A 121,896-nucleotide genomic window follows, 5' to 3' on the forward strand; every position below is an offset into this window, starting at 1 on the left:
ACCTGGAGTCTTCAGACTGAGTGTAATGTACTCCAGAGGAGCGGACTAACATGTCCACATAACAGAGGACGGACCAGATAACTGTGCAAACTATAAATACGTGTGAGTTCACTTTATATCAAATGTAGCGTAACTCGACACAGATAAGGGTTTCCCTAAGGGACCAAGCAGGGGCTCTACTCACATAGACACATGCTTTATTAACCGCTTATCTCTACTACTTTCTAAACTACACATTAACTCACTTAAAATGTTACCTGAGTACTTTTTAGGAACGCTTCAGATGTTTTAATTTATTACAGCCAAGTTTACATTTGACACTATCCCCAACAAATCTTGAGGAACACTTATTAACACTGATAGTCGATGTCTTCTTCTCAACTGAGGAACATACGCGTCTTACACTGTACATGGGTACAGACAGAAGCAATCGATCTCAGACTATGTGAAGCTTTCAGACCACTTTATAGATTGTTGGCTCTTTCAATTGAAATCAAACAGTAAAGAAGGAATAAAACAATCTATTATAAACGCTTTCCAAGCAGCTTAACATGTTTTTATTATAGTTTTATTTGACTCAGTCCTCATAAGTGTATGACCTATTCAACTTTGTGAAAGGTTTAGATTTGATTACAGACAATGACAGACTGTATTTCTTCTGTTATCGATTCTTTTTCTCATCATATAAAAAGATATAAAGCAGATTTCCTGGATAAAAAGGATTTTGTAGGATGGCAGCTGAGTTGCGGAATGAGAAAACGTGGACGTGTGGGAGTGCGACGTGTGTTGACTTGGTGGTTTGTTGGCCCCCGAGTTATTTGCCTCTGCCCCCTCCTCTTTTCTTAATGGGCCGTGTGATCCTTGAGGCCTCTCGTAGGCTCATTATTAACAACATACGTACGTCATCGTTGTTCCAACGAGGAGCGGAGAGGATGACAAACGAGTTTGGGTCGCGAGGGAGAAGACTGTCAGAGGAGGGGCAGAAAACAGGAAGCAGGAGTCAGTGACAGGTGAGGAGAGAGGACAGGAGAGGTACGGATGATGCAGAGGAAAGACAAAGTAACAAGAGGTGAGGGAGAGAAATGAGCATCCAGCTAAAGGTCTGTTCCCAGAGCTGGCTTTGATTAGTGACTGTAACCAGGCTCTGGTCCTCATTAAGTCAGCTCAGCGTGGAGGAGAAGCAGAGAGAGAGAGAGAGAGAGAGAGAGAGAGAGAGAGAGAGAGAATCAGAGACCTGTCCCGCTCTTAATTCATCCTCTGCACATTCCTCCTTCAAACTAAGGCTACCATAATTCAACAACAGCTTCTGATCTGATTGGTGTATCCACTGTGGGATTCACGCCGTTTACCGCTGTAAAATATGTACGTTAGAATAAAGTGATCTACACCTCAGCTGCTGCAAAACATGTTGGTATCTTCATCAACGAGGCAAAAACTGTCTGAACAAAGAAATCTTTATTTTCTCCTCTCAGCGCTGAATTGTGCACAGTTCTGGATATTGATTTATGACTTAGAGCTGCACTGGAAGGCAATATTGGTCTGTAGGTCGGTTAACCACGTTGGTCCAGACTGAAATATGTCAGAAATTCTAAAATGAACGACTGTAAATTTTATACAGACATTTATACATGTAGTGTCCAGGGGATGACTCGTAATGACTTTGTGATTCCCTCACTCGCTGGAGCGCCACCAGGAGGTTGACATTTGGGGTAAGAGTGAACCCAGTCAGAACGTTTACATGCAGTTAGAAAAAGTCAATTTATTGTGTTAGTCTGACTAAAGCTGGAGTCCCACTAGTTGAACTTCTCAAAGTTGGGCTACCACATCGAGATAATATGGTTGGGGATCCATTAACTCTTTCATGGACCCAAACTGGACTAGACATTCTGTGCGTGCCCCTCAGTTCCTGGGCCGCTAGAGATAAGGTGCTCATATTTTCTGGCTAGTTAACAGACCGCTGATGCTCAACAAAGTCACAGTTTTTGGTCCTTCATCTGATCAGACATGCATTTAAGTACACCATGATGTCCCGAATATGAGACACATTTGTTCTATAAATGGCCTTCAACCAATAGGATAAATTTTACATTTTCAACTGTGGAAACTGTTACAACATCAGATCATTCCTTTGAATGGAGAGAGAAACAGCAGGTCCAATGGATTGTGTTGCATTAAGGGCTGTTTGTAGCTTTAATGTTGCTTGGCTAGCAGTGAGAGTAGTTATTTCATGTGTGTGTTAAGAGTAAGTCAGCTCTAATCGTGTTTAATCAGCCCAGTTTAACATAAAAGACTTTCCAATGCGGCTCATGGAACAGTTAATGCCGCCATGGAGGAAAGGAATTCCTGCCAAGCCTAAAAAAATCTTTCCTTCTAAACAGAGCAAGTGACACTTTGGGGTTTATGTTGCACTTCTGTGGAGGTACCGACGGGATGGCCTATTTAAAGTGTATCTTTTATTCTCCTTATGCTCTGTATGAAAGTCCCCATAAGTGAAAAGGGCATCTTCTTATTCTAATATTCATCTTATATTCAAGGTGTTACGCTAATTATATGAAGTCTAATTATGGGTGGTCTTTGAAGTAGTCAATCACAAGTGCTCTTTTCAACTTTCTCCACATGTGGCCGGACCACTTGAGAGACACTGACCAGCGTTTCTATGCTTTAAAGGTCATAAACCTCAAACATGGCACACGCACACACACACACACACACACACACACACACACACACACACACACACACACACACACACACACCTATTCACAGCGTGCCTGCCCTTGCTGACACACTTCAGAGTCAGCGGCCTGCTGGTATCTGAAGGTGTTGCCAGACGCTGTTCAACTGAACTCAGTAGCTCATTTGTTTTCTGTCGTAACAGGAAAAGCGACTGAATGAAGTTCATACTTTGAGGATTAAACACATTTTTGGAATAAAAATCCGGAGATAAATAGTTCCTTTGTCTGGTGGTGAAATACGATCTGTTGGTCCCCTACATCAGAGGACAAAATGACAGATGAAAAATAGTCACATTTCTGCTTCTGACTCCCCAAACCCACAGTGGGGCACTTCATGTGGGGCTTTAATTCTTTTCTGTGTTCTGCTTTCTCTTTGCTAACAGTGAAGGGCTGTTTTTCACAAGGGGGGGGGGGGGGGGGGGGGGGAGAGAGAAACAGGACCAGTATAGTGAAGTTTACAGGGTTTAGCTGCTTATTCATCAGTTTTACTTCCTGTCCCTCCTCATCCATCTTCTCCGCACTTTTGTCCTCCAACAGTGATTTCACACTCCTGACTTTGTCTTTTCACCTAACAGAACGGAGGGAGTGTTTTCCACTTCGCAATAGACTTTACAATATTTTTACAATGCACCAACGTACATGCACTTTGTGTGTGCCTCTGTTCTATTTTCTGTGAGAACGGTGTATGACTTGATGTGAGGAAAACCTTTTTTTTCTAATCTAATCTAATTCCTTTGTTTTTCAGTTTTTTTCATTTGGACTGAAGGTTAAACTGAATTCAGTTTTGAATCACTTCATTCATTGAGGCTATTTTATTTGGAATTAGAATTTTTTTTATATCTTGAGGTGAGTCACCTCGCTTTTCAAAGGGGGTCCCCAAACAGACATTTACAAAATCAAGATTACAACACAGCAATACGAAAACCATTCACAACACACTGGACACAAAAAAAGCACAAAAACAACAACAAAAAACAGAGGACAGCCCAAAGAACACGTTATTGTCATCACTGGCACACACGGTACGGGGGGCTGAATTTTTTTAAAATGGCTCTGTTTGATTTTGAGAACGATAGGATATAACAGTTTGTTAGGAGGCTTAAAACCCGCCTCAGCTCCAGCTCTCAGCCTGTCCTTAGGTTGACTGAAAGTTAGGCTGAGACAGGATTTCCAGCATGGCGGCTGCTGCCGATGAGCCTCCAGAGCCCCCTGCAGTAACAAATGGGTGACGTCACTCAGGCTTCATCCATTAATATTTACAGTGTAAGTACTAGACACATTAGAGGAGAAAGACTCCTAGCTCATAGAAGAGAATAAACAGTGCCGACATGACTGAAAACATAAGCAATCTGTTTTAAGATGAGAAAACAAAACATTTTCAAATAAGCAAAATGATGACAAAGAACGGATGATTAACGGTAACTGATTCCAATCAGAAGGAGCACAAAGCATCAAATGATCTGTTTGAGCCTTTTTCCAAACAGAAGGTCCACTTGCCTTCACTTCAGTCCTCCTGTAGAGTTTTTTTTATTGTTGACATTTGTTTCTGCTTCTGTTCAGGACAACTACACAAATGATTTGATCAATAGTCTTAACTTGGCATAGCTTAAGTCATTGTTAGCCTAAAAATCAATCTGTGTTTCAGACTGGTGCAGACAAAGAGAAAAAGAGAACAGAGCATTCACCCAGGTCCAAAGCTTAAAAACCAGCTTTTATTTGTCATACGTCCAATCCTTTTAGTCATGGTTCTTTCCATTTGTTAGTTATGATTCCCCATCTCAGATTTTTCCTACCGCAAATGAACTAAAGGACCAAAAAAATAGAAAACATCAGCCTTTCTGTCGTGCATTTGAGTGTGTGTGGAGACCAAAACGGTTTTGAAAACAATCTGAAAAGGCAGGTGTGAAAAATAAACACAATAAAAAACATTTTTGCTTTAAATATTTATCCTTTATTTTCATTATTTCCATGGAGACACAACACGTCTTTTCTAAGGGAGTCCTGCACAGCAGCAGCATGAATACGTTTCTTATTATAAATAAGAAACAGACCGTAACCAAAACAGAAATGTGATCAAACACTAAATAAGCAGTTTTCACTAATAACATTTGTACATTCACTGATGCTAATAATCCTGCATCCTGTTTTTTTTTTTTTAAATCTAGTTTAGAGTGAATCTGTAGCTCAGACCAAGATGAGTGAGTGAAAAACATTTTCAACAGAGCTGGTGGAGAATTAATGAATAATGTGTCCACATGACTGAAGGCTGCAGCTACTGACAGATTTGGGAGTCAGTCATTAAACTGATGCATTATGTTTTCTGTTCTCCAGTATGTTCTTCACTCTTTTGTTGACATTGTGATTCAGTAAAACTACACCCAGCATTGATATAAAGGCAGATATTCTTGTTATAGCATCGTATTGCACACTCTGTTGCTTCGTCCACCACTTCCGCGTTGTTGTTTCTAGTCATGTGTTGCCTCAGGAGACCCCACCGCCCCGCCTCCTGTCCGACAGGGATAGTCTCCCGCTGTGAGGTGCATGTGTGAACAACCAGATCAGGAGGATTTCAGGAGCAGTCCTCCTTAAAGTCTCTCGAGGGCATATGTGAAAACGGCTTGAGAAGGCCTCGGAGGTTCCCAGTGTCCCTGCCTCTGGACCCTAACAGGCCTCTGTTAACCCCCAGACTCCCCCAGACAAAAACATCTTTGTCTGCGAGCTCTGTGTGTGTGTGCACTGAAAAGGTTTCAGGAGGTGAATGTGGAACAAGGTTTCTCTCTTTTCTTCTGTCTGCAACCGTTTCTTTCACTTCCTCGCTTTACAAATGCACGGGGAGCATTAACGGGGAATCAAGACCATTCAGGAGGTGTATAATGGTCAAGAAGCTGCGATAATCCGCTGTTCAGATGTCTGTGCTGTTGAAATGTGAGCTTGGCTTTGACTGAAACTGTACAACTGTCTGTCTGTTTTGTCTGTCTGTGGGTGTGTGTGGCAACTATTCAGACTTGAATCTCTCTAAAGAAACCCGCAGAATAACAGTAAAGAGACCAATCAGTGAAGCAAACCTTTTTGCTTCTTGCTCCACCTGTCCCTCTTTCAGTTAGTTTTTCAAGTCATAACACTTAACATCAGTGAAACAGTTCTCCTTTCATTAAGTGATAATGATATAAACCTGGAATATACCATACTTCTCTGATTTACACACACAGAGCTACATGGGCAACATCTTAATGGTGATCTTGTTGAACTCTTAACTGGCCTGTGATAGAGCCAGCCAGCGATGATGGTGAGTCTTCACTACAAGGACCCTGCAGTGAAAATACACACATTAAAACAGTCTACTTTCCAGACATCCCTAACGATCTCAGCCGGCCTCCATATGCCACATTTTACAGGAAGTTTGGTTTGTTTTTCTGGGGATACAGGGTTTAGTTAAAAGATGTTCTTGCATTGTTAACACCTCATAATTAAATAAAGAATTTAGCACCCCGATAAAAAAAAAAAATCCCCCTCTTTGATGTGTCTCTTCCTCTCCATATTTTACAGTCCCTTTAACTCCTCTTCCTCCCTCCTTCTCTTCCTCTGCTCGTTCTGAATCTCTGTTATCAGGTGAGGTCGGTTAGCAGGTCTGTGTCGCGCTGTGATTTTGATAAGGCATGTCTTGTTCCCAGGCCTGCAGAGAGCAGGGCCAGGTAAACTGTGATTGGCCGCCTGCTGTCGATCTTTCCTGACCAGACCGCAGGGGGCTTCTGGGAAATGTCTGAGCTTTGAGGCGCTATCTTTAGCCGTATAAAACCTGATAAGATGGAATTGGGCAGAGGAAGAGCTTTGTTTTGTTTGGCTTACATTTTTTAACACTTTTAGTGGCTGTGAAAGAGTTAAAAGGAGATAAAAGGGATTTGATTTGCAGGGCTGAGTCTGTGACCCTCTGTGTGACGGGATGAGTGGGCACAGAGGAAACATGGATGAACGGTTTGTTGGCTTTTTCAAACAGAGCAATAAACAGGAAGATTAAAGTCTTAATACATCTCAAATGGCTCCTTGATTAGGAACATTCTCACTTTATAATTCTGCTAAATTTAACAACTAAATTTGTGCACATGTATAACTTAAACATTAAATGATATTATACTAAATTTAAACATTTAAAAAAAAAAAAAGCTGCTTCATTTTTCTTTTTAATATATTCAATTAAACATGTATATAATGATGATCAATGGGTGCCCTGTGTTACTCATCCAGGGTGCAGCTTTCAAGATCAGAGCAAGTCCAGCACACCAGATGTGTCTATAGAGTCTATCTGAACAATCCTGGTGTGTGCTGGACTACTCTGATCTTGAAAGATGTTTATATTGATCCTCTTTATAATACTTGAGACTGTTCTACGTTGGCCTGCAAGATATGAGAAAAAGGTTGATGTGCGATAACGAAGTGTGATAAATAAGACTGTTAGAGTGCACATCAGTTTTAACTCAGTCGTTATCTTGTCTGTCTGCTGTTTTTCATGTTTTACAAAACACCTTCGTTTGCAATATGTCCCTCCTGATCCAACATCAATTCTTAAAAAAAACAGGTTGTTTCACCACTTAATTGGCACCTTTTAATCAGAGGGAAGCTGACCGTCAGTGATTTCAAGTATTTTAATGATACTCAGGCCTCTATCTAATAGTTCAAATGTACACATGCTGAGTGAGAAAGCATTGCTTGCTTACATAAAATATTTTTTCCTAGTCTATCGAGATAAATTTAATGGGAATGCTCGTATTACAATAACTGAATCATAATGATCATATTAGGTCTTTATTCTGATGGACAGGAGGTGTGGGGAGAGAGAGAGACTGGAGGGTCACCAAACAGCATCAGGGTTGCGGAACCAACCTGCGACCCAAAGACTGCAGTCTCTGTGCATGGAGCGCCCACTCTAAAAACTGAGTTAAACCAGAGCCCCATAACATTTATACTCATTACAGGATGTTCTGTGTCATGTGTGCAGTCTACCAATTAAAAAAAAAAAATAATAATAATAATAAGAGCTGCTTCACATCTGATCCATCACAAGATTATAGCATCGCTGCTAACTCCTGGAGTCAGTCTGGATTAAACATCTGAACCAGGTTTGAGTTTTGACTGTTTAAGGGTGAAAGTGATTTTTTTGAATATGAGCCTTGTGTCATTTCAGCAAAAAATTTCTCTTAAGGAAAGAGTTAAAGCAAATTAGCTTAGCTTTTCTCGAAAAATAAATAAATAAATAAAAACAGCTAGCATGCCTCTGTTTAAAGGTTACAGAATATATCATCAGCTCCTCTGGATTTGACCAAAAAGCGCATTGAACGTTGAAACTAAGTGTAAAAAAAAGCATAAAATTACCACATTATATTATTTACATCTGGGGCAGAAAACCTCTCGTCATCTGTTTCTAGTCTTTATGCAAAGCTAAGCTAACTGCTGGCAGACTTATAATGGTTCTAATCTTTTTTTATCTAACTCTTGGCATTAAGCATAACTTATGAAATATAGAATTATTATTTTTTACAATTTTCAGTGAAGCATCAAAGAAGCTGTAATGATCCCGTCCTCATGATCTCCACTTTTCCATATATCTGAGACTTTATGATATCAGCGTCATTAGCATATCTACATCTCTCTTATCTCGATCCAAAATAAACAGAAATTATTTCATGTGAAGACGGCTCTGGGAGACATTAGAGAGCTTCTACATGTTCCATATCTGTGGTTCAGGCTCTACTTGGCAGTTTCTATTGTGCTGACATATGAGGTGTCCCCTTTACATATTTTATTTCTGCATTACATGTCTGTCTGCGTGTGCCACAGGGCTCTTAGTATGAAATGAAACGTATACTCCCTGTGGGTGAATCGCTCATATTTGCTCAGCTGGCCGGAGTAGCGTCCAAAGACTTAAGAAGTATTTGGACAACTAAACGACGTTAATTTGAAACCTATTAACATTCTGCTTCGGTTCGGGTTGAGGGAGATATTTTCAACACTTAACAAGCGCAGAGGGCAGCATTTGTTTTCAGTTGAGGAGACCGGCTCAACATTTTTATGCGTGAAATCACAATCACCATGCAAGGACTGCAGAGCATGGATCTCAGGAAGAACTGTGGAGAGGAAAAACAGCGATGGAGCTTCAGTTTTGTGTCTCGTGTTTAAACATTAGCCGGCTGTGGGTGGTTAAGTGTCTGAGCAGTGTTGTTTGTTTTTTTGCTTTATGTTATTGTGGCACATGCAATTATTTTCCCCTTTAATTGAATCTGTCTGAGGCTTAATGGACTGATCCTGATGGATTAGGCTGGTTTCCTGTTCCCCCCTCCCTTCCTAACAAACGCACTAAGCGCTCCACTCAAACAGTTATGACTTGTAAACTCCGCCTGAGGCCTTTTCATGCAGTCATAATCCAACGTGTCCCTGAAGGGCCGATGCTGTCAAGACGCAGCTTTGACACACGTGCAGCAGTTCAGGGCTTCTGGGATCGCACTCCGGCCTCACACCACAGCTCAGGGCTCGAGCGTCGCCCTGCATGATTTATGAACAGAGTCCTGAAAGAAACATCGGAGTCACTGCACGGACTGACAGAGTCAGTTAATACAACAAAACACTCCAGTCACTATTTTCTCTCCTAAATCGCTTCTTAATTTTTTACTTTAATCCGCAAGTTTTTTTATGATTTTACTCAAATTTTAAATTATATTATTCTTTGGATTTTATTTCAGGTCTGAAATATTTGTCATCTCTCAATTTTTACCTTTATTCTGTTGATATTTATTTTATTTTAATGATTGATGAACAACCGGTATACTCAATTTTACAGAGTCAACCGTATAGCTACCTTATGACATCAAATGTTCCACTTTTTTACCGTTCCTTTGAGCTGTTTTCATTTAGGTTTTGATCTGTAACGAGTTCCTTCTCCCGTATTTAGTATTAAATATCACAACCTTCGATATAACAAATGTTCCTTATTTTCTTTTATTTCAAAATAAGAGCAGGATTTATCCAAAGAGGAGGTAAGGTTACCACAGTCTAAAGAAAGCACAACATTTCAAAATAAAAGCCTGGCAAAAACCTTCTGAAATGCAAAATCAAGCAACTTCAATCATGAGATCAAAGATGTGATTGATCACAACTAACTATTGAAATTCAGATTTTAAAAGGCGTTTTAAAAAATTATCGTTTCATTGCCCATTTTAAACTGTTCAACTTTGAGAAAATCTAACTGCATGACGGATGATACAGTTAAGTGAATTTTAGTTAATCAAGTATTATTTACTTGGATCGACTTAATGTCTGTTGGGGGCATCAGGGTTAACATTGAAACTATTGCTAATATTGTCAATTCAAATATTACATTATACTTTTTATCTTGTTTTTGTATTATAACGCTGCGTGTGTGTTATGGGTTTCAGGTCAAATAAGGATTTCATGTTTTTTTTTTTAATAGAGTAGAAGTCCTAATGCTCCTTTTAAATGACTTTTGCTTATCCTCTTGTTATTCATAACATGTCTTTTTTCACTAGATCTCTATAAAATACAGAATGTGTGTTCAGTGTGTTTACATTTCTCTGAGTCTCTGTGTGAGCGCAAGATGTTCGCTGCAGGTTTATCTGTCTGGCTTGTGTTTAGACTGTGGTGAGGCTCGTTTTTTTGGACTCCTCTGGGAAACATTTCAAACACAGACTCAATTTGTGAAGCAATTCTGCACTTTTTCACATAAAAAGCAATTGTTTGCCTCTCTCTGCACTGTAAAAAAAAAAAAAAAAAAAAAAAAAAAAACAGTTGCTATGACTGAAAAAAAGTTAGTGTCCAGGCTGCCTTAAAATTTTAAGTTGACTTAACTTATACAGATAAGTCGAGATAAATTTGTGATTATTGGAAAGAAATACAATTTTGAAGTCAAATAAACTTGACATCAAGTCAGTTGTATTTAAATTTTTAAGTTACCAAAACTTTAAATCACAATTCAGTTCCTGTGAAATTATCAAGTTAAGGCAAAATGGTCTTTTTTCCTGTGACTTGAAATCAAAAATACTTTTTCAAAAGTTTAACCCACCTAAAATCTTAATTTAAATGAATTCATTAATTTAAATTGAATATATATTTCTGTTTTAGTCAACATAAATCAGTTTATTTTATACATTTTTTGTGATTCTCTTTGCTTTTGTGGAAACTTTCAACTTCCTTTCAAACAACATTTAAAAAAAAAAAAAAGGTATCATCTCTATTAGTTTTATCTAACTTAAGTTCTTCAACCTTCAACAGCAGATCCGATCAAACAGCACATCCAAACATTTACAAATGTTTTATATCTCAAATACTGTGCTGGCTTGTTGGTAAAAACATTTCCACCCAAGAACGTGCAAAAAACAGTTCTTTCTTTTGCTGCATTTACCATTTATTGGTCACTTTTCTCTGCAGATTACACGAGAGCTAGCAGATTAGCACCTTAAAATAGCGCTAACAATCGGGAGCTAACAAGTAAACACAGTTACCGAGTTGAATTAACTCACGATTAAATACTTTAACAAGTGACCACGCTGGTAATACTGCTGTCATCTTCAGTAGAATCCGTTTTCAATGTATCTCCTAGTTTTCTCCCGTTTTTTTCTGTTGTTTATTTAACTTTTTTATCAACTCAGCTCCAACGTTTAGCAACCCTGCTACCCACAAACCTGAACAGGTGGGGTGGGCAGGACTAATTGCCATTGGTGGCTTCTGATTGGCTGAAATAACATTGTCACCCTGTTCTGAAACATTTCTATTGGGTGAAATTACAACAACGAATATCTGATAAAAACGAATACAATATAAAATAGGCAATAGAAAGATTATAATTCACGCCATTTCTAAAGTAGAATTATTAGTAGTTATTTAATAATTCAAAATGTAACGGTCTCCTTTTCTCTCGTCATAAATAGTCTATTTTCCTACATGGATTACATAGACATAAGCAGCAGCTAATGGTGTTAGTCTCTCGGCTGAATTTGATGCATTATTAGCCCTATGGTAACACTGAGGGGAGTTTACAGTCAGCTGAATCAGTGCATAGAAAACTTAAAATTGTGACACAGTGGGTGAGAAGCTCTTCTCTTATTCATCACTTGTCACTTCATTTGACTTCAAATCACATTATTAATTAAAGTTGTGTATTTGCTTGTTTAACATTGCAGCAACTTACTATCCCGGTTTGTTTGTGTTAGCATTAAGTTATAGTTCACATAAAAGTATTAATTAACTTAAAGCAAACACACAGTCTTGATTTAGTTCAGACATTTTTAATTAGTTTCTGGAAATGCAAAACATCATTGTTTGTCTCTTATCCATACTTACCTCTGTTTGTTCAGTTCTCCATGTGGTCCCAGGCAGCTAAAAGCGGCTAGCCCAGCACTTCCTGGGAATTTATCAGATTGATGATGTCATCGCTGACATCACTGGGGCAGACCATCTGAAGGGGTTTTATTTCTGAGAAATGTTTTCTTTCTAATCATTTCTTTCATGTTTAAGTTGAGTAAATTATCTGAGGTTAATTTAAGGGTTTATTTAAATTTCTTTGCTTTAAGAGAAAAGTGTAAACCCACTATTTGAGTTGTGCTGCACCAAGCGGCAGTCATTTTGTTAATGGGCCCGTCTATAAAGCCAGGAGACATTTGTTCTTGAGTCAGGAGAGGTGAGGACATGCTGCCTTTATCATGTTTCTTAGGCTGATTTAATTATGATGTAAGTTGCTCTATTTACATTGAACTTCTGTTGTTTTGTTAAGTGAACAGGTGTTGGTTTAATCCCTGTAAGTAAATGCTCACCTCTTGGAAGAACGTCATCTGCTGAGTTGCCTTTCTACCACCTTCCTAGACACTTGTGCTAACTACTCTACAAACATTTCTTTCCATGTATCTAGCTCTGTAAAATGGCGGTGTGGAGCGACGTCGACCTTCTCACCAATGAGGATACCAACACTGTCTGTCTTGGTTTGTGTCTAGGGATGAGAGTGGGAGCGGCCTGTACCAGGTGGACACCCTGGTCGATGTCTCCACTGCCTCTGAGGTAATGCATGTCAATATTAACATGACTCGTAGTGAGACTTTATGGGGCATCTTTAGCCTGAGTTTAAAAAAATACTACTGTAGTACAATACAATGTTATACCCAAATGTTTTATTTACTTTTACTTAACTTAAACTCTATTAATCCCCCTGTGTAATTGAGAAACATGCTTGCTCATCTCAGTAAGTTCCTCTCATCTCTGACTCACTGTTTGCTATTTGTACGAGTCTGTATCAGAAAGAAGGTTCAACAAATTCTCAGACTGTTTTTGAAACATCTGCTATACTTGAGTACGTACTGATTTCTCTGGCCAAAAATTCAGTAGATTTATCAGACCAGTCTTCTCACTGACTGTTTCTCACAATGCAATGTACTTGAATTAAAAATGTCTTTTATTTGAGTCCTATCCAACACCAAGAATTTATGAACTTCTTGAAAGCCTTCGGGACACCATGGAGCCCTTACCAGTTCACAGTAATGCCATTTGGGTTGAACGTCGCCCCAGCAACTTTCTGGAGACTCATGGACCAGGTACTTTATAATTTCTCTGGTTTTGCTGAAGCATAATGTCTGGATGACATTATCATTTACAGGAACACCTGCAAGCTGTCCTGGATCGTCTTCATTCTGCCGGGCTGACTGTCAACCCATCAAAGTGCGTCTTTGCTGCTGCAGAGACTGAGTACCTGGGCCATCATTACGTCATCAGCAATGGGGTTGTACGCCCGCAGGTCAACAAAATCCAGGCCATAGAGTCCTGTGCCCTGCCACAAACAAGGAAGCAGCTCCAATCCTTTTGTGCTATCCGGCTTCTATCACTGCTTCATACCTTGGAGACAGATCACAAGGCCTGTTTGGTTTGTGAACTTTGTTTTGTATTTATGGGTGAAATAAAAACCCACCTTTTCTTAAAACTTACTCCTGTGTCTCATGCATTACTGCTCGGTCCCTAAGAGTCCCCCACAAGACAATCCTTCTCAACAGGGCAAGAGTGTTTATAAGGCACACTACAAGTGAAGGCCTGTGTCTGGCCATCAAATGTTTGTCTGATTTCACCTATGGCTTTGATAATGTCACCAGTTGTAATAATTTCATTGCCTACATTAAGATGTGAGTTCTTCTTTTTAGGTTTTGGTAGAGAATCCATCCAGTTGTGACAAGGAAATGTATCACTATCTTCTCACACAGAAATATGAGGGTTCTGAAGGTGAATTTTTTGTTTTTGTTTCTGAGAACTCTAAACCAATAAAAAGGAGCTGTGCAATGTAACATGGGGGAATGAAGAATCTCAGCTGTCTGTGTTTCAAGACTATGCTCTAAATTGTTAATCTGCATGGTTTTGACGTAATGTTTTTGGTTAACAGGCATATACAATGTGTTTCGACTCATAGGACAGGTTTTTCCACATTTTTAAACCTAGCATTTGCCAAGGTTGAGAAAAATATGGCTGTAGGCTCTTGGAAAGAGGTTAGTTGAGAACCTCTTCTATAATTGCTAAGGAGACTTTTAATCCTACCTCTCCACACACTCAGCTCCAGTCTCAAATAAAGTTAGACTTCTGCTCATCCAAGGATTACCACGAGGGCTGCAGTACAACGCTGTTGTTCGGTCTGGGCCATGAAATCCACTTGGTGATGAAATCCACCGCCTGTAATTATGATACATTAAGTAAAAGTGAGTTACTGTGTCAGTACGGTGCTTGAAAAATAAAAATCACACATCTTCTGTATTGCTTCTTCATTAACTAATGTTAAGGTGAGAGTAGCTCAGACTGCAGGGTTGCTGGTTCCAAAACTGGTGTGGACCTAGTAAGGAAATTGGTCTGGTAGCTGGGACAGGTGCCGTTTCACTTCCTGAGTCTTGCCGAGGTGTGCTTGAGCAAGGCACCGAAACCCCAACTGCTCGGCCACTCTTCCATGTGCAGGCCCTCAATCTGACATCTCTTCATTAGTTCATGTATTTCAGCCTGTGGGTGTAGCATGTCTCAATGAAGTAAAAAAGCAATTTCTCCCTGTATTAATAAAGGATATCTTCTTACAATGTTTGTCTCTGATAAACATAATATATCCTCTTTCTAACTGAAAGTTAAAAACAAGTTTTGATAAAGGAAGACTGTGCAACAGTTCACACAAAAATACAGCAGAAATCAAGTATATCCTCTGTAAATGTCTCTCTTAGTCATGACTGTGAGAAGCCCCAGCTGTACTGTTGTCTGAGCAGTGTTTACATGGATGGGACAACCTCGTGTATAAAAGCTGTTTTAGTCGAGGACTAAAGAAAAAAATAACATACTCACTGATTATTTGGATGTCAGGTAAGTGTGTTTAGATCACAGTCATTCTGTGTCAATTTATGTTCAATATGAAGCGATGAGCTAACGGAGTGTGCTAACATTAGCCTGCTAACAAAAATGCAGGCCACAGGTTGTTGCAGCTCCAGCAACGGACAATTTTGCTGCCACTTGCTTTAAATGGTGCTTAGTTATGGTGTGTTCTAATTGATAACTCCTTCGTGTGAATGAAAGAGGAGAGCGGAGGCTTCAGAATAGTGGAGGTGTCGCCAAACATCAGTTTGTTTTGGTTTAAAGCTGGTGCTCAAAGGGGCGACATCTACTGGATCAAAAAGTCACACGTTCTTCCTTAAATTATGATGAATTAATTTAAATGTATGCTTTTAAGTAAAATCTTTCTTGGAAATGTTGGAGAGATTGAAAACCATGCTGTGTGTCTTGGTGTAGATTTTTATACCACTGATTTCTTCACAGGGTGATAAAGAAAATGTTCTGACTCAATGGATGATGGACCCTCATCGGGCCAAGGTATGCTCACTCACTGTCAGCGATGACTTAATTCCAGGTACGCTCTTGTTTACGAGAACAGTATATACATAGCTAAACACTTTAAATGCCCTTTCAACTCCTGAACATTTATTATCATCTTTTTAACATTTAGAAACAAAAAGTGACACATTAATGGGCTCACGTTTTTGGACAGTAACTCAGTATTGTTATCAAACAACAAACTTGGCTCTTGGTTCACACATTCAGCTCCTCCTGGAAATATCCTGAGATTCTTTTGTGTTTTCTTTTAGTCTCTCAACAATATTGAAGAGAGCCTGTTTCTTCTGTTGTCGTCTGATGCTTCACAGAGGCTTTCTCCGAGAACAGGTACTTAACTTTATTTGAATGCATTTCTATGTTTCTTCCATTTTGCTAAATATTTGTATTATTATTTTGACTTAGTTGACTTCTCTTTGATTCCCAGACTTAGCAGACTTGTTCACAAACACATGTTTGAAGAGGCTGAAAAGTTTGTCATCACATTTGAGGTGGATTTAATAATAATAATTTATACTTTATTGATCCCATGAGGGGAAATTTGTTTTTACACTCTGTCTAGTTAACATGCACAAACAGGATCCTATGGACATGCACTAATGGAGAGGTTTCAGAGTGAGGGGGCTGCCTGCAGTGGGTGCTCCTGAGCTGGTGGGGGGGTTGGGTGCTTTGCTCAGGGGCACCATGGCAGTGCTCAGGAAGTGGACTGGCACTTCTCCAGCTACCAGGCCAATTTCTGGACTTGAACCAGTGATCCTCTGATTCCCAACCCAAGTCCCTACAGACTGAGCTACTGCCGCCCCAGAGGTAAGTGTCTGACTGTCGTTAACAAAAGGCAATCTCTATGGCCCAAACTCTGATGAACCATCATTTTTTCACAATTTATTTTCATGCTGTTTTGGCAGCTGTCATTTTTACAGTAGATAACTGTTATTTGTTTAAGGTAAAATTATTGATTTTATCAATAATTTTAAACCTTTTTACGGTAATTTGTTGTAAAGAATAAGTTAGAATGTAAATCTTTTTACAGTGAGATATAAATAAAGGTACATCTGTATGATATATAATGGTATTTTAAATTAGTTCAACTTTACTTTAAGTTACCAGCAGCTGCTGTTGTGGTTGTCATGCATTTTGCTTCTTTTTTTTTTTTTTTTTTTAAACTTATCAGTCCACAGGCCTGCAATGCCAGATGCAATCATTAAATGAGGCACATTTAAAAATCAAATGGACTTTAATTTAGTTTAACAGACGCATTACAACCTTAATGAGCCCGTTTACCCTTTGTAAAAACAGAAAACACACTTAAACAAAGCCGACAACTGATCATGACGGTGACGCAAGGCGGAGAGCTGGGTCAATTCTAGTTATCAGCTGTTTGTGTTACGATGTAGATATCCAAATTGTATTTTTCCCCTGTACTAATAATAATAATCATTGTTGTGTGTGTTTTTTTTTTTTTTCCTGTGTGTGACAAACGGCATGATGCATGTACCAATTAGCACTCATGTTTTTATAGGAGAAACCATGACCTCTGGTTAGCACAGGTCTGACACATGTTACTGTGTGTATAACGAAGGGTTTGGAGTGTACATGTGTGTTTTCTTTAGTGCTAGAGAGGCTTGTGCACGTAACCCTGCAGCTTTATACAGAAACAAAAAAAAAACATAAAAACCTACGCCTGTGCTCAGCTCGACTGCAGACTTCTTGAGGTTTATTCATTGCAGCATCCAGGGGGTTACAGTATGTAATGTATATGATGTATAACCACGTCCCTGGGGAAAATTAAAAAACAAGTTATAAAATGTAATACAGCATTAACCTGCACCATGATCCTCCGATGAACTGCATAAGGATGTATGGATGTATCTGCTGATATCGTCCCTGTTGACCGATCATCCATCAGTCCAACTGCAAACAATTTGACATGCACCGATGTCTGCAGCTGGTGTGTGTGTGTGTGTGTGTGTGTGTGTGTGTGTGTTGTGTTGCATGAATTTAATGCTGGCAGGCTTATGTATCTAACTGCTGATTCAGAGAAGAGGTTTTTAATTGGGCAGAAGATGTCACCTTTGTCATGGTTAAACATGAAATAAAATGTCAGCAGTGTGGGAGTCTTAAAAACATCTCTGGGAAAGATCAGCAAAAAGTTTGTAAGACATGTTTTCTGGGACATGGCAAGAGGAAGGACTGCTGACAACTATTTATATTCATCAAATCACATAGCTCATTTGAAAAACCAACAAAAAGAATCATCAAGAAGTAATGAAAAAAATCTACCAAATCAGCAAAAGGTACACTCCAAACCCTCCGTTACACACACACAGTAACATGTGTTAGACTTGTGCTAACCAGTGTAGAGGTCATGGTTTCTCCTATAAAAACATGAGTGTTAATTGGTACATGTGTCATGGCGTTTGTCACACACAGGGGGAAAAAACAGAATGATGATTGGAATAAAAGGTGTATGGGGGGGGGGGAATTCTATTTGGAAATCTACATCGTAACACAAACAGCTGATAAGAATTGACCCAGCTCTCGGCTTAGCGTCACGGTCATGATCAGTGGTCGGCTTTTTTTAGTGTGTTTTCTGTTTTTACAAAGGATAAACGGGCTCATTAAGGTTGTAATCCGTCTGCATCTCTAGAACTTGATTATAGTCCCAGTCACTAGGTCGACCTACCATTACATGTTATGTTTGTTTTATTATACTGTATTTGTGAGGCTTGTTTTGCACTTAAACGTGGTATAAATTATTCTAAATTAAAGTCAAACCTCCTGCAGTGAGACCCGTGAGAGTTACAGCGTTCAGTCATGATTTGAAGGCCTTGCGCTGTAAACTCACATCGTGTTCAGATCGCTCACTCTCAGATTGTGTGCGGTCCCCCGAAGCTGCAGTGCTAAAAGGTCAGGGCTGTAAGAATATATCATAGTGCGACCTCCATCAAATAAAGTGACCGTGAAATCTGGACAAGGTGCAGTGTCAGGCGTCGCTGGTCAGCTAATCGACGAATGTTTTCTCTGAGTGGGGTATGTGGAGATTGAACGGAGGAGGGATTTCCCTAAGATCGTGGAAAGTGTTCTCCAGAGGATTTCTAGGAAATCATTCAGGGTGAGATTTATTACTCCCCCTAAAGTCATGCTACAGAGCGGGCAGCCTGGGTTTAACTCTGACCTCTGGCTCATCATTTCCCACTTTAGCTCTCTCCCAATTTCCAACTCTATCCACTGTCCTGTCTCTCTAATAAAGGCATAAAAAGCCCCAAAGTAAAACTTATAAAAACGACAACAATGGTGTCTGTTATTCCCCACAAAGGCCCAAATCCCTGACTTCCCAAGCAGCCTCGGAGAACAGTTTAATCTTTCAACCAGAACGTTATTTATTTTTATACATTAATAATAAACATGGATATAATAGTGCCAATATGAATAACTAAGGATAAGGGGGAATCGGTGTCCAAACATAACAAATCAAAACTTAGGCTAACTGTTGAAATAAACTAACCTAAGACAAACCAAAAACATGATAAAACAAGGTTAAAGTAATTAGCAATTCAACCCCCTTCTAACACAAAACAATCTTGGAAAGCGAGGAGAATGAGGTTCCTCTTGGCCGCAGCGATGTCATCTTCCTGCTCTTATAGCGGGGAAGACCTCTCCGCAGGGTATCATGGGTACCAAATGAAAAATGATTCCGTTTTCAGTCGATCGTTTCTTGTAAACTTGGATTTAATATCAGTTTTCTTTTATAATCGGCAAAAAAAAAAAAATCCTCATGGGAGCTTCAAGGCAGTTGAAATATTATCTCTTAAGTGGAATTTCAGGCGTTATGTATCTGTCGGCCTTTAGGAATGTTTATTGCTCCTTCAGCTCTGAGTCAGGTTGATGTGTTGTGGAGCAGATGCAGGAGGTTAACGGCTCTGCTGAATCACAAACCACCCTCTGACCCTGACCCTGGACGGAGCAGGTTTGGAGGAGTGCAATAAAGTCATCAGGTGTTCATGCACTTTGAGAAACTGCTTTTTGGTATTTATAATAAGGGTCATTTGGATACAGGTGTCTTCTAGAGGTGATGCAATTTATAACTGCTGCAGTGCTTTTGGGGGGAAATCCAAACCGTTTGTACGGATGAAAAGCAGAGCAGCTCTAATCAGGCGCTGACATTTCTGCACAGAAGATTTAGAGGTTAGGAGTTAATGCCCGCAGATTCATTTTATGGTTTTCTTTTGTTTTTCTTTTACTTTCAGGTTAAGTCTTCCACCCCTCCAGTGAATTACACCTCAAACCTTTAAATTCCAAGTGTTAAACTGCAACAATTAAAGTCATCACACTCATGTTTGTACAGTAACAGAATCTTACTCCTTCATATTTTTATAACCGTTTGCATCGAGGACGCGTTCAGCTCTTGTGTTTTGCCGCCGCGTCTTGTTAAGTATCAACACACGTTTCATGCATGACTTATGGCTGTGCTGACTGTTTCCATTTAGACAAATGACGGCGGCTGGAAGCGGACTCTTGGGATCTCACACCTCATGTTCACCACTTTCCCCTCAAACCTCAAAATGAGCACTTGGCATTTTCACACTCTGCTTAATGAAATCCCTGTGACCTCGCTGTGAACCTTCCAGCGATCACTTACATGGATCTGTTACTCTAATATCCGTCTTTGATTTTTCATTCTGCATCTCGTCATCCCTCCTCTCTGCTTTTAACTCCGAGAATCCAATATTTGAATCATCTGTTATAATCATTGATCCTTACTGTGAACCTTTGCCCATGCATGTATGACCCATGACGTCAGGGTCACATGGAGCCTATTGAGGACATCCTTGCACTTCCACACAGAGAGGGGTTAAAGTTCGGCCATGACCCTGCTGATGGAGGGCTTCTGTGTGGTCAAACAGGGTCAGAGCGGAGCAGCTAAAGGTGAGGAAGAAGTGACAGGAGCGCAGCATGCAGGCAGCACATCTTTTACAAACCAAGGCAAAACATGTCACTGACAGCAGTCAGGGTTTTCATCCATTTTGGCTCAAAAACCCATTTCTCTTTTCCTCTGGGCTCCCTCCTATCCACCACTTCCTTTGCTGTTTCTCCTCTTTGTTCTTGTGGCCGATGGACTTTTGTGTTTGGTTATATGTCACAGGAAAGATGCTTTGACACTAGGTCATTTTTATTGTTGACCAGCATGTTTTTTTTTTTTAATAAAAACATTGCAAAAACAGAACCACCACCTTAAAGATCATCCAACAGGAATCTCACAATTGATATACACCAGCGCAGCACACCAAATAATAAGTAGAATCATTCAAATGGTGCAGACGGCAAAAAGTCACTTTCACACATGATCACCTTTCATTTTCCTAACATATTCAGGACACTCACATCCCACACAGCATGACGTGTCGGAGTCAGACTTGCTCTCACAACCTGAAGTACTTGGCTTGGTTTAGGTGAGAGGGGGAGCCTGCAGCGTGGGGAGGAGCAGGAACATTGTCAACATCTGTAAGGCTGTTTCCACAATACAAACTCAATATTAGAAAACAATATACAGACGGCTGAGGTGAGGAGTAAAGCAGATAAACTCTATTCAGTGTGAACTATGTCATCCCCCCCCCCCCCCGGCCACACGCTCAATGTAAATGTTCCAGACCATTACCTGCTGCATTCACACATCAGCTCAGATTCACTCTTCACCGGCAAGAGAAAGGTCAGCATAAAATTGGCATGAAATGATTTGGCCAGAATTGTTTCTGCAGTGCAGTGAATGTTTGAAAGATGCAAGGGCACTTCTTTATTCACAAAAAGAGATGTGTTTCTTTCGAACTTTTGCAAAGCAGAGCCTTTTTGCTTCATAAATCTACCAACACTAACCACTGCTGCATCTACCTTTTTCAATATTTATATGCATCAGCTTATTTTGTTTGCCAAAAGCCACAAAACATTTCAACTTGCATTGAAACTAAAAAGCTGCCACGGAAGGGGATTGGTAATCCACAAACATCCCAGAAAAAAAAGCAGTCATATCTTGAACACGGAACTTCTTATCTTCTGAACAAACATACATTTGTTTTGTCTTCTACAATTGAAAGCTTTAAGTGGTTTTTATAGAGGGTACCACAGAAGAAGCCCTGAACTAAAAAACATGTGCATTTCAGAGTTTGACCATCCGCACAGTTAAGAAAAGATATTAAATATTTCACTCTTACCAGGTAGATTTTATGTATTTATAAGAACAATACAGCCGGAGATAAAGGAGCCTGTTAGACACATAAAGACACATGAAACTTTAATGCATTTTTATTTGGTGCTGATGAACTTGATCTTCCAAAAGCTAAATAAAAAAAGATGTCAGTCTGTGGATAAACTATGCATAAAAATAATAATACACAATGTTCTTCTGTGGTTAAATCCCATCTGTTGTCACTCTAAGCTTGTTAGCATAATCTACTATGGCAACAGAATAATTAGGGAGCTTTCTTCCTGTGTGTCCTCTCATGAGTCTAATGTGATTTATGTGTGTAACAGGTGTTCAAACAGGCTGAAGCTCTTAATATCTTCAAGTCAAAGTCATAATCTTACTAAAATAAAACTTCTCTCTCCTCTCATTGGCCCAACAAGTTTTCAGCTGCCAGGATAAACACTTTCTGAATTTTTGCCATCAAATCTGTCTTTTCTCATAACGCTGCGGATAATTACTTTCATGATGAAGACATTTAAATTCATGTTTCGGGAATTCAGATCTTGGCCAACATTCAGAGAACCCTGAGAGGATTCTGCTGAACTGCAGCCCAAATTTTCTTTTGTACAATCAAGTGAACAAATCTGTCTCGGTAGGTTGTTTCCCCTCAACTCCGGTTGCTTCTCAAATTGTAGAAAAACATTCAATCTACTTTCTGGCCACTGATTATGCCCTTTAAAAAATTAACCTACCCCCCTGACGTGCGCCGAAGGTCTGCCTTGATGCATCCATTCACACACACTGTATGCATGGACCTTGTATTATCAGCCGGAGTGTGAATAATCCTCCTGCAGGTCGTCCTTGCCCGGGGCCTCTTCTTATTGGTGTAATTGTGCAATCAGCTGCTGTTAGCAAAACTCTTCTGCATGGAAACATTTACCCAGACTGAAGGATGGCCCTCACCCCGAACACTCATTAAACACACCCATGTGTAACAGTTTGGAGGATGATGGCTCCTCTTTTGATATTCAGTATGAGGCCAGTATAGGCCTGACTAATCACATGGTGTTTATAATGTGGCATGTAATGAGACATAATTCCTCCTTCTTAACCTGATCTTGAACTAAATCATCCACTTTATTAGCTTCCTTTATGACGGAGCTTGGAGTTTGTTATTTTGGACGCATAGCTGCGAGGTCTTTTTCCACCTCCTGAAGGACAAAGAAACACTCCCCAGGAATGAAATTTTCCGGAATCCTGTATCTCAAACAGGAGCTTTCTCTCCTCGCTCGTAGTTTCTGGGGAACCAGAAATGTAGAAACACAAAACTTCTGTTTGAGCCTCAGTGGAGGTTATATTCTCTGCTGGATCATTGCCTTGTCTAACAAAAGATGACCTTAAATACTGAAATACTTAATCATAGTAGTTGGCCCTGTTTGTGTGTACTGTGTGAGTCTCATCACTCTTTTGGCTGGAATCATTTTTCAGATTTTATACATTTTATTATGAATTGTGTGATTTTTATATGGTAAATATTTTGACTATAGCGCACCTCAAACTTGGGCCTGTCGTGGTTCTCATGAGGTGCACTAAAAAGAGGTTGTTTCCACACATTTGCAGAAGTACTATTAAATGTGATTAAGTGATTTGAAGTCCCTCTTTCAGGATTTGGTGAATGCACTGAACAATGTTATACTGCAATATGTGCTTCTCTGTTTACTTGTGGATCGTGTGTTTACTGTTTTTATTGTCGTATTCTATTGTGGAAGCAGCTGAATGTGTGCAGCACTTGGAGTCCAAGACAAATTTCACCAAGGGGACAATCAAGTGTTTCATACTGTATCGTATCATGTTGTATCGTATACAGTGTGTGATTGACAAGTTGCTATTGTATTGACTTCTCAGTTAGGAAAGACATGAGGCGCTGAGTGTCCACCTTGTTGTCTGAATATGATCCCTTTCCAAATAAAAAACAGGATATCTATTGACAAAATGCTAAAACTCTGTGCTTCCAAAGTGGGTTAAATAAAGTAATAAGCTTTAGCTATGCTGTGCGATTAGTCTCCAATAATATGATATAACTGTAGATAGTGTAATAGATAGAAACATCTCACTTTATATCTGGATATTCAAGACATTTTTTAACACCTGTGACTATATTTAGTAGTTGTATAACGTACTGCTCCTAAATTAAACTTCATTCTGAACAGACCTTCAACGTGCTCAATGACGAGAGGTCACTGAAAACCAGCAGGATAGCTCGGCCCATCAGCCGACATGGAGACTCTATACGATGATATACAACAGTGTACTCTTCATTTCCACTGACACGCTCTTTCTGCTCTCGCTGGTGTATTCGGGGTTGGTGACTTCTCTTCTTCTTTCCTCTTAAACCTCTTTAAAGTCTGACTTCTGTCTCTGAGGACCTCATCAGAAAAATCTTTACAGCCAGACCGGATTACCGTGAAAGATTTTTTTTTTCTGCTCCGGAGTCTGAACAAGGAAGAAATGAAGAGCAGATTTTTTATGTCTGCAGTTTGGATGACATTAAAAGAATGCTGAGCTATGTTTTTTCTCCCTTTACGATGAAATACTGCACCATCTTAGATATTATCAGGGGGGAGATGACGCTACACAGCTATATGTTTTGAAGGAAGAATACTGCGGGGGGGGTTTTTGTTTTCTTGAATCTTTTATTCATGTTCTTGAATCAGTTTAGATCCACTTCCTTCGGTTGGGTTTTTTGAATTGCCGTAGAAGACATGTGTGCCATCAGCCGAGCGGTGTGGGAGGCTGCCATCAGTCCACAGGGAACACTGATGCCTGGGTTTGTGCTGCAACCTCTTGGTTACAGGGCAAATACTCCATCTTTAAAGACTTTTCACTCCGACCACAGAATAACAACTCGTGGGACAGAAATGTCGTTTCATACAGAAATAAAAAATTAAGGAGAAAAACATGAGAGCTCCTCAGTACCAAGGCCAAACTCTGAATTACAAACAGTTCTCCTCTCTGTTCGCTATCAGTGAATCAAATTTTGTGCGCTAAAGTCTGTGTGTGTTTATGCCAACACGTGGTAACTAAACTGAAATCAAACATTTCAAATACAGTTCATGCTTCTTCCACCAAACTGTGTAATGATCATCATACTGATCATCATGATGCTTTATTTAATGAAAATGGCCGCAGCTGTTGATCGCCGCATTGATTTTTAAACAGCAACACTTACGAGCAACACTAAGACAACACATCTGTAGTTAATTTTTCTAACGATAAATATTTATACCCCCGTCTATACCATGAACAGCATCTATTGATGCTTCCTGCATATTTTTATTTGCTTATAAATACATTTTTACTTACTTAAATTTGTCCTCTCTTTTAAAAATGGATGACCCAAACAGCTGATCTGATAAAGTGCGAGGCATGTGGGAGTCCAAAGGAAAGGGCATCTGAAAAAAAAAAAATGAAGCTATAAATATAATATATATTTAAATATAAGTCCAATTAATGTGATATTCTTTTTTTTTTTGGCGGGAATGCTTTTTAACAGGACATGTCTTTATTTTCATGCTCTTTTCCAAACAGGGGGACACTCTGGCTGCAATCTGCTTTATGTGTGTAATTCACTGTGTGTTAAAAATTACCTCATACAACCCCGCTTAAAAACAATCATAACTATCTCTTTAACCTGAGTTCTGCTAGACAATGTGAGTGCAGCGCAGCCCTGTAACTGCTCAAGATAAAGACCAGGAGTAAAAACATCCGACTGGTCTGACAGGGCGCCATTTGTCAAACTCTTAACTGACTAAAAAATACATTCCTCACTCATGTGAACAAGTCCTCTGGTGACATTTGTTAGAATCTAAAGTTGTGTCTGTTCATCCGGCCGGTCTGTGCGCTGGTGAGAAGACAGAAAGGACAGATGAGACACAAACGGACTGAAATGCTTTACAGGAAAGAGGAGACTGAAAATATGGCAACCTTGTTTTCATTCATCATTATCTGCTGACATTTCAAGCGAAAGGACAGAAATGGAAAACAGTCACTACATGAACAGCCCGTGACCTCTGCGGTAGAAGCTGAACACACACAGCAGATCAAAGTCACATTTCCTTATTGAGGAAGATGGAAACTTCCTGACTCAGCTCTGCCCGAATCAAACAGAGGAGACATGACAGTTTGACATCGGATTTGGAAGAGGAACTGGAGATTATGATTTATTTCAGCATGAATTTGTTATCTTTGCCCGAACTTTACACTTAAAGTTCAACATGCAGACATTACTGGTATGTGAGAATCGGGTTTGACAGACGCTAAATGGACCTTTCCACGTTACTCAGCCAGCTCATTTGCATCCTGTGTGAACAGGAATCCAGACGTCTCACCCGTCAGCCAAGTCAAACTCTAAGCAACCAAATGAAGCACGTGAGCACAACGCAGGCCCTGCTTTTCATATGCTGCTGTTCACCTTTACAACAGTTGATGGTCTGTACACAGAGAAGAAGCTAACAGCAGGAGGTGAAACAACAAACCATGAAATTTCTGGCTGTTATCTTCAAACTCAGGAGCCCAGGCAGCGTTCTTGAAGTTTTTAAGGAGGTGGATTTTTTGATGCCAGTCCGCTGATGAGTGTGCCTTTTTTTTTTATTGCCATTAAAGATCTGAAAATGGTAGAAATAAACTTTAGAGGCATTGTCTGTTCAGTTATAGTTTTGAGAATTCAGTACAGACCTTGAGGTGAAAACATTGGGTTAGCTTCTGATGGGTGCTGTACCTGACAATGTCCAGACCACACTGAAGGCACCAATTGTCCTCATAGGCTCCATGCAGCACAAAACAAAACTACTGTTTTAAAAAGTTTGTATCTCTTCATTACATTTTCCAATCTGACCAAAACTGTTCAAATGTTTCTTACCTCGACACAGCTGGACAAACAGCATGAAGTGTGTGAGATATTGCATTTCTGAAAGACATAATAATGGTCGGACGCAGTCTTAAAAAATGGCATTAAAACATGTTTGACTGCAGCCATATGCTAGGTTGTTTACGTAAGGCATGAATGTGGGGCAATATTAATGCTGGTAAACCGAGTTCCCTGAGAACTACACACAATGGGGACTTTCTTAATTTCTGCATTCACATCGCCACAGTACCTACTCTGCAGCAGGAGCTAAAAAGTTCCTCTAAATGGGGTCTAGGAACTAAAACAGTTGATAGTTTGATGCGGTGCATTGTGGAATAAATTTAAAAAAAGGGGGAGAGTTCCAACGGTTCCTAGAACTATGAAAAAGTTCCTGCGATCTGAAAACTCCTTCCAGTGTTTTGACATCAGTGCTATGTGTCAGTGATATGTGCATGATTGTGTTTTTCACATGCACACAAAAGATGACAAACAAACTGCAGTGTTTGAAATCATTTGTCCACATCGTTTTTCAAGCTCAAAATCAGTATGACTCTTATTAGTCACATAATTGTTGATGAGACTTTAAAGCAAAGCAGCAGTGTGATCTATGAGCCAACAAACCTGTTTTGATTTACACAGCGCCCCACAAACACCATTACTCTTCCTTTAAACTGTGGGGGCTCTGACACTGTGAAACACATATCAGCACCTTGTAGTGGTGTTTACATCTGTGCTCATCATAAGACACTAAACAGGCACATCCTCTCCATCTTCCAAAACGTTCATCATAATTCATCTCAGTTTCACAACCACATGTTTTTCATGCTTTCTCCCCATGTCTGTGTTTCATCTCCCTGGTTGATGTATTTTTGGTATAAATTAAAAATGAGAAAAGGGGTGCATTGGCCTGATCATTTTTGATGTCAAGGGTTAATCACCCTAAGACGATACCAATGATAAAAGTGAGTTTTCAGAAGAGATACTGAAAAGGACACTAAGTTTGACTGTAGCTGACACCTCAGCAGTGAGCTCCACAGGTGTGGGGATCGAACAGCAAAGTCTCGGTCACCCTTTGTGACCAGTGAGAGTTGGGAACTGGAAGTAGGGCCGTGCAGGAGGATCTCAGGCAGCAGGGAGTTTCCAGATCACAGATTTAGGGTAGGGCCTGTCAATTTAAGTCTTTAAAAACAAGCAATACAATCTTAAAATCAATTCTAAAACCATGCGTGCATTATTATACACATGTTATTCAAAAGTTTGACAAATGTATTTCACTTTTTGTTTTGGGCCAAAGTTCAGTGTTTATCAGAATCAGAATCAGAGTTTATTGCCAAGTACATTTACACATACAAGGAATTTGACTTGGTGTATTGGTGCTAAACAATTAACAGGGAAATAAAGCAGAACTAGAAACAACTTAAATAATACAGTACAAGAAGCTATAACAAAAAAAAAAAATAGAATTAAAAAAAAAATATATATATATATAAAACACAAAATGTACAAAAGGTGCAATGTAGGAGCTGTGCAGTGAACTATGAGAAAAAAAAATCTTAGTGTGTGTAACTACTCACAGAGTGAGAAAAACACAAGAAACAAATGCTCAGACAGGCAGGACAGGTAGTACTACAAATAAAAGCTGTATGATTGTAAAGAACAGCTGTGTTGTGTATCTGTATCACAAATTAGCTTCCTTGATGACCTAAAAGTTACTTTAGTGTGAATGTACTGACACCTCTCCACCACTTGGGGGCTCCCTGATTTTTTTTCAATGTAATAATCAGATTCCACCACAGCAGGGAACTGGGTGTTAAGGACTTCAGTAAGGGTTTTAACCTCCAGGATTATATCTTCATGTTTAAATATTAAACGATTCTGCAAAAATGAGTTGAGTCTTTCAGGTTTCATTAACGGACTTCACTCAGATAGATCAAACTGACACCTGTAGGAAGTGATCATGGAGAGACAGGCAGAGCGAAGCAATGAAGCAGGCTCATAAAGCTGCTGGAGTAATTAAGATTAGAGCTGTTTTCACTGGTTTTGTCAGGCACCAGACACCCAGGCTGGCTCGAGAGAGAGAGAGAGAGGCCGGATGAGGAGGACGGGAGAGAGACGCTTGGCTAATCTCTGGTATCATGCCCATGGGCAGAGGGAAACAATGGGGGAGAAAAGTGTGATGAGGAGGGGTAACACAGGGATGATTAGGGTGAGGGGAACATGTGAGCAGGCAGTGAGAGTTTGAGTAGAGGGTGAGGGGTCCGAGGTCAGGTTTGAGGTTGTGTTGACAGGAGATGTGGAAACGTCTGTAAAGCTTCACAGACCGAATGAAAACATGAGACTGTATTGTTTCTGTAATATTAGATCTACAGTCTCATATGGCAATCAGTCTGAATCACTTAAAGAGCTCCGCCCTCTGGCATTTACTGACAATCACCATTAAACTCATAATCGCCGATAATTGTCAGCAGTGATCCTTTCGCTACGCAAAGCCAATTATTATCATAAGCAATGAGGTTTTTATAAGGCTGTTTTTGTGTCATCATGAGGGTCAAACACGTCAAATAAACACAAACATACAGCCCGAGGCGGCCATGTTGGCACGGCTCAGTTAACATGCTCAGTGTACATTGGTTCAAACATACATGTGATTTAATTAAGATTTATTCAGACTTCTTCTCTCTTGCAGTAATTAAATCACACGATGTGGGTGGTCAAAAGTTGTTTTTTGTATCTTTTACAGTAACCTTTGTCTCGGTGATATTATGTATGTTTGTATATTTATTTGTTCATTTCGGGACACATGCATTGAACACTGAATTCATGTGTAAAATTCAAAGTATATGCCATGCATACAGGTTTCTAGCCGTGGCTATTTTGCATCCCCTGTCCCTGGCTAGAGGCTTTTAGTTTAAAGGCATTGTGACACAGGAGGTTGCCAAAGTTGTCCATTTAACACATTATTTTTCAATCAAGAGCTCCTGTTGTCCACAATATCACACTGAGCTGACTTACCCTGCATGATAGATCTGCTCCTATCTGTGTGTGAGTGTGTCCGAATGGGCACAAGATGCTAAATTTAAAAACCGGGCCCAAGTCCACATGGTCAGGATGCACTGGGTACTTCCTAAAGTAGAAATGCATACTTGGTGTTACAGTAATTACGAGGTGTATCGCAGTGATCAAACCCAAGTAGTAATCCAGCCTAATTGCATTATGTAGAAACAGCAGCACTTTCTAAACATCGACATATATTGACATTTAACGGGAGCGGCATAGTAAGAGCTCTTTTCTGTGTGTGTGTGTGTGTGTGTGTGTGTGTGTGTGTGTGTGTGTGTGTGTGTGTGTGTGTGTGTGTGTCACAGAGAACTGTGCAGGAGGGGCAGAGCGAGCAGCTACTGCACATGGTATAAAACTCTCAGCTCGTGTGTGTGAATCTGAGATCAGCACAGCATTTATTTGAGAGGACCTGCAGCTGGACGCTGATTAAGGCCGAACACGATGAAAATCATCTGATTCCAGTCACCAGCAGGGCAATCGGCGCACCTCTAGCTTTAAGCAGCCAGTCCACAGGGAAAGTTCCTGCATTGGAAACACTGCTTAAAATGCTCACAGTGACTTTGATAACATGGTGATGTTACGCTTATTACTGTTATCATCCTAGTTTGGCTGTTAACACGCTTACACTTGCTAATAACCATTAAAACATCAACCATCAAAAAAAGTAGTCTGCAGATATTTGGTAAAAAGCCAGAAAGTTTTTAAATTTTGACTTGGTTAAAAAAAACAGGCGATGAAAGTTGCCTTATTTAGGAACTTACCTCAAAAACAAAGTTCAAACAAATATAACTCATAACGATATATAAATATATCTCATTACTAATCCAACATCTGCAGCCTCACTCATACACACTTAACGCTGTACATGCTCTTTATAAATGCCACAAATACCCTGAATTCTAAGCCGGAAACAAGTAGAACCAGAACACAGCAGTGCCTTTGTTAGAGATTTAGGGAGATTTACGTTGCTTACTTTGGCCTCTACAAAAGTTAGTGTGTGTGTGCATGTGTGTGTGTGTGTGTGTGTGTGTGTGTGTGTGTGCGTGTAGGTGTGTGTGACTCTGACTGCTTGTTCCTGGAGGCCTCTGTTGTGCCTGAACAAGCTTACACCTCAGCTAAACGATTATGTGGGCTTATATTAACGCCTGTGGAAGTGTGTCAAAGGGTCTCTGTCGGCCCCTTGTGCCACTTTAGTCCCATATCGAAATGCATTGTTCAACTTTTGCAAAGTGAGAGAGTCATTCTTGCACTACAGTGATCAGCAAACTAAGTGGAATTGGTATATATTTCTATATACTGTACGACATGCATTCCTGTGGTTTCTCACTCAAACTGCAGCCTGTATCATGACCCCTCGTTCTCACTGAAACCGCGTTCTGATAAAATGATGCCAAACTGGAAGCTGCACGTGTGACTTTGACCTTCAAAATACAGTTTGAGTGAAGGTTTTATTCCACAGAAATACCCAACTCCTCACATCAAGATGGAATCACAAAACGAAGTTGGTTGGGAAGAAAAGTCCTGCTGATTTTGAGTATTTGTGATTACAGTTAATGCAGGTATGTGAGTGAGAGAGTGAGATTTGTATTAAATCTCCTCTGATAATCTTTAACCAGCTCTAAAGACAAATGACCTGGAACTGCACAGTTTCACCTTGACATACAGGGCGGATTGAGAAGCCAGCTGAAAGTGGTACTCTGTGTGTGTGTGTTTGTGTGTGTGTGTGTGTGTGTGTGTGTGTGTGTGTGTGTGTGTGTGTGTGTGTGTGTGTTTTCTGTGTGTATGTGTAACACTGATTAGCAGTTAATGCCGCGTTTGGGGCATTGAGTCACAAACCTTTCTGAAGTAAACCGGTCCAGTCTTTCAGCCTCTCCACATCATGGCACTCATGGATTTTCAGACTTTGGCTTTTTCCTCCAACAATCATCCATCCAGCAGACATGTAACCGTGCATCTTGAATGCTGTTTTCGTATCTACTAGGTCACAATCTATTTCTGATAGTTGTGTTGCAGCGTGAAGGTTACATCTTTAAACAGTGACGAGGGAAAGTGTTCGAGGTCATGGGGAAGTTGGAGAGCGTCTGTTGGATTGTTGTGGAGTTTTCCTGCAGGATTCTTGGTGTTTCTACAGCAACAGGTAGGAAATAAGCACAAACAAAAACAAAAGAATGCAAAAATTAAAATAAAATGTGCATCACAAATTGTTTCAGCATGAGTGGGATTTGGTTTAATGGATAAACAGGCAGATGCAGAACAGACTCCCTCTGTTAAGTTCTGCAGACAGAGAATAAAACAAATCCAAAAAATACCAAACAGGACTTGAAATTCAACTTAAGTTTTGGAAGGAGTTTTATTTATGAACTAAACTGTTATGAAGTGTTGCAACCTGTTGTTTTAAAGCTGATTTATGCCTCTTTGTCTGTGATGAATTAGCTTTTGTCACCCGGGATCTGTAATTTTTTTAAGCTGTCATGCAGGGGAAGGGTTATCCAGCTGGTCTTTTTTTAAATACTTCACAAACCCAAGATGTTGAAAGGTCAGATTATGATGCGTGCCAACTGTATATCCGACCTGGAAGAACATAAAATCATATCTTTTCTGCTAAATAATATATATCATAAGCATTACCTCGCCAGTGTTGTCCCTCCTCCTGTCTTTTCCTTGCGCACACAGGGACACATCGCACGCAGCTCTCTTCTCCACATTAAATCACAACTGGGGGGGATTGCTCTCTTGTTGTAGCCTGTTTTAAAAAAATATGGGACCCCCCCCCCCCCCCTCCACTTTAATTCAAACAGCTGCAGACACTGAACATTTACCCAGAGACATGTGCCTCACATCACATCAAAACCGAGTCTGTGCATCCAGCTGGGTTGCTGAGCTTATGTGAGCACAAGCTGTGGTACGTTCACACTTACAGGAGCTTTAAGTGCATTGTGTTCTATACATGTGTGTGTGTGTGTGTGTGTGTTTATGGGATGTCTACGTGTGCGTCTGTCTGCATGTCTGCGTCGGCCTGTCTGCCTCTGTGTGTGTTCTGCACACAGACCAACATGCTGCGAGGCACGAGCATGTATATGTTAAGATCCAGTCGGTCTATATGCAGCGTTAATTCCTCTCACACTCCATAAACTACCAGAAATCTTTAACCTACACTCTCCTTGATTTCCCTCTGGTCTAGATTTTTATCTTTGAGCTTCTTCTAAGCAGGACAGAAAAATGGCTTCCATGTGTTTAAGTGGCAATCACCACTTCACCATGTTTACCTCTTTTATACATCACAGGTTAATAAAACAGGCTTTTCTTTACATTTGAGAGACTTTGTTGTCATCTCTTTTTCTATTGTTCCATCCGGGGTTGCATGTGTGCTATCAGCACTTACTTTAAATCTGCCTACCGTCCTACTTTCTAGTAGCAGCTTGTTTGCTTAGCTTAAAAACTAAAAAAATAGAGAAGATGAGCTCGACTGGATCTGTCCGACATCATACAAGATGACGATTTTTCAGTGATATTTATGGTCTTGGTCTTGTCCTGGTCTCGCCCTGCCTTTCTCTTGGTCTTAATTCCGTCTCGATCCCTAAATGTCTCGGCCTTGTCTCAGTCTCGGGGCCCTCCCGTCTTGGTTATGTCTTGGTCTGGGTTAGTCCGGTCTTGACACTAACTCTCGCTGAAAATGCTGATTGTCCAGAAGCAGAAAGGTCACCTCTTTCTGATGACCTGAATTGAATTTTTAGTTCAATTGATTTACTGATTGCTGTCGTGGTATGGAACGTTTTAACTAATATCAAAATGCTTGTTGATTTAATGTAACCACTAGCTTTAATTGAATAAAACCACTTAATACATCTCTGTCATTTGTCCTGTCTTCACCCATCACAGAGTGGTCAGAGGTGAAGGGCAGAAGGGATTCAGTAAATGCAGATCTTGTAGAAAAACATGAATAAATCAGCGTGTCCTCTTTGCAGCTGTGCAGCTCTGTGCCTTCATTACATAAAATACATTAAGATAAAAGAATAAAAACAATATTGTCCTATGTGATTAATTAAGTCTAAAGGAAGCTCTACCAATAAACCTTGACGTCAAGTGACCTCTTCATCCATAAACTACTAAGGCTTCTAAAAAGGAAATGTTGCTGCTCTGGAAGTTAGAAATAGAAAGTATTTTCTGTAGGGCTGGACAAAAATCATATTTCAATATTTTTTTTTAGTTACATGATGATACACGACATACATGGCAGAATTTTCTTTCTTTGAAAGGAAGAACAAAAACAAAGTCACTTCTAATGCCAAATGTCACACAGGCACTTTTGTAAACAGCCTGCTGCACAATGTCACCATGGTAATGAAAAATGACTTGAAAATACACTCCCTGTAAAATAAAATAAGATAAAATGATTTTTAAATAATGTCACAGAGCTTTGTATTTTGTTATTTAGGCGGTTTTTGACTTTCACTCAGACATTGAGAGTTGAAATAGGTGATCTTGCGGCTCTACTGAAGAAACATATGATGTTATTTTACAGCAACATAAACTATATCGATATAAATAATATTGTCTTACCTTATATCTTGTTTGGAAATATATTGATATATTGTAAAAACTTGATATATTTCCCAGCCCTATTTTATTGTATTATACAAAGTACAATAAAGTTAAGATGTGCTACCTCTTTAGTGCACGACGTTCAGGCATCCTCGTTCACACATCAAGACATGCTTTCAATTAACAAAGGTATATTTGGCCATTTTGCCTTCTTTGGATAGGAGAGCTGAAGAGAGACAGGAAATGTTGAGATGCAGCGATGGGCCGAGGTCGGATTCAAACCCACGGCTGCTGTGATGAGGACTATAGCCTCTGTACAGTGGGTGTGTGACATAACGGCTAGGCTATCCAGCGCCCCAGCTTTCAAGTAATAAAAAGATGTAGATATTGCACAGCTTAAAACACAGTGCATAGCAGATCAGAGTATATTGAGTAACATGCAGACATATAAACTGTATATTGTGCTGAATGAAAAGATACTTCACTGTGTGTGTCTGTGTGTGTCTGTGATTTGTTACATGTCCACTTAATTAATTTTACCAGCCTGCCAGCAGTGATACCATAATTACATACATGAGAAAGCCATTACTAAAATGTTGTAAAGATGATGGAAACAATTACAGCCATTAAAGTGTTCCTCTGACATCTTCATATAGCGTGTGTCACCAGTTCAGTACTCTTCCCCGGAGTGCGGGTGACTTCGGGTCAGCTCCAGTCACTTTTTGAAGCATGATGAGAGGACGATGGTTTCCAGCCAGGACTTAAATTAGTCACGCACAACTGCCTCAAACATCAGAGCTACGACCAAAGCAAGAATTTAATAACGACATCCTTTAAAGCAATCAGACCAGGTCACAGGAATAAGATGCAACACAAGATTTTAAAAGGTTAAACTCAATCACCAAAGTTTAGATCAGTGTAACTTCTTCTGGAAATACCTGCCTTCAAATAACATTATAAAAATGAACCAAGTCTGACACCTGGTGGACGATCTGCTCACTGTTCTCTCCCAGAGTAAAGAAAGGTAACTTATTTTTGTTTGTTTGTTTGTCAGTGCTGTGTGCTGTAGGAGTGGAAACCCTGCAAGTAGGAGAATTCAGCAGCCTCGGCATCTACTTACTGTAAGTGTGATTATAATCTGACTCTGATTTGAAGTTATGTCTTTAGTCAATGTCTATGAGTCTGAATCTTTATCCTTGGGTAATATTTTTATCTGTGGATTTAAGTGTCTTTTTTTGTTTACTTTTTTTCAGATTTTAATTCCTTGATTCCTAACATTTTATAAAAAGCCACCGTCTTTCATTCATAAAATCTGGTTTGGTATTTAAACAAGGAAGGAAGTAGTACATTTGTTGTGAAGCCTTGATAACCATGGAAACAATAAATTATACCAAACAACTCACTATAGTTAAAAACTAAATGCTCACTATGATGCCATTTAAATCACAAAAAAATAAACCAAGAAAAATACTGAAGTAAAATGTTCCCCTTTAAGGATGCACTCCAGTCTGTGGGAAAAAGGTCCTAAGCAATGCATTTCTAATAATAACAATACTAATTATAATACAAAAAGGAAAATAAAGATATCCAAAAAGAATCAACCTCACTAGTCCTAATATTAAGGCTCTTTAAGTCTGGACTTGAGAGTTCCCCTTAAATGAGCTCAATAGTTACTGTCATCCAAATCACAGATCTCCTTTTCCTTCTCATGTGGAGGAGGACATATCATAAACAGGAGCTTCTCCCAGAGCTCCTCTGGCCTCTTCACCCAGAAAAAAAATCTCCACAAACATTTCTCCCTCTGGCTTTGTTCCCCAGGCGACGCCCCCTGCACACCTGTGTCTCCCTGGCTGATGCAGCTCACCTGAACAGTCTGACTGCAAACTAAACATGACATCACACAGACACATGGTTGACATGGACAGAAACAGCTGAGCCTTTCTCAAAACACTCCCTACTCCCTCTCCTTACACACTTCCACTCAGTTTGCGTGTCCTGGTGAAAGGCCACATTGATTTCTGTCCCAAACCTCTGAGGGAGGAGTGAGAGTGGGTTGTTAAACCCTAAAATCAAAAATGTTTTCATCATAATCAGGATCTAGTTAACAATTTTCTAGTCTTGAAAACGGTATGTGGTTTTGTTGACTGTGAAGTGTTTTATACGGAGACTAACAGAAACTATAATTATCTTATAAACAGCAGATTGAAACCACAAGATGTTAAACCACCAAATATGTCATTTTTTAAAATTGTATTGTGGAGGCATTTTAAAGAGTCTGCCTTAACTTAAAAACATGGACAGTGTCTGTGGAAGTGAACAGAGTTCAACCCAAAGCTTGCTGCTGTTTTCATCTCCTCCACCTCAACAAATGGTGCTGCATTCAGCTGTGGGTGTGTCACCAGACGTAGTAAACGTCCTGCCCGAGTGTGAATGTGGAGGGAGCAGTTTGAGAAAGGCCCAACAAGTGGGACAAGAAACCCTGCAAGGATTTATTCATAATGAAACCACCTTTATTTCAAAATCATTTGTCGGGGCGCCGGGAGCGTAGTGGTTATAGCGTGCACCCTGTGTATGGAGGCTGTGGTCATCCAGGCTAGCGGCCGGGTTTGAACCCGACCTGTGGCTCCTTTCCCGCATGTCATTCCCCAAACTTTCTCTCGCCCATTGCTGACTCTATTATCCATTGTCCTAGCTCCTAAAAAAAAGTCTATGATAAATAATTTGTTATCGCCTCTCTAAACATTGTGACCATGTCACATTGTTGTATTTCTTCAGTCTTTCAAAATTGTATTTACTGTTGTGAATTTTGGTCTTGTGGTTATTCTTTTTGGCCCTCTGTACAACATAACCACTAGGATATCCACAACCCCTTGTGTTCATAGTCATATACCTTCTGTTTACTCCTATATGAATTAGGCTAAATGTATGTAAGGAGCTCAAGGTTTGTACACTTGAGTTGAGTATTACAGACTCTCCTGTTTGGATTTAAATCACAAAAGCATTCCTGACTGCAACCTACTTAAAAGTAAACCCGAGCCACAAACAAACCTCTTTGGATGTGATATGGTAAGGAATGTGTAACGCACTAAAGTAGGAGATGTGAGGAGATGTCTGGAAGGAGTCGGAGAGATGGAGCGAGGTGCAGAGGGCAAAGAGGAGACGACTCCTTCACTCCTTCCTCTTATCATCTCATGAGGCTCACATCCAAACTCCCACAGAGCGACAGGAAAAACATTTCCCAGAGGAGACCCAGAGATGTGTGACTGTTTATTCTGAGAGTTCACACAAATTCAGATGAACGCTACACTCACAAACACACAAAACAGAAACGCACAACTCAGAGATAACTCTCCAGAGAGCGCAGTCCTCTGGTATTTTTTTCTGGATCACCGGATGAGATGGTTGTCAGATTATATAAACGGAGGGGGCATCTACTGCAGCAACAACCGGGCAAAGAAAAAACCCTTGAGTTATTTCTATTCTACCCACATTTTTCACATTAAGGGATTTCAACCTTCACCCACAGCCCTTAATAAAATACACAGAAGCTGACATATTTACACAAAGTTACAGAATTTAGAAACAGACTTTATCACTTTCAACTGACTCTGAACTTGTTTCTCCTCCAGCGTGTCGTCTGTTGGCATCATGTTGTTTGAGCTGGCCTATTTCCTGGATACTCTTCTGTTCATGTGTTTGCCGTGAGTACACAACACTCGTCACAACATCTGCAGCATGAGTACATGGAGGGATGTTCACAAACAGAAGCTATAATTGTCGACGTTTGTTTTTAACAAACTGTGAACTTTGTCAGGTGCAAATCAGGTCCCAAACTTTGATCCAAAGATGGATTTGATTTGTATATACAGCCTTTGTAGCCTCTAGTTTTCAAAGTGAATGCAGATGTGCCTTTATTCTGCATTCTTTTTATTGGCCAGCAGGGGGCGCGTCACCACTGGATGCCAATTGTTTAAAACCAGATGAGCAAACGACTCCGCTTCTCAGTAGATTTATCAAGTCAGTAGTCAGTGTTCCTGATGGGTTTATGGACTCTATCAGTAGTACAAGTCTTCTTTATACAGAAAGATGTTTAAAAAAAATCAGTTTCATTTAGAGTATAGAGGACAATGCAGGGTGTTCATTAAGGTTTGATACCTGTGATTTAGGAAAGGCTAACTTAGCTGACTAATCAAGATAAGGACATCAAGATGAATATCCACCATGTTGTTCAAAAATGTTCACTTATGTTTCCAAAAACAACACAAAGGTCACATGTTGACCTTTAAAATGCAGAATTGAGGTTTCGAAGGACGGCTCACAAACCAAATTGTGACAACACGGCAATACAGCCACTTTCTTTTTACAATGACAAACATAAAACTCACATAGTTTAATCAAAAATTGCATTAAAAAGAGTCTTTTGCTTTTAAATTGCACAAAGGTGTGGGTGAAATATATTTTAAATTGAACCCTTGTTTTGTGATTTGGTGAAAGCATTTTTATGAATTCTTGTTTCTCCTCTCCAGCTGTCCTCCAGACTGGCAGATCTTTGTGCTGTGGGGGAAGATGGCTCACGTCGGAGGCTTCCATAAGTTCCTCTACTACTCCATAATGTCAGTGGTCTGTTTCCTGCACCCCGTGCTGGTGTGGCATGCCGTCATCCCAGGTGAAATAATGCCTTCTGGTCCAGTATTGATAACTATACAACAGATAGTTCAAACCAAGTCCAGTGGGGATTCTGGAGTCTGTTGGGCCCCGAGGCAAAAATGTACAAGGGGCCCCTCCAAACAGCGTTCGTCCCATAATCTGACATCAACACAATTCCCCCATATCCATTCAGTCATTTAGTATTATATGAGTGAGTGCTGTCAGATGGGGTCACTTAGGGGGTGTTTCCTACTGTCATTGCAAATTTTGCACCTTTTGAGACACTGCTTTGGTTTAAAGTTTGTCAGCCCTCGGGGCCCCATACTGGCCTGGGGACTATCATGTCAAAATGTCTTCTGTGTAAAAAGGTAAAAAGAGAATAGAAATAAAATAGTGTTTCTGATTGCAGGGACAATGCTTCTGGTGACGGCCTCTTTCAACTTCATTCTGAGCAAGAAAACGAAGAACAAGTGTGCCAAAAGGTCACAGGAGAATCACAGCGACCAAGTCCCGACCACCGTGTGTGTGACGGAGGGAGCAGCCACAGACGCAACCTCTTTCTCATTCTTCCACATGATGACGGGGAGGAAAGGAGGAGAACCTGCTCTCACGACCAGAGACCGCTGCCTCGGCCCGGCAGAGAGAGAAGAGAGCGCGCAGGCCATGCTGGAGCTGCAGCAGACGACGGCACCTAAAGACTCAGACAGAGAGAGGAGGAGGTGGAAGGAGAGGGGACTGGCGTGCTTCAGAGGGAGGGAGGAGCCGGTGGAGAGAGAGATGGAGGAGATGGACGGATACTGTGAGCCAGAGGCAGACACCACCTCAGACACTGCGCCTATGATTTCTGCCTGAACGTTTCTCGGCTTCTTACCAACGTCACATAAAGGAAAGTGTGTGTAATGTCCTCATACCACTCACTGGTGCTACTTCAGGGTGGACTTAAAGCTGAAAAGACATTTATAGAACATTTAACCAGACAAATTAAGACTTTTGATCATTTTTAAATGTGTTGAGAAATAAGGTTCTGTATCCTTTTATGTAATTGCACAACAAAAATATGAAGATTATTAGATTTTGGAAGTTAATTTTCTACTGATTTTTATATTTTTCTACTCCAAAAAGATCTATTTGTACAAAATAATTCAGAAAAATTAAAGCATTTGTGCCTACATGTGCATGCATGTGGTTGCTTTTAGTCAGATTGCCTGTTCTTTTTTTTTTTTTTAATCCAAAGCCGGCACTGATTGACAAGCAGACAGTGAATGCAGAGGACAATCCAATCCAGTTACGGCTGCATGCATTATTCATGAGGTGATAAATTAGATCAACTGTTTCACTCGTTCAGCGTCAGAGGAAATCAAATGTGTGGCTGAGAGAAGTAGGCATTGGAGCCTGTGCAGGTGCTTGTGTTAGCCACATTCAAGTCTCCTCTTTTGTGTGTTTGTCGTGTGAGAGCGGTGACCATGGAAACGAAGCTCGGGGAGGAGTGCTCATGTATTATGGTGATGAGAAAAGAAAGATCAGATCACCCACCATAGACCTACGTTTCAAGGGGAAAAGCACATCAAAAATGTAAAATATGCATAAATGATCTATTCATATTGTGCAATTACACATTGATAATGTTTATAAGGTGTTTTTTTAAGAGTCCAGCTCTTTAAATCACCTTAAAATTAGCATATTTGTCATAAGAAAAAACCCTGCATTTGCATTTGTTTTTCCTTTTTTTTCATCATGTGACCAAGAAAACACTTCTCCATACAGACAATCCTCTTTTGTTCATGTTGTAAATCAATACTGTTTTCTGTCAACACACACACACACACACACACACACACACACACACTGTATTCCTCATTCTTTTGTTCACTGAGCTGCAGATATAAAACTGTATGTAGCCCTAAGAGGCAATCTGTCTGCAGCATCAAAGCTAAAGAGAGAATCGATAGAAGCAGAGAGGCTCATTCATCAGAGGGCACCTCAGTGCGAGCCGGGGTCAGACAGCAGACACACACATAAATAGCCTTAAGGTTAAACAACTGGGTTATTCTCCATATAGTTGACACACATTACACTCCCGGAGGCGATGTGGTGTCGCCGGGAGTGTGAGTCCTCTGGAGTCCTCTGAAGATGTTCTGGTGTTTAATGGGGAGAACAGCGAGTCTTTGTCCACAGTTTTGTTGCTCATTGGGCCATAATCAGGAGCGTATTATCCTCTTCACAAAGATCTCTGGTCGATTAGCACAGTGACCGATTACAAACAAAAGACAGGAAAAGAACGTCAGTTGTTCCAGTCCACTTCCATAAATGTTCATATCCTCATCCTTCAGAATGAGCTGTTCTCTGTGGGGGGAAGTTGTTCAGCTGCTGGGACAACTTACTTCCTCTTTATGCAGGTTGAAAATCATAAATTCTATTCATATAGACAGACGGAGAGAGAGAGAGAGAGAGAGAGAGAGAGAGAGAGACTTCCTACAGTTTGTGTTTCCACCCTACAATAGTTTCCTAGATGGCAGGTCCAGGCTCAAAAACAGGATGGGGGGAGAAATCTTATCAGGTCGAATGGGCTTCTTCCTTTAGCGCTGAGCTGGAAAAAAACAGGATAGGTGCTAGAGAGGAGGCTGTGCTTAAGAAATGAGATTTGATTATCACTGAATATGCTAAATGTGGAGAGTTGAGTATTTAGTATGATAATTACTGTATTTGTTTAAATGGCTTTTACTTAAAACTATTTAAACTATTCAAAAAGCACAAATGGACGAGGATATAAAATAAAGCATCGAATAGAATGAAAACAAAAGAACTAAATAAATGAAGTTATCCCACATATAACATACTACTGTAATATATAACTCAAATCAGCCCTCAATATACATTTGAAGTTAGGTTAGTCCTTTACCCTCCTGTCCACAACAGAATAATCAACCATCTATAATTATGATATAAAACCTGAGTGTTTATGACCGTTTGTAGTCACTGAAAGATGTGAAGGGAGACTCAGTGAGGAAGCTCTGGTTCTGTTTTCTGTTTTTCATGCAGGTGGGATTATAAAATGAGATACAACACAAAAGCTGTTTAAAGCACATAATGCAAAAAAAATCAGGTAGTGTACAGAATATAAAAACCTTAGCAGTTAACACAAAAATTCAACTTAAATCAGCATCGTACTCAATAAGATTAGAGAAATCCTTTAACCACACAGAAAACATCTATTAACTAATGTTTCAAGACGTGACATGGGTGTAGTTTCAGAATATTTTGTTCTCAGCGTGCAGCTGTGCAGGAGGACAATACATTTGAATCTGAATTTTAAAAAAACAACAACCTTGAGATGCATCATCTTATGTTCTTCTTTCTCTCTTTGTGTGTTTTATATCTGCTTTGATTATGTTTAATTATTCTGTAATTCTCTCTGTCCCTATCTAGTCCAATGCATTCACTTATATTGCTATAAATTGTTCCCACAGTAATATAAAAATGATAAAATTACATTTCCAAGATACAAAATTGGACGTTTAAGTGCATCCAAAGAAAACAATCCAATGTAACCTTACTTAAGTTTTCCTGCAAATTGTTCTTTAAACTAACAAAGTCTGTTAAACAGGTTTTTCTGAGATGATCATTTTTTTCTTTCTTTGTGTCGTTAAAAGATTTAAAGACCCTTCAGAGGTTTATAAGGATGAGGAGGAGCAGCTCTGAGAGGCACCTTGATCACTCAGGAGGAGAGGGAGAGGTAAAATACGACCATGGCTCTGTTCGCCCCGCCCTTCCTCAACGATGATTGGCCGAGACGTATCAGCGCTGATTGCTACTGGATCGTCCTGTTGTCAGTTTTATCTTCCAGCTCTGAATACCGCTCGGCCGGGGAGGCATGAAGACTGGAAGATAAGCGGGATACATCGCTGCTGGATACACGGAAGAAGAGCACGGAGGACGCGCTCTGATATGGTAAGAATCAAACTGAACACATTTAAGAAAGGTTTTTTTTTTTTAAGATCAAGAAGGGAAGAACTTAAGCGAGGGAATCATGCGTATTAACACTGAAATCAACACAATGCCTTGGTAACTAGATGCTTGAAGTTGGTTTCTAACGGTGTATGAGTGTTGTGTGTTGAGGGATGTTGATGCAGTTGTGACTGGGTTGTAAACTTTTATTTTTCGTGCAATTTAACCTGCTGTACTCCTCAAAAAAAACCACTACACGGTCATTGTGTAGCTGCGATAGAGGTAGATAAATCTTCAGGAGAGGGTTTGCTGGTAAATACATTTATCCTCATAGTGATTTCTTTCAATATGAAAAATGGGTTGTGCTACATTTGGGATTGTGCGTCAATTGGAGAGAGCACTCCTGCTGCATTTTTACGCATGGGGATGGATTGTCTTTGGGCGCAGCTGCCAGATTAGGTGCGATAATTGGATACGAATCTCGCGATGATCAAACCAATTAGCAGACCAAGAAGCAGTGGAGCTTCTTTGTCCATGGAGGGCGCTTACACTCAGAGGTACAGCCGCAATTTAGTCACAAGAAAGGAGAAGGGAAGAGAGGGGAAGATTATGTAAATGAGCCCAAATCTGAGCGCTCCCCCCCTCTTCTATAGAGTGACCCCTATCTTCTCTAAGCCTTTGGTCCATCTCCTGTGCAGCCATGTGCAGGGCTGAATAATTCATAATAATGGTGAGAGACAGGGAATCTTTAAGTAATGGAATATTTATGCAGCCATTATTGTGTATGAATATGTATCAGAGATAGACTGACCATCCCATTATGCGGCCACATTGTCAGCACTTTCCCTGGATGAAAGTGGAGGTGGACACAGGTCATTAAAGGAAGGGAGGGCTACCAATAATTAAAGCTATAACACCAGTAATTAATGCAACAATCCTGGAGTTTTTATGTCTGGCTAAAGGTCTAAAGCTAAGTAGCTGTGTGAATGTAATATGTGCAGCTGTGCAAGAAAAATAACCTGAAAGACGAAGTATGAGCGACTTAAAGTCTGCATATTGTGCCCAGTAAATTGCAGCTCATATCTGTGAGATCACTTCCCAGTCAGACTGCTGTGGTCTGCAGCGGGCAGTCTGTGTTTCCTGGTTTTTGTGGCGAGGATGTTTGCTCACGTAAGCATTTTTTTTTTCTTTCAGTAACTTCTTTTTCAGCTGCAGGAAATGCAAAAGAATGGTATGGACTTGAGCTTGTACCACTTTAAAGCCTTCTGACTCATCAAAGCACTACAACACAGGTCACACCTACACGTTCACACACTGACGGCAGAGGCTGCTATAATATCCATCAATCTATTTTCTGTTTATTGACCAATCCATTCATACACATTCACATGCTGCTGATTTATCAGCAGGAGAAATCTGGGATTCAGTGACTTACCCAAGGTCACTTTGACACGTGCTGCAGGAGCAGGGGATGGAACCCCCGACCTTCTGGTTGAGAGGCGACAGACTCTACCGCTCAAAGGCAGCTTTGAATCCCAGTGAAACAAACTCGCCGCAGTTTGAGGAACTTAAGTCAAGATCTTTATGACTGTGTCTGTAGCGGAGTAAAAAAAAAAATGGAGCAGGGGAATTCAATTGGTCACATATGATTACAGTTAAATTCAAAAGGGCTTTATTGGAATGGGAAACATACGCTTGCATTGCTAGAGAAAAAGTGAAAATCAAAAACAAGATTTAGTACAACCACAGAATAACACAAATGAAATTTTAAAGTAACAAAGCTGTGCAGGATTACAGTTTTACAAAAGGTTTATAAATAAAAACAGTGTGTTTGACTTAAAAATATACTGTATGTTGAAAATGTAACTTTGCTCTTTGAATATATACAGATGTGTACGGATAACTTAGGATAAGATGGAAAAAAAACATATTTTTAAAACGTGGAAATAGTTTTAACTTTCTTCCGTTGTTTTCTAGTTTAAACAAAAGTGTATTTACAGCTCTTTGGTCTGTGTTCATGTTCAGTTGTATACAGAGCAGTGCACATGATGGTGCAGTGATACACGGATACTTACTGTATTGTTGATTGCGGTTTTCGAGCTGTTTGTCGCTCTTTGGCGTTCCCAGCAGCTCACATAACGTGCTGCAGTGTTTGCACATCCATTTAGCTCACACAGCAGGTAGACGAGGTCAGTGTTCTTGAAGTTACATTACTTTTTGTGCGTAAGTGTCTATGATGTCCTGGTACAGCGGACAGGTAGTTAAAAAGTTGCAGTTCTGTTCAGGTGCAGAGTCTGTCTGTGGCGTCCTCTCTCGATGGCGAGACCGTTCTCACTGAGTCTTAACATCATCAAACATTTCCTCAGTTTGGGATCAGTCACAGCGCTCAGGTATTCAGCCACTGTGTAATAATTGTATTATTTTAACTGATAAACCTGATTTTTTTAATCACATAATCAAATGATGCACTGCAGCTAAGGGGAGATAGTAGTGATGGTACCCACCAGTATTCAGCACGGTGGGGTAAATACATTTATTCAGCTTTTTTCCTGCAGGTGGTGTCAGAGATCATAATCCTTTAAAAGTGAGATAAGAGTCTCTTCTCTCTGAAGCAGGCTGAGCAGTGCTGCTTGACATTCACAGTTAAAGTTCCTGTAGAGAGTGTTTTGAACAGCAGATGGCAGCATTACAGCACCAACAACGTGACTGTAGACGGTTAGAGATATTTTAGATACTGTGCAAACAAATCCTGTGAAACTGTCAGTGACCGTTAGAGAGTTAAAAAAGTGTTCAGGAGTTTTTATTTCCCTTTTGTACTCCTACTGTTTGAGTCTTTGAGTAGATAATGTCAATAAATATATTTGACTTTGTGTTTTATCTTTCAACCACAAAGACAAGATGACCACAGATTTCTTATCACACTGATTAAAGCAATATACTTTAATCTTTAAACTTAACACAACTTAAAAAGTGTATTAATCATTTACTCGTGCACATTTATTTTTGGTTCTAAATTTAGTAAATGGTTTAAAAATACTTTTAATAATCCTGTACTGCATGCTAAAATATGCAGGACATATGTATGCTAAATCATTATTATTAAAAAAATATTCTTCAAAGTACCAACAAGTACCACATGAAACCTGACACAGTGGTATAGAGTGAGGGCTGCTGTGGAGCGACACACAAAACAAAGTGATACACTTTATGACATTGTTAGCACAAAGATCAATTTACCTGAGTTAAAAACAGAAAAACCAACCGGCTCACTTACTGTAAAGGAAGTCAGTACTAAATGTTCATTACAGTCTGAAAACACAACATTCAAATTGGGCCTCTCCTCCTGGGCTCATTGAAGCGAACGCCCACTGAAGGGTTAGCAGATATGCTGACCTACATTGTAAGCTACCTGAGAATATTACATTTGTTGTAATAGAAAATCTGATCATTTAGGAAGGTAGCCACCAGTGTTTGGCACCTGCCTGTCCAACAGTACGCAGGCCAACTCCACGGCCTCAATATGATCTCTTCTTTGCCGCTACATCCGAGTCTGCAATATTTTCCAGTTTGAATGGCATCAAATGGCTGAATGTATTCACTCCAAAACTCATCTGTGCACTGTCATTGGCTGAGAGAAACACATCCACTCCCCGCCGCCACAACAAAACGTGAAAATTTTTGTAACATAAAGACTTATATTTTTGTATATATTTTCAAATGTATCCACTTCAATTTTCCCTCTTATTGAAAACAACATTTAACACCAAGACATACTCAGTTGCCTTTTTTTTCTTGTTCCCAAAACCAATAAAGAAATCGGCAGACGAGCATTCAACTACAAAGCTCCCTCTGACTGGAACGATCTATAAACATCAGAACAATAAATTCACTACACAGTTTTAAGAAGTCACTGCTACCTTTTCTCACAAAACTATGTTGCTGCTTCTAATGGTAACGTCTTCTTACCCCTCTAATACCTTATGTCACTATGTGCATCTACCTCTGATGACTTTGTGTGGGTGCTGTGGCTTTGCGGGAGGGATACGTGGGCGGATGGGTGTTTGAGAGCCTTTATGTTTATGTGTGTACTGACTGTCTGTATCACACTGTACTGTTGTGTTTTTGTGTTGGACCCCCCTCGAAAACGAGATGGTTCATCTCAAGGGGCAAATCCATCAAATAAACAGAATTTCTCACATGTTATACACTACTTATTTTTTTTAGGAAAATGCTTCTGACTCTATCTTTAACTTGCTAAAAGATGCATTAAAATACATCAGCTAAAGAAGATAAATTGTCACTAAGAGAGAAAGTAAGGCAATCTTTTATGGACTAATTTGAAAAAAAAGAAAATCATAACAGATAACAGAAACATCCTCCTCCTGCTTTTTTGTCTTCTCTTTTTCTAGGAATATGTTCAGATTATATATAAAGATGTACCTGTGCTGAAAACCCCCTGTGTGCTGAAAAGATTCAAAACTATCTGAATTAGAAGTAGTCAGGGTGCCGATGGCTTAGCAGTTAGTCAGCGCACCCTATGTACGGAGGCTATAGCCATGTAGCGGGTTCAAATCTGACCTGTGGCTCCTTTCCTGCATGTCGTTCCTGACTCTCTCTCTTTCTGATTTCTGACTCTATCTACTGTCCTGTCTCTCTATAAAGGCTTACATGCCCAAATAAGATCGTTAAAATTAATAGTAAAGTATTCATTTGGCAGCAGAATCACCGCGCTTGGTGCTCTATATATTTAAGTTTTTTGTATACCGTGATTGGATACGATCATTTTGATACTGTTATCCATTAAAATGACATTTCATTTGTCATTATTGATAAGAAGTTCTAATAGAACAACTCAGAACAGGTCTAGATTGTTGTGGCTTGTAGAAATCTGCAGAGTAAATAGCTGCCAAATGTCAAATACAAAGTACTAGTTAGATTGTTTTCTAAGGAGGTACCTTTTGCTCGCATACCAGCAGCACATGTCCGTACAGCTGTCAACTGATCCTCATAATAATACAAGATAAATATGTAACCTGAAAGGTCTGCTCTGATTGTAATCCTGATAACAAACCAAATATGGAAAAGTCCCTTGAAGACCTTAACTGACCGTCTTCAAAGAAGCCCTTTGTTAAGCAGTTTACTTTCACTTTCCATTTTACCACCGTGTGCAGTCAAGCTTTCACTGATAAAGGATCACATATCAGTTTTTCAAGAGTCCAAGTCTTTGCCAAAGGCGGTTTAAGGTAAAAAAACAACAACACACAAAACAGGTTAACACATGCACTGACTGTTAACTTTCCATTACCCAGAATTGATATGTGTGCCCGGGAGAAGCCTCAGTGTGTGTGTGTTTTCTGTCTTTTTTTTCTCTCTCTGTCGTGTCACATGATTTACAAGAAATCTCAGCTGGTGAGTCGGCATCATAAAACACCCGCTTTCACCTCTCCACGCCCTCATCACCAAGGCGATCGACCTTAACTGAGCAACAATGAAAGGCCATAAAAGCATATATAACCTCTGGTATGCAAAGTCAGTTAATTGGTTAAGTTTTACAAAACACATCAAGCTAATTCTTTTACATTAAGTGGCGATCTGCTTAAATGTAAAGACATGCATTTGATAACAGAGCCAATAGTTAGTCACTGTTTTAGCTGTGACATATTTGTTCAGATGTTTTCAGTGAGACTTGTTTGCTCGGTGACCGACGCTGACTCACATCCTGTAGTTTATTAACTAAAGCTGAGGCTGTGGCTTAGATGACCTCTCATATCCTGCCAAGAAATCATGTCTCCCATCCTCTGCTTCTAAAGGGAATCAGGAGTGTTTTACAAGAAATGGCACAAAGAGTCGAAAACTTTTTTTTGTCGTATTTATTAACAAAACAAAGTCTTTATGCATATAAAAATAAATACAAAAACATAGTGTCTTCTGTTAGCTTTGCGTAGACATTACATTGACCATTCAACAGTGTTATAACTGTTAACATTTATGACTAGCCTCCAGGGCTTAGTGTTTAACATCACATCAGTCATTTGCTCAGAGACAATCACTCCCCTGCTCCCTGCACAGAAGGAGACTTTGATTTACACCCCAGAAAGAAAAAAAAACTTTAGGGGAGCCTGATGCTGGAGCAGAGTGACATTTATAGGAAGAAAAAAGTGGTAGCGTGCTGTTCCTTTTATTGGCCACTGAGGGCCCAGACTCCAAAAGAGTATAGCAACAGTTTGCGTGTGCACACTTCTCTCTTCACAGTAGCTTTGGATCGGGTGTCTGGCGGGTCGACTACTGAGAGTTAGAGGATGAGGATTTCCTGCCAAGACCTCGGCTCCTCTGTCGACTCCTCTGGCTCTGACCTCCTCTTCCTTTTCTTCTCCTCCTCAGGCACAGTTTTGCATCCCTTCCCAAATTCTGAGATCTAGAAAACAAAGAGCGGAACAAACACTTAGCCTGAAGGTAGAGCTGTGGTATGATCCTCCTGCAGCCAGACAAGGATTACTTGTTGATTGAAACAAGTTAAAACACTTCTAAGCCCCTTTGACAAGTTTTACCAAAACTGAGGCCTCTACAGGACCTACAAAAACAAACGAGACCATCAGAGGCGTGATATCTATTTCTATAATTGCAATTTGAAATGCACTGCAGAAGCTGTCTGTCTTGAAATTGTTTCATAGTGTTGTAAATATTCACAATGAGTGATGCATTTGATTGACAAAAGAAAAACACACACGTCATACAAGAGATAAGATTTAGCTCTTTGACCACAGGAGTGACAAAATCAACACAAAACCAGAGTTACTCACAGGTAAAATGGTTAAATATTTGGTTTATGCTAGAAATGGCTCATAAAGCTTTAATATTTTGCACCTAATTACATAAATAGAGTCCGGAAACTTAAAAAAAAAATGGATAATTAACGATGTAACATAAACTGAGCTCCCAGTTTAAAGGACTATAGCTGACGTTGTTTTCTGTTTCAGGAGCAGCAAAAATATTTGGTGGAAAGATAACCGCCCAGTTAGGTGTTTTGTTAGGACAAGAGCTGGCTTGGCAACAGATACGACAATGTTGACTGTATTTACAGGAAATATGAACCCCTCCTAAACCGACAAGGACACTCTGCTCCACTATTGTGCAACATTTCTGTAATAAGAATACTGCATTTTGGTGTTTTTCATTTTGTAACCTGAATTTAAAGATTGCATGGTATCCTGAATTTCTTAGGCTTATAAAACCCTTAAAGAACAAAAGTTTTCATGACAAAGTTGCCATACATTCTCTTAATAGTATTGTCTACAAGTTAACAATAGTTTAATTGGTAAGTGCTCTTACCTGTTCCAGCAGCGGACCAGCTGTTTGCCAACCGGAGAGTCTGGATTCAGACACCTCGTCTCATTGTTGCTCTTCAGTGTCACTCTGAAAAACACGTGCAACATCACATTAAATCTCACTCAGGTGTGCACGTGTGTTGTTTTAATTGTGTGTGTGTGCGTGTGCGTGTGCGTGCGTGCGTGTGCATGCAGGATGTGATACTCACATCACTGTGATTCTATTACAGCTGGCGCTCTTCTGGTAGACACTGAGATCTTTCAGCTGCCCCCTGACTCCGTTTTGTGTTTCTGGACACTGACATCTCCCAGGGACGAACGTGCCATCTGACTCTCTCACTGCACGCGCACACACACACACACAGACACGATAACAGGATTAACAGGTTAATTAGATACAGTGCGACACGAGCAGGGGTTTAGTTACTGCAGGTTCACATGCTCAGACAGCTTTGTAGAAAGAAAAACTTCAATCCCAACCCCTAGAGTATCAAACTTGTACTAATTATTTCATTTCATAGCAGATATTCCCTTTAAAATTAGCTTTATGTATCTATTTGAACTCGTAGTTTTCAGAAAAACAAAAAAGTATTAAAGTGCCTGAAACTTCTCACTGATTATGTGTATCAGCCATCCCCTTTATAAGAATGTATTACAGTAATTACACCTTTTACTTCTTATGTTTCCCTTAATCAGTCATATTTAAGTTGTCTGAGCTGTCTCTTCCCCCCTTATGTTTATGAAGCACTTCTTTGTCCATGATAAAAAACAGGTGTAAGAATAATCCATGGGTCTTTACCTGCGATGAGCACACAGCAGAGGCTCAGGAAGGCGAGCGGACACACAGACTGGAGAGACAGCTTCATCCTGGATACGAGCAGAGCGTTCACACTGAGCCCCTCAGCATGTGTGCTCCTTTATAGGCCATGCTCCTCCCCCCTCCTCCCACACACTCACGACGGGCTTTCCAAACCAGGAAATTCCCCAGCACTTTCCCTTCAACATTTTAGGACTCAGGAATTTGGGATGCAGGGACCCCATTGCTCTGGAACTCTCTTGTCTTGACACCCAGAAGGACACAACAGTGATTAATAGGTTTCCCTTTTCTTTTAGTGTGCAAAATGCAGACAATGGAAACTGACTCTGCAGACTTTTCCTCTGAAATGTTGTCAGAGGCTACACTTGGCTGAGTCATGTTTCTAATAATTTGTATGATGCAAACTGTCTACAAGATGACCATCTTAATATCTTAATTGAAAGAGTAATCCTTGAATGAAAACAAAAGTTGCCTCTGCTCTTTTTTTTTTTTTTTTTTTTTTTTACAAGGAAATGAATGATTTGATCCATGGTAAATGGACTGTCTTATTCAGCACTCTTTTAGTCCTCTGACCACTTTAAGAGCTTTTACACTACATGTCACATGAACCCAATCACACACGTCGACATGCAATCTGGAGTTTTAGGGTTCAACGTCTCGCCCAAGGGATAAACATGTGGAAGTGCAGGAAATGGAGATAGAACAGCTAATCTTCAGATTGAAGGACAACCAGCTCCACCACTGAGTCACAAAAATGCTCTCTAATCCGGCTTTAAAATCGAAAGGAACGCTACAACCTGAGTCAGACTATTTTTGAAGTTTTTTTTCTCCGGTGTTCAATTCAATCAAACAATTCTAAGTCAATCAGGATGGATTTTAAGATTATGTTGATTTTGTTTTTAAGGTTTTAAATGGAAATCCACATTCTTATCTTGTTGGTCTCCTAACAGTATCATACTCCAGTTAAAACACTTAGATTGACCAACCAGTTGCACTTGCGGCTGTGACTCAGTGGTAGAGTCGGTCAACTCTCCACCGTAAAGTAGGGAGTTTGATCCCAAGCTCCTGCACCTACAGGTCCACTTATGTGTCCTTCGGCAAGACACTTAATCTCAAATTGACCTTGCTGCTTCGTCTGCAGTGTGTAAATGTATATGAATGGGATTAGTTATACAGATGGCCAATTTACATAGCATCCTCTGCAGTGTGTAAATGTGGAGGTGGACTTGCGTTGTAAAAGCGCTTTACAAGCTCAAGTCCATTTACCATTTAAAAGTCCTAGATCCAGACTTTTCAAAACAGAGGGGATCAAACCTTCGCTGCTCACTATAGGATATGAAATAGTCCAGCAGCAGTAGTCTTTAACTGTGGTTTGTTTACTATGATTGAATTGAATCCTGCTGTCTGAGAGAGTGTTGGTAGAAAAGCATAGTACTGACAGACGTCTAGATGTTTGTTTAGATCGATAAAATAGTAATAAAAATGACTTTAAAGGCTCTGAGAATAACAATTCTGTCAGTCCCACACTACAGGAGCAGACTCAAAGCAACTCAAATGTTGATTGCAATAATCCATTCATGTTGCCCAAAGGATGATTTTAAGGACCAACCACTTGATAAACTAACAACATTGTCATCAGCATAGAACATAACTTTGCATTTATAAGAACTGCACAGTGGCAAGATCTCTCCTTGATGGTGTTAAATTCAAGACTTCCTACTTTTTATGTCGTCCGGAAATTCTTGTCTATAGTTTTACTGCTGCTCTTACCTGTTTTATTCTTATATTGGACTGCTGCCTTGTTTGTACAGCACTTTGGCCAAAGTGAGTTGTTTAGAAACGTGCTTTATAAAGACGTTTGACTTGATATGATAAAATTTTAATGAACTTCTTAATTTATATTGTTTATGTCTTTTGTCTTATTGCATCTTAGGTGGAATTTCTTTTTAGTTTTAATTTTCCATCTTTATTCCTAACTGGAGCTCTTTGTGCTGCGTGTCTGTTAGAAAGGTGAAATATAAATAAAATGGAACTGAGTGTGCGGGGCTTTGCCACAACATGTTACCTCTATCACTCCGCTGGCGCTGTGTCAACAACATCATGTGATTTTCCTGATTTTCCCACAGGAGCAGTTTATTCAACAGCATTCAATCAAATAAATATTTTAGTGCTCAAATTTCACCAGTAATGACATGTTACACCCCCCCTTTTGGGCATAAAGATTTTTATCAATCACTGCTTTTGTTATCGGCTTTTCCGTCTCTTTCTCAAGTTCAAATGAATTTTCTGTCTTGGAATAATGAAATCAACATGTAATACTCATACTAAGTCAATATCTTTATGTTATTTATAATGTTTGTCTCTTTTTTTTTTGCTACAGCTTTGCTTGAGTCAAAATGGATGAGCGTCAGACCCACGTGAAGCTCAGCGAGGAGAAGCTGATACTAAAGTAAGATCTTTAAGTTCACTCACTGCACAGTTTTCAGGCACAGTAAAGTAAAGTCAAAGTGGGGATTACATGTATTAAATGTCTTCCTTGTTTGCATTGTGTCAGAGCTGTAAGTGCTAATCTTGTCTTTGTGGTTTTGTGTTCACATTCAGGTCTGACATCCTGTCGCTGCTGAGGACCTACAACTGTTACCACGAAGGGAAAAACTTCCAGCTGAGGACTCGGGAGGTAAAACAACGCTCAGACACAGACACCATCACCTGACAGGAGAAGGTTATGGCGGAAATAATAAGAGAAATACAGGGAGAGTGTTTGAGAGGGTGGGTGTGCCAGATTCCAGGACATGCAGCATTGTAAAATGGGTCATACCAAAACTGGAACCAGTTAAACCAACACTTTGACCATACATGCCGTGATCGTGGCTGCGGTGCAGACCTGCCAGTCTTTGGATTTTTTCCAACATGCCAGGAGGCTGGCAGACCACAAAAAGCCCCCTTCTCCCTCAAAATGAAACTGGAATGAAAGGTGGGAGAGACTCCAGTTTTTTCTTTCACACAATAATCGCTTAGTGAAGTAATTCCACAGTAAACGTTTTGCTGCTGTGGTGTGTCTGCGCTGCTGTTTGCAGGAGTTGGATATTTGTTTGATAATCAGTCTGGCTTTATGGTCTGGAGTTCCCCTTTGTGTCCACCAGCACGTTTTTTTGCATTGTGTGTATGTGGTTTGTGTCAGTGAGTGCAGAGCAGGGTGGGTAAGATATGTCCCTGTTTTTTTTTGTCCACTCAGACAGACCCACTACATTGTCTCAGACTGGGAAAATCCTCCCTCAGGGCCGCAGACATGATACAGACACATGTAACATACACATGTTGAAAAGACGGATCTGTGAGGTCACACTTCACTCCTTCACACAACATTAACCTTAAATAATGAAGAGCTTGAAAAAAAGTAAAATGTTCCCTTCACTAAATAATTATCTTTGATGAGGAGGAGCCGTTTGTTTTTATGACAGAGAATGACTCAACATGCTGCATTACACTGACCTACTGAAGTTTTAGACGGGACAGATTTGAGCCGTAGATAGTTTTCAGTGTTAAACCGGTTGACCTCAACATTTGTATAAACACAGTGTTGCAGAATTCAGTTGAGTCCCCTCTGCTTCAACAAGCTCAGTTTGAACTTTTATCACATTCTCATTTCTGAGAACAGACATGTTATCTGCCCTTTATTTTCACTTTACATATTACTGTAGCACGGCTGTGTTGGATTAAGTCACCAAACTCCAATTGATCTGCAGAGTCCTTTTTCCACAAGACAAAAACTAAAGACCCAGCTCTTTCATGAGCAAGTACACACTTACTTATATGAAGATGATATTGAAGATGTTGTTGATGTAGGTTAGGTTGAATCTGGACACAGGAGGCTGTTGGTTAGCACTCACCGACGTTGTAAAATAAGCATTCATAATAATCATTTTAGTGGATTAAAAAGCACAATGTTTCCATCTGAAATGGGACACATTTGAAGTAAATAGAAGCATACATTGTAAAGTATAGCCGACTCAAAAACCTCAAATAACCACAGTATTTAAATAAATGTACTGAGTTACCTTCCCCCGCTGGTCTGTAGAAACAACTTCAGTCTCACTCACCTGTGTCCCATCACACATGAAGCTGTTTGTTAGCACTTACTGACGTTGTTTCTTCTTGTCTATATCTAGATCTGGGTGCGTTGTACTTGCTCTTAGATGTACGTCCCTTTGGACAAACATGTCTAATGAGGGAAAATGTAACATTGTAAATACACATTTTTTGGACAATGTGTAAGAAAACACATGTGAGAAGATCATCCACTTTGCATTTGAGCCCTCATGTCATTATCACAGGTATTGCACTTAGAGTCATCTTTACAAAATACAAGTATAAAAACTAGAAGACGAATATACACTGTACAGAACACTAAAAAGAAAACTTTAAGATACAATTGTAAAAAAAAAAAACAGGTTCTTGTACTGATCATTTTTTGCAAAGGTTTATTTTTGGGCTTTTTATGCCTTTATTTTTGAAGAGACAGGACACTGGATAGAGTCAGAAATCAGGTATGGAACCATAGGTTGGATTTGAACCTGGGCCACCCGCTTTAAGGACAATAGCCTCCATACATGGGGCGCATGCACCAGCCACTAGGCCACCGACACTCACTTGTCTTGATCATTTTGTACATCGATTATTGCACATGAGGTTTTTCACATCGGTTATTGCAAACAGAAAATCTTTCACAGTGTAGATAGTTTTCACAAGTATCTGTTACCTCTAACATGATCTAACATCAAGACCATAAAGTAGCAGCTGTACTTAGAGCATTACACTTGTCCATTACTTTGGGTTGATATGAGAAAATCAAGTTCCCTGTCCAAGATACCGTTGCTCACAGGATCTAGTTTTACTTAAAAGCAGCATCTGTTGTCAAAAATAATCTCATCCGGGGGATGATATAATATCCTGATGAATAACAATTAAAAAAAGCAAATGATGACACTTAAATTTACAGTTCAGTTTGTTCAGAGTAGTTGTTCTTTATTCCTCGGACTCATTTACATGTCTGTAGTTTGTAGTACAAGAATGAGCCGCACAGATTTCCAGTTTAATGGTCCGTACATCCTTGTTGATGTGAAGTCTTATCTCTGTGTGTCTTGTGCTGATAAATGACCTACCCGTCAAAAGAGTTATCTCAGCTTGTTGTTTTACTGTCTTTGCTTGAAGGCTACTTTCATCTCCTCCCACTAAGGCCTGTTGCGCCATATTGCACCATAACTGTGATGTAAGTACAGTCGACTCGAGCAGAAGCAAGAACTACAAATTCTGGCAAAAATCCAAGCATAATTGTCTTTGGTGACTGGAAAACATGAAGATTGAATCACCCTGTGAGGCTACAGAAGCTTTTTTTGGGCCTTTGACTCATTAAATTACAGATAAACTGACTGCAAAGGTCATTCAGGACATGTTCACTGACAAAACCAGCGATTGTACGGCATGAAGGGAAGTTTGTTTGGGTTGGCAGGTGGGTTCGGAAAAGTTTGAATGCGGACTGTGTACATGGGATGATCTGGGGAAAAGGCACTGTGGGATGAAATGGGTTTTATGTGAGGAAATGAAAGGTGGTCAAGTCAGTGGTTGGAGCGGTCAGAAACCTTGGGACTTAGGTTTGTGGTTTGACCAATGATTCCTCAACTTTGTTTTTTGGAGGGAACGCAGGAAGGCCTTAGACATGAATAAGCATTAAAAGTCGATCAAATCAGTGACAGGGAGGGTGCCATGGTCCAAATTTCTTGAAGCCCTAAAAAACTACATTTGCTCCAGCTTTTTGTTTGAAATGTTAAAAAAGAGATAATATATACACTTCTTGGAGATAATTGCTTGCCTGCAAATATTTACAATGATACGAATGAAGTTAAACCTCATTTTTTAAAACCAATGAGGACGAGGTGCCTTTTAACACACTCAAAAAACATCAACAATGACCGAAACGTCGGTCTAGTTACAGTATTAATGATGTATGTTTGTGAAAAGCCTTCCAAGAAAATACATTTCCTTACCACGGTGACAGACTATGAGACATTATCTGGTCGAATTGGGTGAAGAGCTTCTTGACTGCTGACTCCTGAAAAGTGACTCATCAGATATTTGTGGCGATGACAGACAAAGCATTGAAATTCTTGGGACTGAAGCTGGCCGGAGATCAGCAAATGGAAACTCCTAATGTGAATTTCTAGATAAAAAACAGTGACTGTACGAATTACTGCAGATAAAAACCACCTGCAGAAAAGACCATTATTTCCAAAACAGAGCGTATGTGGTCATTACATGGAACTGTTTAAATAATTAACTGTGCCACAGTAACGTCACAGATTAGCTGGTTGACTTCCTTTATGAAGCCTGGAGTTTGACATTTTGGCCGCCAAGTGTGTTTTCTGCAGCCAGAAGTGACCTCATGTGAAGTAGGAGTAGGAGCTGGAGAAAGGGGAGGCGGAGGGGTTGGGAAAAACCAAGGAATTAAAGCTAAAGTCTTTGTCTGTGGCTAATTCATTAGCTGGCAAACTAGCTCATTTATGCTCTTGTTTTCACAAATGAAGATGCCGTTGTGGTGCCAGCTGACTGGAGTTATTCATTCTTTAGACAAACAAAATCTAAATAAAATAGCTGTGGATCATAAGAGACTTGCAGCTTGCTCACCAGCACATTGGAGAGCACGCAGTGTGTGTTAACAAGAGGAGCCAGAAAACTGATCAGAACCAGACTTCTCATCACTTCAGCCTGTTGTCACCTCCGCATGGTTAAAAACAACAACAAATCCTCACCCATATGCACGGCCTGCCACAAATAAACACATGCGGGACAGACACTAAACGCATAAGACAGGGTGAGTGCAGAAACAGATAGTTGTGAAGTAGTGCATATATTGATAAAATACTAGAATCTAACTCACAAAAACCAAGATCAAAATAAAATGGAGAACAGATTTTTTGGATGACTAGCAGCAAAGCAAGCCATAAAGTTTGTCTTGTATTAGTATCAAATAAAATTCAGAAAAAGAAACAACAACAAAGCAATGGCCAGTTTGAGGAAATGCTGTGACACCTAGCAGATCGTTATCAGCACCACTAATTCTGCATTACTGAAAGGCATTATACCTTAAATGTTTTTTCATATTATTGAAATTCGAGCCTTGATCAGTTGCAATGAATAAAAACTAAAGCGTTGACACCAATTTTTTATTTTTTTTACCAAGCATAAACATGTTTAATTTAGCTGTAAAGTCAGGGGTTTTAACATTGGCTTTAATGAGGATTAACTCAGTTTTGGACGACCTGCCGTGGCCACATCAGGTTTTTTCCACACTTCTGCAGCCAATTTTGGCTTGAGTGCTTTTAAAGTTTTACTTGTGACTGTGGTCCTCTCTTTCTCTCCCTGATTTCCGACTCTATCCACTGTCCTATCTCTCCATAAAAGGCACAAAACTCCTCCTATTTTCAGTAAGAGAGGTGAACGCAAAGAGCCAAAGTTCACAGTGACTTCATCCAGAGTTTCTCTTTCCAGACCCCCAGATTTTTTTCCCGCTGAAAGTCCAAGTGAGCTGATGTGAGAAAGCAGAGTTCTTTCAGTTCAGGAGTTGGCCTGAAATTCTCAAGAAGTTTTCAGGCGTGCATTTGTGAAAACGACTTTAATCACACAATTATAAATTAGGGATGTTCCTACAGCATGGGTGACTAATTTCCTAGTCAGTCTAACAAATTGATATCCAGACGTGGTCTAAAGGTAATAAAACACTCAGAAAACAGTCAAAACGGATCACAATTTATTCAAAATGTTCAGCGGGTACACATTTAATCTGCTCTGCTGGGTGCTAATGTTAGCAGTGTTGAGATGGATGAATCTATTAATTATGTAAAATGTACAATTCTATTGCTCTAATATGTTAAGCTTGACATCATAGAGGGTTGTTATTCTAAGGTTACTGAAGACTGACTCAGCAAATACTCCGTATAAATGACTCTCTGATGTCCGTGTGAATTGTAGAATAAATATTTTGTGGGTATGAGAAACAAGCATTACTCAGCAGTTGGAAGCTCACCTGAGACACACAGACTCCTGATGTGAACGTGTGACAGCGTTAAGATGAAAACGAGCCATAAACAGGCCGTAAACCAGCACACCCATATCTTGACAGAGCTTTACTGTGTACACATATGTCCCACATGTCTGAGTATTTGTTTGCACTGTTGGATTATGCTTCTATAAGAGGCCGTTTGAGAAGGTATGGAGATATTTTTTTTGTGACGACATCAGGGTCATGCTCTACAGGTGTAGTCAGGTGATGTGTGTTAGTCATTGTGTGGGAGGACATATCAGGTGCTTTAAGGTTCAGCGCCATCCAAATTTTTGAGGAGCAAACATGCCCTGACATGTGCCTAATGAGAGAATAACTGAATCAAGTGTGATAATGATTGTGATCGCCGGTGTTGTTTAACTTTCAGTACTCAGAGGAAGATGTTTGCTGGAGCCTGCACTGATTCACCTTCATGCTGAGGGGCATTTCAATGGTTTGCATTTCAATGGTTTGCTTGTGCTGAAGAGTAAACGTTAAGCCTCCTGCTTTGAAATAATCTGTTCGGATTATAATGTGGTTTAGACAGAAAGCTTCAGTCAGATCAAAACTCAGGAGCGGCTCGGCTGAATGCATTTGTCTGTGCTGGCTGTATTGAAAGACCTCTATGAGTGCAGCTCCCTCTAACGGCTGTTTTAGGTAGTTTTAGTTATAATGGCCAATTTGTAGTACCACTTATTACCACTAGATTGCAGGATAGTGCTTTTTTTCTTTCTGATTTGAGCCTCTGGATAGTTTGGCTCATAAGCAAAAGGAAGTATTGTAATGATGAGAAACAGTAACAGACGGATTCAGAGCTGGTATACTTGAGTAGAAATCCTTATTTTACAAGACCTGTGGTTATAACCTCATCTAAAAGTCTAAAAAAAAAGTAATTTAAACAGAGTTTTGTCTTTAAAAGGCCCCCTGTGAGTGAAATATTAACATTATTTCATTGGATTATTATCTCTGACATCTTATATTTTAGCATCACAATCTAACATTGTGTTGTAACAAGTCATCAGAGCTCATTTTAACTTTGTTATAAATTGATGGGCTGTATTGAGGGGCTTTGATTTGTAAAATGCATTTATTTACTTAACTGTACTTTTACTGAAAATAAAGGTGCAAACGTGTCACTATTCATCTCCCTCCACTGGCTCCAGTTGCTGCTTATATCAAATTCATAACCCTGTTGCTCGCTTACAAAACAGTGACAGAAACGGCCTTTGCCAACCTGATCACAATCATCCAGGACTTCAACCCCTCCTGCCCACTTCCCCTCACGACGACAGGGCCCTGAGCCGCAAGCTGTAATCTCTATACCAAACTGCATTTGATCTGCTTCTGCACAGTCCCCTCCCCTTGGAGAAAAAGTTGATGACCCATCTCATGAACACATGAGCATCTCCCTCTATTTCACTTTCCAAGCCCAACACGGTTTCAGCAGACGTCTGTTCAACAAGAGTCAAGAGAGGTTTCTGACTCTTACAGGAAGTTTGTCCTCGTCTCTGTAACTTTTTTAAATGTCGCTCAGTGATCAGGATGGATTCATGATGGGTCTTTGTAGATAATATAACAAAGAGTAGGGTCTTTTATTTGCTCTTTTGTGAAGTCTCATGAGGTGGCATTTGTTATGAAGGGGCGCTCTACAAATAAATAATGATTGATTGATACGCACTTAATGATTGATGGTGCTGATGATGGGGATATTGAGGATTTTGTTGATGTTGATGTTGTTGTTGATGACATTTGGAAAAAAAATGTTTTTTTAGATCCTTGAGTTGTACTTACTCAGATGTACGTCGCTTTGGACAAAAGTGTTTCCTCAATGAAATTGTTGAATTGTAGATCTGTGCTTTTGAGTAAATGTAAATTTCTACTTTGAAAAACTGGCTCATAAAATGGTTTGCAAGTAAAATATGATCTGAAAATTTATCATAGTTATATAGCAGAGTAAAAAGTACAATGTTTCCATCTGAAATGGGGCATATTTGAAGTAGATTTAAGTATATATTGTTATATAGCCTACCCACAAACTATCAATAATAAGCATTGACAGCATTTGACTAAATGTATTGAGTTACATTCTCCCTCTGGTCTGTAGAAACAACCTCAACCTCCTTATCCGGCATTTTTCTAATAAGCTCCACGACCAGAAACCTCGTAAAACTAGGATCAATATTGGAGTTGATTTTGAAAGAGATGAGAATGCAGAAAGGTTTCAAGACTGATGCAGAGCTGGTTATACTGAAGCTTCAGTTTCTGTGACAGGGCAACCTGCGTTCACATCGACTCTAGAGAGGAGGGGGCGAGAGCTCTCGCTAATGTTTAGAATTTGGACTGCAGTACCCATTTTAAACACAAGGTGTCAGAGGTAAATAACGCTCCTTTAATCTGTTAAATATATTTGAATCAATAGTTTAGTATATAAAATGATAGAAAAAAAAGTTAAATGTCTATCCCCTTTTCTCAAATGTCATGGCAACATCTTCATAAGTTTTGCTTTGTCTCACAACAAGCTAAAGAGGTTCAGTTAATGAGAGAAAACACGTAACAAACAGCACTTCAAAACATTGAAATACTTAGATATTTTGTTTTGCTTGAAAATTGACTTGAAGGATAAAACAAAGTTACTTTAGAAACAGAAAAGGAAGAAAAATGTTCATGATTATTTTAGTTTTTTTATTAAAACAACATAATTTACATCTTTAGAAATATAAAACTATGTAAACATGTAGACTTGAGTCCTCAGTGCAAACAAAAAAAGTATAAATAGATCTTCACTCCTCCTAGAGCCGTCAAGAAGAGTCCCATCACACTTCATCCTTTTTATCAATCTGAACCAGAGCTGGTTCTTCAAACTGTGTATATGAAAAAAATCCACCATACAGCCATCAGGGCTCTCTCAAGTCCGTATCTGTCCAAAGAGCCAGTCTACAGGGTCTTTGCCTCTGCAGTCTTTTTCTGTGCTCATCCTGGGCGACAAGTCCTCGGAGCTGTTCAGACTCAAACTGTAAAGTCTGGAAGTCCTGAGTGTGCGAGGCGACCCTCGAGGAAGTGACGCAGACACAGAGAGCTTCATCTGAACCTTTGAGAGGTTCCTCAGCCTGGGGGACCTCTGGAGCCGGACGTGGCCGCAGCTCTGGAGCTCCACAGGGCAGGCGAGAGCCTGGATACTGCTCATGTAGTCCTCCAGAGACTGGGAGCTCTGGGTAGACTGGGCAGATGAGGGATGAGTGGCCAGGTCCTCGAGCGTCTCAGTGATGGTGGGTAAGAGAGGCAGTGAGAGCAGCAGACGTCTGTGTTTCATTCTGCAGGGAGAGATTGAAAAAACACATTTAGATAATCGTTCTCTACCAACTTTAGCGACAAGAAGAAAAAAAACTCGGAAAGATTGTGTTTCTAAATGTTTAATTGTCTAATTTTCTGACTTTGACCAAAGACAAAGCCAAATCTTTGAAAGTGTATTCGTCCAATTTATAATCAGAAAGTTTCACAACACTCAATATCAGCCACTTTTACCTGACAAGTCCAAGCACAGTCCCTTAGTTTAAGATATAACAGTAAAAAAAATAAAGCCTGATTTTCTTATAAGAGGTAAAAATAGCTACTGAATAAAATCAGTATTCCTATATCAAGAAGTTTAACCAGCAAGAATTGCTCCAGCACTGGCAGCTATTTTTTAAAACTAATAACAAGCAGCTCAGGTCTTAGTTTTTGCTCATAATATCTTGAGTGTGGCTTGATAAAGTGTAATGAGGAAAAAGCTGAGAAACAATGTTATAGTTTCTAAAGTTAACTTGTATAAAATGTCTGAATAGTAGATCGATGATGAAGAAGGAGATGAAGAAGAAGCGCTCTCACCTTTTGATGCCGCAGGTGTATGATTGACACATGCAGAGAGAAACAGAGTGATATGATGTGTTGTCCGTTCAGAGTCTGTCTGTGAGTCTGACTGGACCAGAGTGTGTGTTCAGGCTTTATAGAGGCAGGCAGAGGCTGAGCGATTAGCCGCTCGCTCTAAAAATAACTGCTGACCTTACTTGCATCTGAGCGATCATGTGTGTGTGAGTGTGAGTGTGTTTGTGTATGTGAGGGTGTGTTCAGGAAGCAGAGGAGTGGCGGGTTGGAAAGGTTCAGTGGTGCAGCTGCTCTGAATGTTTATGTTCCTGAAACAATGAAGCCCTGGGAGCAATCTGTCCCAACTCTAAAATTTCCACTCTCTTCTTCTTCTGCCCCCATTCCTCCGAAGTTTCACTAATAAAATGGCGCCAAAAACTGTGTTTATCATTTTCATAATAATTCATTCAGTCCACTGACGCATTAGTATTTAATCATTTATTTTACTGTCTGTACAGTTTTTCTAAAACTCTTTTCAGCCGCCGTGTTTTTCAGAAACTGTGACATTACGATTAAAAGCGTAAAGTAAAGAACATTTCAGGCAAAGGGTATCCGCTCTTATCTACCCATCAACAGTCCATAAACATGAACAGGCTCACATTCAGACTGTATTCAGAATATCTTGTTTCTGTATAAACATAAAGTCATAAAATGTCATAACTCTGTTTCCATATGCGAGTCGTCAGTGATCACATGCTCCAACAGGATGACTGGAAAACTATTCAACATGACCGCCTTAATCCTAATTTTCACAGTTTTAAAAACAAATCATATCAAATCTGTTTCCCACACAAGATGCGGTTTAATGATATTAGTAAAGTATGTTTTGGGAAACAGGAGGTATCTCATTTCAAAGGCACTTTATAAATTCAATTTATTATCATTATTATTATTTGTATTCATGTGTCATGAGTTGAATACAGTAAAATGTTTTTATTTAAGGAATTCATTTACTTGCTTCCAACATTTTGGTAAAATGGCAACCGTTGAATTCTCTACTGTCACCCTACTGATATAAAACTCGCCTGTTTGTATCAGGCAGATAGGGGTGCATCCCCCATTTAATCATGTGATGCTTTATTGTGTTTTTATGTACTGTCCTGTAAATGTTTGTTTGTATAGTGTTTTATGCTCTCGGTGCAAGGCAAATTCCCGAGGGACAATACAGGTTTCATTCATTAATCACAGCTATGTGTCATTATCAATGTTTATATTGTAATATTTCCTCATATGTAAACTTAAAGTGAAGCAAACAGCAGCTTTAGGAGGTTTAGAAAATATATTCTTGTGTGGTTTCTCCAGCGGGGCATGTTCAGACCCTTAAGGTCACTTACTCTCAGCACCGCCTGCTGCTCATTGGCAGAGCATCTCAGCTGGGCATCATAAGTGGTTGACAATTGATCATAGTATTCTTTACTTAAGTTATTTATTTTAGAAGGCAGCTTGTTTTAATAAGTGTTCCTGTTGCAAATCTGGTACAAAATCAGGCCGATTGGGTGGCTGTGGCTCAGTCAGTTCTTCAGCAAACCCTGATCTGCTCAGGAGTTCGTCTGTGTGCTAACCCCCCCCCCCCCCCACATGGGGAGGGGGGGGGGAGAGATCTCTCCACTAATGCATAGAGGTGTGTTTCTACACGTGCCCACATTTTAAGCCTGTGTGTGTGTGTAAGTCATGTTTTAAAAACAGTGTGGAAATATATTAAATACATTAATTAAAGTATGTTTCAAAATGTTTATTCAACATGTGAAAGATCTTTATTATCCCAGCTCAAAAATACAACATTTCCGCTTTTTGGACTCCACTTCTTACATCTTAGTATTTTTATGTTTGCCTATACACCCATACGTAAACAGTATGTCATTAACTTCAGAAAGGTTTCAAGAATATATAGGAATTACTTAACATCCAGTATTTGTAGTATTTGTATCCCTTCTCCATGACCCATATCCATCTGCCTGCAGGGCAGTTCCACTCTAGTTATCATGGGTGACCACAGACCCCCAAAGATGGCAGCTCATCAGCTGACCAATCGGACCGTTCCAGTTTAAACGGTTGTAAAGACTTATTTCTTGTTCTTATGTGAAAACCTTTGGTGTGAAAATCTCTGTGACATTGAGTTTTACACTTTTCCATCAGCAGGAAAAACTGGCTTCAAAGATCTGCATTGTATTACGGGATGTCACATTAACAGAGATGATATAAGGAGACTTGATGATGAAGGAATTATGATCTGAGACAGTCTGTGATTTAAAAACGGTCACAGCTGTGGTGAAATATTTCATTTAATACTCATTTTGTTATAATACATGCACAAAAAATGACATGCTGTGCAATCCCATACAACATGCTACAACCTACTTTTCACATTTTAAAGCCAGCTGTCTAATATTCTTAAACATGGTGTCACAGTTTCATCTCTGTACTCAGCACAGCAGTATTTACATTTTCTCCTAGACTACGGGTTTCATTTTTGTGAAATCAAAAGTGTACGTGACCCATGGCAGTCGTTCTTTGTTCTCATTCTTGCTGACTTCATGACTTCAGCCGTGCTCCAGTGTGAAAAAGGGCGGGTCAAACCTGGCGGGGTCTCTCAAAGAACGTAGAGGTCACTCTGAAGCTGTGAGCGACTGCTTCTGCACGTACACCTGATACTGAGCCGCAATGGCAGACAGCCGGCAGGATATCCCCTCTGACAATGAGTTCTGATGATTGTTATTGTGTGTGTGTGTGTGTGTGTGTGTGTGTGTGTGTAGGAGGACGGAGAGCTTATCCTTGAAGGGTTGCTGAACATCTACTGGGGTCTGCGTCGACCAATCAGACTTCAGATGCACGATGACAATGAAAGATTTCGTCTCAACCGGTAAGATAACCTGATCGAGACTCACATACAGAGGCCTTCATGGACCAAAAGAAAATATATATAGGTCATTGTTGTCATCTTGGTCCTCTTATACAGTAGCAGAGTTTGACCCCTCTGCTATAACGCTGAGAAAAAATCAGAGGAAATCAACATTAGATTGACAAAATTAGAAAAGACTGACCAACAAAGAGGAGCTGTCTAAAGAAACAAAGACAAAGCTGAGGCTGCTACTGCCCTCGAAGTGGCGTCCCCAAAGTTGAACACACACCCTCGGAAAATTAAATTAAATTAACAGATTGTCATTTTCTTTTCTGTCTTCCCCACAGAAATGACAGGTCCTCCTTGATAAAGCAGTTTTCAGGGGAGGCCAATAATAATTCAGTTGGCAGTGAAAGCCGAGCAGCCGGTAAGTAGCCTTCACGTGGTGTCATTTATCCACAACAACACACACACACACACCTGCTGGAGTAATACGGATTACTGTACTCACCGCACACATGCTGCAAAGGATTAGAGCTCCAAACGTGCTTGATCAAGCATTTCCATTGGAGAGGTTTGCTCACATGTTGGGCACAGATTACCCCTGAGAGGCAATATCAGATCAACGGTATAAATATCCAGGGTTAGCGATATTTGCCTTTTGAAGGACTTTTTTTAACTGCTCACATGTCGCTGGGTTTTTCTAGACCACAGCTTTTCTTGGTCATTTCGTCTAATCCCCCCCATCAGACCGGGATCATGGGTCTGAGTTTCACTAAACAGTCTGCCATGTGTTGATTTAATACTGTCTAATAGGATTTAAATATCTAATGGAAATGCTGAGCCCTCACAGATATCAGGATTTATCACACACTGGGTGCATTATGGCATATTAACTCTGTATGTCATATCAAAATGAATTTAGGTAAACTGCACAATTGGCCTTGCTTTGGCTTCTAGTTTGACACATTGTTTTGCAATGCATTATACCTTGATTGAAATGTTAATAAATGAAAAACCAGGCAACTATTGGTGGTCAAATCAGTGAAAAAGGAGACTGGTGGATGTTGCCCTTCCAGAAATGTGTGATGTTCTGATGCAAATGCTGACGGAGGATTGAATTTTTTTTTTTATGTGTAGGTGATGACGTCGGCGGTCTGGAGGAGGAGGATTCACCGCAGCTGCTGAGGACAAGAAGTGATGCTTCCTTCATGCGTGTGCAGAGAAGGTCAAACACGCGCACCGCCAGAGACCTGCACCGCCTGCGCTCACACAGGTTCTCAATCAACGGACACTTTTACAACCACAAGGTACCATTACCAGATGTACAAGCACACACACACGAGTGCATCCCGTTGTTGACTGATGTCCAGGTGCAGGTGGTGGTGGGGGGGGTGGGGGGGCAGAAGTTTCCTGTTCGGATGCCGCTGTGCTCATTCTGAGTTTTCCAATAGCCTGCTGTGAGCGGATTACATTAATGTGCCACTCATTAGTTTCTCCTGGATACAGCCTGTGTGTGTGTGTGTGTGTGTGTGTGTGTGTGTGTGTGTGTGTGTGTGTGTGTGTGCACGCGCATGTGTGTGTGTTATTGAACTTATTCCAGCTGCAGATTGAGGGATTTCCTTTGTGTATTAGACATCCGGTTCAAAATGTTCGAGGTGTTCAAATCCAGGAATCTTAAATGGAGTTGGAAGTGTTGATGAAGTAAAAGTCCAAAGTACTTTTTGTTCTCTTTTGATTTCTGTGTGTTCTTTTTTTCTTTTATGCCTCCAGACATCTGTATTTACTCCGGCGTTCGGTTCAGTAACTAATGTACGAGTGAACAGCTCAATGACGACTATACAAGTCCTCAACCTGCTGCTACACAAGTTTAGGGTAAGCACTGAGACACATGTAGCCCCTCAAGTGTTGTCAAGTGAAACCTTTAGCAATACATAAATCTGTGTTTTTTTGTTTCAGGTGGAGAATAAAGCTGAAGAGTTTGTCCTCTACATGGTGCACGAGTCTGGTGGTAAGTTGTAAACCCATTTTCTCTGACGTTATATGATTGTGCTTGTTTACATCCAGGTAGTAGAGTGGGGAGTGCAGGCCCTTTAACCAGAGCTACAGCCAGCCTATAGCTACAGTACAGACCCCGCTAGTGGCATGTGGCTGCATTACAGTTTGGGCATACCATTCGACCAGTGCCAAAATAATAATATTAAGACTTAATTTCACCAACTGGTATTTCTGGTGCCAACTAGCGAGGGTGATGACATTTAACCTATTAATCGACTAAACCACACATCCCTACTTGTGGAAAAATGGTCCCATATCAGATTTGTAAAAAAAATCTATTTTCAGTTTCTGATCTTATTGAAGCAGTAAAATTATAACATATTTCTCCACTTTCACTTCTTTTATTCATCTTGCTGCCTTGGAAAATTGCATTAGCAAGGTCGTGAATTGAGTTTCCCACATTGAGCATGATGTCAGAGGCTAATGGCTGCCACGGGAACATAGTGAAGTGTGGTTTTGTCAATAGTTGTGTTTGTTTTTGTGTGAGCGCATTGGTTGTCAGTTGTGGTCTTTGTTTTTGACCTTGTAGAGAGGACCCGACTGAGGGATGGCGAATACCCGCTGGTTTCTCGTGTGCTTTACGGACCCTGTGAGAAAATCTCCAAGATCTTAATCACGGAGGTCGACCTGGGAGAGGAAGTCACTTATGATGTGAGTCTGGGCCTCCTGCCACACCTCCCTCTGTTCTTTCAATTTGTTCAATCAGTGACCCCTCTTAAAGATTTTTTTTGTACAATCCTCAATATAGACACACAATGATACAATGAAAAAGAATAAAGTGTTTAGTTAAATTTAGTGAGCTGAGGAAAGCGATCCTCTTACAGGACTGATGTAACAATAGATGAACGACTATTTGTTATGACTGGACTCAGGGATAAAAATAAAACCTGATTGTTGTAGCGGAACTTTTCTGAATGTCTGTGATTATTTTCAGCTTTACAAGTTAAAGGATCAGTTCATCTAAATCACAACCAAAGACAAATCATGATTCTCCTTCACTAGTATTAAGCCTAAGTTTTGTTTATGTTTGTCCATATTTCAGAGTCAACCCCAACACAATGGAGGTGAATAGATGTTTGTTTGTGTTGCTCAGGGCATCAAAAGATTACATTTGAACTATTCACCAGTAACGTTTCTTTCCATGAATAAACTCTTGTTTACTAGGGATCAACCAGAGAAATCGCTTTAGGCTGTTCTTATCTGAACTGTTTAACCATTGTGTGATTTTTTTTATTATTTTTAGCATGTAGTGACTTCTGTGTATGACTCAGAATAACAGGAAAGTTGTTTCTATAAAAGATAATCCTCTTCACCCTATTCATAACGGGTTTTTTGTTTGTTTTATTGGGTTTTTACGTGCAAGTCTGGTGAACTGATCCGATAACACATCCCTGCTGTGTTTTTCTTCTAATGGAGAGATATCATTGTGTGCTCCTGACAGTTAACCTGACTCCATTCTTAAGATTCAATATTTGAAATGTAATTGTTATTGTATGTATTTCATATCATCCAGGACATGTGAGGCCTTTATCTTTCTGATAGGTTTTGAAACTTTCTCTCCCCAGGTGGCCCAATACATAAAGTTTGAGATTCCTGTTTTAGACAGCTTTGTGGAGAAACTGAAAGAGGAAGAGGAGCGCGAGATAAACAAACTAACCAAAAAGTAAGTCGAGAGTTTCTCTACTCAGCAAAACAGAGTTACAAAACCACTGACAAGGCGCTCTTTGATGACATGTCTATTTCATTATGTGAGGCCAATGTGCGTGTCGCTTGCTGGCTCATTACCGGATGAAAACAGGCCCCTTCAGTGAGTCCGTATGAAACACTCCTCTCTTAGTGTTTAGAATATTGTGTAATCAGAAAAATCATAACAAACGTGTCATTGATAAACCAAGCAATTTCTTAAATTGAAGTCTAAAATCATCTTTCCATCGAGCATTGTTGGTGTTGACCAATGTCTGCTGGTTGACGTGCTTCTTTACTGCAATAAACATGGACACTGTCACTAATGAACACTATTTCTGAACAAACGTTCACTCCCCTTTGAGTTATCTTAACCACAAACTTGTGCTCAGCTGTTTTATGGAGATAATTTATCCCTTATGAAAAATAAACTACATGTGTGGCTACTTCTGCATCTTGTTTTTACCTTTTTATGACGATAACATGTGAATCATATCAACTTCAGTGACCTTGGCTTCGAGCAGCAATCAGGGAAGGAACGAGACAAGAAAAAACACATCAGTGACATTTTTTGACAATAAAAAAACGAATACTTCAGGGCCTGTTTTTCCAAATGAAGAAGTGTGTAGTCACAAATATAATCAATAAATATTGCAGAGCCAATCAAAACATTTAATCACACTTCCTGATCAACACTTTAAGACAATGTGAAGTATTCACTTTTTTTTTCATAAACAGAAAAAAAAATGAACGTTCAAGTAAGCCAAGGACTGTGTCGAACAAAAACCCACACATGTCCACCTAACAGTTTGTAAACAGCAAAATAAGAAATAGTTACAAGTAAATAATATTGACCTATTGCTGTCAACATACAATACTGCCAATGCCCACAAGGGGGCCATGGCCCACACATTGGGAACTGATGTGTTTTAAAGTTTCATATTTATTATCTGGTTTACATGAAATGTTTTTGTATGAATGCCAAATAAATGCATTCAAATGTTTGTATGATAATGTTTGTGTGTACCAGTCAATCATCTGTGTGTTTTTTTATTCCATCCCTGCAGGTACAGTGCTCTGAAGTCAATGATTCAACATCAACTGGAAGGCAAAGATCACACCAGCGACAGAGTATGAATGTGTCTGTATACGTGTACGGATGGTGACCTGTTTGAATGTGTAGGTGTGTGAGGGGACGGGTTAGGTGCAACACTAGGACTGTTGATTTACGATGGTAATATATGTAAACTGTAGTGCAGTGGTTCTCAACTGGTCTAGCCTCAGGACCCACCACCACCTCCTTGATTAGAAGTCGTGACTCAAATTTCTGAAAATATTCAACCTCTTAGATTTATTTTTAAAGATTAATTCTGGGGCTTTTTGTGCCTTTAATGGAGAGATAGGACAGTGGATAGAGCTGGAAATCAGGGAGAGAGAGTAGGGAATGACATGCGGGAAAGGAGCCACAGGTTGGATTTGAACCTGGGCCGCCCACTTTTGAGGACTATAGCCTCCATACACAGTGTGTGTGCACTAACCACTGCGCCACTAACGACCCCACTCAGATTTATTTAATGAAAGATAGTGCAGTTTGGACCTCAGACAGAACACAATGTTACAGAAAAAGAAGATGCAACTTTTTGCAACTTTTTTTTTTTCCAGGCACACGTTGCGACCCAGTGAAAACAGCTCCGCGACCCACTTTTGGGTCCCAATCCACCTGTTGAGAACCACTGCTGTAGTGAATGTACAGGTAAAGGCAAAATGATAAAGGCTGCAATAGAACCATATCAGACACCGATGTGCTTCTCTTTTAGAATTACAAATCTCAACACTTTGTAAGATCTGTTTTTTAACGTTAGAAGTTTATCAATGCTTTGATATCTCTGCTATTATTCACATTTCATGTACAATTCTTACTGCAACTTTTAATATTTATACAAGCTGTTTTTTCTGCAATGTTTTCTAAGACTTGGACCTTTTTTGTAATAAATCTGTTTAAGTGTGGCCTTTAAAAAAATGCTGTTGGATCTCTGCTGACAACAAACATAACTTTAACATCCCAAAAAGAAAACAGCCCTTTTTTATTATTTCCTGGATTTCCACTGAGACGGGAGCCCAGATTAGCATTGTTTTACTGAGTGACCCTCTGTGCCAGCTAGTTCCCATGAGCTCTGTGTGTTTGTGTCTTTTACTCGTGTGTGTGTGTGGGTGTATATGTGTGTGCCTATCAACATTACACAATGGTGGTATCCTGAGATAGGAGTGCTGTTCCCTGTTCCCACAGTCTCACAAACAGAAAGTCTGTTGTATCAGCTTTGACCTTAGACATTGACTCATAGTCAGTTGACAATTATGATTTGATTAATCAGATAATAATAACAATAATAAAACCTCCCTCTTAAAGACACAAGTACATGCATTGTGAACAGGCTCCTTCTGCACACACACACAAACTAAACAGTCCAATTGGAAAAAGCTTGAAAGTAAGTTTATTGTTCAGTGTTTGCAGAAAGGGATTTCTCCATATTGTTTTATTTGTGACTGCCCCAGAAAGTAGGCCAACAAGAAGAAAGGCTTTTGCAGTCTGAACATTGTTACGTAAGCCACAAAGGCCAAACAAAGGGATATATGTTAGATAAAACATCACAGCATTTAGATGACCTTACTTTTGTACCTATCTTTGTCACTGTGATTAAAAGTGGGCGCTGCTTTCTTTTGCATCAATTACAACAGCACAACCTGTGCAAAACATGTCCTGAGAAGTCTATCTTAAACTTATACTGGTCCTACCTACAAAATGTCAGATAAAATATCTAATGGCTTTAAGCAGTCACTTAGATGTTTACTGAAAAAAGCTTTGGATGCTTTAAAAAGTGTATTTTATACTCCACAGCACCAGAGTTGGAGTTTGGCACCAGCTACAGGCCAAATTCTGTTTAATATTAAAGCGACTGGTGGATGTTACAGAAAAAACAGATTATTTACTTTTTGGTATCTGCTTGGTTTGAGCATTTATACATCAGTTACTGCTTTGTTCACATCCAAAAAGTTAAGTTCATAGCCTGCGTGGTAGCCTTGACCCACTTGAGTTTTCTCAGAAACTGATCCTTCCTTCTCTCTCTCTCTCTCTCTCTCTCTCTCTCTCTCTCTCTCTCTCTCTCTCTCTCTCTCTCTCTCTCTCTCTCTCTCAGAACATCTTAATTGTAAACAATAAGTCTGCCAGATTTCTACTAATCACTCAGCAGGTCAGACTGCCAATGTCAGCTAATCTGGTGAATTAAATGAACTAATTAATTCAGTCTGTATTTACATGATTCACAGGTTGGAGGTATGTTTTGAAAGAGATGTCACAGATGGTCTGAAATTAATTTTCCTCCACTGTTAATGGTTGCTTTTTTAGGCAATTGTGAGACAGCCTTTTTCCATGACTGCTGTGATAATTATGAATCGTCACAACCTTGGCTGGTCTAATAAATGATGTGCAGCTCAGCAGTGGAGCGGCAGAGGACCTCTACCTGTGGAGAACAACCTCTCTAAATAAAAATATATAGTTATTGACGTCTTTAAGAATTTAGTACAGAGATTTCAATCACTGTCATCATAGTGACAGCGCAGTGACGGCTGTTTATTCTTGCATTAGTAAAACATATCTTCTCCTAAAAATATTGATCAACTTAATTTGTTAGAGCCATTTTTATATTAATTTTACAGTGTGCAATATACAGTATGTGTTATTTGCTGTAATTCCCTTGTTGACACAGTAGATGGCATACTGAGCATGTGAGGTGAAGGTACAAGTAGAGGAAGAGGGAGAGGTAATCAGTTGGGAGAAAGGGAGGTGAGCAGTTTACAGGGGGAAGCACACACTTTTTTGACTCACTGTAGTGACTTGATTTGGCAAACAAAACAAACCTGTGAGCCAATGAGGGGCTGTTATACCGGCAGTTTCTTAATTGGCACGACTACACTATTGCTAAAATTGCTCTTGTTGGAGTTTAGTTTGGTTTGGTAACCTGTTTGCTTTTAACCTTACACAACTTAATCCAAAAATAATAGAGAGGAAAAAGTCCTACCTGGTGATGAATGATGTCATGTGAAGATATCATCTATCACCAGATCCTGTAGGAGGGTTGTAGATAACACTCCTACAGGACAATACTCATTTTCTAAGCTATTGTAAGGTTAGTAATATAAGACTTTAGTAAGCAATATTACTCATTTTATAGACTTTTTAGGGCGAAGGGCCAAGAAAGGGTTCAGGAGACAGAAGGCTGTTAGCTTTTCAAAGTAAAACTGTAATAGCAGTGTGCAAAGGTTAACTTGATGTGTAGCTCAAGTCAGAAGCCTCGAAGTTCTGATGTAGAGTAACAATAAAAAGAAGAAATCAGAAATTTAGTTTAACCTGAAATTAATACAACTGGTGTAGCCTACTATACTGACACAAAAGTACGATTTACATACGAGCGATAAGAAAAAATAGTTTTATGTTCTGAGTTAATAAGGGCTGCAGCTGAGAAGTTAGAATAATGAATTGTTTTGATATAGGCTAAATATATTTATTTATTATTATTATTATAAGGAAATATTTAAATAGGGTGGCATCCTGGTCCATAAAACGGCCTTTGAACCACAACTGGCACACACACACACTCCTCTGAGAGGCCCTATCATCTTCTGTGTGTCTGTGTGAGTGTGTGTGTGTGTGTGTGAGTGTGTGTGTGTGAGTGTGTGTGTGTGTGTGTGTGGGGGGGGGGGGGTTGGCACAATTTTATGTAACAAAAGTAAATCATTAACTCACGAATATAAAAAAATATGTCCCATGCATATGACCTTTAGCCTATTTGATAAAAAGATTGTAAAGTGATGTAAATGTAGTGGTAGCAAACTAAGGTAAAATATTGAAAAGGAAATATCAATAAGCATGTCATATGTGATGTTTTTTAAGTGCTCATTTCTAAGAAAACAATAAGAAAGATTTAGATTCATAATTTCATTTTTTTTTTAGAATTTTGCTTACATGTTATAAATAATCATTTATCACTAATGCTATATATGAACATGTACAATTTAAAATACGACCTATTAATTGTGCATTTGGAGTCAAACCTTTAAGTTTGGTGAGGAGTGAAACAGGAATTTGAGAAATTATTTGTTTTGCTTTGTGCTTTTTTGGCCGCTGCAGGCACCCGTACCATAAATGTTAACTAGGCACGCATCCAAATCCAACCGAGCTAAATCCAACTGCAGTTTGAAACAGTTGCAGGATGTGCAATATGCTGTTTAAAGAGATTTACAAAAGCCGAATGCATCGAAATGTTTTCAAGTCTTTCGTAATGTTGTTCTTCTGATAAATGATAGCTGCTGTCTGCACCGCCGCACCCAAAAAAATAATAATACGGCCGAGTCGTGGAGGCAGGCCACATTTCCTATCAGTGTTGATATGTTTAGGTGTGTGTTATTCTGGTATGAAAGCACACAGGGAGTGGACCAGAGAACACACCATTATGCGTTACGTAACCATTATGTAAACCCGGTGTTGGTGACCTGTGGGTGTGTCGCGTAAAAGTCGGACAGTTGTTTTTGTTGCGTGTTTACGCGAGCATGGCTGTGAGAGGGGACGTTCACATAGTCATTGTAGGCAGTGGGATATCAGGTATATCTGCGGCATGCAAACTCGTTAACGCAGGTTTTCAAAATGTACGAATACTGGAAGCGACGTCCAGAAGCGGAGGACGAATTAAAACAGCCAAACTGGGTGAGATATTCCTTCTGCCTGTTGCACTTTCACTTTCAATGTGTTGTTGAAGACAGACGCTCAAATGTTGCAGCTTTGGGAAGAACTACATTTTGGTTAGGTTGTTTGATTGGTTATTGTTCTTATTCTGTGTTTCTGTTTATGTCTCTACAGGTAATAACATTGCGGAAATAGGTGCAAGTTATATCCATGGTCCGTCGGAGGAAAACCCTTTATTTGGTCTGGCTCAGGATTATGGCCTCCTGGATCCAGAAGCTGCGAGTCCAGAAAACCAGGCTATGGACATCGATGAACGTCCTCCCTGGGTCCCTAACTTTTTCAGCAGTTCAGGTAACAAACACAATTTTTCACAATGTGTTTATTGAAATACCCTGAAACACACTGGTTCAGAAAACAAAAGAACAAACACAAATATCAGAGAAAATACACAATATTGAAAGTTAAAGGTGCAGAGTGTTCAAACGAGACAGGTTAAACAATAAAGAAAACATAAATCAATGAACAGATTGAAAGTAGTGACCTCTAAATAGGGCACAAGGGGATAAATATAAAACATCCATACATTAGCCTTCATCCGACTCAAAGAGAACTCATCATCATCATACATGTCATGAGCTACTTCATGTTTTTTTTTGTACAACCAGCAGCTCAAAATGCAAGCTGTTCATTTCTTCTTTATTGGAAAGGCTGCAGTTAAGGAGACAGACTGAAACTGAACTTTATTAGCACTTCACACGTGTAACAAAATAAGCTCAGCAGTACTTTTTGTGGAGGTCATCATGTTTGTGGCTAGAGACATAAAGTGGTGGGAAATAACAAATGACGAATAACGAATGGTCGTGTGGTTGGGAAATCACAAACATTTGTTGCTGATGCATAGACACATCTATTTTCCTTCTGACTAATTCTCTGATCATTATAACAGAGCCCCAAATACTTTTTTTGTTGTTGCATTTTTTAGTTATATTCAAATACATAATGTCTTAACACACAGAAGGGATACATTTATTTAAATATGTGATTTTATTTTTATTTATCCTTTATTTAACCAGGAAAAAGTCTCATTGAGATTAAGAATGTCTTTTACTTGAGCGTCCTGGCCAAGACAGGCAGCAGCAAAATTTTCTGGGTTTCAGACATTAAAACACAAATATAAGAAGCATTCATCAAAATGTTTCATAAATCAACAACATCAAGGGATCAAAAATGGCAAGAAGAGTCACTTAAAACATCTACAGGCAGATATGCTTTTAAAACATCCAAGGAAACCAGCTCCCGAAGATTTAGAGTCTCTCGCAACTGATTCCAGGAAGAAGGAGCAGCATACTTGAACGCCCTTTTACCCAAATTCAGTACGGGCTTAAGGGAAAGTTAAAAGGTGTAAGTCCTGGATGTGAAGGTTGTAACTTCCACTTCTTTTTTGAAGTATGTAGCTCCGTAGGTAAGATGGAAGCAGATCGAGAATACCCTTAGGAATAAAAACATGCCAGTGGTTTAGTCTCCAGGCAGACGAGGCAGACCAACCAACCCGAGCATACAAAGAGCAGTGGTGAGTTAGGGCTTTAAGATTGGTGATAAACCTCAGTGCTCCATGGTAGACGGTATCGAGCACATGAAGGCATTGCGATGATGCGTGCATGTAAATAGCATCGCCAAATAAGAACCGACACTTAACCATAAAAACTCACTTGATTCATGTAATACACACTTAGTATCCTTACCTTGAATGTTCCAACAATAAACTATTTAATGACATAATGTTTTATCTTGCATGTGATGTGCAGGTCAGAGGTTAAACGCTGAAGAAATGAATCCTGCTTTGGAGTTATACAACGAGCTGATGGATGACACGGTGCCGCTTGGGAATGTAAAGGAAAGTCCGTGGCCCAGCGTCGGACATTTCCTTCGATCGGAGGTACATTTTGTTTAAATAGGTCAAGTTAATTCCCGGTGCCAAGATTTGAGAAATTCTCGATGACAAACTGAATCCAATTTTAAAAAAGAAGCTCTGTTGTTTTTTTTGATGTTGCGGAATTCAGGCACACAAACGAGCAGCAGAGAGGTGGAGAGATAAAGATATAACCACCCAGGAGCAGCTGCTGTGTGCCGTCAGCGCCATGTTGAAAGGGGAGTGCTGTGCCAGTGCGACTCACACCATGGAAAACATTGACCTGATGGGATTTTGTATGTACAAGAGTCTACCTGGACTGGACTGCACATTCCCAGGGTTTGTACACCAACATCTCATCAACCCTTTCAAACAGAAATGAAGCCGTCCAATCCAATTATGCCGTTCAATGATGGGCCTGAACAGATGTGTCAGTACATTTGTTTCCTGATATGTGCTGTAATCAAAGAACACATGTTAAGATACATTTTTGTTTTCAAAATGTTCAACCAATGCATGTGTGTTCTGTGTTGTCTTGTTGTCACAGTAGGTTTGATTGGCAAAATCAAGTCACTACGACTTCTGATGCAGAAAAACAATGACTGAGCTGATTATGCCTTTGCATAGTTTTTCCAGCAGGGTGCGCTCCATCTCCATAGTGTATTATCCTCTCAGCACTGTCTGCATCGTGTGGCGCAGCTTTACACATGTATAACATTTAGCGGATAGACTGTGATGAAAGCAGTCAGAGTAGTTTAGCTTAATCAGTGCAAAAAGCTGTGAACATATGAATCATTTGCTGCAATTTTAGGGATTTTCCCCAGTATGATTGTTGCAGGTATCAATCTCGAAGTCTCCGTATCTGTCTTGCTCTTCTCACTACACCAGCGTGGCTAAGTGTTAGCAGCAGGAGCTTCAGTCTGATTCTACACAGGTTCTGCCTGCTCTTCTCATAAATCACAAAACCACACCTTGTTCACTCATTCTGAAGAACCTGTCACACATACTCAGTAGATTACTAAGAAGTGAGAAGGAAATGACGCTTCAGACACTTACTATAATCATCCTTTTGCGTCATCGCTGACAGGTGTGGACCACTCCTTCTCATTTAAGTGGACTATGACCTCAAACACCACTACATCTGGTTGATATCATTAGTTTTAAGTCTTGTATGTAGCCGTAATGTAACTGACCATATGTCGTCTGTGCGTTGTTAAGTTTAATAATCTGTACAGTTGCAGATATTTTGGCACACTGAGATAAATTTATCCAAACAGCCGAGATCAAAAATATTTTTACTGAAACAAAGATACAAACTTTTGAGATGTAGTTTGTTCCAGTTTCTTTGTGAGTTCATGTTTTTAAACTTCATGGCTGATATTAATGTAACGTCTCAATGCTGCATGTGATATTCTTAGATAATATTGAATTAATGAGCTCAGTACATTGACAATGTTTTTACCTGTTATCTATTGGAAATCTTTAAATAATTTAGATAATTCCTCTTTAACACAGATTAACGTGCTTCTGTTATTTTCTTTACGTCTCCTCTCCTTAAAGGCTTTATATGCAATTTTTTTTGATCCAGCAGATGTCGCCCTTGAGCACCAGCATGAAACCAAAACAACTTGCGGTGCATTGTTGTGTTGACATGCTGATGCATATTAAGCCTTTAAGTTACGAGGACTGGCTCCAAAACTTTAAACTGAATTACATTTCTCCAAGAATCAGTAACATTTGAAGCTTGGGACGTCGTTGTTCATGTGACATTCCTTCACCACAAACTTTTACACATTGTGTTGAAACAGTGCGCCTCACAAGAGGGAACAAGCTTATGAGCTTTGGTATCATTTGTCCACCTTTACTCTTAGATATACAGGAATGATGCAACCTCTGTTTTAGGGAGAGTGTTATAGCGGTGTGTTTTCACTGATATTTTTTGTGTTCCCTTTAAACCGATCTTCTTCGGATGCGGAGTCAGAAAACGTCACCTTGATAAACCAATAACATCCTTTGAATGACTTTTTTTATGTATGTATGTTCCTTGCAGTGGTTTTGAAGGCCTGGTCAAGAACTTGATGTTGGAGCTCCCTGCAGATTTGGTCTCATACAATCGTCCCGTCCGCTGTGTCCACTGGAACAACACACAGAGCAGAGTGAAAGCTGTGACGGTCGAGTGTGATGACGGGGAGAGGATCGCTGCTGATCACGTTATCGTCACAGTGCCTCTAGGTAGACTCCACACACATACTGTCCTGTTGTTTATTGCATTGCTGAAGAAGAGTAACCACTTCTTTAAATATTACTTTTAAACCACTTTGAGCATTAAAGAGATTAAAGGAGCAATATGTAACCCTGGCACCTAGTGATTGAAATGGGTACAGCAACCCAAATTCAAAAACATTGGAGAGAACCGACTCACCCCGCCCCCTCCTCTCCAGAATCGATATGCCGATAAGTTGCCATGTCGCAGATACTGAAGCTTCAGTGTTTAACCAGCTCTGCAATGGTCTTGAATTCTTTCTGTGTTCCAATCTAACCTCTCTCCATACTACAAAAGCATCTCTAATATTCTTAGCAGAGAGAATCACTACCATGATTCCCCGCCAGCCTTGACATCATCTTTTGTTATTGTTTTGATTGAGAGCCCCCTGGTGGTGGAATTTACATACTGTGCCTTTAACAGGTGCATATTTTCATATGAATAACTTTGAACTTCTTTCCCCCCCCCAGGATACCTGAAGAAGAATCACTCAACAATGTTCAGTCCTCCTCTCCCGGCACACAAGCTGAGCTCTGTCCACAAACTAGGATTTGGAACGTGCAACAAAGTATTTGTAGAGTTTGAATCTCCGTGGTGGGACGATGGCTGTGAAATTATCTACCTGGTGTGGAACGATGAGGTGTGTAGTTCAAGCATAAATCACAGAATACATTTAGAAAATATGTGTCGAACCAGTGTCTAAATGTTAGTGAGCGTGACATCTTAACACATGGTTATGTGTGTTACACCCTTTGTGTCTGCAGAAGGACATTGTGGACCAGGTGTCAGACATAAAAAAATCGTGGATAAGAAAGATGTCAACGTTCACTGTGCTCAAAGGCTCTGATGGCCATGTTCTGTGTGGCTGGATCGCTGGGCATGAGGCGGAGCACATGGAGACGCTCACTGAGCAGCAGCTCAAACACTCCGTCACAGGGCTTTTCCGCACATTCACAGGTGAGAATCGAGTCTCTGGTAACAACCTGTAGCTGCCTCCTGACTGCTGATCAGATGGGAAAAGATAGAAATACTATGTGGCTTAGTATTTTTATATTAGAGTCAGGATCTGCTTTATCCAAAGAGGATAGTTACAGTAAACAACAAGACATGCAAAACATACTTTTAAAAGTAAGGAATTAAGACTTACCTCAAGAAGTTAAAGACATTCTCAGTACACCTGATTTTGTGACAGGTTTGTCCCCCCTAAGAGATATGGAAAAGCATCAAAACACTTCCATGTGTACTAAATTAAGTGTACATAGATGCTGGGTAAATGATCCATTTAAAGGACTCCAAAGAAATAAGTCAGCTGGGAAAAAAACACCTTGAGAAACATAAAGTATTTTTTCTTAAGAGGTATCTAAAATATCACATCGTACTGTACAGATAGAAAAAAAAATAATAATAATAAGTGTTTCAATCATTAATGCTAGTACCACCAAGCGGAAACCTCCAGTCTTGAAAAATGAAGCCAATGAGGAAGTGTCAAATCCTGCAGTTCCTCGAGTTTCCGCTTGAGGCTGACTCCAGGAACAACAGAAGTCACATACACATGACTGGCAAAAAAAGCCGTTTTTACAGCAGAAATAAAAATGTTTACAGCCTGGTACAAAAAAACATAATAGGTCTGATTCGTTATTGTCATCACTGGCACACACTTTACGGGGTTGAATTTTTTAAAAACAACTCCATTTCAATTTTGAAAACGATGGGCATTTTTCATAGTTAGGCGTGTAGCTGACATGATTGACAGGTGGGCGCGATATAACGGTTCGCCAAGAGGCTTAAAACCCGCCTCAGCTCCAGCTCTCAGCCTGTCGTTAGGTCGACTAAAAATTAAGCTGAGACAGCATTTCCAGAATGGCGGCTGCTGATGATGCTTCTTCAGAAATACAGTCGCTGCTGCTCTTTTTTACAAGCAGCATCAGTGTTGAGTTCAAAACGTACTGAGTTATCAATAACGGTTCTCAAGTATTTATATCTAGGACGAGTTTTAAAAATGCTCCTCAGTCGCTTGACGATCGGCCTTTTCAACAAATCTCTTTGTTTTCAGGAGACTCGTCTATAACACCAAAGAGAATCCTGCGCACACAGTGGTTCAGTGACCCCTGGACCTGCGGATCCTACTGCTACCCAGCAATAGGCTGTTCAGCTAAGGACCTGGAGAATATGATGGAGCCTCTGCCTACGAGTGAATCACAGTCACAGGTACACACAGTAACACATAAACACTGAGGTGCATCTAAAGTACCTGTACTCCACTAATATACGGTCTTGATCAACACGTCTCTAATAGTTTCTGTCTGTTTCAGGCCTTGCAGGTGTTGTTTGCAGGAGAGGCGACTCATCCTTTCTTCTACTCCACCGTTCACGGAGCTCTCCTCACCGGCCGACGGGAGGCAGATCGACTCATCAATCACTACTCCTCCTTCAGTTCACGAAGACAACCATATAGCGAAAGGACAAACAAAAGGACATAAACACTTTTCCATTTCATAGAATCGTCTTAGAAAATAGCACACAATGTACTTTGCACTTCTTTTTTTTTTTTAAATCAACAGTCTTTTTTTGTTGATCCTCTTTTTTTGTTTTCTCATTTTTCTTTCAATCTTAAACTTCTCTGATGAAAATAACGATAAGAAGGAGGACAGAAAAAAAGAAGCTGACACAATTTAATTTTTCCTGTTTGTCTATGATTGTAAAAGAACCACAAATGATTTCTAACCACTGTTTCAAAAACACAAACACTATTTGAATGACTTTATTGTATTCTCCTCTGGAATTATTTGTGGAAAAATACTTGAAAACATACCTCACTCAAAAAGTTCTACATATCAAATCATCACAAAGTTAAAGCTTAAAGCTCATGTGAGGTGTTTGTGTCCATTTTGGCGACCCCATGTGGACAAAGGCGTACCTTGATCTCTTTGAAAGATTATCAGGGAACGTACATTTCATTGTGAATCTTTGCCCTGAAAATTGAAAGGAAATAAGGCTGTTTTAGCAGGTTGTCGTTAATCGACTCATCTGACGCATAACCTGCGGCACTGTCACAAGCATTAAACATAACTAAATAGAAATAATCTTGTGGCTGATGCCCTTGTTTGCTTTTTTTATGTCATAGAGGCATCAGTATTCATTTCAGTCTTTTTACATAACCAGCTAAAAATCCCTCAGGAGCTTTAAGGGTCTTGGTGAAAATGTTCAGTTTGCATCTTGAATTGAATAAAGTGAGTAACATGAATAATCACTGACATGGTTTGAAAAGGAACATTTCTAAATATTGCCTTACCTCTGTCTTTGTTTGAATTAAAACTAAGCTTGTTTTAGACTTACGGGATTTGTTAAAGTAATGACCTAACTTGATTTATGGGCCCCTACACTTAATAAAGAGAACAATACATAACTGTAACCTTTGTTGTTTATTGTTACTCCTACCAGATACAGTCACAAGTCTTAGTTTTAGAAATCAAAGAGCAAGGATTATAGCTCACAGCCATTTGTGTGTGTGTGTGTGTGCGCATGTTTGTTTTAAAGAGAAGCACATTAGAAAGAGCTTCACATGAAAGCTATTGATTTTTATCAAAACATCATTAAAGCGAACTATTACAGTTTTTTCCAATTGCTAAAACAGAATTTTGCAAACTAGGCTGGTTTTATCAAAATACTTAACGCAATTCACAAAACCACACACACCCAAACTGCAAAATACCTCATATATCCTGCAAAATGAAGCACTGCAACCAAAACTACATATAGCATTATCAAAATCAAACTTTTGCACCAAATGGCACACACTTCATTCATATTACCAGATTTATGTCTAACCAACCACACACAGTTGGGCATAATGAAAAGCACTCTCATCTTTAGTATGCTTTGTCATAATACTAACATAGTTTGAATTGTAGAAAATTCTCCAGATTGTTCACATGCACAGAAATATTTGCAGATACACACACATGCTGTTGAAACATTTATTTTTTTATTTTTCACAAACAAGTCAGTGCTACATATACCAGGACAATAAAACAGCTCAAGTTGGGCTGATCTCTGTCCAGCCTCTCGCATTGTCAGCCCATGGTTGATGACATGATCAACTAAGGTTGCTCTGATTTCATTTGAAAGTTGTCGTCTTCTTTGGCCATGAACTCCTCTACCAGCTCTACCCCTACCTCTCACCCTCCATCTTCCTCTTCCTCTCTGTGCAACGTCTTCCATTGTTGTTGTAAAAAAAAAAAAAAAGGTGCTCACTTGTGGTCTTTTCATAGTGCTCACTTCCTGATTGAAGTGATAACAATTAACCGTTGAGGTGTTTGGCCAGGTGGCACATATATTGGCCAATTAGCTCATGTAGTGTCATTTTGAATGGCAGTGTTTTGAAATGGCAAACATGTGACTTTATGTCAGATTGTCGTGTCTTATACAGAGATCCATGTTCGGTGCATTTAAAAAGTGTCATTTTGAATTGCAAAATGTGTGTAAAGCAGAAAATGTGTTTAGACTTTTGGAGACTTGAGAAGAGGTTTTGCTCTCTGGGTGTCAGTTTAAATAATTGTGCTATGCATGTCATTTTAGTGTGTTAGCAATTGGAAAAAACTGTATTCAAAAGGAAAATCAATATAAATTAATTTCAATAGGTCTTAACCTTGGTTTTCTCTGGCTCTTTGTGTCACAAAGTTTTACAGAAAACAGGGCCGTCAATCAGTGAGCTTCATGTATCCATCTTGAGTTCTCAAAAGGATCCCGACAGTATCTCCTGTTTTGTGTTAGAAGTGATGTTTTATGTTCATATTGACACACTTAAGAGTTTTTCACCCACTTTTGGGTCCTGACCCACCAGTTGATCACTTAAATCTGATCTCAACTTTTATAATTCTCTCATAACATATTTGGGTAAACAGAAAACAAGCAACAAAAGGATAGAAAAAAACACATATACACAGTTACTAAATCACAAATGTATCACATAAATCTCACCAACAACAAAATACAGATACAAAGATTTTAAATAACAAACATACTCTAATCATAAAAAATAAGTCGTATGTATTTTGCCATCTGAAAATGATAGAAATGTAGTGTGAAAGTGGACAAAACTGATTAAAAGTGTACTACACTGTGTCATAACACAGTAAACAAAGGGCATGCTTGCCAATCAAATCCTTCACCCCCAAAAAACGGTTTTTCAATATAACCTCAGTTAAGTCTGTGCAGAACATACCTTTAGTTTTTAGGTCAGTACAGTCCAAATGTATGGTGGCTCTGAAGTGCAAAACACAACAACAAATCATAAAACACAACAACAACAAAAAAAAACACGACAAAAAAAAAAACACAACGACAAATCACAAAACATTTTTGATTTGTTGTTGTGTTTTATGATTTGTTGTTGTGTTTTATGATTTGTTGTTGTGTTTTTTTATTTGTTTTTTTATTTGTTTTTGTCCTCATCCAGAGGTGGGACAGACACCACCCTCCTCAATTTATGTGGTTGTATCACTGCTGCTATCTTGTGCAGAAATATAATAATGCGGCTATGTTTCCCCCCAGGGTGTTTTTAAGGTAACGACAACTCATTAGGGAATATTCCTGTAGTGGGGAAAGTCCCTGTCAACTTCTCTACCATCTTAAACCATTCAAGCGTCTTGAACAGCTCGGACAGACATTTACATAATGTAATTTATATACTGTAATATGATTTTGATAACCATTTGTCATTTAACTGTTAATGGTTGAACTGGATCTAAGGGTATAGGTTTATTATCAATGCTTTTTTTGGTTAATTAATCTACTGAGGTTTATATATTTTTATTTTCTGCTTGTCAAAATTCAAATACAATGAAACATATCTAAACAATGGTCCAAAAATCTCTGAATTATTTTATTTGCAGTATTATTCTTTTTACCAGAAGATCTGAATTCCCACATTTTGAGAGACTTGACTGATATTATTGCATGAAAAATTCAACAACTTACCAATAAAGAAATTTTAAAAAAAGATACAGCTTTGATTTAACTTTCTGTGAAGTTCTATCTACTTCTGTTCTACTAACAGTTATTATCTGGTTTTACAAGAGTCTTTTTAAACACCCCCTAGATGTAATCCCTTAACTTGGGAGAACCCTGTCAAATTGGAGGAGAAAAACTAAGTACTCAAGAACAGTAAATCTACTTAAAAGTGGTTCCTGGAGCGCATTTTTCATTACACTATTGTCAAATATGACAGTCAAGTCTTGATGTTCAGGAGATGTGTACAGTATACTTGAGCTGTACTTGTCATGACATGCTGTTGGAATAAATGAAACTCTTTCTGATTACACTGTGTGGAATTTACTTTGATAGATATTTAGAAACAAGACAAATGTCACATTGTGTGCAGTCAAATGGCCACTCTCTTATTGATGGTGGTGTTACTTCTTTGGTGTGAGGATCAATTCCAGTTGGGTCTAAAGAGGAAAACAAAATAAGAATATTAACATCATAACCACATCCACTACAGGAACAAGTGCAGGGGGAAGATATATTTCTGTGGTATGAAGCCTTGACATGTCACCTTAATCTGCAGGTTGGTTCTCTTGAGCAACTGGATCTCTTCCACGTGATTCTTTTCTTCAGTCTGTCGCCTTTCAGTTTCTCGTTTTTCAATGGCATCACGTTGAGACTTGAGTTGGTTCAGTTGCTTCTTCAGCTCCAGTTTCTCATCGTCAAGATCAGTAATCTAGGTGTTTGAAGTTTATTAAAATGCAGGATCAGTGACATCAAGACCAAACATTATTTGAGAGGAATGCTTCCCTCTGCTGGATATTAAACCAAATAGCAGTCGATAGTTATTCCTTCAGCTTCTGTGGCAAATACTGTATATTCTCTATACTGTCGATGGATGCCCTTACTTTTTTCTCCATGTCAACCTTTGACTCTGACTGAAGGGCTTTCCTCGTACCAAAGGCCACACTGTTTTCATTCAGAGCCTGGTAGGCAGGAATAGTCATTTGAATCTCATCTCTGACCCGCGAGAGCAGCAGGCCCCTCTCAGCACACTTGATGGTCACCTGTCTGATGAGCTCATCTTAAAGAAACAGAAAATGAGTAAATGCAGCAGTAACATATTTGAGGAGTAAAATGTGCTTTCAGTGGTATACAAAATGCTTCAGAAGAAAGCTGTATGGCAATGAAATTTAAACCATGTGTACACAAAAAAATGGTTCAAATTATTGTCCTTTGATCCTCAATCCTTGTCAACACAATAGCCTCAGTGATCACAAATATCAGAGCCTCCTTCTCACCAAAGCACTGAGAGTAGAGCTCCCTGCGGACAGGGCAGATTCCTGTCTGTCTGGCCTGCCTTTGTTGCAGCTTTGTGTCCAGCAGCTCCTCCAGGTGAATAACATCTGTTCTTGTAGAAGGTGCACCGGACACTTGCTGCACCCACAGCCGGGTCCCGTCAGTCCATTCCCTGCAATAACAGAAGTTTAGATAAACTGAGTGGATTGAATTTAATGAATGACACACTGTAGATGGATGCAACTGTACCTGGGTGGAAGGATGGCGTTTAGGATCTTCTCATCTTCCTGCTCGGTGGTGTCAGTAGAGGTGGGTTCTGATTTTGGAGGTGGTGGCACAGGGGTAGACTGTCCCCCCACCTGCTGTGGACTCACTTTTAAAGGGCGGCCCTGTTGTGAAAAGTATTTCATGTTACACAATGAATCAACTTTCTTTGCCTGAAATACATGACACAGTATATTCATCATCATTTAATAACTTTTAAAACGCTTTGGGGATTGAAAGATGTTGGTAAACAGCCATTATAGCAGGAATATCTGTACGGTCAAAACAATTTTCGCCATCATGCCTAACTTTGACCACTAAACGTCGGCTAAACTCGGCTGGTGTTACTAAACTTACCTTTGGTGATTCTCTGTCAGTGCTTTTGCTGATCAAAGCTGGATTGTCGTATTTGAGGAGAGAGTCGGCTGGTGGAATCATCTTTTTGAATCTGATAATTTGAACAAAATAAAACAGAAACTCCTGGTTGGTCTGTGATTCAGCTGCAGGGATATCGGTGCTGTTTTTGAAGGATGCTGTTCTTTTGCTCACTTTTTCTGTTGTCATAGCAACAGCGTCCCTCTTCAGTTTGACCGTCTGGACTCAGTGGTTAGATTAATATTTAGTAAGTGGTTTTGTATCTTATTTTTTTCTTATTTTTCCACACATGCATGATGCTTGTCAGTTCATTTTTCGATTATTATGTTGCATCGTTTATTTTTTTGGTATAATAATATTATTATTATTTTTTTAAAAGCACTACAACAGCTGATGGCAATACGAATGTTCGCTTTTTTATTATTATATAAAATTCTTCAACGTTTGTTAAAAAAAAAATATATATATATATATTTAATTTGTTCTCAAGTAACCGAGAAGGAACACACGGAACGATTAACGATGTAAAACACTGTGTCATAATAACACAGTAAACAAATCCTTCACCCCCAAAAACAGATTTTTCAATATAACCTCAGTTAAGTCTGTGCAGAACATACCTTCAGTTTTTAGGTGAGTACAGTCCAGATTTATGAGTTAGTTATTTTCACAGTCTATGGTTAGGACACATTACTTGTGTGCAGGAAATAGTGACAAAGGTCAAGTAGCCTGCATGCAGTCCCAAACAGCTATAAGATAAGACACATGTACTACAATGTGATGATGTTATTTACAGTCTGTGGCGATGCACCGTTACTTTTACAGTCTATGACCCCTGCTAAAAACGACATTTATTTTGAAACGTCAAACCGGAAACCCTTTTTCCTCGTGCACTCTTTATTTAAAAGGAAGAGAGAAGCAGACAGTGAGGTAGTCCGCTATCAGCTTAGAAAACCCGTTTTCGTGCGGAACCAGCCAGCTATGTCTACTCTTATGAACCACACAGTCATGGATACTAGGATAGTTATAGTAGGAAGCGGAATATCCGGTTTATCAGCTGCTCACAAACTCATTAAATCTGGATTTGTTAATGTGCGGATTCTTGAATCGACAGCAAGAAGTGGAGGACGTGTAAAAACGGGCAGATTGGGTGAGAGGCTGCAAGATAAGAAAGTAACTTTACTGCAGTTTACTCTTATCTAACCATCTGTTTTAAATGTATTGCTATAATAATCCAATGCGTGTAAATAATAAATACAGGCAGTGGCGATTCTAGAGTCTTCTGGGGCCCGAGGCAGAACTTTACATGGGGCCCCCCCATCCAGCTTTATGTTATAAATAATAGTTTCCATTATCAGCATTTCAAGGGGGGCACTTTATCCTTCTCTTTTGCTGGGGTCACATGATGTGTTGTCTTGCTTTTTTCCACTCCCAGTCGGATTATTCCTCCTTCTCTTCTGTGACTTTGACAAACATATAGACTATAATATATACTATATAATATATTAGCAGTGCAATGAGGGGGGTGGCTGTCAGATGGGGCCCTCTTAGGAAGGTTTATCAGCTGTCATTGCAACATTTGCACTATGATGTTTTAATGTTTGTCAGCCCTCGGGGCCCCTTACTGGTCTGGGGCCCCAAGCGGTAGCCTGCCTTGCTTGTTGACAAGCAACGACTCTGAATATAGGGCGTGCCATAGCACCATATTAATTAAATTATATAATGTGTTTTCTGTCTACAGGTGATAATGTCGTTGAGATAGGAGCAAACTGGATCCACGGACCGTCTGAGGAGAATCCAGTGTTTCGTCTGGCCCGTCAGTATGGACTCCTTGATCCAGAGGCCCTGACCCCGGAGAATCAGGCCCTTGATATCGGGGGAAACCCACCGTGGGTTCCCAATATGTTCAGCAGTTCAGGTGAGCAAACGTTGTATGATTCACAGTCTGTTTTATGACAAAGGTTCAAAAGAACAAGAAGGTAATATTAAAGTTCACCACAACCTTTCAGACACACTAAGCAAAATAATGTGACTGCATGATATGAAGCACTGGTTTACTAACCCTAACTTCACAAATGGCATCAATGCATTTGACTTTAATATATATTTTATTTCAGATAGACTTAAATATTCAAGCTTCACTCCAGAGAATGGAAAATAGCCAATTGAGCGTGGCCTTATGCCAAAAGTAATCATGGCTGTGCTGATATTCAGTAAGATGGCAGCTATTCAACAGGTCCACAATCCCCATATATTAATAAACAGCTGCAGTATAACTTTCATTGGGCTCCACCAACACAACTAGTTAGAACAGTATTCAGAAACACAGCTGAGGCAGAGTGATACTTTTGTCTCTTGTTTGAGTCCATAAAGAATATTTAGGAGGGTACTAGACTCAAATGAAATCCTCTGCCATGAACTCATACGTTCTTTTAAGTAACAAACTAGAGTGTATAAGCCCAGCATTTCATATAAACTGGTGATTTTGTATTTTTCTTATGTTATACAAATGCAGGTCGGAGGCTGACTCCTGAGGAATTTGAACCGGCTGAGGAGATGTTCGGTAAAGTGCTGAATGAAAGTTCAGAATTTGAGAGCAAAGGAGGAGAGCCCAGAGCCACTGTTGGAGAATACATACGGTCAGAGGTACATTTCTTCCAGTGACTAAAATATGAATGCTGTCTGTTTTCTTTTTCTTAAATAATCACCAATATCTGCATCTGGCAAAATTAGAGAGTTTATTTTGTTCTGTTTTTCTGGTGCAGGTGAAACAACAAGCAGCAGAGGAGTGGAAAGATGTCGATACAAAGACCAGATCCACCAGACTGTGTGTGATCAGCAACATGTTTAAGGTGAACTGCTGTATAAACGGGACTCACAGCTTGGATGAGGTGGGCCTCGGGGCCTACGGTTTATACAAGACTCTACCTGGACTGGACTGCACATTCCCGAGGTGTGTACTCAGACTTTTGCAACATTTGGGAATGAATGTGGTTAAAGCCGTATCTCCACTGAGCTGACATATTAGTCATTTCATGATTAAGAGAAGTGTTTTACAAGAGCAGCAACTAAGGGAGATTTTAATAAGTAAATCAATCTCTTCATGTTGAACCCTGCAGGTGTTTTAAACGTACCTGATACAACCAGGACCTACTTCATTCATTAGTCTGTTGCCATATGAACTCGAGCTTATGGTTTAGTATTTGTCATGTAAAGAATAACGTAAAGTGAGCAAATTGTTGCAGCTGCATGGACCTGACAGGTCGAGCAGGATGCAGAGGGGCCTTGTCTCAGCCCTGAAGGGGTTAAAAACTAACGGTTGTTCTAGGTAACAGTTTGTTATTCTTATCTTGCTATAGGTAATTTGCCAAAAATGTGTTTTGTTGAATAAAACTGGTGCTTTATTAACTTATGTGCAGCTCTTTTTGCAACCTTTACACTATAACCTGAGTTTATACAGACTCCTGCTCAGTACTCTAACAAAGCCTGCACTACTGAGCTTTTGTCTCCCCCCCTAAGAAGCCTATTTTCTCCCCTGTTCGCTCCCCCAATCCCAAATGCACCACTTTCAGATACTCCCTTGACTGAAGAGGGGAATCTGCAGCTGTCAGCGAAACTAAAAGCCTGATCAACGATGACGTCATCTAATTCAATTCTGCGTCCTTGGTGGTGAACAATATTTGTGAGATTAATTTAGACATGATTTTCCTTCTGGTGCAGGGGCTATGAAGGTCTAATTGAAAACCTGATGTCAGAGCTCCCCGAAGGTTTAGTGAGCTACAACACGCCTGTGAAATGTGTCCACTGGAACAACACAGAGAAGAGAGACGAGGCTTTGACGGTCGAGTGTGACGACGGGGAGAGGATAGCTGCTGATCATGTTATCGTCACAGTACCTCTAGGTAGGACAAGATGCATACATTTACAAACTTAATGTGCTCATTTACATTTAAGAGCATGGATGTTGACTTTGTGCTATAAATCTTTGAATGTGTGACACAAGTTCTTAGTCTCCACTTAGGCCATGCACAGATAAAGTCTAAAGAAGACCACAAGTTTATTTTCTGCTTTAGTAAACCTTTAATGTTGTTATTCTGTGCTGGGATTACATAAGAACACTAAACTGTGTGAAGCAACCTGTATTATAAAAGGTGTTATCTCTCCTGCTCAGTATAACATTTATGGTGGACAAAAAGCAAGACCTCATGTCACAAGGTTTTTTCTGCTTTGCGTCTTAAGCAGAATAAATTGTTTTTTTCACTACTTGATTAAATCTAACTCGAGTGTTTGGTTTCATCAGGATACCTGAAGAAGCACCATTCAGCCCTCTTCTGTCCTCCTCTGCCTCTACACAAGATTCACTCCATCCAAAGACTCGGCTTTGGAACAAACAATAAGATATTTGTGGAGTTTGATTCACCGTGGTGGGATGCTGACTGTGAGGTCATCCACTTGGTGTGGGACGATGAGGTGAGATGTTAAGTCAATGAATAAGTGCGTGCAGACACACTGGAGTCATAAAAGCTCTGCTCAAAAAATGCTGTGATAAATCTAGATCTAGATGTAGATAGGAGCTTGTTGAAACACATGCAGCTTTATTAAACCTTTGGTGAGTGGTTGTATTAACATCCATTATACATGATACAACACATAACACACTACAAATCAACACATATAGCGTCAAACAATTAGTTAATTATAAAAGGTCAATAAAAAAAGTCTTTAAATACATCCAGTATTTGGTAGTGAAGATATTAATGCTCCAACTCGTGTATCACAAAAATGTTGGGTTTTTTTGCCGCTGATGAAACATACAGAACACTTGAACTGTGTTTTTATCTCTTTCAATGATTCAGGATGAAATCGTGGACCAGGTCCCAGATATACAGACGTCCTGGATGAAGAAGTTGTTTGGTTTTACTGTCCTCAAACCCACTGAGAGGTCAGGAACCACGTTTTGCACGTGTGTTTTATTTAATAGAAAATAAGTGGTTAATGATCCATTTGGATTACAGTCCTGTTTGTGTTTAACTTCCAGGTATGGCTACGCTCTGTGCGGCTGGATTGCTGGCCATGAGTCCGAGTATATGGAGACGCTGTCTGAACAGGAGGTCACACACGGCATCACACAACTGGTCCGCAGGTTTACAGGTCAGTCTGAATACGACACAAACGTACTGCAACAGAGCCTCTCCATTAAGAATGACCTTCTCATATCTTAAATATGAAATCGAGCTTGACATGGCCAGACCACAAAATTATAATAATCTAACGTGTATCCGTTTTCGATTTGCATTTTCACAGTCAAATCTGTGTACTTTTGTTTTTAAGAAGCATCATTAACATAGAGAATTGCTGGAGGAAAAGCCTGGCAGGCTGTAAACTTGACAAACTAGCCTCCAAATAAACAACGCATGCACAGGGAGAACAAACTCCAAACAGAAAGGCCCCTGCCCGATGTGGATTTGTACCAGGAACACTTGTGCTGAGGCAACTCAATATCCAATGCACCACTGTGCAGCCCTACCAGAAAATAATTAGTGAAAAAATAATCTTTCCATCCCTGCTTTGCACACGTTTTGTTCAAAAATACATTTTAATGTTCTTCCATAGACTAAAGTAACTAAAGGCCCGAGCTATTCATTCAAGTTTTACAGAAATTTAAAAAGAAACAGTTGCGTGACTTCAAACACCAAGAGGGTAGTCCGCTGTAAACGTGTCAGTCTGGCTAATAGCTGTCGCTTTTGGAAAAAACTCTGATATGACAGTCAACCACAAGGCTTTTAAAGATTGATAGATAAGCGGAAAAGGAAAAAAATTGATGAAAAAATGCCAGTTACAGCCAAAGAGCCAGATTGTTTTTTAAAAACCTTGTTGCCGCTGTCTGTGTTTAGGAAATCCTACCTTAACACCAAAGAGAATCCTGCGCTCCCAGTGGTTTCATGACCCCTGGACATGCGGATCGTACACTTTTCCTGGAAAGCTGTGTTCAGCACAGGACCTGAAGAACATGATGGAGCCCCTGCCTAAGAAGAGATCACAGGCACAGGTATCTACATGTTCATTATAAAACAAAACACACAGAGCATACATACCAGCTCACACATGGTAGGACTCTTTGTCTCACTACTTGGTGTGTTTCAGCCCTTGCAGGTGTTGTTTGCTGGAGAGGCGACTCATCACTGCTTCTACTCCACCGTCCATGGAGCTGTTCTCACTGGGTGGAGAGAAGCTGACCGCCTCATCTCTCACTACTCCAACGTTAGTCCATCTTTGCCCAAGTCTAACCTCTAAGACAGTGTTGCTTTTAAATAATAAGGCGCACTCATGTTGTGAGTGTACAGCAGGGTTATGTTCATCTTTACAAAATAATGATGTCATGGCATGAAGTCTTCAGAGATTCAAATCTAAAAAAAAGTGAACCGCAAAAACAAGTCTAACAGTTTCAGTTTCTTCAGATTCAAGAACAGAGTGCCTTAGAGTTATCTGCTGATTTAATATCTACATGTTTCCCTATCCACAGAGTGACTCAAAATAATTTTCATATATAATTATTTATCATAATTATAATATCATTATTTGTGATAATTTTGCTCAAATCTGAACTTCTTTGAAATATGATCGGCGGGTTTATGTGAAGGATTTCTGAGCGGTTGCTGAAATCCCTCAGCCATTGAAGTGATGTACTGCTGACATGATGATGTGGATTACTATGCATTTAATGTGACTCCTCTGTAAACTGTATTTTTGAAAAAATTATGAATAATATGTGACATTAGACATGTTGATATCTTTCCTCATGCTTCTGCTTGTATATTATCTTTCACGCACTGATCGTGATTCCAATAAGATAAGAAATTAATTTATAAATTATTCAAACATAAAGTCTGTGAGTTAATGTCTTCTTGCCTGTGCAAAAAATAATGAAAGCTGCACATCACTTTTTAAAATTGTAATAAGTAATAGTTGTATAGGTTGTTACTCACCATGGTTTACTCAAGTTGTTTCTCAGATGTTCAATTTTGAACAACATATTTGGCCATTAGATAAAGTTTAGAAGGGATAACATTAAAGAGTTATGTCTGAGTTAATATTTGCAAATTATAGGATAACTTTGTCTAGTGAGAATAAAATAAAATAAAAACATTTCCGAAGGTTTAGGCAAAGGAAAAAAAATGCATTCATGTTTGAATTGTAAAAAGTATGACCTAAATTAACATGTTAAAAAAGTTTTAAATGTCTGTTAAGTAACTAAGCTGGCCTAAAGAGGAGAGGACAAGGTGTGAATCTGTTTATTTTAATAGATGAACATTCATCATCTGATTATGTAATCCTGGAAGAATCCGTAGAGCAAGTAATAACACGGCAAAATATTCTGCAGGAAGAGACACACCAAAGGAATAGTTTCTTTCTCTGGTCAGGCTTTGATGACACCATAATTAAGTGTAAAGATTTATGTAGGCTATGTACATGAAACAGTCAAGTGAGCCTTGAATAAAAAAAGACTCCCAGAATCATGTTGTGTGGGAGAGAATGAACATTTTAGGTTTTAAAAGAAGACCTTTATCATGACCATCTGTTTCGACGCTTTTTCTACTGGATGCTTTGCTGGAATCATGTCCGGTTTTATAATTACATACAGAAGGGTTAAAGTAGTTTAAAATGTGCTAAATATAAATGTAATCAATTTTGGGGCTTTATTATATTAATCATTTATTTTCTTTAATTTATTTTTTGCGCCAACAACATTTAAACTAATGCAGTCAATACCAAACTTTAGTGGGTATTCCAGCCATGTTAGTCAGATGCTTGGAGCTTATTCTAGTCATTTATCTGTTTCCAATTACAGCTTTACAAAGTCAGTACGATAAAACCAATATGTAATATTTACAGTCTATGGATAAAACCCGACGATTATTACTACACATAAACATCACACGTTTAGACGCGGAACCTTTTAAATAACCAGGCTTTTGTTTCAAGTCGGCATGTAAACAGTGGAGCACATTCAGAGCAGCTATGTCTGTGTAGCAGGTCGTTAAAAAAAATTCAGTCTTCTTTTAATACAAATGTTCGTCGACTGTGGTCAAAGTCAGAAAAACAGCAGTCATGAAACTGCACCAGACTCTCCGGAATGTCAGCAAGTTCAGATCCGTTTTCGACTTCGGTGGACGGGAAGTGGCTCACTGGTTCCCCGGACACATGGCTAAAGGTGACAGCTTTTCTCTCACAGTCACACTTAATTGTAACGTGAGGTACAATAATAAACATGCATTTGGAATATAAACTTGTGTTTTCCCCTACTGTAACAAGAGGTTGTAACGTTTAGTGGTTGCCATGGTTACATGATGTGACCTTTTGCAGGACTGAGGCAGATGAGAGCCAGCCTGAAGAGTGTGGACTGCATCATAGAGGTCCACGATGCAAGAATATCCTTTTTTTTTAATAACAATAAACAATCAATACAGTCCATTCATTTAATAAATAATGTTTAAAATCTTAATTATTTAATCATATCATCATTGAAACAGTATAATCTTCTGCTAGTGCAACTGGGTGCCTGCTGTTATCATAAAAACACTTTTCCATACATTTCCTTTGACGTTAATTACAACAATAGAAATAGATCATCACAGCATTGAATAATCAAATGCAAGACTTGAACATCACTGAATAATCACTTTTTAATATAAATCGATAAAAGCTGTCAGCAGAGAAACCCTTCATTTTGTGTTAAATTAACAAAGAGCTCATGTTTATGTAACAGGCAGTCATTGAAGAAAACGTTTCAATCTAAAGTAGTTTAAAAAGTAGTCATCATTATATTTTCTCCTCTTTAATTAAAATCTTTGCAGCAGAACTTTCTACACAGAGGACATCAGTGGTCTGATGTTAGAGATTTACTGGACGTACTAAAATCAAACCTGGCCTAGTGGTCGAATATATTAATCTAAGTTTCATATACTATGTTTCCTACCACATAGGGCTGGGAAATATATCGAGTTTTTAAGATATATCGATATATTTTCAAACAAGATATAGGGTAAGACAATATTGTTAATATGGATATAGTTTATGTTGCATTAAAATAACGTTACAGAGGTGTTAGTTCACCTTATTCTCATCTCACTGATGATGTCTGACTGTCTGTCCCTCTTAACTCTGCTCCTCCTCTCTCTCTCTTTTATTGTATTTAAAGAACATTTTTATTTTATGATATTACTTTTTAAATTCACAAACAGGTAGTTTATTTTCCATGTGTTTTTACTGCTAATAAAATACATATCGATATATATCGAGTGTCGCCATTCAGATAATCAATATCAAGATATGAGTTTTGGTCCATATCGCCCGGCCCTACTACCACAGACATTTTTGTAATTGTGATTTAACGAATGGGATCTTGACCAATGCCTTTTCCTTGTCTAGTTTAAGGCTTGATTAGTAGGATATGGAAAGGCAGACAACTTCAGTTTACAGAGTGCTTCAATCTCTTGTTTTAATTTCTTCATTAATAGTTTTTCTGCTTCTGTGGCCAGGTAGAATTGTTATTTCTTAAAAAGTTTAAAGAGGCCCAGCGGGTCATTATTGCCTTCCATGCAGAGGTTTTCTTGAGAGATAAATTGAAAGCAGTTTCTTCTTTAACATGGAGCAACATCCCCCTCTCTGGAAGAAACCCCGAGTTTCAGGAGAGTCTCAGCGTCAGACCACATCTGCTCATTCTCAACAAAATGGACCTCGCTGATCTTTCCAAGAAGCAGGTAAAGAGCCACATGTCACCAATTTTTTTAAAATTATTAAAAGAAACTAATTTCTCAACAATGACTTTTTCAGAGCATCCTAAAGAAGCTGGAAAAACGTGGGGTGAGCAATGTTCTCTTCACCGACTGTTTAAAGCAGAGAGATGAAAACGTCAAAAAGGTAGAGGTCTCATCTTCACTGAAAACTGAACTTTTGAATTTTTGCAGAAGTTTACTCTTCGATGAAAAGCTGAGCGTGATTATGCAATCCATGTGTGTTTATATTTGTATTTTAGTTGGTGCCAATGGTCGTGAAAGTTATCGAGAGCGAAGCACGATTTAACAGAGAAGAGGTATGCTTACACCAGTCAGTTTGATCTTTCTATTTTGTTGCATGATTCGTTTCTGCTTTGACAAAAAGCAACTACAAATGGCAGCTTGATGAAGATTTTGCATTTATCTCTGACGGCAGAACAACCTCAGTCTTATTTTTCTGTCACATATAGCCCAATATTTATACACTATTACCATTAAGTCTTTCATAACGTACATTACAAGATATCAAAATATCAGAAAATGTCCTCTTAAAAGTAATGTCCTCCACAATCTCTGATTCAAAATATCAAATAAAACTTCTACCTAATGTAATTTCACTTACTAATGTAAACACATCTTCAATCGTTTATCTCCACTGTGATATTTACTTTATTTTTCTCACCAGATGTTTATGGTAATTGAATTCATACATTTTTGCTCAAAGCTTGTCATTGTGTTTTTCAGAACACAAATTATTGCATGATGGTGATTGGGGTGCCCAACGTAGGGAAATCATCTCTAATCAACTCGTTAAGAAGGACAAACTTGAAAAAAGGTTTGTGTTGTCAAGTAGTTACCTGTTGTTGAACATTGATCCGGTAAAATATATAACAATGAATTTTATTCTTATGCAACCATCTTAGGTCGTGCATCTCGAGTAGGAGGGGAACCAGGTATCACTAAAGCAGTCTTGACTAGGATTCAGGTAGGTGTGGAGGACATGAGTGTCTCTGTTGAAGTGTATTTATGTGTTCATGGATTCAATGTTGTAGCTGTCTTTGTCCTTAGGTGTGTGAGCGACCCATAATGCACCTGTTGGACACACCTGGGGTCTTACCCCCTAAGATTGAGAGCATTGAAACAGGCATGAAGCTGGCTTTATGTGGTGAGCAGAAACAGGTTATTATTTTTACTCCTAAAAATGATTTACTGTCATTCAGGAAACAGCTTGTAGAAAAGTTTTTGTTCTGTAAAATGTCTTGGACTTTTGTCTTCATAAGAGGTGTTTTGGATATGTTTTTCTTTCTTACTTCAGGAACTATTCTGGACCATTTAGTGGGTGAAGACATCATTGCAGACTACTTACTTTATTCTCTAAACAGGCTTGAGAAGTTCAGGTATGAAGAATGATGAATAAATACACATTCAGATTAAAAGCATGTTCCTCTTACCTCTCATAACTGTTGTTGTTTTAATTATTGTTTGTGTTTTTGTGCAGTTATGTCGAGAAATACGACCTCCAAGAGCCGAGCGATGACATACAGAATGTCCTTAAACGCATCGCTGTGAAACTTGGAAAGACTCAAAGGGTCAAAGCCATCACTGGAGTTGGTAAGAAATAGCTTATTATAAAAATACTCCTGCTACATGCAAAGTTAATGGCTCACTTTGTCTCAGTTAAAGATGAAGATTTAAAGGTTCTGATTTGGAGAAACAACATTTTTAGCTGTCTTTCTTAAAGCTAGATGAGAAGATCTTGACTAGCCTGATGTCTTAAATAAATAAATCTGAATGGGACTTCATCTATGTCAAAAGAAAAACTTGGCCTTTCTAACCTATTTTAAACATAATTTCACAATTAACCACATTCATTTTTAAACCTAAAAAAGCAGATTTAATCCATCAACTGTGAGTAACTTTCATCTTGATATGATTAGATGGCCACCCTGGACACAACAGTACATCTAAACAGGCTGTCCAGTAAACCACTGATAATCTCATTTTAAAAAATCATGTATGTTTGATATAAATTGCATCTGAGACTCTGAGCTGGAAAGAGGAATTAGAAAATATTGATCTTGGGGCTGCTTTGCGTTCAGTCAAAAAGAGGTAATTAAAAGTCTCAAAACCATCCTCACAGTATTTTTTTTTTACATATTTCCTAAAAGAACAAAACTTGTCTTAAAATAATTTGTCCCATAACTTATTATGCACTATATGTACATATTTAATGAGTACTTACATGCTAACCAGACAGGCTTATGTGCACTCTCACTTCACTTTGACAGTTTTCCCCTCATCTCCCTCAGGTAACATTACCGTCACTGTCCCAAACTACACGGCAGCCGCGTACGATTTCATACGAGCCTTCAGGAAAGGAGAGCTGGGACAAGTCATGCTGGACTGATGGAGCCTTTTTTGACAAATATCATCAGAGACTGTTTGTGGGTTTGCCCTCGGCTGGAAGAATTTACATTTCACACACAGGTGTCATTAAGTGGACATAGTCTTTTGGCATCTTCAGGACAAGATAAAGTCTGTTTTCTATATGAATGACTTGAGATCATCCAAAGCTCTGTACACTTTGTAAATAAAAGATTGTACCTCGATTCAGGTTTTTCTCAGCTTTCAGCATGCATGACGCAAACATCTGACATGGTGTAAACAGGATATTTATTAGCATATAGACACTTATAACAAATTCTTTATTATGTACATAGGTGTTTTAGCGTATAACAGAGTGCACTTGATGTGGAACAGTCTGTTGCTCCTGAGTGTCTGCTGCAGGTAAAAATCCCCTCCAGGAAAAAACTGTGGAAACCTTAAAAAACACGAAAAATGTTGAGAGCAGCAGTTTTTGTTTTTTTTGTGTCCTCCCCCAGCCATGAAGGGTTTTGTACAAGGTCTGAGAACACACAAAGGGTTATTTTAAGTGATATGAAAGGGTGTTTATAGTACAAAATATTTGAAATGGTTGTGAGAAATGCAGTTCCATTCTTGTGGCAGAGATTCACCTTTTGGCTGTCATCATTAAAATCATAGAGAATTTGTATTTTTTAAATGATTTGGCAGTTTGGTTTCAGGAGGTTATGCTGGTTTTAACTTGGCACTTTTACTCTGCTTGGTCACCTGAACTTCTATGGTCTACATGACCTCCAGCAAGTCCAAAAAAAAAAATTCTAGCTGTTCTGAGCAGCAATAATGGTCATTTCCTTTTGCATTGTTTTCATACAAAAATAAACGTTTTCTGGGATGCCGTAAAGTTTGGCACTACGATTAAACTGGCAGCCAGAGATTTTATTGAAGTTTACTGTGAACGCTCACATTCACATGGCGGCCATTTTCATCTGATGTCACAACCGGGGAGGGAAGTTAAAATTCTGTTCGCCAATAACCACGTCCTGCTGTGTTCAACGTTAGCAAAACCAAACAGAATGTTATCTCAAAAGGCTTCCGCCTCCGGGTTGACAAGCGTCTAAGAAGAGGATATTATATTCAGTAACTCATCTGCTACTGTTGGACATAAGCTAACTTTAGCGTCATTACCATAGTGTTAGCTTGACAATATGCAAGGGAAGGCCCAAATTACTGGCAATCTAAGTAGAGGTAGCTAGCCAACAGTAAGGTTAGGATTAGCTGTTCTAACTAAGCTATTACCTAATGGTTTATGCTAAATGTGGTATTCCCTTAAAAATATGGTCCAAGTTAACTCAGTATTGTCTCAATTATTGCCCTGCTTTGTCAATATCTATCTGTCATTTTCATCCGGTGAAAGTGGTTAATCAGCATTTTTTCTGTTTGATAGTTTAAGGGACACAATACGCAAGGAAATACACAAGTTCCTAACTAATTATAGAGTTGGGAAGCTAACTTAAAGGTAACTGTTGTTACCTAATTGGTTATAAAATCTTGAAGAGCCTGAGGCCCAATGTCCCTCTCTTTTTAACAACCTATTGTCTTTTTTCACTTTATATTGTGAATCTCATAAGTTACTTATTTTCTGCTAAAGCTTTCCCCCTCTTTTTATGAGCACTCACAACATAATAAGAAAGGAAAAGTCCCCAACCACAAGTTAGCAGTGGAGCTAGTTATCGTTATCGCACAATAAGCTAGCTATAATTGGTTGAATGCCAATGTTAGTTGCTGTGACTTGACTGTCTGTTTCAAGTTTGTTTTACTTGAAGATAAGACCTGATGTCTCTTGGTTTCACCATATTTTGTCTTCCCATTTGCTGATCGATCGAGAAGCAATACAAATATAGTGCTTTGTCGTATTTCCTTCGTTAGAATATTTGCAGCAGTGCAGCATTTAACCATCCTGAGCTGGAGGTCAAAGAAAAAGGCCGCCATGTGAAAGTGGTAAATTGGCATTTTTGACTGATTCAACATTTTCCTCAGTTAGGCTTTAAGGGAGAAAACTAACTCTTGACTTAAAGCCCACGTTTCTAACACAGGGACTGACGTAGGTTTGACAAACGTGCACTCTTTGAGGGGTGAAAGGTCACGTAAAATACCTTGCTGGTAATGTATTTGTCTGTTTGGTGTGGATGATATATGTGCAAAAATATACAGTACAGTGATGTTATTATTGTTTCGTCTTAACACGACATGTTGCGTTGCACCTCTTACTGGTTTTCACAGAACAAATTCCAGCTAGAACCTCACATGGTAGTCAGATCTTCGACCCAATCAGGGATTCTTCCTCAAAAATACAACCTGAAAGTCTACAGTAAACTGTCCAATAAGAGTCCAAACTTTGGGGAAAATGTTGCAATAATGATAGAAACCAGTTGAGCGAGAGAAGATCCATTTTGAGTGGAGCCAGACATTAGTGCATCAAAGTAATTGGTCCTGTTGTAGAAATCCAGCTCCTCCTCTGAGGTATCAGCTTTGCTGCGGCGGTAAGCAGAGGCGTACCATTTATCGGCTGATAAAGCCACGGCTGCTCCTGCTGCTGCTGCTGCTGCGACCCTCACTGGGGACGAGCGCCCTGCCGCCCTGTAGCGGGAGCGTGTCCCACCATAAGCGCCCCCGCCCCTGTAATTCCCCGCTGTGGAGCTGCGGGAGGAGGAACCCCGAGAGGAGCCCCGGGAGCCTCCACGACCGCCCTTGGACAGCACAGGCTCACACAGGAAAGCAGTGAGAAGGAGGCAAGTCCAGCAGGTTGCAACCAGCTGGTTTATTCCTGACATCTGTGCAGGAAGAAGACATTAAAGGAGAATCACGTTTAAGTTTGTGCTCCTTTAATGTGTGAAATAAAGAAATTATACATCTGGCTGTTGCAGAAATGATCGTTTGATTTTGTGTGGGTGAACACTGGAGCTCACTACTCACTGATCAATACTCTATAAAATCCTCTTAAGCCATTGTGACATAATGTCCTCTCACCAAAAAGAAGAACTCAGGTTATTCTCCTGAACAACATAAAAAACATCATCTTCATAACATCTGTGAGGCAGACTGTCGCTCTCTATCAAAGTAGGTCAGTTTAGAATATATATATGCACATAAGAGAAAAACGCTTTTAGCCTTAATATGAAGGAGATGCAATTTTGCCCTTAGAGTCTTGTGAAGAAAAGGCTAAATATCTGTTCCAGCCTATGTTCAGATGTGATAGGCCATCATTTGATTATAGAGATCTTGCAGGCAGGTCGGCCATTCAGTAGAAATGCACGAAATATTAACATAATTTTATTTATGATTTATGATTTTTACAAATTCCTCTACAACGCAAACGCATGCATGTTGATGATAAAGATCTTAATATCTTAGAATACATTTTTTATTTTATAAATTAGCTTTTATCCTACTGTGATGAATCCTGAAGGAACCACTTGCCATTTTAAAATAAATACTGTATGCATAAACACTCACGATCGTGTTCATCAGCATATCTGATGGTTGATGCTTACCTTATAACCGTGTGGGTTTATCCTTGTCTAATGTCTTTTCAGGAGGAGAGATGATAAAAGGGAATAATCACAGACGATGTAGGCTCGTTCACAGAGATGTCCACGAGAACGCGCAGCGCGCTCATGAACAGTCTCTCTTATGAGCCGCTGTCAGTCCAAATCTTATTAAAAATCTATTTATATATTATTGGAGATGCACTGATTTATTTGTCCACCTCCTTCACACGTTTTGTGATCAGGTTATTATGATGATACAATCTTTATCATGACTGGTTTCTGATTTGCTGATAAATATTACAATGTAGGTTTAATGCTTTATGCAAAAAACTAAATCTGCATTTAAAAGGACATTTGTTTAGTAATTTAATTAATAATCGAACATGTGTATTTTTGTTGTTGCATTTGATTAAATATGTGTAATGGTTCAAAAAATCTAAAAATAGACATTGTACTGAAGATGTTATCCTGTTCATTGTGAAGATAATCCTAATAATATAGCCTAAATTCATTAGGTTAATTTTATGTTGTGTTTTGCCTTATTTCTCTGTTTGATCTGGTGGTTGTTAATTTAAATACATATTAATATTAATATTTTTATTTTGTGTTCAGTTCTCAGTGAACGTCCTCCAAAAAAATCATGAAAAAATGTATGTTAGATAAATATTTAAATTCGAAGCAGATAATGTATTTAAGTAGACCTAATCTTTAAATAATAAACAGTCGAGTACACAATGAAAGCGTGTGAATGAAAAAGTGTGCTCTTTGAAAGCAGGTGTTAGTAAAAAAATAATAATAATAACTGAAGCATCAGAATGAAAAGAAACAAAAACTAGACGAATCTAATTACACGCGCATGTGCACTCCGCATCCACCAGGGGGCGCTAATGCAAGTCCCCCAAACATTTCTCCTCATGGAAAACACCAACGAAGAAGACTGAACAGGAAAGAGCTGCCTGCCTGCGATCTTGGAGCAAGTTCACTGACAGCAGTCCCCTCTTCTTCTTCTTCTTCTCTTTCTGTCGTCATGGCTTTCCTCTGCAGAAACGCAGCTTTGCTCCTGAAGAACTCCAGAGCAGCGCCGGCCGTCCTGCCTGCTGCTCGTCTCTACAGCTCAGGTGTGTTTTTAACAAACAGCTCAGGTGTGTTTTTAACAAACAGCTCAGGTGTGTTTTTAACAAACAGCTCAGGTTCAGTTTCTGCACCAGCTCACAGCTCTGCTACAATGTCAAGAAACCTGCGTCACAGAAAGTGCGACGCAGGTGAAGCAGGTAGACTGTTATTTTATGACATTACGTCATACATGAGCTTTGTTCACCTCAAAACGTTCAAAAGCTTTTGATTGATTGATTGATTGATTGATTGATTGATTGATTGATTGATTGATTGATTGATTACATTTATTTCAGACATATCAAATAAAATCAAACATGTGAAAAATACAAAACAAAATGAAAAGCACGAAAATACAAAAAACAAAAAAACAATGTTCAAATTATTTCACAAAAAAAGAAAAAGAAAATTACATATATTCAATTGATTTGCCTGAAAAGGAGGAGGAGGAAGAAGTATAAGACTTATTTAATCCTACCCCTCTTCCACAGCTAATTAATATTTATTAAATTAAATAAACTGTTCCTTATAATCTCTCTATAAATACAATTTGTTTACTGTTGTGCTGAAATTAGATGCAAGATAATTTTTTTGACAAGTTGTTGACATGAGGATCAGCTGTGGTCAAATTAAGTACACACACACACACACACACACACACAAGTGTTCTTTCTTGAAGCCTGTAAGTCATCACAACACTAAAATGAAAACATTACAGCTGCGCCTCTTTAAAAAGATTCTTATTTTAAAATGATCACGTTAACTTCGTTGTTTCGTTGACAGTAAGAAGTGTGATTGAAAATGTGTTTATGTAGTTCTTGAGACATTGCTCAATCCCATGCTGTCTTTTATCTTTTATCAGCTGACCTAATGTCTATAAATCCACTCCTCAAGGTGTCACTTAAGTTAAAGTCAAGTTTTCCTGAGACAGATGTACATAGAAACTGTTCAAAGTATTTGTCCTAGCTTGGAGTAATATTTTTTTTGAGGTTGGTTAGATTTTTACTTAGAACTTGAAACACCAAAAAACCTGATTTTCTGAGAGTAAAGAGGGAGTCTCGGTTCTCGGCTTTGCTCGGGTATCAGAGGCCTTGAACGTCTCTGTCAGGCCTTGACACACAGGCTGTTAAAGTTGACCTTTCACCTTTTCTGAAATGATTAACCTTCACTTCATTTTGTTGTGTGATATGAGGATAAGACGGCTCAACAGAGATCACTATGACGACCCATCACCTGGTTTTTAAGACTAAACTGTATTATAAAAGTTTGGTCAGTATGATATTTAAACAAGTTTTTTATCACATTTTATGGGATTGAAGAGATCTGTTAAGTCTAAACCAGGACTGCACGTGATGTTTATTTAACTATTAAGATGTTAGCGGGTTATTTTTATGATAAACCATTTAGTTATTGACATGATGAATCTGTTATCATATTCATTGATTTATTTTCTTTTGAATGGATTAATTGCTTATCGTTGCAGTTTTAGTCTTAAACGCTCCTGCAGAAACCCTCAACACTCAGAGCCATCTCTTTGGGTTTTCTCTCCGTGCAGGAGGTCAGTACGAGTATATTTTGGTGGAAAAGCGAGGTGAGAAGAGTAACGTGGGTTTCATCCAACTGAACCGGCCGAAGGCTCTTAACGCCCTGTGTGACGATCTGATGAAGGAGGTGGGTCAGGCCCTGGACGCCTTCGAAGCTGACGGGGACGTCGGAGCGATCGTCATCACAGGAAGTGACAGAGCGTTTGCAGGTAGCTTGATGGAGCAGTTTTTCTTTCAGTGAGGAGCAGAGGGTATGGAGTGATGTGACACGTGAGCTTTTGTGTTCCCCAGCGGGCGCGGACATTAAGGAGATGCAGAATCGAACCTTCCAGGAGTGTTACGGCGGAAACTTCCTGGCTCACTGGAACAGAGTGTCCACAGTGAAGAAGCCTGTGATTGCAGCTGTCAATGGATTCGCTGTGAGTGTCCTTTTTCTTCATTTTGTATTACTGATACTTAATAATAATAATAATAATAATAATAATAAATTAGATTTATATAGCGCTTTTCTAAATACTCAAAGACGCTTTGACAGGAAACAACAAAAAACAAAGAGAACAATACAACATAGAAGTAGTGGAATAGGATGAGAGTCAGTGGTTGTAGGCGGTGATGAAAATGTGAGTTTTTAGGGATTTCTTGTAGGAAGTGAGTGCGGGGGAGTCTCTGATGTTTTTAGGGAGAGAGTTCCAGAGGGTGGGAGCTGCAATGGAGAAGGCCCTGTCCCCCCCAGGATTATTTATTTTATAATGGAGGGGGGAGGTACTGTATGTAGTTTGATTTACACAAAATAAGGATAAAAATATACAAACACAACATTAAAACTCATGGAAATGAGGAAGAACAAAACAAGAAAATAAGCCAGAAGAAAACAGCAAATCTCAAACTGAAAGTGTTTGAGGTAATGTGTAGGATTTGAACGCAAAACAGAAAGTTAACAGAGATGATAAACTACTCCCCTCTTCTTCTGACTAAGGCAAGGACTTAAACCTAGTCAGCTGAGTGAGTTTATTCAAGTCTGCAACCCGTGTTTTTACTCAAGATTTTAGACTTAATTTCTGCATAGATTCCAAATATGAATTAAAGACCTTCCCTTTATATTCAGGACTGAACTTAGATGTGTCTTAACTCCTGAGTTGGTTTTAGCTGAGAGCAGTCTTAATGACGGATTATAAGTCGATGCACCAACAGAACATCAACCGAGGCAAAACTACATCCAGTCTTAGCGATGCCCATTCATGCACATATGAACTAAAGCTCTTCCCTTTACTTGAAGTCATTAACTCACGCTCATGTAATAACAATCTGTGTCGGGTATTTTGTAAACAAACGGTAACAAGAGGCCAAGGACAAAGCTCCACACAGGGATGTTCAAACACCTTTAGACCAATAATATAGCTTTAACTCTAAACATACAAATATTTGATTAGTTGGGGATGCACAAAGTGTATGCTGCATGAGTCAGTGATTTGTGGGATTATAGGAGGGCTTAAGTGAAAAGGATATTTTCTGTGTCTTTCTGCTGTATAGCTGGGCGGAGGCTGTGAGCTGGCGATGATGTGTGACATCATCTATGCTGGAGAGAAGGCGCAATTTGGACAACCAGAGATCCTGCTGGGGACCATTCCTGGTAAAAAGCTCTTTTCTTTTCAGTTCAGACTTCCTGTTGCACATTTGATCAGACTGTTGATGACGTCCGTCTCTGTGCAGGCTCTGGAGGCACCCAGAGGCTGACGCGTGCTGTCGGAAAGTCTCTGGCTATGGAGCTGGTTCTCACAGGAGACAAGATAAACGCACAGGACGCCAAACAGTCAGGTAACAGCGGAGTTTGAAAAGTGTTGGTACTTAAGTACAGTTTTAAATATTTGTACTCAACTTGAGCTTTTTTATTCTGACTTCATCTCTTCTTCTAAATGTCTGATCATATAGTAAGGTCAGTTTATGATTTAATTCAGTAGATATCTTACATATTGCTCCTTTAATGTTTATGTGTGAACCTGAAAGAAGGTATTTAGGTTTTTCCATCAGATTGAATCTCTGACTCTCTGGAAGTCACTCGATCAGAGCCCAACCGATCAATCGGCAAGACGATTATATCGGCTGATATTAACATATCCAGTGATTGTATTGGCAGGTTTGATTGCAGATATGTGCTGATATTAGTAGATTTATATACCAGTCACATAGCATTTCATTTCACTGGCAGTTCTCTGTCACCAGTGGAGGTTGCTGCATGGATTACAAAAAGCATTATCACTCTCCAGTGTCGAGCGGTGATGAATGTACATGCGCAGTAACTTTCCAGTTCAATGACCATCTTTTCTTAATTAAATATATATTCCCACAAATGTTCGATATCTGCACTTGAGGGAGTAACACAACATCTGTGTGTATCTATCTCAACAAGAAAGATATCGGCTGATTAATCATTATCTGATTATTTTTCTCCCCATTATTGATATCGGTATTGGCCTGAAAAGTCTCATATCAGTCAGGCCCTAAACTGGATTAGTAATTTGGGAGCCACTTGACAACTTGACACTTGATAACCCAAATAAAATCTTTAAAAAATGATATATAACTCATAATATATCTAGAACAGGGGACACTCTGTACTCAACTCTATTTATTTTCATAAAAAAGTGGACGTGTGTCTCTTAAATTCATACTTTTTTTTAATATATAGTTGACTCAGAATATTTTGTTTCCCAGGTTTGGTGAGTAAAATTTATCCTGTGGACCAGTTGGTGCCTGAAGCTGTGAAATGTGGTGAGAAAATAGCTGCAAACTCAAAGCTGGTGTCTGCTATGGCTAAAGAGGCTGTAAATGCAGGTAGGTGTTCTGATTACTAAAACTTTTAAATCTACTATATCAATAAGTTTCATGTGTTTCTAACTTGTTCCTTTGTGTGATCACAGCTTTTGAACTGACCTTGGCTGAGGGTAACCGTTTGGAAAAGCGTTTATTCCACGCCACCTTTGCCACGGTGAGAATTAGAGTCCATAGTAGAGTGAGTGAGGGGGGGTTCGACTCTGATCTCCACAGTCCAGGTCATGACGTGTCTGTCTTTTTATTCCTGCAGGATGATCGTAAAGAAGGCATGACAGCATTTGTGGAGAAGAGAAAAGCCAGTTTCCAGGACAATTAGAAAGGAGCTGATCAAGCGCTCTACAAGAACACAAAGATGATATCAGTGGGTCATGTCCTTAACCGCAATACGTCGAATTATGCAAGAAATCCTGACTGTAGTGGAACATACAATATGTTTGAATTAGGATTCGGCACTGAGTTGAGTGCCTTGTCACCGTGACGCCCCTGCCTGCAGAGGGTTTGTGTTAAAATGAAATGCAGTGTATGTGCAGGAGTGGATTCATGTGTGAAAACCTTTGATCGCTTTGTGTGAAATCAGAGGAATCAGTAATGATGATTTGTGCGGACTTTGCCTTCTCATTTTCATTTTCTTAACAGGTCGGCACTTTAGTAGGCAAACATTTTGTGTGAACATTTTACAAATAAAGCTCCAGAGTGGTTTTCAGTTGTGCAGCTGAAACATGAACTAAAATAAGAAGTCTTGTCTGATGTGTTTGTTAAGATACTGCTTAATCAATCAACAATATTAATTAAAATAACTAAAGGGACCTCAAAACATTAAACTTTAGACCAGGTCAGGACAGTCATCTGCAATACAGGGAGATATACTGGCATCAACAAAAGTAACAACGGAGGATGAAGAATTCTGAAAGCAAAACCAACATTGATAGTTATTGAAATATATAAAAAGCTTTGATTTAGATATTACAGATAATTTCAGCTTCAGGAGTCGGGTAGCTCCACTTGTATGGCACTTTTCAACTCTTCTGAGTACTCATCACATTCCCACATTAACACACTAAACGCAGAGGATGCTATGTAGTCAGTTATCCCATTTATAAAAACATTTACACACTGCTGACGTATAGAGGCTGGAGCAATTTGAGGTTCAGTGTCTTGCCCGAGGACACTTCGCCATGTGCCTGCAGGAGCTGGGTAACAAAATCTCAACCTTTTTCTTAATAGACGACCGACTCCACCACTGATTCACAGCCGAATTGAATAAATGTATACAGATGAAGAGAGAGAAGGAGAAAAGGTGTTTGAGTCTTCCTTTATCACACATTTTAGTTCCTCATGATGTGCCTATTTTTAAGTCTGTTTTCAGATGGTTATTCTTTATTTTAACAATTAAAATTAATTTAAATGCTCCAAAATCTAAAACTGATCAAATTAACACAAGTGATGGCTCAGTTCACCTTACACTCAAACCAGTGTATACTTACCACCACTAGATGGCGCCCTCGTGTTGTTAGACAAACATCGGTGCAGAAAGTAAAGACATGTAGACCATAAATTAAATAGATCTGCTGCGTTGACAAGCACCGAGATGAACTCAGTTCATGACAACTAATTGGTCGAGTCTTTAAAATATTGTTAGAAATAAATCAGAAAAACACACATTTGTAGTTTCAGTGTTTGTTAATTAAAGCAAAAACTCCTCTTTAAGTGTAACAAAGGAAATCTGACTTCTCATGTTTACTTTGATTTAGGAAAACAAATAAAAATCTCAGTTATTCGTAGAGCTTGATTTAAAAAATAATAATCAAATGGTTAGATTGTGATATTGAAATGGTTTTATTTCAGCACGATTTAAGTTTATCTGAAAGCACTTAGATAAACTTTAGTCTTAGACTTCAGTCAGTAAACCGGCTTGATGATCTTTAGTCTGTTGAACTTTCCTCATATTGGCTGAAAACCATAATTTTAACTTCAAAGAAAACACCAGAACAAATTTGGTTAGTGTGCCCTTTCATGTGCCGCTCCAATCATGGCGAGGCACCTTTTTCTCTCTCTGATCTTCACACGGCGGCGCCCCATATCTCCACAAGGCCATGGCCTAATTGATTTTTATTTTCATTCAATATTCCCCCCGGAGCTAGCTTTTCTTGTCAGCCCCCTGGAACAAAACTTTAAAAAAAAAGGAGGAGAGAAGAAAACTCGTCTCCTCTCTCGGCGGGGAAGCACAAAAGTCTGCGGAGAGGCAGCGAAAAGAAGCTCCTTCTCTGAGGCTACCGAAAGGTCAAAATAATAAATGTAGACTCAATTGAGCCTCTCTGCACGCACAAAGGGGGCAAAACGTTACATTCTGGCAGCGCGGACCCTCATAGCGTGATAAACTCATTTAAAAAAGCTGAAATAAAGACAGAGCAGCATGGGTCCAGAGAGGGAGAAAGGGGGCTTTCAATCCGACAGACAGGCCTGGCTCCTGCGAGGGCCTTTTCTCCTGCCTAGCAGCCCCCCCCCCCCCCCCCATCCCTCTCCAAAAACCCCTCAAATATTCTTAAACTACCCTGCCTCTGTGCCACTCAGTCAGGACTTTTCTGCATCCAATTAGGCTAATTTTTATCTCCTCATGGATCTGTTTAACTTAAAAAGTAATGTATGGAAAAAGAAAGCAATCCTTTTTTTAATTTGAAACTTCACTCCAGTAAAAAAAAAAAAGAAGTTCCCTATAAACTATTTTTGAAGTGATATATGGGGTGGATTATTTCATGCATAATTTGTAGAAAACCAGTGAGTATAAGAAAATGTACTTATCAATGTTAAGGATATTATAGTCTACATATAGCCTATAGCCTATGTTTAAATCTCTAAGGGTTAAAACGTGGAATAAAGTAAAAACATCTTTCTCATGTGTGTTATTAAATGCAGCTGTAACAGGATTGTAAATGTACTATACAGTCCCTAAAGCCTGCAGCTGTAAACTGTGACTTGACTTCTATAAAAGCCTTTTTATATGCAGATCTGCTGCCTTTTTTAAATTTCTTTTTTTCTTTTTCTTTTTTTACACAACCAGGATCTGCGGTCTTGGAAAGGATTCCTCAGCATTTTTCAGCCATCCAGCTGAGAGTTTCACTGGAGTGGTTTTCATCTTACAAATATTTTCATTATCTCACATTCTTGGCACCAGAGACTGTGCCAGAATAACACATTCAGCGGTGTCTGCTTTGAATTATGCCCACCCAAGGGTGTCAGGAACAACACAGGCCGAGGCATAAGCCACTATGCAAGTTTGCTGGACTAATGACACCAAAGTCCATTTTTACAGGATACTTCAAAGTCATTTGATGACTTTTACAAAAGCGTCTGAAAAAGATAAATAATCACAAAAACATGCACTTATTTATTTACATTAATTAAAGCATAAAAACATCAGTGCACAATTCTCCCCCACCCCTCCCACATATTTACATGTCATGTTTCAAATTCCAATAACACATGGGATGTCCTACCTTCTCTCCCTGATATGAGGTTTGATTTGGCTGCCTTAGGAGCCACTTGAAAGACAAGATAAGGACATCTTCTGTCTTCACCTGATCTATATGGGCTTCAACTTTTTCTATTCTTTTTTTCATTCATGCATTTCTAGATATTTAAAATGGCAACAAGAGAAATGTAAAGTTTGCTTATTTTGTTTAAAAAAAAAAAAATCCAGGAGGAGTCAATAGGCTTAATAATTATAATCAAATGTTAACTGTTGAAACATCCTGCCAGCCAATCAGAGTGCGGTTTCTAATCATGTGACGTCCTCGAAGACTTCCAAGTTTCAGACAAGATAGTTAACCTAAAAAAAAAAAAAAAAAAAACTCCTTCCCCACTGAGCGAAACTTCAAAATAAGAAAAAGTGTTGAAGGACAAACAGGAGATTTCCGCACATAAATATGCTTATTCTCAAAAAGTCTTGTCGTTTTGTTACTAATCAGATTTGATCGTCGTGCACATTAAGCAGACCGTAACGAAAGCGGAAGTAGGTTGGAGAGAATGCTCTCGCTTGGTTTGAATACTTTCCTGTACTCTCTTCGGTGTGTCCGCCGCAATGGTCGTCCTGAAAGGAATCCCCTTTATTCTGTCACCTGAACTGCTGTATACTCTCGCTAAAATGGGTCATGGGGATGAACTGGGTATGAAGTTTAATCACACACTTTAAGTTATCCTGTTGTTATTGTTGCCAGTTCTAATATTCAATGTTTGCACAGAGAGTCACTGCAGGGTAAAGACTACTTCAGGTTCATATTCACACCTGTGTGACAGACAGACAGTGTAGAACACCTTTTAGGATATATATTTTTGATGACATGACATGTATTTAGATCTATCTATGCAGTTCTTTTGATCTGCCAGGTAGGATACTTTATTTCTCAACTTTTGGAGATATGGATAATATTCATAGAGCTCCTTTATGACAGTTTTTGAGTTTGTATTGTTTATTGTGTTGTATTGGTTACGTCATGTGTTCTGTTGTACTGTGTGAGTATGAATGTTATGGATTTGTATTTATGTAATCTAACTAATGAAACATTGTCATTTAAGATTGGAGACCCCAGGAAGCATAGTTTAATACAGAAGCTAATGGGGGTTTAAAAAAATCAATCCAGATGATCAACCTGTAGTTTCACTGGAAAATGAATGAAATGTAAAATATTCTCATTCATAATGTTTTTGTTTTTTTAAAGTTCTTGCTGATGCAAACTTTCCAGCATCCTCCATTTGTGCTTGTGGTCCAAAGGAGATCAGAGCTGACGGTATGTAAACACATTTTCAGGAAACAACATTTTTAGATTTGTTTTATTGCAGATTGTTGTTCCAACTTAATCTGATTTTTTTCTTGTAGGTTTGGGAATCCCTCAGCTTTTACAGGCCATTTTAAGGTTGTTGCCCCTGGATACCTATGTCCACTCTGCGGTACAAATCATTTAGTTGTCCATACAGTCCTTTCATTTTCATTGGTATCAGTTGTTAACTAGGTTGCTGATGTGTCTCCACAGGCTGCAGTCATGGATCTGGTGGACAGTGACAAAGTGAAGGGTTTTACTGCCCCTATTGTGTGGGACACTTACAATGACCTTATTAGGAATGCTGAGCCTCTGGTAAAAAAAAACAATAACAACGGTTTCAAACAATAAAAACAGATTTCTGTAACTCAAAATAGCTTTATGTTTGACAGTTTGCTTGTGGCTTTTTGTTTACACTCAGACATCTCTTGAAAAGATAGAAAGGTTTGCTTTCTATGAACGAGCCAAGAAAGCGTACGCTGTTGTGGCAACAGGGTATGTACTTTCTTTGCTTTTAATTGTTGATGTGTGTGTGTGTGTGTGTGTGTGTGTGTGTGTGTGTGTGTGTGTGTTTGAAAATTGTTTTCAAATGTATCACTTGAAAAAAAAGATTTCTAGAAATAAGCAAACATCACTAAGTTGTAAAATGGGTGTTTTTTTTCTTTTTTTGCGGTAAATAACCGTGTTTCTCTGCTTGATAATCAGACTGGATTACAATTTAGATTTCAGTTCAAACATGTCATTGAAAACCAGCAATGGAAAACGTAAATATTCCTCCCTTTCTGATGTTCCCTCTGCTCTGTCCTCGCAGGGAAACAGCTCTGTACGGGAACCTGATACTGAAGAAGGGGGTGATTCCTGCAGAGCGGCTGGAGTGATGCACAGACACTGAGACGCTACACATTTAAAGTAATGATGTTGCAATGTTAATTTCAATCATAGCTTTAATTCCTTGTGAAAATCAGTGACAGGCGATTTTTTTTTTTTTTGTTGCACAAAGTTATTTTTTTTTACAATTTTCAGGTGAAGCTCTGAATTTAAAACATTTGTTTTTGTAAGTAATACTGTAAATATTTACGATCATTTAGAATTTACAGGTTACATGAAGCAGAAATTTGTTGTAGGTCTTATTAACATCCTCTGCATTGTACATACATTTAAATAAATAAAACAAATAAAATCTTTAGGAGTGTTTGTTTAAGTATTTTTTATCATGAAGATACATTTGAGTGACAGTTGGATGAGTCAGATGACGCTTGTGATTATTTACCATTTTGTTTTATATGATCTGGTCTATAATAAGAAGTACACCTGGCTGTTTTTGAAGGATTACCGGTGGTAAATATCATCCAGGTCTTCCTCTGGTTCACTGTGCTTCCCCTGAAACGGCAGATCAACCAGAGCTGCAGCTGGAGCGTCATCTTGGTAAGGGACTGGCTGCAGGAAGTCTTTGTGGTACAGGTCGTCCATGTCCTCCTCTGGTTCAGAGTATAACGCAGGCACCTCAGCACCAGCCTTGTATTCAGCCGTGAGGGGGGCCAAATATCCAGCCAGCTCCTCCCTTGCTTTGTAGTAGACTGCATCCCAATCCTGCTCAGGTTCCACAGGGAGCACCTCAAAATCAGGGTGCTGGACGTCCTCTTTATCCTCCTCCACCTGCATGGAATGTGCCGGGATGTCTGCAGGGAGGGCGTCCACGTTTTGGATTTGAACCCTGAGGAGATCGGCCATCGAGGGGTGGTACAGCTCGTCCAAGTCTTCCTCCGCCTTCAGGTGCAGTTTGACTTCTCCACCGCCCGTCATGCTCTTCCAGATCTTCATATTTGGGTCAACGTCAAAGTCAGTCTCATCCATGTTCTCCGGAGGCTCCACTTCCACTCCCCAGGACATTTTTCCATCCTTATCGACGGACCTGAGATAAAAGAAATGTGAGCACTCTCAGACTGCATTTCCTCCAGAGAAAGAGAAAGATTCACTTTTATTTTAGCTGAAGGAAATGACAACTTACATAACGCTGTGCTGGAATGTTTCATCTGTAAATTGATTCTGAGAAGAGAGCAGAAATATTATGTGACTGAAAATACAAGTAAGAGAACATGATAAAACTCTCGAACATCTAAAAGCTTTCAATTTATTTAGTTTCCTTTTTTTTGTTGTGATTAACAATTTTTATTGTTTCTTTTTTTTCAAAACATAACATGATAAAATAGGCATACAGTGCCCACCAAACATACACTTAAAACAAGAAAATCAAAAAACAATCAAAAAACAAAACAAACTGTCTTGCATCTCCTGAGAAGAATCTGCCTGCCTATCATAATGCCAGTTTGGAACCAACTTTTATTGTGTTTATCCCCTCCCAACAGAACTGATCGGTCACCTAGAATAAATAATCTGAGGGTAAATGGAATTTGGGTCTCTGCAATGTCACATATATTATTATATATTCATGTCCAGAATTGTTGAACTTTGTATTTAGTTTCCTTTTTAACTTTTCTTATTCTTCACAGTTCAAACCGTGTAGCATCTAGGTGAAAGCTTACATTCAGGCTAATGCTACTAGAGCCTTATTAAAGAGCCAGGCTGAAACATAAATATCAAACATCCCAATTTTTTATTTATATGTTTCTGTATTCATTCTGTCTGTGAATTGAAAGGCAGGTACACTCGTACTTTTTCAACTGAGGAATTCAAAATGCCTCGTTTTCCCTTTAATACAAAAACAAAAAGTATTCAGTTTGTGGAGAAAAGCAAACAAATAAAGTCATACATACCCAGGGTTTATATGGCTTTGCCGTGACGCAGATAATCAGAGAAACACCGACGATTAAAGAAAACCTGCGAGTGAAAAGACTTAGGATTACTGTCCAGAAAAGATCATTATCCAGGGAAAGAAACAAACAAGTAATTTATACAGGTAGAAAATAAAAACTAGGTAAATCAAATCTATAGTTCTCTCACCTGAACATGGTGTCGGCTTTCAGCTCAGCTTTGTTTTGTATCTGAACGATGGGAAATCTTTAACTCGTGGTGGAAAAAGACCAAAAGACCAAAGTCCTGGCAATAAACAGTCGTATTTTCTCGACCTTTGTATCCACGGAAACAGAAACGTCAGCTGTAATCATCCATGTCTGGTCCTTGTTGTGCTGCAACAACAAAATGTTTTTGATTTAAAAAAGTAATTCACTCCTTTCGTAACAGTGTACATGTATGTGTCTTAATCCAGTGAGCAGGTAAAACTGCATTCTGTTTGTCTGGTCTCATAAGTGTGAGAATGTGCTTTATGCATCATCTGATCATACATCTGACAACTCCGTCTGTGGGGATTAAACCTGATGTAATGACGACCTTTGACCTTAGAGCTGAGTGTGAGATATTTAATCACGACTCAAAGTTTGTCATGCAGTAAAAGTTTAAAAGGGCTTTTCCTATTACCTGTGCGTCCATAACTACAGTGCAATCTAAATTAAGTTTGCCTATTACACAATATGGATCTCAGAGCTATGACGTTGTGGTAAGTGAAAAGTAAGTTGGCTCTTTTTATGTCAAATTGATGAAAACAAAACTAAAACAATTCAACTCGTTTTCAAACCCAGTTATAAATAAGCAGCTTACACCCTGATATGACTTTTATTTTAGAGTACAGTGGATAGAGTAGGATACGAGAGAGAGAGAGAGGAACAACATTCAGGAAAGGAGCCACAGGTCGGATTCGAGCCTGGGCCGCTCACACTTGAGCCTCTGTACATGGTGCAAGCGCACTAACCACTAGGCTACAGGCGCCCCTGCAGCAAACACTTTTCAGGGAAACTCTATATTATATCTTATAATCACAATCACTTCATCAACAGCTGTCAGACTGATGTCATGTATCATTTTATGTATTTATGTAAAGAAGTGACATGTTGTGCATCAAAATGTAAACTATCTTAAGTTGTTTCACACATCAGGTCTTGTGTATGTAAATACGAACTGTGTCACAACAATAACTCAACGTGCCCGGCTTACTGTCACAGGAACTCTGTCAGACGCAGACAGGCTGCTCAGTGCGCACAGCTTCAATCATTTAAAAGTCACTAATTACCTCCACACACACATTCACTCACGAGGACCGATTGGAGGCAGATGATCGGCCTGTGATCTTAGTGCCAGGCACCAGAAGCAACTTCAACGAGTGTCAGCTCTTATTTATGTTCATGAAAACTTCCTGTACCCCCCCCCCCCCCCCCGTAACTCTGTTTGTTCTTCAAAATAAAACAGCTCCTTTGTGTTTAATGTACAAAAATAACTCTCTTTATAGAGAGAGAAAAGAAAACTTTACCTCTGACTCTTTCTTAATGAAGTAAATTTAAACAGATTAAACAGATGTGAAATAACATTTATACAATTAATGCCATATGATTATCGCTCGGTGTCTGGGGTCCCCCTCCATCCCTCCATCAAGCTGCTGTGAATCAGCTCCTCCTCTCCTCTCCTCTCCTCTCCTCCTCTCCTCTTCCTCTCCTCTCCTCTCCTCTCCTCTCCTCCCCTCCTCCTCTCCTCTCCTCTCCTCTCCTCTCCTCACCACTCCTCTCCTCTCCACTCCTCTCCTCTCCTCTCCACTCCTCTCCCCTCCTCACCACTCCTCTCCTCTCCTCTCCTCACCACTCCACTCCTCTCCTCTCCTCTCCTCTCCTCCTTTCTCCACTCCTCTCCTCTCCTCTCCTCACCACTCCTCTCCTCTCCTCCTCTCTCCTCTCCTCTCCTCTCTTCATACAGCAGTGGGAGGGTCAACATATGGGCTAAGCTAACAATGTCTCATAACAACAGGATTCAGCACACGTACACCACACATGGTACAGTAGAACAGGAGCAGACAGCAACACCACACTTCCTGCTCTGTTTAAAGGATGGCTCCACCGCGTCTGCCTGTTATCTGTCCTCTCTATCAGATCCACATGTACGAGTTCAGGGTTACCTCTCTACCAGCCCCACTCCCAGGTCACTGAATGGTTAACTGTCTTCTACTCTAAAAATGCTCTCAAAAAAGAAAAAAAAAAAAGAAAAAGCCAGACATCTGTAAGATAGAAATGTATTCAAACAAGTGACTGTTTATTTCACCTTTAACTTCTGTATTGGGAAGAGATGTTCCAGTACGCTACCTCTTTTTTTCTTCTTAATACTTGTAGCTACAGCTTGAAATGCTGCTTAGAGCGGAAGTGAACTTTCAACTGTGACTCGCTTATTATACCAATCGGCAACTTCTGAATGAAGCCAAAGCGGAAGTGTAAAAAACTGCAGTTCCTTGAGGGTGCTGACTCCAAAAGACTCAAGAGTTCCTTACAAACCCGATATTAAAATGTCTGTTTTGACAGCAGGAATTAACATGTTTACAGCCTGGTACCATTTTGTTTTGGTTTTATTAGTCACCGTCTTTATCGACAACAGAATGAAATATATATTAGAAGAGTAACGCGGGTTTCATCCAACTTTTATATATAAAAGAGCACATGTCACTCCGCTGTTCATCTCCTTACACTGGCTCCCAGTTACCACTTGCATCAAATCTAAAACTCTGCTGCTCGCTTACAAAACAGACACAGAAACATCTCCTCCTTACTTTAACTCTCTCATCAGGTCTACACTCCCTCCCGCCCACTACGCTCTGCCAATGAAAGACGTCTGATCCAACCTTCACAACAGGGTCCTAAGTCTCTGACTAGACTCTTCTCCTCTGTCGCCCCCGGTGGTGGAATGAACTTCCAAACTCCATTCAATCTGCAGAGTCCCTCTGCACCTTTAAGAAAAAGCTAAAGACCCAGCTCATGAATACCTACTAACTTAATGATGATGGTCTCCATATCATTGATGATGATGATGGTAATGACGATGGTTTTTGTTTGATAACGACGACTTATAAGATGGTTTCTATACTGATTAGAGCTCTCAAGAACTGCCCCTCAATGTTGTGCTTTGCCTCTGGTCACTTCCTGTCAGCACCTGTGTGTCCAATCAGACTCAAAGCTGATCGTTTTTGCTCTTACTGACATTGTTCCCTTTTTTCTAGATCCTTGCGTTGTGTTGTTCTTACTCTCTGATGTACGTCGCTTTGGATAAAATCATCTGCTAAGTGAATTGTAGAATTGTAGAATGTTAATTCGGGAGCTTTAGAGGCTCTGGTTAGCTGATGTTGTTACCTGCTCAGTCTTTATGCTATGCTAAGCAAACCAGCTGTTTTCTGCACCAGGTTTTTATTTGTGTACAGGCTTGAGAGTGGGTTCAATCCTCCCATGTTAGTCAAAGCGACAAAGCTAATCAGCATATTCCTAAATATACCAATGTACTCCTTATAGTTAAATTGTAGTTTTGAAGGAAACATTTCAGGTATCAAACATTGCTGCTACACTGACATTGAGGCTGGTGAATTGGAGCCTTTATGTAAAGTGCTCTGTCTGGATCCCAGAAACCACAACCTTGGGAAACATGGGCTCACTGTTCCAGGGCCTTGAAAGTGAGCTTTGACGGATAAAGTGTGCGTATACTTCCACCGATCCAGCCCCCAGTGTGTCCCGAACACATCAGGAAAATCGTCTTTCATGTGACGCTCTGAGGCCGAGCAGCTTCCACCACAGATCAACCACAAGACTCTCCTCCCTGAACGTCTGATGGTCCCACAGGCTTACAGGAAAACAAACTCCTCTGTGGTTTACGCAGCAAATGAGCCACTCTCCATTAGGCTGCATTTTGTCTCCGTCACTCCACTAAGGTGATGAAGTGTTGGAAGGTTTCAAAAGCAGTAGTACTACGACTAAAAAAGATAGAAACTGCTGTTTTTTCAGAGCAACACTGGTAGGTTTAAGTTACCTGTGTGGGTACTTTAAGGTTTCCAAAGAATAAGTGGGTGACAGAAAAAATACATTTATACAGCCAATTGTCATTTGTATACACATTGTTTTTTATCCAACAAATGAGACAAAACTTATTGACTTTATGAGGCGCTGGCAGGTGGAATTCATAGCCTTTGGATGGACTCTGTTTTCCTGTCGTTATGGATGCTGTGGTGGTGGGGCTGAGTACTGGTGCAGGTCAGAGCTGGCAATGAAAGAGCAGAAGGGAGAGACCGGATCTTACTGCTTTAACAGACCAACAATTGGAAGGAGGTGTTGTCAGGAGATTGTGCATAATGACGCATGTCAAGTGTGTCTGCATGATCTAGCTCACAGGCGTCGACTCATTTAAGGAACAAAGAGGATATTTTAATCAATATCAGATATTGTTGTGGCATGGTGGGGCAGTAAAATCAGTATAATATCTTGAAAGAAAAAAATCACGATACTTTGCTGTATTCTTTATTTTTTTTTGCACAGCCCGATAATTAAAGTGGTGGTGTTGTTTTCATTTTTATTCTTATTCTTAAAAAGCAGACCCTCCCCCTCCCTCCCATTTTTTTTTATGTCAACCAGTGTTTTATTTTGCAAGCTTGCACTTTTGTCTCTTTGGTTAAAACAGTCCACATTTTAAGCATACAGTAAAAGCCCTCAATTAATTTGCAGTCATAAAATGCTTCATCAACATAAAAAAACGATCACTGGCATTCATTAAAAAAGTAATAGATATTATATCTTCCTGGGATGATACATGGCCCATTTAAGTTCTGCCTCTAACTTTGGTGTGAAAAAGTTAATGTAGTGTAATTATGATGCCTTGAAGCCAAAGAAGCAAGAGAGACGGTGGAATATTCCCTAATGAGCCTTCTACGCCCCTCTCAGCTTCAAAACTGACTGCAGGTAACGTGTAGAGGGTAATTTCATCTTGATGTGTGGTGAGAACAGATTGTTCCATCAGAGGCTGGCTTGGGCATGCCAAGTGTGGTGAGTAAATATGTTCCCCTCTTCCTGTCACAACGACCATGTCTGCTCGTTCCTGCTACGTGTGGCTGGTTGTGGTCTGGTGAACACGCATTGCTCATGTGAATGACGAGCCTTATATAAAATGTAAGCCCAACAATAAAGAGCAGAACACATGTGGGCTGTCAGCGAGGGAAACGAGTGCTGCAAATAACACACACACACAGCCAAACAATGTTATTGCACAAAAAGCAGAGTGAGCCAAGAATAAATTGCCTGTCTGTAACTATTTAAATGCAGCATTAAGGCGTGATTTATGAGCATAAATCTGCGTAGAAAACATGCTCGAAATGTTGCAGCCTGCAGTAATTTATGAGGAAAACCACCAAAAGGAATATTTGGCTGAATCGCCCGTTTGAAAATGAATGTTTTGGCTTCGTTTTGCTTACTTCTTTTGTGCAGGGTTCTAAGCATTAATTCACATGTTGCAGGGTTTGCAATATCAATAACTTTCAGGATAAGTTGTCATTTACAGCAGATTAATATGTCACTGCAACTGATGACAGCACTGTCTTCAAATTGTGACTTTATACGTGCAGAGTGTCCTGGCTCTACCCCAAAACCAATAACTG

At 39.4% G+C, this 121,896-nt stretch overlaps 11 protein-coding genes across 11 annotated transcripts; 7 read left to right on the forward strand and 4 right to left on the reverse strand.

The window, feature by feature from the left end:
• Window positions 1-31,561: 31,561 nt before the first annotated feature.
• tmem72 (transmembrane protein 72) lies at window positions 31,562-39,998 on the forward strand. The gene is made up of 5 exons (XM_020642926.3): window positions 31,562-31,904; window positions 35,364-35,430; window positions 37,939-38,010; window positions 38,836-38,975; window positions 39,366-39,998. Exons 1-5 carry the CDS (start codon window positions 31,829-31,831, stop codon window positions 39,806-39,808), a joined length of 798 nt encoding a protein of 265 aa, XP_020498582.3. The 5' UTR covers window positions 31,562-31,828; the 3' UTR covers window positions 39,809-39,998.
• Window positions 39,999-42,764: 2,766 nt separating this feature from the next.
• On the forward strand, window positions 42,765-73,276 carry rassf4a (Ras association domain family member 4a). Its single transcript, XM_020642928.3, has 11 exons — window positions 42,765-42,904; window positions 53,424-53,492; window positions 53,645-53,720; window positions 65,792-65,898; window positions 66,225-66,304; window positions 67,018-67,187; window positions 67,651-67,752; window positions 67,837-67,888; window positions 68,465-68,586; window positions 69,501-69,598; window positions 70,686-73,276. Exons 2-11 carry the CDS (start codon window positions 53,440-53,442, stop codon window positions 70,753-70,755), a joined length of 930 nt encoding a protein of 309 aa, XP_020498584.1. The 5' UTR covers window positions 42,765-42,904; window positions 53,424-53,439; the 3' UTR covers window positions 70,756-73,276.
• LOC109990741 (C-X-C motif chemokine 10) lies at window positions 48,754-51,134 on the reverse strand. Its single transcript, XM_020642929.3, has 4 exons — window positions 51,026-51,134; window positions 50,436-50,565; window positions 50,231-50,314; window positions 48,754-49,316 (listed from the first exon to the last, which is right to left on the reverse strand). The coding sequence occupies exons 1-4, from the start codon at window positions 51,090-51,092 to the stop codon at window positions 49,184-49,186; spliced, it is 414 nt and encodes a 137-aa protein (XP_020498585.1). The 5' UTR covers window positions 51,093-51,134; the 3' UTR covers window positions 48,754-49,183.
• On the reverse strand, window positions 61,800-63,161 carry si:ch73-6k14.2 (protein DEPP). The gene is made up of 2 exons (XM_065959634.1): window positions 63,003-63,161; window positions 61,800-62,449 (listed from the first exon to the last, which is right to left on the reverse strand). The coding sequence occupies exons 1-2, from the start codon at window positions 63,032-63,034 to the stop codon at window positions 62,044-62,046; spliced, it is 438 nt and encodes a 145-aa protein (XP_065815706.1). The 5' UTR covers window positions 63,035-63,161; the 3' UTR covers window positions 61,800-62,043.
• A 1,559-nt stretch (window positions 73,277-74,835) lies between the features above and the next one.
• Window positions 74,836-82,939, forward strand: LOC109990739 (peroxisomal N(1)-acetyl-spermine/spermidine oxidase). The gene is made up of 9 exons (XM_020642927.3): window positions 74,836-75,376; window positions 75,530-75,706; window positions 77,161-77,291; window positions 77,416-77,603; window positions 79,315-79,496; window positions 79,998-80,167; window positions 80,292-80,484; window positions 81,581-81,735; window positions 81,840-82,939. The coding sequence occupies exons 1-9, from the start codon at window positions 75,223-75,225 to the stop codon at window positions 82,005-82,007; spliced, it is 1,518 nt and encodes a 505-aa protein (XP_020498583.2). The 5' UTR covers window positions 74,836-75,222; the 3' UTR covers window positions 82,008-82,939.
• Window positions 82,940-85,387: 2,448 nt separating this feature from the next.
• LOC109990718 (axonemal dynein light intermediate polypeptide 1-like) lies at window positions 85,388-87,813 on the reverse strand. The gene is made up of 6 exons (XM_020642905.3): window positions 87,433-87,813; window positions 87,061-87,200; window positions 86,814-86,983; window positions 86,421-86,596; window positions 86,084-86,248; window positions 85,388-85,976 (listed from the first exon to the last, which is right to left on the reverse strand). The coding sequence occupies exons 1-6, from the start codon at window positions 87,637-87,639 to the stop codon at window positions 85,941-85,943; spliced, it is 894 nt and encodes a 297-aa protein (XP_020498561.2). The 5' UTR covers window positions 87,640-87,813; the 3' UTR covers window positions 85,388-85,940.
• A 528-nt stretch (window positions 87,814-88,341) lies between these two features.
• LOC109990724 (peroxisomal N(1)-acetyl-spermine/spermidine oxidase) lies at window positions 88,342-94,335 on the forward strand. Its single transcript, XM_020642912.3, has 10 exons — window positions 88,342-88,600; window positions 89,192-89,368; window positions 89,966-90,096; window positions 90,216-90,403; window positions 91,171-91,352; window positions 91,751-91,920; window positions 92,307-92,392; window positions 92,489-92,601; window positions 93,345-93,499; window positions 93,595-94,335. The coding sequence occupies exons 1-10, from the start codon at window positions 88,432-88,434 to the stop codon at window positions 93,742-93,744; spliced, it is 1,521 nt and encodes a 506-aa protein (XP_020498568.2). The 5' UTR covers window positions 88,342-88,431; the 3' UTR covers window positions 93,745-94,335.
• A 1,096-nt stretch (window positions 94,336-95,431) lies between these two features.
• On the forward strand, window positions 95,432-99,835 carry mtg1 (mitochondrial ribosome-associated GTPase 1). The gene is made up of 11 exons (XM_029279146.2): window positions 95,432-95,662; window positions 95,815-95,879; window positions 97,107-97,211; window positions 97,285-97,371; window positions 97,487-97,543; window positions 97,971-98,061; window positions 98,150-98,211; window positions 98,295-98,391; window positions 98,542-98,623; window positions 98,725-98,837; window positions 99,536-99,835. Exons 1-11 carry the CDS (start codon window positions 95,560-95,562, stop codon window positions 99,631-99,633), a joined length of 960 nt encoding a protein of 319 aa, XP_029134979.1. The 5' UTR covers window positions 95,432-95,559; the 3' UTR covers window positions 99,634-99,835.
• Window positions 99,836-104,072: 4,237 nt separating this feature from the next.
• echs1 (enoyl CoA hydratase, short chain, 1, mitochondrial) lies at window positions 104,073-109,360 on the forward strand. Its single transcript, XM_065959161.1, has 8 exons — window positions 104,073-104,253; window positions 105,804-106,001; window positions 106,084-106,211; window positions 107,323-107,422; window positions 107,503-107,607; window positions 108,505-108,624; window positions 108,711-108,778; window positions 108,875-109,360. Exons 1-8 carry the CDS (start codon window positions 104,163-104,165, stop codon window positions 108,938-108,940), a joined length of 876 nt encoding a protein of 291 aa, XP_065815233.1. The 5' UTR covers window positions 104,073-104,162; the 3' UTR covers window positions 108,941-109,360.
• A 3,273-nt stretch (window positions 109,361-112,633) lies between these two features.
• On the forward strand, window positions 112,634-114,622 carry fuom (fucose mutarotase). The gene is made up of 6 exons (XM_029279148.2): window positions 112,634-112,787; window positions 113,340-113,408; window positions 113,498-113,568; window positions 113,652-113,753; window positions 113,860-113,933; window positions 114,250-114,622. The coding sequence occupies exons 1-6, from the start codon at window positions 112,703-112,705 to the stop codon at window positions 114,314-114,316; spliced, it is 468 nt and encodes a 155-aa protein (XP_029134981.1). The 5' UTR covers window positions 112,634-112,702; the 3' UTR covers window positions 114,317-114,622.
• Window positions 114,365-116,525, reverse strand: si:ch211-217g15.3 (uncharacterized protein LOC368914 homolog). Its single transcript, XM_020642921.3, has 4 exons — window positions 116,400-116,525; window positions 116,213-116,276; window positions 115,447-115,484; window positions 114,365-115,350 (listed from the first exon to the last, which is right to left on the reverse strand). The coding sequence occupies exons 1-4, from the start codon at window positions 116,405-116,407 to the stop codon at window positions 114,768-114,770; spliced, it is 693 nt and encodes a 230-aa protein (XP_020498577.1). The 5' UTR covers window positions 116,408-116,525; the 3' UTR covers window positions 114,365-114,767.
• Window positions 116,526-121,896: the final 5,371 nt, after the last annotated feature.

The sequence above is a fragment of the Labrus bergylta genome, chromosome 10, assembly GCF_963930695.1.
Source record: "Labrus bergylta chromosome 10, fLabBer1.1, whole genome shotgun sequence".
Taxonomy (NCBI): domain Eukaryota; kingdom Metazoa; phylum Chordata; class Actinopteri; order Labriformes; family Labridae; genus Labrus; species Labrus bergylta.

Excerpts from the sequence above, each read along its gene's own strand:
- tmem72 (XM_020642926.3), top strand. The coding sequence starts at position 31,829 with ATGGGGAAGTTGGAGAGCGTCTGTTGGATTGTTGTGGAGTTTTCCTGC. Across the intron at positions 31,905-35,363 it reads TGGTGTTTCTACAGCAACAG|TGCTGTGTGCTGTAGGAGTG; the intron begins GTAGGAAATAAG and ends TTTGTTTGTCAG. Across the intron at positions 38,976-39,365 it reads GTGGCATGCCGTCATCCCAG|GGACAATGCTTCTGGTGACG; the intron begins GTGAAATAATGC and ends TTCTGATTGCAG.
- LOC109990741 (XM_020642929.3), bottom strand. The coding sequence starts at position 51,092 with ATGAAGCTGTCTCTCCAGTCTGTGTGTCCGCTCGCCTTCCTGAGCCTC. Across the intron at positions 50,566-51,025 it reads CTGCTGTGTGCTCATCGCAG|TGAGAGAGTCAGATGGCACG; the intron begins GTAAAGACCCAT and ends GTGCGCGTGCAG. Across the intron at positions 50,315-50,435 it reads TGTAATAGAATCACAGTGAT|AGTGACACTGAAGAGCAACA; the intron begins GTGAGTATCACA and ends CGTGTTTTTCAG.
- rassf4a (XM_020642928.3), top strand. The coding sequence starts at position 53,440 with ATGGATGAGCGTCAGACCCACGTGAAGCTCAGCGAGGAGAAGCTGATA. Across the intron at positions 68,587-69,500 it reads GAGAGGAAGTCACTTATGAT|GTGGCCCAATACATAAAGTT; the intron begins GTGAGTCTGGGC and ends TTCTCTCCCCAG. Across the intron at positions 69,599-70,685 it reads ATAAACAAACTAACCAAAAA|GTACAGTGCTCTGAAGTCAA; the intron begins GTAAGTCGAGAG and ends CCATCCCTGCAG.
- si:ch73-6k14.2 (XM_065959634.1), bottom strand. The coding sequence starts at position 63,034 with ATGTGTCAATCATACACCTGCGGCATCAAAAG. Across the intron at positions 62,450-63,002 it reads TACACCTGCGGCATCAAAAG|AATGAAACACAGACGTCTGC; the intron begins GTGAGAGCGCTT and ends CTCTCCCTGCAG.
- LOC109990739 (XM_020642927.3), top strand. The coding sequence starts at position 75,223 with ATGGCTGTGAGAGGGGACGTTCACATAGTCATTGTAGGCAGTGGGATA. Across the intron at positions 77,604-79,314 it reads CTGGACTGCACATTCCCAGG|TGGTTTTGAAGGCCTGGTCA; the intron begins GTTTGTACACCA and ends TGTTCCTTGCAG. Across the intron at positions 79,497-79,997 it reads TATCGTCACAGTGCCTCTAG|GATACCTGAAGAAGAATCAC; the intron begins GTAGACTCCACA and ends TCCCCCCCCCAG.
- LOC109990718 (XM_020642905.3), bottom strand. The coding sequence starts at position 87,639 with ATGACAACAGAAAAAGTGAGCAAAAGAACAGCATCCTTCAAAAACAGC. Across the intron at positions 87,201-87,432 it reads CTGACAGAGAATCACCAAAG|GGCCGCCCTTTAAAAGTGAG; the intron begins GTAAGTTTAGTA and ends TTTTCACAACAG. Across the intron at positions 86,984-87,060 it reads AACGCCATCCTTCCACCCAG|GGAATGGACTGACGGGACCC; the intron begins GTACAGTTGCAT and ends CTGTTATTGCAG.
- LOC109990724 (XM_020642912.3), top strand. The coding sequence starts at position 88,432 with ATGTCTACTCTTATGAACCACACAGTCATGGATACTAGGATAGTTATA. Across the intron at positions 90,097-90,215 it reads GAGAATACATACGGTCAGAG|GTGAAACAACAAGCAGCAGA; the intron begins GTACATTTCTTC and ends TTTCTGGTGCAG. Across the intron at positions 93,500-93,594 it reads AGAAGAGATCACAGGCACAG|CCCTTGCAGGTGTTGTTTGC; the intron begins GTATCTACATGT and ends GGTGTGTTTCAG.
- mtg1 (XM_029279146.2), top strand. The coding sequence starts at position 95,560 with ATGAAACTGCACCAGACTCTCCGGAATGTCAGCAAGTTCAGATCCGTT. Across the intron at positions 97,372-97,486 it reads GAGATGAAAACGTCAAAAAG|TTGGTGCCAATGGTCGTGAA; the intron begins GTAGAGGTCTCA and ends TTTGTATTTTAG. Across the intron at positions 98,062-98,149 it reads AAGGACAAACTTGAAAAAAG|GTCGTGCATCTCGAGTAGGA; the intron begins GTTTGTGTTGTC and ends CAACCATCTTAG.
- echs1 (XM_065959161.1), top strand. The coding sequence starts at position 104,163 with ATGGCTTTCCTCTGCAGAAACGCAGCTTTGCTCCTGAAGAACTCCAGA. Across the intron at positions 106,002-106,083 it reads AAGTGACAGAGCGTTTGCAG|CGGGCGCGGACATTAAGGAG; the intron begins GTAGCTTGATGG and ends TGTGTTCCCCAG. Across the intron at positions 107,608-108,504 it reads ACAGGACGCCAAACAGTCAG|GTTTGGTGAGTAAAATTTAT; the intron begins GTAACAGCGGAG and ends TTTGTTTCCCAG.
- fuom (XM_029279148.2), top strand. The coding sequence starts at position 112,703 with ATGGTCGTCCTGAAAGGAATCCCCTTTATTCTGTCACCTGAACTGCTG. Across the intron at positions 112,788-113,339 it reads GGGTCATGGGGATGAACTGG|TTCTTGCTGATGCAAACTTT; the intron begins GTATGAAGTTTA and ends GTTTTTTTAAAG. Across the intron at positions 113,569-113,651 it reads ATACCTATGTCCACTCTGCG|GCTGCAGTCATGGATCTGGT; the intron begins GTACAAATCATT and ends GTGTCTCCACAG.
- si:ch211-217g15.3 (XM_020642921.3), bottom strand. Across the intron at positions 115,485-116,212 it reads CAAAGCCATATAAACCCTGG|AATCAATTTACAGATGAAAC; the intron begins GTATGTATGACT and ends CTCTCTTCTCAG. Across the intron at positions 115,351-115,446 it reads ACATTCCAGCACAGCGTTAT|GTCCGTCGATAAGGATGGAA; the intron begins GTAAGTTGTCAT and ends CTTTTATCTCAG.